We start from the raw sequence: 131,442 nt of genomic DNA, 5'->3' as shown, positions 1-131,442 counted from the left end.
AAATAATCAGACACCCATTTTTCAAGCTAGCATATAATGTCACAAAAACCCAGAAGACAGCTAAATGCAGCACTAACCTTTGATGATCTTCATCAGATGACAACCCTAGGACATTATGTTATACAATACATGCATGTTTTGTTCAATCAAGTTCATATTTATATCAAAAAAACAGCTTTTTACATTAGCATGTGACGTTCAGAACTAGCATACCCCCCGCAAACTTCCTGGGAATTTGCTAACAATTTACTAAATTACTCACGATAAACGTTCACAAAAAGCATAACAATTATTTAAAGAATTATAGATACAGAACTCCTCTATGCACTCGATATGTCCGATTTTAAAATAGCTTTTTGGTGAAAGCACATTTTGCAATATTCTAAGTACATAGCCCAGCCATCACGGGCTAGCTATTTAGACACCCGGCAAGTTTAGCACTCACCAATATCAGATTTACTATTGTAAAAGTTTGATTACCTTTTGTTGTCTTCGTCAGAATGCACTCCCAGGACTGCTACTTCAATAACAAATGTTGGTTTGGTCCAAAATAATCCATCGTTATATCCGAATAGCGGCGTTTTGTTCGTGCGTCCCAGACACTATCCGAAATGGTAAATCAGGGTCGTGCGCATGGCGCAATTCGAGACAAAAAAAATCAAAATATTCAATTACCGTACTTCGAAGCATGTCAACCGCTGTTTAAAATCCATTTTTATGCCATTTTTCTCGTAAAAAAGGGATAATATTCCGACCGGGAATCTCCTTTTCGGCAAACAGAGGAAAAATCACAAAGACGGGGGTGGCCAGGTCACGCGCCTAAGCCCACAGTCCCTTGATCGGCCACTTGAGAAAGGCGATAATGTGTTTCAGCCTGGGGCTTGGATGACGACATTCTGCTTTTTCCCGGGCTCTGAGCGCCCATGGAAGACGTAGGAAGTGTCACGTTAGAGCAGAGATCCTTAGTAAAAGATAGAGATGGCAAAGAAGTTCAAGAAATGGTCAGACAGGCCACTTCCTGTAAAGGAATCTCTCAGGTTTTGACCTGCCATTTGAGTTCTGTTATACTCACAGACACCATTCAAACAGTTTTAGAAACTTTGGAGTGTTTTCTATCCAAAGCCAACAATTATATGCATATTGTAGTTACTGGGCAGGAGTAGTAACCAGATTAAATCGGGTACGTTTTTTATCCAGCCGTGAAAATACTGCCCCCTAGCCACTGTTCCCCGGTATGCCATCATTGTAAAAAGGGTTTGTTCTTAAATAAAGGTTAAATACATTTTTTTACATAAAATTCTCCCACCCCTATGCAGCGTACTCACGAGTACCACATTTTTGCTTTTCTTTGGCGGTAGGACACTAGGGACATGTCGGCCGTGAACACAAACTTAGAGGAATTGATAGGCCTGTTCCATTTATTCAACTGCTGAGGTGGGAGCTCTGGCTTGTTTTTTCATACTGTTCCTACCATCGTCAGCTTCCTCTTGAGGAGCTCCTGTCCCATCTTTTGGGAAATAAAGAAGTTATTGCATGTGATGTTGGGGCCACTGTGTCCCTGTGTCACGTCCAGGACAACCTGCATCCCTTGGTTCTTCTCAGGGGCTCCTCCATCTGGCTTCCCTGTATACACTTGCAAGTTCCACGCATATGATGAAGCAGCATCACAGGCAGCCCAGATCTTGATTCGATATTTTGCGGGTTTAGACAGAATGAACTGTCTGAAGGGGCAGCGGACCCTAAATGGCATAAACTGCTCATCAACAGTAATGTTGGGCCCAGGGTTTTAAAACAGGGGAAAGCAGTCCACCTACTTGTCCCACACTGACCTGATTGCAGCTAGCTTGTCTCTCTGCCGCCGAGCTAGTCTGGTGTCTCGGTTATCGAAGCGGATAATCCTGGAAACTATGTGGAAATTTTCCAGAGACATTGTTGCACAGAAAAGTTCTCTGTCAGTTTCTGAATCCCACAGGGATTCTGTGGATTCACATTGGATCTGAAAACACCAGCAAGGATAAGACCCCCAAAGTATGCATGTAAATGAGTTTGGTCCATCTCCTTCCATCTCTTTCCAAAAACACGCCTTCCCTCCAAGTTTGTGCAGTCCAGAATTATTTTTTTGGATGGTGTCTGGGATGAACAGTTCAAAAGAAGACTTTATGTTGTGTACATAAGGAACCTCCATCCATGTCGGCCCTTGTTACATCCTTATCACATTGGCAACCGGGGTGTCTTAAGCCTTGTCCAAGAAGACCATTCATTTTCAAACATTTTTAACATCCATATTTCTCCAGCCTGATGGGCTAGTCCTGGGGCTGGCTGCTGACGGGCTGGTCCTGGGGCTGGCTGCTGATGGGCTGGTCCTGGGGCTGGCTGCTGACGGGCTGGTCCTGGGGCTTGCTGCTGACGGGCTGGTCCTGGGGCTGGCTGCTGATGGGCTGGTCCTGGGGCTGGCTGCTGATGGGCTGGTCATGGGGCTGGCGGCTGATGGGCTGGTCATGGGGATGGCGGCTGATGGGCTGGTCCTGGGGCTGGCTGCTAACGGGCTGGTCCTGGGGCTGGTTGCTGACGGGCTGGTCCTGGGGCTTGTTGCTGACGGGCAGGTTCAGGGGCTGGCGCCTGAAGGGCTGGTCCTGGGGCTGGCTGCTGAAGGGCTGGTCCTGGGGCTGGCTGCTGAAGGGCTGGTCCTGGAGTTAGCTGAGGGTCAATCTCATCCTCTTCGTCCAACTCACTGTCAGACTCCGAATTTACATTTACATTTTTACATTTTAGTCATTTAGCAGACGCTCTTATCCAGAGCGACTTACAAATTGGTGCATTCACCTTATAATATCCAGTGGAACAACCACTTTACAATAGTGCATCTAAATCTTTTAAGGGGGGGGTTAGAAGGATTACTTTATCCTATCCCAGGTATTCCTTGAAGAGGTGGGGTTTCAGGTGTCTCCGGAAGGTGGTGATTGACTCCGCTGTCCTGGCGTCGTGAGGGAGCTTGTTCCACCATTGGGGTGCCAGAGCAGCGAACAGTTTTGACTGGGCTGAGCGTGAACTGTGCTTCCTCAGAGGTAGGGAGGCGAGCAGGCCAGAGGTGGATGAACGGAGTGCCCTCGTTTAATTGACAGAGACATGATCATCATATTCATAAAATGCTTAATGTTGCAAGGTGGAAGGCGCTCCTTCCACACTAGCTTCTCTATCTTCAAAAATCTTTCTAAGGTCCTCTGAGCAGAGATTATTTTTGCCATACTGATTGATTGTGGTAATGAGCCACACATGCAAAGCTATTTATTTGTTGTTTCCCTCCTCCAAGTTGCACCTGGCTGGGGTAGAGAGTTTTACAATGTATTGGAATAATGTATTGAAGTAATGTATTGTAATAACATTGAAAAGGTTCCTGCAAGACATTGTGTAGTTTCACACGCTACAAAGGGTTAAGAGTATGAGATAAACGGGAGACGGGCAGACAAGGCAGGGAGACAAACAGGTTTTGGTGCTATATTGAAACAGCAGGCCCAGGGAAGACGAAGACAGAGTGTAGTCACACAACAAACATTTGTTTCATTTTTAATTGTTTTCACCTACACACACACACACACACACACACACACACACACACACACACACACACACACACACACACACACACACACACACACACACACTTCCACACTTTTATTACCCTCTGGTCCAGTGGACCAGAACACCACATATGTAATATAAATGTGTAGGGGGGTCCAGTGGACCAGAACACCTCATATGTGGTGTTAGCAGGTTGATTGGCATGACCCCGCGAACACTGGTAAGTACGACACAACCCACTAATAGCCTAACACATAACCCACAACTGTCTGTGCGGGTTGCTACACAGCCCCCCCCCCCCCCCACCACAAAGTCCCTCGTCCCCGAGGAAACAAACAAAGTCTCTGAAGCGACCCGGAGGTCTCCTTTGCCTGCGTGGCCGTGATGGTTGCAGTCCAGATGTGAAACAGGGGGCTCCATCCGTGGCAGGGGGCTGTCCCTCTGGGACCCAGGGGATGAAGGAAGGGATATGGGGGACAAGGAAGCGGGAACGGGGAATACAGTCCGTGGCTCCGGGGAACCACGCGGTGACACAGGGAGGGAGACAGGGGGAGTGGGCCGTCTGGAGCCTTGTCAACGGCACATGGGGGTGGGTGCCTGGAGAATGTCATTGCCAGAGAGGGAAATTGTGGGGGTCCCTGGGGTTTGGGGAGAAGCGGCCCCTCTGTATGGGGCTAACCTGTCACGGTGCAGTGCCACCTTTCTCCCCCTGGAAGGAAGCTGCACCCGGTACGCAACCTCCCCTACCCTCTCCAGGACGCTGCAGGGCCCCACCCAGTGACTGTCCAACTTGGGGCATCTGCCTTTTTTCCTTAGGGGGCTGTAGACCCAGACCAGCTCCCCAGCCACAAAGTGCCTTCCCCGGGTGTGCACGTCATAGTTCCTCTTCTGCCTCACACCTGCATTCACCAGCTGCTCTCTGGCGAAGTTGTGGGCTGTCTCCAGGCGGTCCTGGAGTCTCCGGGCATACTCCGGCCCCGGGGGAACATGAGGGCTATCCAGGGGCCGACCAAACGCCATCTCCGCAGGGGTGCGGATCACTCTCCCCAGCATGAGGAGGGCAGGCGTGCAGGAGGTGGAGTCTTGGACAGCGGAACGGCATGCCATGAGGACCATAGGCAGGTGCTTGTCCCAGTCACGCTGGTGTTTGGCAGAGACGATGGCCAGCTGCTGTCCAAGCGTTTTGTTGAAGCGCTCTACAAGGTCATCACTTTGAGGATGGAGAGGAGTAGTGCGGGTCTTGTGCATACCCAGCCTCTCACACATGGTGGCGAACACACGGGACTCAAAGTTTCTACCTTGGTCGCTGTGGATGGACTCCGCAGCTCCAAACCTGCTGAACATCCCCGCTGTCAGGGCGTCGACGATGGTCTCTGCCTCTTCAACCTGAAGAGGACCAGAGGACCACCAGGTTACTTGAGAAAGTCATGGTACTTTAAACACTGTTGTTTCCTATCATCCATGATATCATGTACAGCGATGACATAATATTACAGAGATGTTACTAGTGGGCACGAATATTGATCCTTCTGTATGATATGGATATCGTTTGATATCGATATGAACAAGGTATATCGTCATGTCTGTTTGTCCTTGCTGTTAACCTACACTATTATGAAAAAGCGCAAACATGACTTTTCCTGCAGGTTATATATGTGTTCTGATATGTACTGACAGCATGGGTTAGTGATTATTGAAAACATCACGCTCATATTTGATTTAGCCGTTGACACTCCATAGGAGCTGGGTGGACATAAACTTACTGTCACATGGGATGACGCTGGAGAGACGAAGCAGGTACGGGGGAGTAAAACATTTAATGAATAACGGACATGGAACGAGACAGGAACAGCGTCAGCAAACAGGTAACACAAACAAAAGACAATCAATGGAGTAACAGGGAACAAAGCAAAGGGAACTGACAAATATAGGGGAGGAAATAAACAGATGAGTGAGTCCAATAACGCTGACGCGCGTGACGAGGGAAGGCAGGTGTGCGTAATGGATAGAAGGAGTGCGTGATGCAGGACAGCCTGGCGCCCCCATGCGCCAGGGGAAGGGAAGAGCGGAAGCAGACGTGACAGTACCCCCCCCCCCCCTCTTGGGGCGCCATCCATCATTCCACCTGGGTGAACAGGCCGAGACATGGGTGCTTGGGCAAGCCTGTTGGAGCGTGAGAGCCTTGCGAGCCGGCTGAGGCATGAAAGCCCGACAATCCGGCTGAGGCAAGATGCCTGTCAATCCAGATTCTGAGGGAGGCGTGACACAGGGCAACCTGACGCCCTCGAGCGCCAGGGGGGGAAGAGTGGGAGAATACGTGACACTTACATAATATATGATGTAGCCGTTGGTACTCCATAGGCGCTTGCTGGATGTAAATCTTACATCATATTTTATGCTGATTATTTTGGGAAGCAAGGACCTAAATAAGCGACTGAATCAGTTTAGTAAATGTAGTGTCATTCATTCTCTCAAGAATGTCCCAACTGTCCTCCTTTCATTGATTCATATCTGTTCTGTTCTACCAACCAGTCTAAACTGATGATCCATGGTGAATTGAGGAACATTATGGGACAGGCTGTGTCCCAAATGGCACCCTATTACCTATGGACCCTGGTCAAAGGTAGTGGACTGCACCATGTAGGGAATAGGGTGCCATTTGGAATGCAGACGGAGTCCCCTGACCACCCACTCATTGCTCTTTCTCTCAATCAGCATTTTTACCAGCTAGGAGAGAGTGTCTATGAGGAGCTGAGGCAGGTAGGGGGGAATTAATGCAGGCTGACTGCTGATATCAACATGTCTTTATGTTTGGCGCCCTCATGTGGTAGTCAGGGTGCGTTTCAGATATAAATATAAATTATGGATCTTCATGATTTGGACAGTTCTAATCTTACCGTGATCAAGTATAGAGGAAAACACATATAATGACTTTAAATGGAGGGGATATATTGTATAACATAAATACAATGTAACTTCAATATCCTTGTTGTAGGAAGTGCATGATTTTGGGAGTGGGAATACTGCACAAAAACATTTTATGTACACCATCATACATTGCGTTCGGAAAGTATTCAGACCCCTTGACTTTTTCCACATTTTATTACATTACAGCCTTATTCTAAAATGGATTAAATTAATGCTTTTCCTCATCAATCTACACACAATACCCATAACGGCAAATCGAAAACAGGTTTTTAGAAATGTTTGCAAATGTACAGTACCAGTCAAAAGTTTGGACACCTACTCACTCCAGGGTTTTTCTTAATTTTTATTTTATTTTCTACATTGTTTAATAATAGTGATGACATTAAAACTATGAAATAACACAACACACAAAAAGTGTTAAACAATTCCAAATGTTATATTTGAAATTCTTCAAAGTAGCCAGTGTTGCACACTCCTGGCATTCTCACAACCAGCTTCACGAGGTAGTCACCTGGAATGCATTTCAATTAACAGGTGTGCCTTCTTAAAAGTTAATTTGTGGAATTTCTTTCCTTAACTTTTGAGCCAATCAGTTGTGCTGTGACAAGGTAGGGTGTGTATACAGAAGATGGCCCTATTTGGTAAAAGACCAAGGCCATATTATGGCAAGAACAGCTCAAATAAGCAAAGAGAAATGACAGTCTACCATTACTTTAAGACATGAAGGTCAGTCAATCAAGAACTTTGAACGTTTCTTCAAGTGCAGTCACAAAAACCATCATGATGAAACCGGCTCTCATGAGGACCGCCACAGGAAAGAAAGACCCAGAGTTACCTCTGCTGCAGAGGATAAGTTCATTAGAGTTACCAGCTTCAGAAATTGCAGCCTAAATAAATGTTTTACAGAGTTCAAGTAACAGACACATCTGAACATCAACTGTTCAGAGGAGACTGTGTGAATCAAATCTTCATGGTGGAATTGCTGCAAAGAAACCACTACTAAAGAACACCAATAATAAGAAGAGACTTGCTTGGGCCAAGAAACACGAACCATGGACATTGGAACGGTGGAAATCTGTCCTTTGGTCTGATGAGTACAAATTTGAGATTTTTGGTTCTGTGAGTCACAGAAAGAAAGAAAGAAAGAAAGAAAGAACTCTGTCCATCTATGACCACTCAGGTCATACTCAGTAAATGTATAAAAAAAATAGTGATACGTTAAAAAGGGTATCATTTATAGATAAAACTATACTAAATATATTCACATCACCAAATAACTTATTAAACCAGCTCTACTGTAGTCTCGACCGCACTTTGTAGGGTAGCACCAAGGTGTTGCCGAAGGACAGCTAGCTTCCATCGTTCTCTGGGTACATTGACTTCAGTATAAAATCTAAGAGGCTCATGGTTCTCACCCCTTTCCATAGACTTTCATAGTTATTATGTCAACTTCCGGAGGACATCCTCCAACCTATCAGAGCTCTGTCCACCCAATCAAAAGATCGGAGAATGAATCTAGTACTCAAATCATAAGATACAGCTAGCTAGCATGCAGTGTATCAAATGTGTATCAAATGTACTCACCCTGCTCAAACAGAGAGATGCTATGTTGGCTAACTGGCTATAGCTATCAAAGACTGGAATTCTTCCAAGTCAAGGTAGGCTTTTGGTTTAATTAATTTATTGCCACTGGGGCCTGCTGGTGTCATTGCTAAACTGCTTGCTGACTGTACACTGTTTTTGCATGAAAGTAGCGGGCTTACTAACGCATTAGTTCTAGTAGCTATGTTGAGTATGACGTTAGCTAATATGGTCACAACGATGTAGGCTGTGTGTAGCGGTTTGTGGTAATGATATGAAGGCTTGGCTTGGAAAGGTTTTTTTGCCTGTTCACAGACAGATGATGTGTTGAAGTTCACAAGCGAAGGAAAAAGGTGAGTGGAGGAGAGAGCAAACTGATCATGGTGTTTTTATGTAGCTGCTATGAAAATGAACTGTGTGATCAGGGTGTATTCATTCTGCCGATTCTGTTGAAAAACGTGAGTGTTTGTTTTTCTGTACCTAAGACATTATTTACAGATATTTCAAACATTTTGTGAATCAGGTTTATATTGGACTTTTCAGTACATTTCTTCTAATCAAGAGAATTTACATATGTGAACCCAAAACTTCAGAAAATGTAATTTGTGTACAGCATCCTAAAACCAAAATAAAAATACCCCACACAATAAATCAGAGTATTAACCACTAATAAATATTAATTAACCTGTTGGGGCTAGGGGGCAGTATTTGCACGGCCGGATTAAATCTGGTTATTACTACTGCCCAGAAACTAGAATATGCATATAATTATTGGCTTTGGACAGAAAACACCCTAAAGTTTCTAAAACTGTTTGAATGGTGTCTGTGAGAATAACAGAACTCATATGGCAGGCAAAAACCTGAGAAGAGTCCTTACAGGAAGTGGCCTGTCTGACCGCTTTCTTGGGCTTCTACACTCTCTTTATTGAAAACTGAGGATATCTACTGTAACGTGACACTTCCTACGGCTCCCATAGGCTCTCAGAAGGCGGCAAACCGGTGAATGATGTCTTTGCAGGCCCTGGCTGAAAAACAGTAGCGCATTTGGATAATGGTCGATCAGAGAACAATGAGACTGAGGTGCGTGCACGAGGCGACACCATGTTTTTTTTTCGTCTTTGAACTTAAACAGGGTTTCCCGGTCGGAATATTGTCGCTTTTTTACGAGAAAAATCGCATAAAAATTGATTTTAAACAGCGGTTGACATGCTTCGAAGAACGGTAATGGAATATTTAGAATTTTTTTGTCACGAAACGCGTCGGTGGCGTCACCCTTCGGATAGTGTCTTGAACGCACGAACAAAACAGAGGATATTTGAACATAACTATGGATTATTTTGAACCAAACCAACATTTGTTATTGAAGTATAAGTCCTGGGAGTGCATTCTGACGTAGAACAGCAAAGGTAATCAAATTTTTCGAATAGTAAATCGGAGTTTGGTGAGGGCCAAACTTGGTGGGTGTCAAATTAGCTAGCCGTGATGGCTGGGCTATCTACTCAGAATATTGCAAAATGTGCTTTTGCCGAAAAGCTATTTTAAAATCGGACATAGCGATTGCATAAAGGAGTTCTGTATCTATAACTCTTAAAATAATTGTTATGTTTTTTGTGAACGTTTATCGTGAGTAATTTAGTAAATTCACCGGAAGTTTGCGGTGGGTATGCTAGTTCTGAACGTCACATGCTAATGTAAAAAGCTGTTTTTTGATATAAATATGAACTTGATTGAACAAAAACATGCATGTATTGTATAACATGATGTCCTAGGATTGTCATCTGATGAAGATCATCAAAGGTTAGTGCTGCATTTAGCTGTGGTTTTGGTTTATGTGACGTTATATGCTAGCTTGAAAAATGGGTGTCTGATTATTTCTTGCTGGGTACTCTGCTGACATAATCTAATGTTTTGCTTTCGTTGTAATGCAAAAAATCAAAATATTCAATTACCGTACTTCGAAGCATGTCAACCGCTGTTTAAAATCCATTTTTATGCCATTTTTCTCGTAGAAAAGCGATAATATTCCGACCGGGAATCTCCTTTTCGGCAAACAGAGGAAAAAATCACAAAGACGGGGGCGGTCAGGTCACGCGCCTAAGCCCAGAGTCCCTTGATCGGCCACTTGAGAAAGGCGATAATGTGTTTCAGCCTGGGGCTGGGATGACGACATTCAGGTTTTTCCCGGGCTCTGAGCGCCTATGGACGACGTAGGAAGTGTCACGTTAGAGCAGAGATCCTTAGTAAAAGATAGAGATGGCAAAGAAGTTCCAGAAATGGTCAGACAGGCCACTTCCTGTAAAGGAATCTCTCAGGTTTTGACCTGCCATTTGAGTTCTGTTATACTCACAGACACCATTCAAACAGTTTTAGAAACTTTAGGGTGTTTTCTATCCATATGTAATAAGTATATGCATATTCTAGTTACTGGGTAGGAGTGGTAACCAGATTAAATCGGGTACGTTTTTTATCCAGCCGTGTCAATACTGCCCCCTAGCCCTAACAGGTTAATCACATCCATTTTAGAATAAGGCTGTAATGTAACAAAATGTGGAAAAAGTCAAGGGGGCTGAATACTTTCCGAATGACAAAATGTTGTTGTGCAGCATTCCCACTCCCAAAATCATGCACTTCCTACAACAAGGATATTGAAGTTACATTGTATTTATGTTATACAATATATCCCCTCCATTTAAAGTCATAATATGTGTTTTCCGCTATACTTTTTCACGGTAAGATTAGAACTGTCCAAATCACGAAGATCCAGAATATATATTTATATCTGAAATGCACCCTGACTACCACATGAGAGCGCCAAATATAAAGGTTGGTCAATAGTAGAAGTCAGACTGCATTAATTCACCCCTACCTGCCTCAGCTCCTCATAGACACTCTCTCCTAGCTGGTAAAAATGCTGATTGAGAGAAAGATCAATGAGTGGGTGGTCAGGGGACTCCGTCTGCGTTCCAAATGGCACCCTGTTCCTCCTCCGTTCCAAATGACACCCTATTCCCTACATAGTGCAGTCCACTACATTTGACCAGGGTCCATAGGCTTTCATGCCTCAGCCGGCTCGTAAGGCTCCCACGCTCCTGCTGGTTCGTCAGGCTCCCACGCCCCAACCGGCTAGCCCAGCTCCCATGTCTCGGCCGGTTCGCCCAGGTGGGACGCCGGGTTACGCAACAAGAGGGGGGGGGTACTGTCACATCTTCTCCCACTCTTCCCTTCCCCTGGCGCATGAGGGCACCAGGCTGCCCTGCATCACGCACTCCTTCTATCCATTACGCACACCTGCCGTCCCTCGTCACGCACGTCAGCGTTATTGGACTCACTCATCTGTTTATTTCCTCCCCTATATTTGTCAGTTCCTTTGCTTTGTTCCCTGCTGCTCCATTGATTGTCTTTTGTTTGTGTTACCTGTTTGCTGACGCTGTTCCTGTCTCGTTCCATGTCCGTTATTCATTAAATGTTTTACTCCCCCGTACCTGCTTCGTCTCTCCAGCGTCATCCCATATGACAGTAAGTTTACACCCACCCAGCTCCTATGGAGTGTCAACGGCTAAATCAAATATGAGCGTGATGTTTTCAATAATCACTAACCCATGCTGTCAGTACATATCAGAACCCATATATAACCTGCGGGAAAAGTAATGTTGGCTCTTTTTCATAATAGTGTAGGTTAACAGCAAGGACAAACAGACATGACGATATACCTTGTTCATATCGATATCAAACGATATCCATATCATACAGAAGGATCAATATTGGTGCCCACTAGTAACATCTCTGTAATATTATGTCATCGTCGTACATGATATAATGGATGATAGGAAACAACAGTGTTTAAAGTACCATGACTTTCTCAAGTAACCTGGTGGTCCTCTGGTCCTCTTCATGTTGAAGTTGGCATGTAGAAGTTTGTAAGCCAGTGTTATATTTGCATGGCATTGTATGAGAGGGTGTGGCCTATAGGCATTTATCTTCTTGCTGAGTTGCACCCTCCTAGGCCTTTTTACCTCAGTAATAATAGTATCTTCTTGCTGAGTTGCACCCTCCTAGGCCTTTTTACCTCAGTAATAATAGTATCTTCTTGCTGAGTTGCACCCTCCTAGGCCTTTTTACCTCAGTAATAATAGTATCTTCGTGCCCAGTTGCAGCGTCCTAGGCCTTTTTACCTCAGTAATAATAGTAATGAAATGAGGAAACAGATGTTGAATAACAAGGGAATGGTAAATTCCCACTGCATTCCAACAACAATGTTTTGTCTCAGCCCTTAAGGACGTCACGCTGCTTGCTTGGCGAGTACCTCTGCCTTGCTAGCACATGTGACCGCCCTCCTAAATCGTCTTACCAGTCGGCGCCACGCGAAAAGCTACCTATTCGCTGGCGCAAGTGGGGACACTCAAAAACCTCAAAATGATCTAAAATGTGTATTCTCTGAGCGTTAATAAAACCTCCCATGAAAACTTTCAAGGAACCATAGTAGAACATTCTCAGAACCTCCCTGGAACCATAGTAAGACGTTCTCAGAACCTCCCTGGAACCATAGTAAGACGTTCTCAGAACCTCCCTGGAACCATAGTAAGACGTTCTCAGAACCTCCCTGGAACCATAGTAAGACGTTCTCAGAACCTCCCTGGAACCATAGTAAGACGTTCTCAGAACCTCCCTGGAACCATAGTAAGACGTTCTCAGAACCTCCCTGGAACCATAGTAAGACGTTCTCAGAACCTCCCTGCATCCTAAAAATAAACATTCCCAGAACAGGTGATATGTTCGCTTCTGTTCTCAGAACGCATAAAAACTTTCTGTTTTTCCAGTCAGGAAACGTATGGCTTCGTTCTCACAACCAATACAAAAACAAACCTTCCCACAACTTACAAGGAACCAAATGTGCTAGCTGGGACCTTAAAATCATATTTCCATTACAATCCACCTGTTTTGCTAGATATTTCACATACATTATAACACATCTATTTTTATTGGATTCAGAAATTTCACACAAATTCAAACTAATTCATGCATCCCAATAGATGGTCTCATCTAACATGTGCTCCTGATATTTGAATGAATCCTCCACCTTGCTCGGCGGTAGGTACTTGTCGTCTCATTGGTCTGAACTTTGACTCGGTCCGTATCTCACCATCTGCTCCGTTATCCATCTCTCTAGAGTTCTGGTGATTAAACCTCTCGCACACGGGACCAAACAACAACCACACAACCCAAACACACTCATACAGGTGAAAGCAGCCCATAATACAGTTCCTACAACACTTTTCCATTTCCCAAACATGAGCTGTGTTATCAGAAATGTACGTACAGCAATGAACCTAATCATTCTACCTACACCATCCTCTTTGCCCGTATCATTTCAAGAGTCAGTCTATTTTACCAGGTCATGAGGGAAGTGGCGGATATTTTTATTTATTGTCAACTACCAAAATAATATAGTGTTAAAGCCTTCACATATTTGATTCATAACTTTGTATTCATCTGGAACCTCCCTTAGGATGCCAATAGCATCCATTTATTCAAAGCTATTCCCGTCCTGGTCAAAACTCCTCCTGTGCCTTCTTTAGCCTCCTATAACTGGTCTCTGATAACTAATTCGAACTGGTTGAACCAATATCCCCAGGGCGCAAGTTCCTAACCACCCTTTGTGGTCATTTCTGTCGTATGCGTCCTTTGCTGGTACTAGCCCACCCTTCATCAGTTATAGGTGCTATGAGGTTACACATTTTCTCCTGTGCTTTCAAACCTAAGTCAGTCGCATCAACGATTACCTTTCCAGCCATTAAAATCATATTTTTTCTCGGTGCCCTTCTTGTATCTATAACACTGGCATTCATCCGGAATTTAGGTGAACCGAGGTGGGTTGGCTGAGTACTTCAATCTGGCCAACCCCAAATTCCTGTACAGTTGTCTGCTTCCCCAGGAAGTTGTTTAATGTTTACCTTAAATTCTACATCTTGATCTTCTTTGATTCCTTATTCTGTACGTCACTCATCAGTGTATTATATAGTTTATCTTCTACTTCTTCTCAATGACAATGGTATCCTATGATTAGTACCAGTAGGTGGTGGATCTGAATATATCAGAAAGATTAGACTATGATGCAGCTCAGAGTTTCTACTCTTCCCAAAAACCGTCAACCCTCTCCTGCCCTTAGTCTCTCTGCTTGGTACCACCCCATACTCACACCTCTAGGAGCACACACAGTGATGAACGGTCGGGATAGGAAATCTTTGTTAAGGAGGTAACCCCCGGACCTTGTTGGTTCTCGGTTCTTCTCCTAACTCTGTGTGTGATCAGCAGTGTTCATATGTGTACATACCTTCTTGCAGTGGGTAACGTGGACCCAAGTGACTCTCTCAGCTTTTCTAATGGCAAAGGCAATGGTTTAACAGCACCTGGTATGGGCCTTCCCAACGGGACTGCTTCCAGTTTTTTCTCCTCAGGGACTGGATCCACACCCAGTCTCCTAGTTGGATTGAGTGAATCACCTTCTCTTGTAATTCACCTGTTGGACACAAAATCTTGGACATACGGGTTTGGTTAACAAACAGTCTTCTCATGTGCTCTGCTAGTATTTCTTCAACGTCTTTGTCTACCTGTTCTGGTATCTCTAACTCTGGCATTCTATAGGCTCTACCTGATTAGCTAAACTGTCATCCATCATTTAAAAAGATAGATCCCAGTATCAACACTAGGGATTATATCTTGTCCTAATATTTTAGCTACCATAATCATGTCCACCAAGTAAGTTGGGAACGCTTCTACCCATTTGCTATACTTATCTGTTATTGTTAAACACCCCTTCTTCCCCTCAATTCGGAATAGTTCAATAAGTCCATTTCCAAATGTTGGAATGGAAATTCTACAAAAAATGTTTTTGTTCTAGTAGCATCCTATCCTGTTCTATCGCCTGCTCTACCATACTCCCCCTTTTTATACATGGCTCAAGCCATGTATCAATTTTACTGCATATCTAAACAATGTCTTTGGTAAGATCAGTAAATTATCCTTATTTCAGCCCTTCTCTTGTAGGATTGCCCCCTTTCATTTTACACATGTCCAATTCTCCCTGGGGCATTCATCCTTAGTTACCCTGTAACAATTCTCTACCAAGTGTCTTAAGATTTATCTGTGCTGCTTTGTGTGGTTTTAAATGCCTATGTGCTTGTCTGTGTAAATAGTTATATCTCTCCTGATAGAATTTACCAAACATAAACTTAAAATCAAAACTAAAATACATGCCAATGGAGCTGATAGGATATTAATACATGGAGTGACTATCTAAACGAACCTAACTAAATTATCCTTCTATCTTCTATTCTTATGTATTTTCTGTCTCTCCCAGTGTCATTTATGTCCTCACCTGTTTATAATTTAACTATGCTGGTCGTCACTCACTAACCGTTATCTAATTCTTCTGTTTCACTTTTATCTTCTCTTCCTTGCTTATGCTCTCCTCCTTCTACTTCCAACTCATCAAGGTCTCAGCATTGCAGGGGAGTACTAAATGTCTCATTGTCTTATTCCATAGCTACTTAAATGTATCTCAATACCCTCAATGATCCTGGATTACCTACAGATGTCATATATTCCTATCCTGTTGGCTTAGAATATATCCTAATGCTTGACATAAGTCTACCATTATTAAACTTACTCACAACAAAATATAATACTATTATATCAATTCCACAGCCTTGTTTTGTTAAATCTCTTACACTGCTTTCAACCACAGCTGACTTCCAAAGGGAAAATAAACGTATCTAGATCATGTAAAAAATATTCCTAATTATCAAATGATATTCACATAACATAATCAGATCAAAATGACTAATCTGAACTTCTCCACAAAGAAAAATTATTGTACCCTTATCGTCATTCTATCTTCTCATTGGTTCAAATTATCACTTGTGTCTAAGAACTTTAACTCCATCATAATTATCAGTTCTCCAAATTTCCTTAAAATCAGTATCACAAATGACCCTAAATTCACCATCCAAATGGCTTTTCATTGCGGCTGATCAGACCACAAAAGGAAAAGTCACCAGAGGGGTAAAAAGTCATACCCCCTTTTCAGAACCGTGTTTCTTACTATATTAGACAAATGAAAGCTAATAACTTCATTTACATTTTGTATCTCAAGTTCCCAGAACATTCCCTATTAAAAGAATTTCACGTGCTTAATTAAAACTCAGAAAACAAAACTTCAAAATGCCATGTGTGTATACCCCTTTAAGATATCCTGTCCCTAGGAATTTTTCTCAAAAGAGCTAAGCGCTCCTTTTTCCATAAAATAACCACTTGGTCAGCATTTCCTCATACTACACCGATTCAGAAACCCAAAAATGAACTACAAACAAAACCTAAAAATGCTTATAATTCCATTGTACTCCCCCCAATCATTAGTTTTAAACTTAATTGAACATGCGCTACCCTTGGATACAATACTGTATTTCAATCTATGAAACCCCATATTTTAATGTACTATTTGACTAATTTGACCCAAGATTGCTTAAAACCTTAAAACCCCTTCAGTTTGTCTGCAAACCGGCCCATTCTGTTTGCTAGGAATACCCTGCCATTATACACAACTGTGTTTAATGTGCACCGTCCCTGTAAATATAAAATTAACTCCACCTGTACTTCACTTTAACCTCTATGGGACCGGCGGGACGAATTCGTCCCACCTACGTAACAGCCACTGCCAGCCTGTGGCGCGATTTTCAAAATCTTCAAAATCCTATTACTTCAATTTCTCAAACATATGACTATTTTACAGCCATTTAAAGATAAGACTCTCGTTAATCTAACCACACTGTCCGATTTCAAAAAGGCTTTACAACGAAAGCAAAACATTAGATTATGTCAGCAGAGTACCAAGCCAGAAATAATCAGACACCCATTTTTCAAGCCAGCATATAATGTCACCAAAACCCAGAAGACAGCTAAATGCAGCACTCACCTTTGATGATCTTCATCAGATGACAACCCTAGGACATTATGTTATACAATACATGCATGTTTTGTTCAATCAAGTTCATATTTATATCAAAAACCAGCTTTTTACATTAGCATGTGACGTTCAGAACTAGCATACCCCCCGCAAACTTACGGGGAATTCGCTAACATTTTACTAAATTACTCACGATAAACGTTCACAAAAAGCATAACAATTATTTTAAGAATTATAGATACAGACCTCCTCTATGCACTCGATATGTCCGATTTTAAAATAGCTTTTTGGTGAAAGCACATTTTGCAATATTCTAAGTACATAGCCCAGGCATCACGGGCTCGCTATTTAGACACCCGGCAAGTTTAGCACTCACCATAATCATATTTACTATTATAAAAATGTCATTACCTTTTGTTGTCTTCGTCAGAATGCACACCCAGGACGTCTACTTCAATAACAAATGTTGGTTTGGTCCAAAATAATCCATCGTTATATCCGAATAGCGGCGTTTTGTTCGTGCGTTCCAGACACTATCCGAAATAGTAAAGAAGTGTCGCGCGCTTGGCGCAATTCCTGACAATAAAATTCAAAGTATTCCATTGCCGTACGTCGAAGCATGTCAACCGCTGTTTAAAATCAATTTTTACGTCATTTTTCTCGTAGAAAAGCGATAATATTCCGACAGGGAATCTCCTTTTCGGCAAACAGAGGAAAAAATCCCAAAGGCGGGGGCGGTCGGGGTCACACGCATAAGCTAGTGTCTCTTGATGGGCCACTTGAGAAAGGCGATAATGTGTTTCAGCCTGGGGCTGGAATGACGACATTCTCTTTTTTCCCGGGCTCTGAGAGCCTATGGACGACGTGGGAAGTGTCACGTTAGAGCAGAGATCCTTAGTAAATGATAGAGATGGCAAAGAAGTTCCAGAAATGGTCAGACAGGCCACTTCCTGTAAAGGAATCTCTCAGGTTTTGACCTGCCATTTGAGTTCTGTTATACTCACAGACACCATTCAAACAGTTTTAGAAAATTTAGGGTGTTTTCTATCCATATGTAATAAGTATATGCATATTCTAGTTACTGAGTAGGAGTGGTAACCAGATTAAATCGGGTATGTTTTTTATCCAGCTGTGTCAATGCTGCCCCCTAGCCCTAACAGGTTAATGACTTGATATTTTTCCATGCAATGTTCAATTCACTGGTGTTACTAAACAATCAATACCACGAACCAATAACCAGAATTCATCACAAAACAAAACGCTTCTTTCCCGCCAAACATAGCCCAGCGATTACCTCTTTTCAAACAGCGTTCTGCCTTTCCTCTATCGCAAGATTAAAACCAATGTTCCAACTGTGTCTCTCTTTCGGCTTCACACTTATGAAATGTCTATGACCTTATATGTACCATGTAAATCGCCAAATTTATATAATTTATATTATGGCTAGGGGGCAGTATTTTCACAGCCGGATAAAAAACGTACCCGATTTAATCTGATTATTACTCCTGCCCAGAAACTAGAATATGCATATAATTATTAGCTTTGGATAGAAAACACTCCAAAGTTTCTAAAACTGTTTGAATGGTGTCTGTGAGTATAACAGAACTCATTTGGCAGGCCAAAACCTGAGAAGATTCTATACAGGAAGTGCCCTGTCTGACAATTTCTTGCCCTTCTTGATTATCTCTATCCATTACAGGGGATCTCTGCTGTTACGTGACACTTCCTACGGCTCCTATGGGCTCTCAGAAGGCAGCAAAAAGCTGAATCGTGGCTTTACAGGCTCTGGCTGAAAAAAAGTAGCGCGTTTGGATAGTGGCTGGTCACAGTACTGTGAGACGCAGGCGCGTGCCCGAGTCGACCCCATGCTTTGTTTTCTTTCGTCTGTTTACCTAAACGCAGATTCCCGGTCGGAATATTATCGCTTTTTTACGAGAAAAATGGCATAAAAATTGATTTTAAACAGCGGTTGACATGCTTCGAAGTACGGTAATGGAATATTTAGAAATCTTTTGTCACGAAATGCGCCATGCTCGTGACCCTTATTTACACTTCGGAGAGTGTCTTGAACGCACGAACAAAACGCCGCTATTTGGATATAACTATGGATTATTTTGAACCAAAACAACATTTGCTATTGAAGTAGCAGTCCTGGGAGTGCATTCTGATGAAGAACACCAAAGGTAATCAAACTTTTGTAATAGTAAATCGGAGTTTGGTCAGGGCTAAACTTGGTGGGTGTCTAAATAGCTAGCCGTGATGGCTGGGCTATCTACTCAGAATATTGCAAAATGTGCTTTCACCGAAAAGCTATTTTAAAATCGGACACCTCGATTGCACAAAGGAGTTCTGTATCTATAAATCTTAAAATAATTGTTATGTTTTTTGTGAACGTTTATCGTGAGTAATTTAGTAAATTCACCGGAGGTTTGCGGGGGGTATGCTAGTTCTGAACGTCACATGCTAATGTAAAAAGCTGGTTTTTGATATAAATATGAACTTGATTGAACAAAACATGCATGTATTGTATAACATAATGTCCTAGGTGTGTCATCTGATGAAGATCATCAATGGTTAGTGCTGCATTTAGCTGTGGTTTTGTTTTTTGTGACATTATATGCTAGCTTGAAAAATGGGTGTCTGATTATTTCTGGCTGGGTACTCTGCTGACATAATCTAATGTTTTGCTTTCGTTGTAAAGCCTTTTTGAAATCGGACAGTGTGGTTAGATTAACGAGAGTCTTGTCTTTAAAATGGTGTAAAATAGTCATATGTTTGAAAAATTGACGTTTTTGCATTTTTGAGGAATTTGAATAACGCGCCACCTAGCCCATAGAGGTTAATCACCAGGACTCTAGAGAGATCGATGACGCAGCAGATGGTGAGATATGGACCAATTCCGAGCTCCGATCAGTGGGATGGCGAATGCGGGCCTCCAGGCCAGGAAGATGGCTCCGTTTCTTTTAATCATGAGGAGCCAATGTTTGATGAACCAATTTTCAACGTTTTGATTGAATTTTCAACGTTTTGATAGACTGTTCCTTTAATGAAAATGATGATGAAAATCCTGAATCGAAGTTTCATAATTGGAAAGAGGCCTAGGACTGTCATTGATGGGTATAGGAGGAATAATTATGTATTAGTCTTGTTAAATCCTTGTATCACAATTAAATTCCATATAGCGTGTGATTATTGTATTTCCATATACATTTTACATTTACATTTTAGTCATTTAGCAGACGCTCTTATCCAGAGCGACTTACAAATTGGTGCATTCACCTTATAATATCCAGTGGAACAACCACTTTACAATAGTGCATCTAAATCTTTTAAGGGGGGGTTAGAAGGATTACTTTATCCTATCCCAGGTATTCCTTGAAGAGCTGGTGATTGAGTCCGCTGTCCTGGCGTCGTGAGGGAGCTTGTTCCACCATTGGGGTGCCAGAGCAGCGAACAGTTTTGACTGGGATGAGCGGGAACTGTGCTTCCTCAGAGGTAGGGAGGCGAGCAGGCCAGAGGTGGATGAACGGAGTGCCCTTGTTTGGGTGTAGGGCCTGATCAGAGCCTGAAGGTACGGAGGTGCCGTTCCCCTCACAGCTCCGTAGGCAAGCACCATGGTCTTGTAGCGGATGCGAGCTTCGACTGGAAGCCAGTGGAGAGAGCGGAGGAGCGGGGTGACGTGAGAGAACTTGGGAAGGTTGAACACCAGACGGGCTGCGGCGTTCTGGATGAGTTGTAGGGGTTTAATGGCACAGGCAGGGAGCCCAGCCAACAGCGAGTTGCAGTAATCCAGACGGGAGATGACAAGTGCCTGGATTAGGACCTGCGCCGCTTCCTGTGTGAGGCAGGGTCGTACTCTGCGAATGTTGTAGAGCATGAACCTACAGGATCGGGTCACCGCCTTGATGTTGGTGGAGAACGACAGGGTGTTGTCCAGGGTCACGCCAAGGCTCTTAGCACTCTGGGAGGAGGACACAAGGGAGTTGTCAACCGTGATGGCGAGATCATGGAACGGGCAGTCCTTCCCCGGGAGGAAGAGCAGCTCCGTCTTGCCGTGTGATTATTGTATTTCCATATAGCGTGAGATTATTAGTGATTACTTATAGCATGTGATCATCATGGTGAATTAGTGAATCATTTAAGGGTGGAATTGATAAGAGAATTATCTAATAAAGGTAAATTAATCAATAAACCACGATGAATTATTAGTCATACAGCAGGTTTAATGAATAATCAATGTAATGATCAATGTAGGGATCGATTAGTCTGATTAGTTCCGGAAAGTCCAGGAACCACTGGAGAGGGAAAGAAATGTGTGTATGCAATTAGTATAGCTACAGAAGCAGATGGTCAAGGGAGTAAAACCTCAGAGAGTTCCTAACCTTGAAGGAAAGGAACAGGCTGAGCCAGAAGGTGATAAACAGTGTGAGAAGTTTATGGGGGTTGCAGGTCACCAACGGATTGTGTGTAAATGCATGTGCGTAAGTAAGCAAGAACTATATAATGACTGTTTTGTTATCCTGACGCCAGAACGTTCTCTGAATAAAGCTACAGAAACCTTTTGCAGAAAGCTGAGTCCTTGCCTAATTATTTTAACCCATTGTCTTAAAAACCTTGGGCATTAGTCAAGGCGAATTGATTATTGATTATTATCATCAAGATATAAAATTCCTTTAACATTTATCAATTAATTTGCTGTTTCAATGTTTAAATGTTTGATGGTGTAGAATGGTTTGATTTATTGATTTTGTTGATATCTGGTATTTGTCAAGTGTACGAACACCAAGTTTAGATAGGTGGGTTAGAAGCGGGGTGATTTATCAATTATTTTTGTGTTGGTCGGAAAATAAATACGGGGATAATACAGTAAAACAAAAACATGACTACCAGTGAAGAAGCGGAAAGAGTATTAAAGGCTCTAAAATCCACGCTCGAAATCAATGGAGGGAAGGAATGGAAGAGACGAGGAGAGAAACTCTGTATGGAATGGATAGAGGATGGTTGTGTATTGTCCCCTGATGGAGTTCCCACAGAAGGTGAGCCAGGTAGAATACTGGGAGCATTGAAGCTAATAAAGCTAATAATTATATGCATATTCTAGTTTCTGGGCAGGAGTAGTAACCAGATTAAATCGGGTACGTTTTTTTATCCAGCCGTGCAAATACTGCCCCTTATCCCCAACAGGTTAATGTTGCTGATCAATTTGAATGTATTATTATTTATTGATTATATTTTATTTTATTTTTCAGTATCAAATGGTCCAAAAATGTTTACAGTTTAAATAAGGCTTGAATTTTTTTTTAAATTTCAGGCAAATTGATGCACTTTAAGTCTTTTCTGTTACAGACTAAAAAACAATGTTAATAAAGTTATTCTTTGTTGTAAGTTGATCTATATTTCTTTCTTTTTTCTTTTTTTGTTTTCTTTAATGTTAATAAGGATACAATGTTATGCAGAGGTGTACTTATAACAATTTTATAGACAAATGATACTATTTACAGTTGCGGCGGAGAGTTGGGGGGCGCGGTTGGAATATTGTCCGGTTGGAATATTATCGCTATTTTACGAGACAAATACCATAAAAATTGATTTTAAACAGCGTTTGACATGCTTCTAAGAACGGTGATGGAACATTTTGGATTTTTTGTTCTCGAAATGCGCTCGCGCGTTACCTTTGGATATTGACCTGAACGCACGAACAAAACGGAGGTATTTGGACATAACTATGGATTATTTCGAACAAAATCAACATTTGTTGTGGAAGTAGCAGTCCTGGAAGTGCATTCTGAGGAAGATCAGCAAAGGTAATACAATATTTCTAATACTAATTCTGAGTTTAGGTGACCCCGAAGTTGGCGGGTGTCTGAATAGCTAGCTGTGATGGCTGAGCTATGTACTCAGAATATTGAAAAATGTGCTTTCTCCGTAAAGCTATTTTAAAATCTGACACCGCGGTTGCATAAAGGAGTAGTCTATCTATGATTCTTAAAATAATTGTTATGTATTTTGTCAAGGTTTATGATGAGTATTTTTGTAAATTCACCAGAAGTTTTTGGTGGGAAGTTTTTGATTTTAGAAACTTTAGAGTGTTTTCTATCCAACGGTGTTGCTTCCAGTTTTTTCTCCTCAGGGACTGGATCCACACCCAGTCTCCTGGTTGGATTGAGTGAATCACCTTCTCCTGTAATTCACCTGTTGGACACAAAATCTTGGACATACGGGTTTGGTTAACAAACAGTCTTCTCATGTGCTCTGCTAGTATTTCTTCAACTTCTATGTCTACCTGTTCTGGTATCTCTAACTCTGGCATTCTATAGGCTCTACTTGATTAGCTAAAATGTCATCCATCATTTAAAGAGATGGCTCCTAGTAAACCAACTCTAGGGATAATATCTTGACTTAATATTTTAGCTACCATAATCATGTCCACCAAGTAAGTTGGGAACGCTTCTACCCATTTGCTATACTTATCTATTATTGTTAAACACCCCTTCTTCCCCTCAATTCGGAATAGTTCAATAAGTCCAATTCCAAATGTTGGAATGGATCTTCTTACAAAGAAATTGTTTAAGTAATTATCCTTTAGGCCATCACTCTTTCCTAACTACTCTACTATACTTCCCTCCCCTTGATACATTGCTTAGCCTATGTATCAATATTGCTGCGTATCCATACAATGTCTTTGGTAGGATAAGTAAATTATCCTTATGTCAGACCTTCTCTTGTAGGATGCCCCCTTTCATTTTCCACATGTCCAATTCTCCCTGGGGCCTTCATCCTCAGATATTCTGTAACAATTCTCTGTCAAGTGTTTTATCTTCTTTAAGATTTATCTGTGCTGCTTTGTATGGTTTTAAATGTCTATGTGCTTGTCTGTGTAAATAGTAACTTTTCTCTCCTTTCTTATTTCACCGGTTCTAGTCAATGCTACTATTTCGGCCTACTGTGCAGAATAGCGTCTGAGCAATGGTTCAGTGTCTAACACCTGAAACCAACTAAGCTTTCATTTCCCTTTTAGTTAGGGTAACAATTACTTTCAACAAAATTATACTAATCTCCTCCTAGCGAATTTACCAAACATAAACTTAAAATCAAAACTAAAATACATGCCTGCCAATGGAGCCGATAGTCTCTCCATTAATTAATATCCTAGAGCTTTAGTGAACCAAATTCTCTTCCTATCTACTCCTGCTGTCCCCCTTCTTTCTTCCTGCTTCTCCCCAACCCTCAAGGTTTCAGCATTGCAAGGGAGGATTTCTCCATCTTCCCTTCTATCTGTCTCCTACTTTTTCTCATAATATGGGTTGTTTCCAAATATTGACTAAATGTCTCATTGTCTCCTTGATTTCACTCCTGAGTTTTAGAAAAATCAACCTGTCTAGATATTGCATATCTACTTAAATGTATCTCGTTACCCTCAATAATCTTTGATCACCTACAGATGTCATATATCCCTGTCCTGTTGACATAAGTCTATCATTATTAAACTTATTCACAACAAAATATAGTAATACTATTATATCAATTCCACAGCCTTGTTGTGTTAAATGTCTTACACTGAATTCAACAACAGCTGACTTCCTAAGAGAAAATAAACGTATCTAGATCATGTAAAAAATACCCCTGCTACTGGTCAAAATATTTTCAAATCACATAATCAGATCAAAATGACTAATCTGATTTACTCCACCAAGAAAAATTATTTTACCCTTATTGTTCTAGGAAAATAGACTTAAAGAAGCCTACCCTTAGTCTAAGGCTTTGCCCTTTTAGTCTTCTCATTGTTTCAAATTATCAATTGTGTCTAAGAACTTTAACTCTATCATAATTATCAGTTCTACAAATTCCCTTAAAATCAATATCACCAATGACCTTAAATTCACCATCCAAATGGCTTTTCAATGTGGCTGATCAGACCACACAGGAAAAGTCACCAGAGGGGTCAAAAGTCATACCACCCTTTCAGAACCGTGTTTCTTACTACATTAAACAAATTAAAGCTAAGAACTTTATCTACATTTTGTATCCCAGGTTCCCAGAACATTCCCTATCAAAATAATTTCACGTTTTTAATTAAACTAAGAAAACAAAACTTCCAAAATGCCATGTGTGTATACCCCTTTAAGATATCCTGTCCCTAGGAATTTGTTATTATTTTGTTTTCAAAGAGAGCTAAGCGCTTCTTTTTCCATAAAATAACCACTTGGTCAGCGTTTCATCCTATCACACTGATTCAAAAACCCCAAAGTTGACTATAAACAAAACCTAATAATATTTATAATTCCATTGTACTCCCCCCATCATTAGTTTTAAACTTCCTCAATGGCTTATGTGATTGAACATGCTTTTCTGTGGGCGCCTGACCTTCTCTCTGTATTTGTCTCGACCCCGTCTTTGGCCTCTCTTATTTCCCTCATCTGCTAGCCCCCACCCTAGGAGGTTCTGTTTGGTGGCACGATTTATCTCGGGACGCATTCCACTGAGGAAAGCAATTTTTAATTCCTGATAATACGGGGCATCAAATCCATCCACTACCGGGGGTTCTATTAACCCACTATTAGCATTGGACACGTCCTTTAATCTCTCTAGGTATTGGCTTATAGTCTTATGAAATGTCCAAGGGTTTAAAAAAAATATCATGTATATCGCCACAATTCTGTCACAATTATTAATTTCCACTCTTTATAATTCATTTAGATTTAAGTAACTGCATTTTCCTTGATTCCGTCATTCAAATACAACTCCCATTCTCTATAAATCCTTTAAGCAGGCCATTCAGACCACAAACAACGTACTTTATCGAATTCGCCTCGCTATTATTTTCAAAGAATCTGTCTTCCTATTTAAACTAAACAAGCTATCAAAACATTTGGTTTCTATCTTAAACAAACACTAACAACCGTATCGTTCCAGTCAAAACATAACAATAATTTAATTTTAGTCCCATGAGCTGGGATCAGTACACGGGTCCCCCGCATGCCAGGCAAGAATTCTACCACTGAACCACAATGCTATTGTTCATGTTTACAATTTCGGTAGTTGTGTCCTACTCGGTCACAATGTTCACAGGGTGTTTTACAGTCTCTGGCGAAATGTCCTGTTCTATCGCAATTAAAACACCGCTTCTTTCCGTCTTTGTCAGCGCGACTCCCTGTTTTCCCCCTTCTGTCTACAGAGTCTCTTCTCCTCCCTGCTATTTCCCCTAGGGTTGCTATCAGGTACTCTGCTTTTTTCTGTTCTTTTTTAATCCTGTTGTTTTTACCATGCTGCTCATAGTGAACGGCATATCTCTTCACCTCTGCCAGAGTTGCTGTTCCCCATCCTACTAGAGTCCTTTTTATGGCACGACTTATCTCTGGGCGCATTCCACTGAGGAAAGCTATTTTCAGTTGCTGGTGATATGCTGTATCGTTCCCCTGGGCTACCGGTGGCTCTATTAACCCACTGTTGGCATTGAATACCTCCTTTAATCTCTCTAGGTATTGACTTATAGTCTCATTGTCTTCTTGTTTACATTCGTGGACCTTAGAGAAATCTGCATGTCGGTGATAGTGGTCCCTCAGATTATTACACAGCTGTGTGATTTTCTCGACATACTGTCCATCTATCGCCCAGGGCAATACCACCAAATCATTATGTCCAGGTACCCACTGTCCCCGGACCGCTGCCCAGTCCTTCCCCACCAGCTGTCTTACTGCTCTCTCAATCTCCCCTGTGTCTAGATTAAAGCTGGCTGCTAGACCTTCCAGATCTCTTCTGAACCCTTCTATACCTGTCTTAGGATGCACTACACCCTCTACGGCTCGGACCACATCTCTCTGTGTCCATGCCCTGTATACATCCAGAGTGGCCTGCGCCCCATCATCCCCAGCCCGTGGGTTTGGCAATGCTATCATAGGGTACTGGCCACTCTCTCCATCCTCTCTCAACTTCAGTAGCTCCTCTCTCTCCTTACCCTGTTCTTCCAGCAGCCTTCTCAGGGCTTTGACTGCCCTGTCCTCTTCACTATCTACATGTCTATGTTCTACCATTAACTCTAGCTTTTCTACATCTAAACGTCCATCAAATTCATACTTATTTCTCCATTTTGGGTCAAAATAAATGTTCCTTTTATCCTTAGATTCAATATATCTCTCATATATCTCTCTTAATTCCAGGACCTCCTTCGAGGATTTACCACCCATATTATTCAATTGCTTTCCTTGTTATTATGCTTATTCTCACAATCTATGGGTGTGCTTTTATTGTATATTTTTAATAGTTCCTGACTACTTCCCATATACCCCTAATAGTCCCAGACTATTTCCCATATATTTTTAGTAGTCCCAGACTATTTCCCATATATTTTTAGTAGTCCCAGACTACTTCCCATATATATTTAGTAGTCCCAGACTACTTCCCATATATTTTTAGTAGTCCCAGACTACTTCCCATACATTTTTAGTAGTCCCAGACTACTTCCCATACATTTTTAGTAGTCCCAGACTATTTCCCATATATTTTTAGTAGTCCCAGACTACTTCCCATATATTTTTAGTAGTCCCAGACTACTTCCCATATATTTTTAGTAGTCCCAGACTACTTCCCATATATTTTTAGTAGTCCCAGACTATTTCCCATATATTTTTAGTAGTCCCAGACTACTTCCCATATATTTTGAATAGTCCCAGACTACTTCCCATATATTTTGAATAGTCCCAGACTATTTCCCATATATTTTTAGTAGTCCCAGACTACTTCCCATATATTTTTAGTAGTCCCAGACTACTTCCCATATATTTTTAGTAGTACCAGACTATTTCCCATATATTTTTAGTAGTCCCAGACTACTTCCCATATATTTTGAATAGTCCCAGACTACTTCCCATATATTTTTAGTAGTCCCAGACTACGTCCCAGACAACTTCCCATATATTTTTAGTAGTCCCAGACTACATCCCATATCTTTTGAATAGTCCCAGACTATATCGATACGGGGTAGTTTATTTTTAGTAATGGCCTCAACTACTACGAGTCATTACGGACCTGTCCGTTTCCGAATAGTCCCAGACTACTTCCTATATTTAAAATCCTCCCTCACCTTTATCTTGACCAAAGCTTTATAGGAATTTTTAGTAAGTTTAGAATTTAACCCCAAAATAATGAATAAAGATTACTGACCTTATCTTGCAGCTGAGAATTCAATGTTCGTAGAATCTCGTCACCACCTCTGTCGCGTACCAGTTTGCCACCGGCCTGTAAAGAACCCACAGTAAAGGGCCAGGTCTTTGATTTACAGATATTTCATCCGCACGGTTTCAGTGTCTCCTTGGAACGACAGCGGCAGTTTGAGATCCGGCTCGAATAGGACCAATTGTTATAGGAATTTTATATCTTGATGATAATAATCAATAATCAATTCGCCTTGACTAATGCCCAAGGTTTGTAAGACAATGGGTTAAAATAATTAGGCAAGGACTCAGCTTTCTGCAAAAGGTTTCTGTAGCTTTATTCAGAGAACGGTCTGGTGTCAGGATAACAAAACAGTCATTATATAGTTCTTGCTAACTTACGCACATGCATTTACACACAATCCGTTGGTGACCTGCAACCCCCATAAACTTCACACTGTTTATCACCTTCTGGCTCAGCCTGTTCCTTTCCTCCAAGGTTAGGAACTCTCTGAGGTTTTACTCCCTTGACCATCTGCTTCTCTATCTCTCTATACTAATTGCATACACACATTTCTTTCCCTCTCCAGTGGTTCCTGGACTTTCCGGAACGAATCAAACTAATCGATCCCTACATTGATCATTCATTAACCATGCACTATGACTAATAATTCATCATGGTTTATTGATTCATTTACCTTTATTAGATAATTCTCTTATCAACTATATAGGGAACAGGGCTCTGGTCTAAAGTGGTGCACAACACAGGGAATAGGGCTCTGGTCTAAAGTAGTGCACTACATAGGGAATAAGGCTCTGGTCTATAGTAGTGCACTACATAGGGAATAGGGCTCTGGTCTAAAGTAGTGCACTACATAGGGAATAGGGCTCTGGTCTAAAGTAGTGCACTACATAGGGAATATGGTGGCATTGTTGGACGTAACCAGTCAGTCTCTGGACAAGACCCACTACACCAGTTAACATGTGTATCAAGGTGATCTGAACACACACATGGCTTTATGAACGGTGTGTGTAGCAGCAACATTAAAACATATCCACGTATTGAGTGACATCCAAATCCAACCACCCTCTGAGACTAGTTTTTCAACAGTTATGAGTTTCTCCTGTCAGACTAAATACATAGAAATATAATGAATAGAACCAGAGTCTCCATTCAAGTCAAGGATTCAGACATTCTATTTCTATCTACTCAGTCCTATCCGATAGGAGAAATACAGATCACTTTTGAAAAACTGGGCCCTGGGCATCAAGTCATCAAGGGATCAGGTCAGAACAGGTTTTAATGGGTTTCCTGTAGTTACACTAAGTCACTATTAACAACATTGTATAGCACAGTACTTACATGGCAATTAACCAGTCACAAAATGGAGAGAGTCCTCCTACACATCTCAGCAGATTTGTTGACAGTATTGTATTCATGACACCTGGTGTTACTCAGAACAGATGTAAAATCAGCAGCTTTGTCTCAGCCAATAGGAACATACTAGCATCACAATGACATGTACTGATGCCCTCCAGGTCTCCTTCACCTATTCACTGTACAGATGGTATGAGAACGGAAAGCTGCTAACAACGCGGATACAATTGAAACCTAAATGAAACATCTTGTAAAGCAATGAACAGAAATGTTTTATGTACCAAACACACAGCGATCAAAGACTGGTCACTTGTCAGACAGGATGTTCTGTGATGGGATATGAAAGGATCCTCTCAACACATCATCATCATCATCATCATCAGCTGTTACAAGGGTCCATTTAATATGAACATCCTGAGTGGGGTCACATGTTACCGATGTGAACACAGTTAGGGAGGCCATTCCTCTGGTGTCCCAAAGCAAACGAGGCCTGTTGTGATTCCCCCATAGGTTCTATATGACAGGGCAAGGCTGGGTTTACCCATAGGTCCTATATGACAGGGAAAGGCTGGGTTTAGCCATAGGTCCTATATGACAGGGAAAGGCTGGGTTTAACCATAGGTTCTATATGACAGGGAAAGGCTGGGTTTAGCCATAGGTCCTATATGACAGGGAAAGGCTGGGTTTACCCATAGGTTCTATATGACAGGGAAAGGCTGGGTTTACCCATAGGTTCTATATGACAGGGAAAGGCTGGGTTTACCCATAGGTCCTATATGACAGGGAAAGGAAGTGCTTATTTCTTCTTGGTGGCTCTCTTTCCTTCGCCCTTCTTGGGTTTCCCCTTGCCTCGTAGTTTCCTCAACCGCCGCATCTCCTCCTTGAAGTCCTCGTGCTCATCTCTGGTGGGGAAACAGGGAGGAAATGGTGTTACTGAGGTAAGCAGCATTAGTACTAAACTAAAAGGACGTGTTCAGAAGAACAGAGACAAACAGGGTCTAGAAAACTGTCTGGTTAGAACACAGAGACAAACAGGGTCTAGAAAACTGTCTGGTTAGAACACAGAGACAAACAGGGTCTAGAAAACTGTCTGGTTAGAACACAGAGACAAACAGGGTCTAGAAAACTGTCTGGTTGGAACACAAACAGGGTCTAGAAGACTGTCTGGTTAGAACACAGAGACAAACAGGGTCTAGAAAACTGTCTGGTTAGAACACAGAGACAAACAGGGTCTAGAAAACTGTCTGGTTAGAACACAGAGACAAACAGGGTCTAGAAAACTGTCTGGTTAGAACACAGAGACAAACAGGGTCTAGAAAACTGTCTGGTTAGAACACAGAGACAAACAGGGTCTAGAAAACTGTCTGGTTAGAACACAGAGACAAACAGGGTCTAGAAAACTGTCTGGTTAGAACACAGAGACAAACAGGGTCTAGAAAACTGTCTGGTTAGAACACAGAGACAAACAGGGTCTAGAAAACTGTCTGGTTAGAACACAGAGACAAACAGGGTCTAGAAAACTGTCTGGTTAGAACACAGAGACAAACAGGGTCTAGAAAACTGTCTGGTTAGAGCACAGAGACAAACAGGGTCTAGAAAACTGTCTGGTTAGAACACAGAGACAAACAGGGTCTAGAAAACTGTCTGGTTAGAACACAGAGACAAACAGGTTCTAGAAAACTGTCTGGTTAGAACACAGAGACAAACAGGGTCTAGAAAACTGTCTGGTTAGAACACAGAGACAAACAGGGTCTAGAAAACTGTCTGGTTAGAGCACAGAGACAAACAGGGTCTAGAAAACTGTCTGGTTAGAACACAGAGACAAACAGGGTCTAGAAAACTGTCTGGTTAGAGCACAGAGACAAACAGGTTCTAGAAAACTGTCTGGTTAGAGCACAGAGACAAACAGGTTCTAGAAAACTGTCTGGTTAGAACACAGAGACAAACAGGGTCTACAAAACTGTCTGGTTAGAACACAGAGACAAACAGGGTCTAGAAAACTGTCTGGTTAGAACACAGAGACAAACAGGGTCTAGAAAACTGTCTGGTTAGAACACAGAGACAAACAGGGTCTAGAAAACTGTCTGGTTAGAACACAGAGACAAACAGGGTCTAGAAAACTGTCTGGTTAGAACACAGAGACAAACAGGTTCTAGAAAACTGTCTGGTTAGAACACAGAGACAAACAGGGTCTAGAAAACTGTCTGGTTAGAGCACAGAGACAAACAGGTTCTAGAAAACTGTCTGGTTAGAACACAGAGACAAACAGGTTCTAGAAAACTGTCTGGTTAGAGCACAGAGACAAACAGGTTCTAGAAAACTGTCTGGTTAGAACACAGAGACAAACAGGGTCTAGAAAACTGTCTGGTTAGAACACAGAGACAAACAGGGTCTAGAAGACTGTAATTTCACTGTCCGTGGTTAGCCAGAAGGACCTTCTAAAGCCTCTAGAAGTGGTTCTGGCTAGAGTAGGGCTGTATACATTATTACACAATGCCAAACACAGACATGCCAAAAGAACCCAGATCCCTTTCCCATGAATAGGCCTATGGATCTATTCAGCCCATCGTCACGTCATGTCTACCTGAAGAGTCCCATGTACCGTAGCTTCTGTGTAAGGGCATAGTAGATCTTGTGTTGAGGGTACCAGTCGTACACCTCCTTTTTCTGGGCCATGGGCGGCTCCTTGAACAGCTGGACCACCTTCATGGACTTGTTGTCCGTCGGACGCGCCACATCCCCAAAGATACGTGCGCTGAGACGTGCCATACGCACAGCGTAGTTGGACAGGCTGGCCATAGCTAGCTGAAATACAAGAGGAAAGAGAAGCAGCAAATATTAGTTACAAATATGTCCTCAAAAAATAAACAACTTCTATAGACGGGTTAGCTGACAACGTCACAAAACATGATCGCTTCAAATGGGGCAGAAATCTGTGTTGTGATTCTGGTTGGCCAGATAGCTAGCAACAACGACAGGAAGCTGGCATGTAGGGAATCGTAGGTGGCTCGTTTCAGCTAGTTTCATCTTCTTCTCGATGCCACGTCTTGTTTTGAGGTGTTCTGACTGATGTCTGACCTACGCTAATATGGCTAAAATTCACCCGCTACCTTGCCAACAACTGTAACGATGTATTTGACACAACAAGTGCAGATGTATATATTTTCAATAAACATCAGAGACGAAATATAGTTTACATGTTGTCAACACTCTAAACTGAACAAGAATCTGGGCTTACAGGAGACGTTGAATACAGTCATTCTCTGTTAAGCCCAAGAAGCAGCCATTTAACAGCTTGTCGAACTTAACGTCGAAATAAGCATCAAATCCACCTTTTCTGCACCTCCAATAAAATCCCTTTTTACTGCCACGCGCAGATTGGCTGATCCAGCAGATGGAAAGGTCATTGATTATATCCAGAGAGGAACAAACACAGAGCAAGAGGTTTCACTCTTGACAAAATCTATCAAAAAAGAAAAAGCCCAATAAGTTTCTACGAGCTTATTTTGGCCCTAAGCTTGTCGACCTTTGTGACAACGATTCCTAATGGTAGAGCAGAGGCATGAGCATCTCCTAATTAAAGAAGATCTCCGTTTTATCACCTACAACAGTATAGGAACATAAAATCTAAATTGGTTGTATAAACCTGCTCTACCCAGAACGTAAAAATATTCCACCTGCCCTACCCAGAACGTAAAAAATATTCCACCTGCCCTTCCCAGAACGTAAAAAATATTCCACCTGCCCTTCCCAGAACGTAAAAATATTCCACCTGCTCTACCAAGAACGTAAAAATATTCCACCTGCTCTACCCAGAACGTAATAATATTCCACCTGCTCTACCCAGAACGTAATAATATTCCACCTGCCCTACCCAGAACGTAATAATATTCCACCTGCTCTACCCAGAACGTAATAATATTCCACGTGCTCTACCCAGAATGTAATATAGATTCTTTCCAGAAAAGGCATTTTTTCAGTTGCTTGCATCTTTTTATTCAGACCTTATTTGGAAGTACATAAAGGTCGTGACGGCAGTAATGATGATAGTTGCCCAGAGAAACTCCATTCTTTGGAAGCTAATTCCCATATATATTTTGACATTATTAAGCTTGAAAAGCTGGTGAATGGCTGTTTCCTGGGTTTAAAGTGGAACTGACTGCATTTTAGCAACATGAAATCTTATTAAAATCTGTTCATATACAACCCATGAATATCTGACAAGCGAGCGCTTGGTCATATGGCCATTTTCACATTTTCATGAATGTTTGGGCATTTGCGAAAATTCCATAGCAATATAGAGTGGGAAAGTGGCCTTGCGTATGGACAATTTAATAGACACTGCAGTAAATAAACCATCTTTCTTGTCCAGGACCAGAGTCTATGCAGACTGGTGCACCATAGCCAATCAGAACTACAGTAGGACTATATACAAACATGCCATTTGCACACAGGCCTGCCATCATTCACTATGAACTGGATTGTGTGTTAACAGGAAGTAGGACCTGTCATCATTCACTTTGAACTGGACTGTGTGTTTACAGGCAGTAGGGCCTGCCATCATTCACTATGAACTGGACTGTGTTTTAACAGGCAGTAGGGCCTGTCATCATTCACTTTGAACTGGACTGTGTGTTAACAGGAAGTAGGACCTGTCATCATTCACTATGAACTGGACTGTGTGTTTACAGGAAGTAGCAACAGAGCGACTTTAGATCAATAGAACACATTCACCAAAAGCCACAAAATACACCTGAATGGATTTCTGTTAATATGTAAATACCATGGGAGTCCTCTTACATTTGGGAACTTTTATAGTCCTGTTGATCAAACAATCATGACAAGGTAGGCTATCTTTTCACTATATACACACACACACACATCAACAAGATCAACATCTAATGCTAGTCAACAAAGCAAGATTAGCGCAAAACCCTCTCAAACTTTTTTTTTAGCTAGTTTGCCATCACAATTGCACTGTTAGGGCCTCCTGAGTGGTCTAAGGCACTGCATCACGGTGCTAGATGTGCCACTAGATGTGACACCCATGGGACACCGTCCAATTGGCCGGGTTAGGGGAGGGTTTGGCCGGCAGGGATGTTCTTGTCCCATCGCACACTAGCGACTCCTGTGGCGGTGCGGGCGTAGTGCACGCTGACACAGTCACCAGGTGTACGGTGTTTCCTCCGTCACATTGGTGCGGCTGGCTTCCGGGTTAAGCGGGCATTGTGCGCTACGGCTCTCGACCTTCGACCCTCCCGAGTCCGTACGGGAGTTGCAGCGATGGGACAAGACTGTAACTACCAATTGGACAGCAAGAAATCGGGGAGAAAAATAAATAAATACTAAAAACAATTTGCGCTGATAAGCAATGGACAATTGTAGCCTCCTCACCCTTCTGCAGCTTGCCTTCCAACAATGCATGCTTGTCCCAACCAAACACCCAAGCTAACAGGCTAAAGTTGGGTTGCTAGCTACTTCCAGACACATAATGAGAGAACACCTCACTCTGATCATTTGACTCCCCCTAGCAGACCTGGTTAGGTTGTTTACATGTTATCCAGCATGTTGGTGACTAACTTACTTTCTTTGCCTACATTTACTGACACCAGTCATATTCAGCAGGTGTTGCACGTTGGTATCATCAGTTATTCAGCGCTCTGGCACGCTCAGGCGAGAGTGCTCTGAAATCGAAGTAGATAATCAGAGTGAATTTGCAAAACGCAAGAGATATGCTAACTGGATAACAGTCGTTCAATTTCAGAATAGCTAAATGATTAACATGTCTTGCTAGCTAACCAAATGACACCTGCATCCCTATCTCTGTAGCCACCGGAAAATTCAGTCACTCACCCACTCCTCCGATGACATCCTCCTAGCAGCTAGCTATCTAGCTAAGTTCAGTCTCTGTGTTTTAGCTTGCTACATAGATAGCTACGCTAGCCTATCAGCTACATTATAACTGACTTGTGATCATTGGCCTTGGCCTTGCTAGTTTGATTGAATCAAATTTTATTGGTCACATACACATGGTTAGCAGATGTTAATGCGAGTGTAGCAAAATGCATGTTCTTCTAGCTCCAACAGTGCAGTAATATCTAACAATTCCCCAACAACTACCTAATACACACAAATCTAAAGGGGTGAATGAGAATATGTACATATAAGTATATGGATGAGCGATGGCTGAGCAGCATCAACAAGGTGCAGTAGATGGTATAAAATACAGTATATACATGTGATATGAGTAATGTAAGATATGTAAACAATATTAAAGTGGCATTGTATAAAGTGACTAGTGATCCATTTATTAAAGTGTCCAGTGATTGGGTCTCAGTGTAGGCAGAAGCCTCTCTGAGTTAGTGATTGCTGTTTAGCAGTCTGATGACCTTGAGATTGAAAAACAGCTTCTATCTCTCGGTGATCATATTGACATTCCCAGCCGTAGTTACATTTGTCCGTTTTTGTCCAAAAAATATCGAGCCATTGAAACAGAAACAGTGCATTCCGAATGGTACCAGGTCCGCTGTGATTTACAACATGATAGCAATATTTTCTGGACCACCAAGACATGTATTGGTTTATTATATAAATCATGTATTGAACTGCATCTATCTATTCTGACAACAGTGCCTTGGTGTACGGCATGGAATGTTAAGTCAAATATAACCTATTTATAAAACCTCTTATGAAGTTGGTTTCGTAGCATAAAAGTGTGAATTTGATATTTTTGACTGATATTATGATTATCTGTTTTCAATGGCATAAAGTACTTAAGTAGTACTTTTAAGTATTTTTACTTAAGTAGTTTTTTGGGGGTATCTGTACTTTACTATTTAAATTTGTCAACTTTTACTTTACTACATTCCTAAAGAAAATTATGTATTTTCTACTCTGTACATTTTCCCTGACAACCAAAAGTACTCGTTGCATTTTGAATGCATAGCAGGACAGGAAAATTATCTAATTCATGCACTTAAAGAGAAAATCCCTTGTCATCCCTACTGCATCTGATCAGGCAGACTCACTAAACACAAATGCTTTGTTTGTATATTATGTCTGAGTGTTGGGGTGTGCCCCTGGCTATCAGTCAATAAAAATAAAAATACAAATTGAATTGTGCCGTCTGGTTTGCTTAATATAAGGAATTTGAAATGAGTTATACTTTAACTTTTGATACTTAAGTATATTTAAATCCAAAACCCTTTTTTACTTTTACTCAAGTAGGATTTTACTTGGTGACTTTCACTTGAGTCATTTTCTATAAAAGGAATCTTTACTTTTACTCAAGTATAACAATTGGGTACTTTTTCCACCACTGTGTGTTTCATATCTGCAAAGTAGTTCCTCTTTAAATAGTCCAAGTGCCACCCACCAAAAATGTGTTGGACCTTCCGTCTGACTACACAATCCACTGTTTCATCAGCCCAGCCAGGCAATTTATAAACTTGATCTCCACTATAAAAAGCATCTAGACATTATCTCACATTTCTTTTAGATTAACAATTAGTTTTAAACAGCAGAGATTTGTATAAACCTTGCTGTCTCTCCGACATTTGCTAAATTGATTCAATATTCAAATTCCACCTCCAGCTGTCCCATATCATAGTAATGAACAAGTAGAAGTCGCGACCAGACAGACAGCGTTTCTCAGCCAGTCGAAATCATGAATCAGCTGGCATCATTTTTATGGATATATAAAAATACATTTAAAATGAAATAAAAAGAAGGTCCAACTAAAGGAATTGCAGCAGTCTTTCTGGCTCCAGTGTTTGAAGTGATTGTAGTTGTGTTGTCTGCTAGCTGCTCTGAACAACAGGGGTCCTGACCAGAGAGAACATTTTCTATGCCAGGAGAAACCGCACCTCATTAACTCATTGTTATGGACGTATCCAAATAAAATGTCACTAGAAAACTGATTAAACAAATGCCAAATGTAGCTAGTGTTATTGTTTTTGACCTGACTAAGTTAGCCAACTACGGCTAGCTAGCAAAACAAGAGAGAAGAACGGTTATGTCGGGTCTAACACCCGTACCAATATCCTCCAAAAACACCAGCTTCTCGGGCATTTTTTCATTTAAATAAACACTGTATGGTTCAAAACTTGTAAAAGTAGATTTAAAAATAAATAAAAATAATAATACATTTTGCACCGAAATCCGAGCGCATATTGGGTTATTTCCCTAACAACATCCTGGCGTTGCCGTTTTACCTTAGTTACTATTAATTTCACAGAACTATTTGTGAGTTCGGTATATATATAAATAAATAAAAACTGAAAACACATGTTACCGGTCTTTTTTGGGCCTTGGTTTAAAATAATAATCGCCATATTGAACGTCTTGTGTAAAACCCAGTATTTCCCCCCATAGTAGCTAAACAACCAACCCGTTAATGAAACAGCTTCATGGTTTTAAAACCAATGGAAAAATCATAGCCAACAAACACATCATAAAGTTGATGATCAGTGTGAAAACATGCACCAGACAGAGGAAAGCACATACTGAATAACAAAATGGCTCACTGTGTCCACAGCCAAATACAGACCTGGAATCACCGCGACGTGTGGACTGGCTTTGTTATATCCAATGTTGATATGTTACCATGTTCTACACGATAATGGTATACCTTGCTACTCAGTATGTGTGTCACTAGTAGTTATTATTGTATTTCGTTAAATATGTCGCTAACCTTCAAGCATGCCACCACTGCTATTCTTCTTCTTCGATGAGGATTATCGGCGGGTTGGCATCCAATACATGTTGCATTACCGCCACCTACTAGACTGGAGTATAACTCCCTTATACTTGGCTTGAAAATGTCAAATAAATACATTAATACCCCTACACTCACTAAAAACCCACCACCTTAATCCACTATTTAAATCTATCTAGTTCTACTTCAGACCAACAGCCTGAAAGGACGGGACACCACCACTCAACACACCCTGTAACTCTTCTGAGGTAAAGTCTTGTACACTCAAATACCTCACTGCAGCTGCCACCACAACCTCAACATCCAGAGACTTACGTTCCATCCCTACAGTACAGTTGATAACCATTGCTATAAATGCTAAAAATCCAATCTTACTGAAGCATACTGTACCAGTCAAAAGTTTGGACACACCGGCTCATTCAAGGGTTTTTCTTTATTTGTACTATTTTCTACATTGTAGAATAATAGTGAAGACCTCAAAACTATGAAATAACACATATGGAATCATGTAGTAACCAAAAGTGTTAAACAAATCAAAATATATTTTAGATTCTTCAAAGTAGCCACCTTATGCCTTGATGCACCTTATGCCTTGATGACAGCTTTGCACACTCTTGGCATTCTCTCAACCAGCTTAACCTGGAATGCTTTTCCAACAGTCTTGAAGGAGTTCCCACATATGCTGAGCACTTGTTGGCTGCTTTTCCTTCACTCTGTGGTCCAACTCATCCCAAACCATCTCAATTGGGTTGAGGTCGGGTGATTATGGGGGCCAGGTCATCTGATGCAACACTCCATCACTCTCCGTCTTGGTCAAATAGCCCTTACACAGCCTGGAGGTGTGTTGGGTCATTGTCCTGTTGAAAAACAAATGATCGTCCCACTAAGCCCAAACCAGATGGGACGGCGTATTGCTGCAGAATGCTGTGGTAGCCATGCTGGTTAAGTGTGCCTTGAATTCAAAATAAATCACAGACTGCAAAGCATCCCCACACAATTGCACTTCCTCCTCCATGCTTCACGGTGGGAACCATACATGCAGAGATCATCCAGTCACCTACTCTGGTCTCACAAAGACAAGGTGGTTGGAACTAAAAATCTCAAATTTGGACTCATCAGACCAAAGGACAGATGAGCATGTTTTGAAACTAATCGTGAACGTTTATGATGTGTTGGCTATGCTCTTTTGCACACCAGTATTTCTACTTGCACATTATCATCTGCACATCTATCATTCCAGTGTTAATTTACTAAATTGTAATTACTTGCTACTATGGCCTATTTATTGCCTTACCTCCTCACGCCATTTGCACCCACTGTATATAGACGTTCTTTTTTTTCTATTGTGTTATTGACTGTATGTTTGTTTATTCCATGTGTAACTCTGTGTTGTTGTTTGTGTCGCACTGCTTTGCTTTATCTTGGCCAGGTCGCAGTTGTAAATGAGAACTTGTTCTCAACTAGCCTACCTGGTTAAATAAAGGTTAAATAAAAATGTGATTGGTATTAAACCATGACCAATGAAGCTTTTTGATAATCGGGTTGGTTGTTTAGAAACTATGTGGCTAAGTTCAACATAGTGATTGTTATTTTAGTCCAAGGGCCACAAATACATCGGTAACGTATGTTTCTTCAGGTATTGCAAGGACGGACACCGAACGCACAAGTAGTTCTGTGTGCAACAAAAGTTACTAAGGTAAAACGGCAACGCCGGAATGTTGTTAGGGAAACAACCCAAAATGCACTATGATTTCCATGACGCAAATCTCCGCTGTTGAAAACTAAATTGTAGTCTAAAAGAAATGTGAGATAATGTCTAGATGCTTTTTATAGTGGAGATCAAGTTTATAAATTGCCTGGCTGGGCTGATGAGACAGTGGACTGTGCAGTCAGATCTTTATTTAGTATATATTTTTTTAAATAGATTTTTCATATATATTTTTTTATTATAACATTTCAAATTACAATACAAACGTAGGACATCAATACATGTATATTTTCTCTGAAGAAACATAAAATGACATTAAAAGTAAGAAAAAAAGAAAAAAAAACACAAAAATGTACTTTCAAAAGTTAAAGTTAATATAATCAAATAAAGGCCAGGGGTTACAGTTGTACAAACATATGATAGAGTTGTAAGAATACAGTGTTTTTTTTGTTATTGATGAATTCTAGAAATTTTATTAAATATTGGATTTCAACTAAAAAATGTATTGCATTTGGGGACAGATTTCAAATATTTGTTTTTGTGTATATTAAATTTACCAGAGAGAATGAGGAATGAATGACTAATTCAGTGGTTTTGTTTTCATTTGAATAATAACATTACATTTCTCATTGTAAATACCTGGGTCTTATTGATTAAATAAAAAATGTACATACTTAACTCGCTCCAAAATAACTTCACAGAGTCACACTCATAAAAAAAATTGTAAAACAGTTTCCCCTTCTTTATCACAGAAAAGGCATATTTCTTGTAAGTCCATGAGTAGACAAGATATTGCAAGGGTATATTTTGTGCAAGATTTTAAAGTGAATTTCTTTTACTTTATTTGATTTGAACAAAAAAAATGTGTGAGGGAGCAACCAAGCTTTCTTCCATTAAATTTCAGTAATATATGCGTTCCAGAAGATTTTCCATCAAGGAGGGATCTTGTTGTTGGAGTGAAAAAGTATTATTACATTTTCTATCCAGCAGGGGGCAACCTTCTAACATAAATTGTGCATCTATCTTGACGTGTTTTCCAAAACACAAATCAGATTTAATTAATTGAGTAAATCCTGAAGGTATTGCGTTGCATATAGAATTAATTATTTATAATGTATTGGTAAGTTATATGTTTCTAAGACCTTCCTATAAGATAGTATATTCCCTTCTTTATCAAAAAAATCAAGCACAAATATAATATTTATTACAAACCACTTAAGAACAAAGACTTGGTTTTTTAACAACAATATCTTTGTTGTTCCACAGAAGTGCCTTGTGTGGCTGAAGAGTTGTAGACAACATAGTTTCCAGGATAGAAGAGCCAGTTCATGAAATTTGGACAGTTTGATGGTAATTCTGCTGGAGAATAATTGCACATCCACAAAAAAATTGAAGACCACCCCATTTCATAAAAATATGACAGGGAATGAAGAACCATATAGATTCAGAGCGAAGCATACAGCTTTTTATCCAGTTTACCTTTAAAAAAGGTATTGTTGATATCAATGAATTCTAGTACATCAAGCCCACCATAAGCTCTATGGTTTGATATTACAGACTTATTAAGTTTGCGTCGTTTATTTTTCCATATAAAGTCTAGGAAAGTTTTGTTGATATCCTTGCTGGTTTGATCAGATAGGGATAGAGCATGGTAGACAAACCGTGACAGACCATCTGCTTTGGACAGTAAAACCCTTCCAATAATAGAGAGAGAAATTGAGATGTTGACGGACAATATGATTTTTCGCCATGTGCACCCCTAAATATTTCACATTACCTTTCACTGGAATATTCTCAACAGATTGGTAATTTGAGTTATTATGGGACAATATTTCGCATTTATTTAAGTTAAGTTCCAGACCAGAAGCAGAAGATAATGATTTGATAATATTAAGTCCAATAGCAACTTGATTCTTGTCTTTTAGAAGCAGAGCTGTATCGTCTCCTAATTGAGATATTTGTATTTATTTTCAAAAAATTGAAATACCTTGTAATTCAAGGGTTGTTTAAAATGCTAATAAATAGTAATTCTACAACTAAAAGGAATAAGAAAGCTGAAAAAGGGCAACCCTGGCGTACACTACGGTGAATATTAAATATTTTAGATGTTCTATTATGATTCATCTTAACACAATTAATATCGTTATAAAAACAGATCGATCACAGAGAAAAGCTAGTACCGAAACCAAACGTGTGCAACGAATGTATTAGGGACTTGTGTTCTATTGTATAAAATGCTTTACAAAAGTTGAGGAATATTATAATACTGTCGGAGTCAACTGAATCAGCGCGAACAATCAAGTCTAAAACTAAACTAATGTTACAGCTGATGTGGCGACATTTCATGAAACCAATTTGGGTTTCATTAATAAGGTGGTTTTTGGCCCATTTTAAGTCTATTAGCTTATGCTAAAGTTATCAATTTATTATCTGTATTTAATAATCTAATAGGTCTCCAATTAGAACAACACATTTTTGGTGAGTGTCCCTTGGACTGTTTAAAGTGGAACTGACAGCGTTTTAACTACTTTGCAGTCAAAAATATCAAATTCTCAGTTTATGCTCAGAAACCAGGTTTTAAAAATAGGTTATATTTGACTCAACATTCCATGACACACATGAAGGCATTGTTTTTGGTCGGCCAAAACATATTGCTATCACAATGTAAATTACAGCTGCCCTGGTACATTGTTCCTTCCTCCATTCGATATATACTGTTTCACTTTCAACGACTCAATATTTTGGACAGAATTTGACGAATGTAACTAAGGCTGGGAATGTCAATACAATCAAACTAGCAAGGCCAAGGCCAGTGATCACAAGTCAGTTAAAATGTGGCTGATAGGCTAGCGTATCTATTTATGTAGCAAGCTAAAACACAGAGACTGAACTTAGCTAGATAGCTAGCTGCTAGGAGGATGTCATCGGAGGAGTGGGTGAGTGACTGAATTTTCCGGTGGCTACAGAGATGGGGATGCAGGTGTCATTTGGTTTGCTAGCAAGACATGTTCATCGTTTAGCTATTCTGAAATTGAACGACTGTTATCCAGTTAGCATATCTCTTGCGTTTTGCAAATTCACTCTTGACTATTGTTAAGGCTGCATGTGTTCGAATCTGATATAGGAACAAAGAGTCAATTATATTTTATACTAATGTCAATATTTATTCAGCAGTTAATAAATGGTAAATGCAAATTCCGTATATACGGGTTCACTGTAACATCACGCAGGATGAAAACAGAGAAGTCCCAACACCCCAACATCCCCTTGACTTATACTCTAACAGAGATAGTTCCTGTTTGCGAACAGGCCTGTTAGAGTAGAGGCTCAGCATGGTTTAAACTTACTGGCCTATCGCTGGTGTTGGCGCTAAAGCTAGTCCAGCCCCTTAGCGCTGTAGCTCCGTGGTCATCTTTGCAGAAGCAGGGTCTCGGGTTGGCGCTCTCGTTGTTTGCACTGAAGTTTCCTGTTATGTTCTTTCTCAGTGTATTTCCATTGTTCTTTCACACTCTTTAAGCTGTTGCATTTAACACAGTTTAGATCGCACCCCACTTCCCTCGCATGCTCACATCTATGCATAGCACAAGTTCTTCAGTTTATTATACTCCATTATACTTAATAGCTTAAAAGTATAGCTTAAAGCTTAGCGCCCCATTATGAAGGGCCAAATCTCACAATATCTACTTAGATTTCAGAGCACTCTCGCCAGAGCGCAAAATAACTGATGAATTGACCAATGCAACACCTGCTGAATATGACTGGTGTCAGTAAATGTAGGCAATGAAAGTAAGTCAGTCACAAACATGCTAAATAACATGCAAACAGCCTAACAAGGGTGTTTGCATTCTGGGGTGAGTCAAATGGGCAGAGTGAGGTGTTCTCTCATTTGTGTAGCTAGCTAGCCAACTTTTATTTTTTATTTAACCTTTATTTAACTAGGCAAGTCAGTTAAGAACAAATTCTTCTTTACAAGGACGGCCTAGGAACAGTCTGTTAACCTCTATGGGCTACTCAACAGCCAGTTGAATCCTGTGGCACGTTATTCAAATACCTTAGATATGATATTACTTCAATTTTTCAAAAATATGACTATTTTACACCATTTGAAAGATAAGACTCTCGTTAATCTAACCACACTGTCCGATTTCAAAAAGGCTTTACAACGAAAGTAAAACATTAGATTATGTCAGCAGAGTACCGAGCCAGAAATAATCAGACACCCATTTTTCAAGCTAGCATATAATGTCACAAAAACCAAAACCACAGCTAAATGCAGCACTAACCTTTGATCTTCATCAGATGACAACCCTAGGACATTATGTTATACAATACATGCATGTTTTGTTCAATCAAGTTCATATTTATATCAAAAACCAGCTTTTTACATTAGCATGTGACTAGCATGTGACTAGCATTCCCACCGAACACTGCCGGTGAATTTACTAAATTACTCACGATAAACGTTCACAAAAAGCATAACAATTATTTTAAGAATTATAGATACAGAACTCCTCTATGCACTCGATATGTCCGATTTTAAAATAGCTTTTCGGTGAAAGCACATTTTGCAATATTCTCAGTAGATAGCCCGGCATCACAGGGCTAGCTATTTAGACACCTAGCAGGTTTAGCACTCATCAAAGTCAGATTTACTATAAGAAAAATGTTATTACCTTTGTTGTCTTCGTCAGAATGCACTCCCAGGACTTCTACTTCAATAACAAATGTTGGTTTGGTTCAAAATAATCCATCGTTATATCCAAACAGCGGCGTTTTGTTCGTGCGTTCTAGACACTATCCTAAAGGGTAACTAAGGGTGACCAGCATTGCGCAATTCGTGACAAAAGAATTCTAAATATTACATTACCGTACTTCGAAGCATGTCAACCGCTGTTTAAAATCAATTTTTATGCAATTTTTCTCATAAAAAAGCGATAATATTCTGACCGGGAATCTGCGTTTAAATAAACAGACAAAAGAAAAGAAAGCATTCGGTCGACGCGGGCGCGCGCCTAAGCCCATAGTACTCTGAGTGGCCACTTGCCAAAAGCGATAAAGTGTTTCAGCCAGAGCCTGCCTCGATATCGTTCAACTTTTTCCCGGGCTCTGAGACCCTATGGAAGACGTAGGAAGTGTCACGTTATTGCACAGATCCTGAGTCTTCAATAAAAAGAGCCAAGATGAAACACTACTTCTCAGACAGGCCACTTCCTGCTTGAAATCTTCTCAGGTTTTGGCCTGCCATAGGAGTTCTGTTATACTCACAGACACCATTCAAACAGTTTTATAAACTTTAGGGTGTTTTCTATGCAAAGCCAATAATTATATGCATATTCTAGTTACTGGGCAGGAGTAGTAACCAGATTAAATCGGGTACGATTTTTATCCAGCTGTGTCAATACTGCCCCCTAGCCCTAACAGGTTTTAACTGCCTTGTTCAGGGGCAGATTTTTACCTTGTCAACAGATTTTTAACCTTGTCAGCTCAGGGACTTGATCCACCAACCTTTCGGTTACTGGCCCAACACTCTAACCACTAGGTTACCTGCCGCCCAACTTTAGCCAGTTAGCCTGGGTGCTTGGTTGGGACAAGCATGCATTGGCAGGCAAGCAGCAGAAGGACGAGGAGGCTACAATTCCCCGTTGCTTATCAGTGCAGGTTTGACGACCAACTCGCTGAAACAGTTTGAGAGGGTTTATCTAATGTTCCTCCATTAGATTTGAGATAATCTTGCTCTGACTAGCATTAGTTGTTGATCTTGTTGTCGATGTGCATATAGGAAAAGATAGCCTACCTTGTCATGATTGTTTGATCAACAGGACTATAAAAGTTCCCAAATGTAAGAGGACTCCCATGGTATTTACATATTTACAGAAATCCATTCAGGTGTATTTTGTGGCTTTTGGTGAATGTGTTCTATTGACCTAAAGTCGCTCTGTTGCTACTTCCTGTAAACACACAGTCCAGTTCATAGTGAATGATGACAGGCCCTACTTCCTGTAAACACACAGTCCAGTTCATAGTGAATGATGGCAGGCCCTACTGCCTGTAAACACAGTCCAGTTCATAGTGAATGATGACAGGCCTGTGTGCAAATGGCATGTTTGTATATAGTCCTACTGTAGTTCTGATTGGCTATGGTGCACCAGTCTGCATAGACTCTGGTCCTGGACAAGAAATATGGTTTATTTACTGCAGTGTCTAATAAATTGTCCAAACGCAAGTCCACTTTCCCACTCTATATTGCTATGGAATTTTCACAAATTACTTACTATACATAATTCCCAAACATTCTATGAATTTATGAAACCGTGAAAATTACCAAATCTAAGTGCTCTCTTGTCAGAAATTCCTGGGTTGTAAATGAACAGATTTTAATATGATTTCATGTTTCTAAAACGCAGTCAGTTCCACTTTAAACCCAGGAAGCAGCCTTTCAATTTGACATTCACCAGCTTTTCAAGCTTAATACTGTCAAAATATATTTGGGAATTAGCTACCAAAGAATGGAGTTTCTCTGAGCAACTATCGTCATTACTGCCGTCACGACCTTTATGTACTTCCAAATAAGGTCTGAATAAAAAGATGCAAGCAACTGAAAAAATGCCTTGTCTGGAAAGAATCTATATTACGTTCTGGGTAGAGCAGGTGGAATATTATTACATTCTGGGTAGAGCAGGTGGAATATTATTTCGTTCTGGGTAGAGCAGGTGGAATATTATTTCGTTCTGGGTAGAGCAGGCGGAATATTATTTCATTCTGGGTAGAGCAGGTGGAATATTATTTCATTCTGGGTAGAGCAGGTGGAATATTATTTCGTTCTGGGTAGGGCAGGTGGAATATTATTACGTTCTGGGTAGAGCAGGTGGAATATTATTACGTTCTGGGTAGGGCAGGTGGAATATTATTACGTTCTGGGTAGGGCAGGTGGAATATTACGCTCTGGGTAGAGCAGGTGGAATATTATTACGTTCTGGGTAGAGCAGGTGGAATATTATTACGTTCTGGGTAGAGCAGGTGGAATATTATTACGTTCTGGGTAGAGCAGGTGGAATATTATTACGTTCTGGGTAGACCTGGTGAATTAACTGATTAGATGTTATGTTCCTACACTGTTGTAGGTGATAAAACTGAGATCTTCTTTAATTACGAGATGCTCATGCCTCTGCTCTACCATTGGGAATCGTTGTCACAAAGGCGACAAGCTTAGGTCCAATATAAGCCAATAGAAACGATATCTGGCCATCCAGAAATACGACAATACAGATTTATTTCCCCATTGAAGCGAGCGTGTGGTTTTCGTGACGTTGTCAACTAACCCTAACTATTTGACCGATGTTTGCTGCTCCTCTTTCCTCTTGTATTTCAGCTAGCTATGGCCAGCCTGTCCAACTATGCTGTGCGTATGACACGTCTCAGCGCTCATATGTGATAAAGGAATTTATATGTTTAAAGATAATGACTAAAGTATTCCACCCTGAAACCATATAACTGTTGTGTAAATGTATGTGAGACTGTTTCTGCTTGGAACAGATTAGCACGTTGTGAAAAAAGTGCCCAAAGGTGGCAGGAACAAAAATATTTATTGATTATTATGTCCACGATAATACATTTAACCTGTTATGGCTAGGGGGCAGTATTTTCACGGCTGGATAAAAAACGTACCCGATTTAATCTGGTTACTACTCCTGCCCAGTAACTAGAATATGCATATAATTATTGGCTTTGGATAGAAAACACTCCAAAGTTTCTAAAACTGTTTGAATGGTGTCTGAGTATAACAGAACTCAAATGGCAGGTCAAAACCTGAGAGATTCCTTTACAGGAAGTGGCCTGTCTGACCATTTCTTGAACTTCTTTGCCATCTCTATCTTTTACAAAGGATCTCTGCTCTAACGTGACACTTCCTACGTCTTCCATGGGCGCTCAGAGCCCGGGGAAAACCTGAATGTCGTCATCCCAGCCCCAACGCCGCTATTCGGATATAACGATGGATTATTTTGGACCAAACCAACATTTGTTATTGAAGTAGCAGTCCTGGGAGTGCATTCTGACGAAGACAACAAAAGGTAATCAAACTTTTATAATAGTAAATCTGATTTTGGTGAAGGCTAAACTTGCCGGGTGTCTAAATAGCTAGCCCGTGATGGCTGGGCTATGTACTTAGAATATTGCAAAATGTGCTTTCACCAAAAAGCTATTTTAAAATCGGACATATCGAGTGCATAGAGGAGTTCTGTATCTATAATTCTTAAAATAATTGTTATGCTTTTTGTGAACGTTTATCGTGAGTAATTTAGTAAATTGTTAGCAAATTCCCCGGAAGTTTGCGGGGGGTATGCTAGTTCTGAACGTCACATGCTAATGTAAAAAGTTGTTTTTTGATATAAATATGAACTTGATTGAACAAAACATGCATGTATTGTATAACATAATGTCCTAGGTGTGTCATCTGATGAAGATCATCAAAGGTTAGTGCTGCATTTAGCTGTCTTCTGGGTTTTTGTGACATTATATGCTAGCTTGAAAAATGGGTGTCTGATTATTTCTGGCTTGGTACTCTGCTGACATAATCTAATGTTTTGCTTTCGCTGTACAGCCTTTTTGAAATCGGACAGTGTGCTTAGATAAAGGAGAGTCTTGTCTTTAAAATGCTGTGAAATAGTCATATGTTTGAAAAATTGAAGTTTTTGTATTTTTGAGGAATTTGTAATTCGCGCCACGCCTATCATTGGATATTGGAGCAGGTGTTCCGCTAGCGGAACGTCTAGATGTAAGAGGTTAACATAACCCCAATGATAGGTTTCAGTCCGTGAATGTAGGACTTGTAAGATGTGTTGTTTTTGACTATGTCCCCCCCTGGTGTGCACTCAGAATGGTGTGTCGTAGGCTCAAAGGAGAGATGAGGAGATGCAGCCCTTGTACACTGAACAAAAATATAAACACAACATGTAAGGTGTTGGTTCCATGAGCTGAAATAAAAGATCCCAGAAATGTTCTATACGCACAAAAAGCTACCTCCGCCTTTGTGCAAGGAGGAGCAGGAGGAGCACTGCAAGAGCCCTGCAAAATGACCTCCAGCAGGCCACAAATGTGCACGTGTCTGCTCAAACGGTCAGAAACAGACTCCATGAGGGTGGTATGAGGGCCCGACGTCCACAGGTGGGGGTTGTGCTTACAGCCCAACACCGTGCAGGACGTTTGGCATTTGCCAGAGAACACCAAGATTGGCAAATTCGCCACTGGCGCCCTGTGCTCTTCACCGATGAAAGCAGGTTCACACTGAGCACGTGACAGATGTGACAGAGTCTGGAGACGCCGTGGAGAACTTTCTGCTGCCTGCAACATCCTCCAGCATGACCTGTTTGGCGGTGGGTCAGTCATGGTGTGGGGTGGCATTTTTTGGGGGGCCGCACAGCCCTCCATGTGCTCGCCAGAGGTAGCCTGACTGCCATTAGGTACCGAGATGAGATCCTCAGACCCCTTGTGAGACCATATGCTGGTGTGGTTGGCCCTGGGTTCCTCCTAATGCAAGACAATGCTAGACCTCATGTGGCTGGAGTGTGTCAGCAGTTCCTGCAAGAGGAAGGCATTGATGCTATGGACTGGCCCGCCCGTTCCCCAGACCAGAATCCAATTGAGCACATCTGGGACATCATGTCTCGCTCCATCCACCAACGCCACGTTGCACCACAGACTGTCCAGGAGTTGGCGGATGCTTTAGTCCAGGTCTGGGAGGAGATCCCTCAGGAGACCATCCGCCACCTCATCAGGAGCATGCCCAGGCGTTGTAGGGAGGTCATACAGGCACGTGGAGGCCACACACACTACTGAGCCTCATTTTGACTTGTTTTAAGGACATTACATCAAAGTTGGATCAGCCTGTAGTGTGGTTTTCCACTTTAATTTTGAGTGTGACTCCAAATCCAGACCTCCATGGGTTGATAAATTGGATTTCCATTGATTATTTTTGTGTGATTTTGTTGTCAGCACATTCAACTATGTAAAGAAAAAAGTATTTAATAAGATTATTTCATTCATTCAGATCTAGGATGTTATTTTAGTGTTCCCTTTATTTTTTTGAACAGTATACTTCCCAAATGCACTGTACTGCTCTGTTCTGTGCTAGCTCTGGTCCTGGGCAAAGCTAGCTAGGTTTGGCTCACACTAGCTCTGGTCCTGGGCATAGCTAGCTGGGTCTGGCTCACACTAGCTCTGGTCCTGTGCATCGCTATCTAGGTTTGGCTCACACTAGCTCTGGTCCCGGGCGTAGCTAGCTGGGTCTGGCTCGCACTAGCTCTGGTCCTGGGTGTAGCTAGCTAGGTCTGGCTCACACTAGCTCTGGTCTGCGCTATAAATTATAAGTTCATAAATGTGCATAAATCAGCATATATTACCTACCAACAATAATTGTAACTCTTGAACTGTTCAAGTTAGATACACTAAAACAACGTTCACAGGTTCAGGCTATCCTAACTTTAAATTCTTTAAAACTTGTATCAAACATAACTATATACATTACCAATCAAGTTTGGACACACCTACTCAAATCAAATCAAAACCTAGGAAGAAACCAAGAGAGGAACCAGGCTATGAGGGGTGGCCAGTCTTCTTCTGGCTGTATGAATGAATGTATACTCATTCAAGGGTTTTCCCCTGTCAAGAGTGAGCAAAGCTGTCATCAAGGCAAACTACTGGTGGCTAAGGTGGCTACTTTGAAGAATCTCAAATATAAAATATATTTGTTTAATTACTACATGATTCCATATGTGTTATTTCATAGTTTTGATGTCTTCACTACTATTCTACAAAGAAGATAATAGTAAAAATAAAAAATGTACCTGGAATGAGTAGGTCTGTCCAAATGGTTTGATTGGTACTGTATATGTGCATACATTTCCATGAAATAACTCACCAGCAGGAAGTCTTAAACTGTTCAAGCTAGAAACACCGAAACAGCTTTCATATGTTCCGGCTATTTTAACTTTTCATCTACCTACTTTTTCAACTATAGCCAGTCACCAGAATTACTACTGCAGACACTAATACTACTATAATGTTAATCTACCTACCTTTTCAACTATAACCAGTCACCAGCATTAATACTGCAGACACAAAACCAAACATACTTAAAACTGCTTCGCTTTAAATAGTTATTTAAAACATTTTAAAAACTTCTACCATTACCACGAAATACTTTTAGAGTTAAAGCAAGTCTCATAAATTGTACCTCATGTACATTTTACCATCTATTTATTATTATTATTATTATTACTGCTGTTGAACAAATGTCCAAAAGGTTTTGTCTTTGAGAAGTTAGGAGGGATGTGATGTTCATGTTAAATGGGTGTCTGCCCCTTTTAAGAGCCCCTAAGACTGGGATAAGGGAGAGATGACCAGATAGAGAAACCTGTATTTGCAAACAAAGGACAGAATGTACATTTGATATCTGACTTTTTAACTTACAACAAATAACTTTAACTAGGACCTAAGTTCTCGCCAAGGATTTACTTACTGGTGAAAGAGTTATTTAATATTACACTTGTTGCCAATCCATGGGAGCATCTGCTAAATGACTACATTGTAATGTAAATTTAGTGCTATGTATATTATGTAGGTTATGTATTTGTTGTGTTGTTTCCTGTTTGGTCCCCGAGAAGAGTAGATCATTAGGAATCCTAATTAATGCTAAATATGAGGCCTTATTTGACCTTATTTGGTCATATTTGACCTTATTTGACTCTACTTTCTTATTTGGATGGATACTACATGTACAAGTGGTTAGGGTTGGTTGGTAAAGGACTCTATTTTCAGGTTACTTCTGGTTTGGGTGTGGGTTACCGTGGTGATGTGTGTATATGTCCATGGAGGTACAGTTCAAAGGACTGAGGCTCCTCCTCCTCATTTGACTAGGCGTGCTGATTAGATCCACTAGTTTCATTTGAGATATCTTCATTTGATTGGACATTGCTTCTAGTGTAGCATAAGCTAAATATTTGCTGTCACTATTGGAGGAACAATGCGTTTCAGTTCAAATGTAAAGCAGTTTGTTCTCCTTATCATTGTTGGAATCTTCTTGCTTCTGGGGTATGTGTTTTTCTATATTTTATGTAATTACTATGCATGTGCTATGTGTGTATGTAAATGGTGTTATTTTGGAACAGCTAAATCTGTACTAAATAAATTGAAGTTGAATTAAAGTGATGTTATAGTACAATTTCATGTCAACTAAGTGTACTGAGTAAAGTATACTGACCCACCTAAAAGTGTTTGTAATACCCACCTTATCTACCCACCTTAAACTGTACTTGAAAGATTTTATTTGAGTGTTCTCTATATACAGTCGGTGAATTTGTAGTGGCACTGAAAGATAATTGCAAATAGTAATGTTGCTAGCATATCCCATGTATACTAAAGGTGCACTTTATCTAGCTTTGGTGTACTATGTCAGTATACTTTTCATGGTTGTATTTTTATATACTATGCATGTATTTAATGTTACTTAAATGGTGTTACTTTGGGACACCTACATTTAAAGTAGAATTCAAGTAGTGTTTTTGTACTATTTCATGTCAACTAAGTGTACTTTGCGTGCTAATTTGTCCCACCTTAAAGTATACTTGCAATACCCACCTCATAGAGGATCTGAACCAGAAAAACAACTTCACTGGTTGAAATCATCCTGTGGCATCAATATTAGTCAAACATTGATTCAAGGGCCAAAGTTAACTACAAAGTGTAAATAGCATAATTCTGGTCTTAATAAAGATAGTATCTTCCAAAGATTTGCAATATTTAGGGAAAACTATGATGTTCCTAAATCCTTGCATAATGTCAGTCTCTGTAATAGCGTGTGGTTTCATAGCGTAGTGGGCTGAAATGTTTTCATGACAGACTTGAACTGATTCTCTCCTCTCTCCCCAAAGGTATATGGTCTTCAACCACTTCAATGAAAGGCAAAACATGTAAGCTTAAGTTTCTGTTAATTTATTACACCCTAATGAAGCTATAATGTGATATGGATTTTCTGATTGATTCTTATTCACAGGGTTTGGTTTGACACTTCCAAAATACATATCCCAGTTGATGAGGACCAGAGGAACACCAGGTTAGTTGATGTCTGTGCCTCGATCTAGGTTGGGCAAAATTAAAAATGTCGGTGTTCGCTTTAGCAATCTCACTAGTATAAAGACCTCCTCCATTCCTGCCATTATTGAAAGAGATTGTGATACCTCACATCTCAAAATTGGGTTACTTAATGTTAGATCCCTCACTTCCAAGGCAGTTATAGTCAATGAACTAATCACTGATCATAATCTTGATGTGATTGGCCTGACTGAAACATGGCTTAAGCCTGATGAATTTACTGTGTTAAATGAGGCCTCACCCCCTGGTTACACTAGTGACCATACCCCCCGTGCATCCGGCAAAGGCGGAGGTGTTGCTAACATTTACGATAGCAAATTTCAATTTACCAAAAAAAAAACAATGACGTTTTCATCTTTTGAGCTTCTAGTCATGAAATCTATGCAGCCTACTCACTCACTTTTTATAGCTACTGTTTACAGGCCTCCTGGGCCATATGCAGTGTTCCTCACTGAGTTCCCTGAATTCCTATCAGATCTTGTAGTCACAGCAGATAATATTCAAATTTTTGGTGACTTTAACATTCACATGGAAAAGTCCACAGACCCACTCCAAAAGGCTTTCGGAGCCATCATCGACTCAGTGGGTTTTGTCCAACATGTCTCTGGACCTACTCACTGCCACAGTCATACTCTGGACCTAGTTTTGTCCCATGGAATAAATGTTGTGGATCTTAATGTTTTTCCTCATAATCCTGGACTATCGGACCACCATTTTATTGCGTTTGCAATCGCAACAAATAATCTGCTCAGACCCCAACCAAGGAGCATTAAAAGTCATGCTATAAATTCTCAGACTGCCTACCCAAGGACGTCAGAGGACAAAAATCAGTTAACCACCTAACTGAGGAACTCAATTTAACCTTGCGCAATACCCTAGATGCAGTTGCACCCCTAAACTAAAAACATCTGTCATAAGAAACTAGCTCCCTGGTATACAGAAAATACACGAGCTCTGAAGCAAGCTTCCAGAAAATTGGAACGGAAATGGCGCCACACCAAACTGGAAGTCTTCCGACTAGCTTGGAAAGACAGTACCGTGCAGTATCGAAGAGCCCTCACTGCTGCTCGATCATCCTATTTTTCCAACTTAATTGAGGAAAATAAGAACAATCCGAAATTTCTTTTTGATACTGTCGCAAAGCTAACTAAAAAGCAGCCTTCGCAAATGGAGGATGGCTTTCACTTCAGCAGTAATACATTTATGAACTTCTTTGAGGAAAAGATCATGATCATTAGAAAGCAAATTACAGACTCCTCTTTAAATCTGGGTATTCCTCCAAAGCTCCATTGTCCTGAGTCTACACAACTCTGCCAGGACCTAGGATCAAGGGAGATACTAAAGTGTTTTAGTGCTATATCTCTTGACACAATGATGAAAATAATCATGGCCTCCAAACCCTCAAGCTGCATACTGGACCCAATTCCAACTAAACTACTGAAAAAGCTGCTTCCTGTGCTTGGCCCTCCTATGTTGAACATAATAAACGGCTCTCTATCCACCGGATGTGTACCAAGCTCACTAAAAGTGGCAGTAATAAAGCCTCTCTTGAAAAAGCCGAATCTTGATCCATAAATTATAAAAAACTATCGGCCTATATCGAATCTTCCATTCCTCTCAAATTTTTTTGAAAAAGCTGTTGCACAGCAACTCACTGCCTTCCTGAAGACAAACAATGTATACGAAACGCTTCAGTCTGGTTTTAGACCCCATCATAGCACTGAGACTGCACTTGTGAAGGTGGTAAATTACCTTTTAATGACGTCAGACCGAGGCTCTGCATCTGTCCTCGTGCTCCTAGATCTTAGTGCCGCTTTTGATACCATCGATCACCACATTCTTTTGGAGAGATTGGAAACCCAAATTGGTCTACATGGACAAGTTCTGGCCTGGTTTAGATCTTATCTGTCGGAAAGATATCAGTTTGTCTCTGTGAATGGTTTGTCCTCTGACAAATCAATTGTAAATTTCGGTGTTCCTCAAGGTTCCGTTTTAGGACCACTATTATTTTCACTATATATTTTACCTCTTGGGGATGTCATTCGAAAACATAATGTTAAATTTCACTGCTATGCGGACGACACACAGCTGTACATTTCAATGAAACATGGTGAAGCCCCAAAATTGCCCTCGCTAGAAGCCTGTGTTTCAGACATAAAGAAGTGGATGGCTGCAAACTTTCTACTTTTAAACTCGGACAAAACAGAGATGCTTGTTCTAGGTCCCAAGAAACAAAGAGATCTTCTGTTGAATCTGACAATTAATCTGGATGGTTGTACAGTCGTCTCAAATAAAACTGTGAAGGACCTCGGCGTTACTCTGGACCCTGATCTCTCTTTTGAAGAACATATCAAGACTGTTTCAAGGACAGCTTTTTTCCATCTACGTAACATTGCAAAAATCAGAAACTTTCTGTCCAAAAATGACACAGAAAAATGTATCCATGCTTTTGTTACTTCTAGGCTGGACTACTGCAATGCTCTACTTTCCGGCTACCCGGATAAAGCACTAAATAAACTTCAGTTAGTGCTAAATACGGCTGCTAGAATCCTGACTAGAACCAAAAAATTTGATCATATTACTCCAGTGCTAGCCTCCCTACACTGGCTTCCTGTTAAGGCAAGGGCTGATTTCAAGGTTTTACTGCTAACCTACAAAGCATTACATGGGCTTGCTCCTACCTATCTTTCCAATTTGGTCCTGCCGTACATACCTACACGTACGCTACGGTCACAAGACGCAGGCCTCCTAATTGTCCCTAGAATTTCTAAGCAAACGGCTGGAGGTAGGGCTTTCTCCTATAGAGCTCCATTTTTATGGAATGGTCTGCCTACCAATGTGAGAGACGCAGACTCAGTCTCAACCTTTAAGTCTTTACTGAAGACTTATCTCTTCAGTAGGTCCTATGATTAAGTATAGTCTGGCCCAGGAGTGTGAAGGTGAACGGAAAGGCTGGAGCAACGAACCGCCCTTGCTGTCTCTGCCTTGCCGGTTCCCCTCTTTCCACTGGGATTCTCTGCCTCTAACCCTTTTACAGGGGCTGAGTCACTGGCTTACTGGTGTTCTTCCATGCCGTCCATGGGAGGGGTGCGTCACTTGAGTGGGTGTAGTCACTGACGTGGTCTTCCTGTCTTGGGTTGTGCCATGGCGGAGATCGTTGTGGGCTATACTCGGCCTTGTCTTAGGACGGTAAGTTGGTGGTTGGAGACATCCCTCTAGTGGTGTGGGGGCTGTGCTTTGGCAAAGTGGGTGGGGTTATATCCTGCCTGTTTGGCCCTGTCCGGGGGTATCATCGGATGGGGCCACAGTGTCTTCTGATCCCTCCTGTCTCAGCCTCCAGTATTTATGCTGCAGTAGTTTATGTGTCGGGGGGCTAGGGTCAGTCTGTTACATCTGGAGTATTTCTCTTGTCTTATCCGGTGTCCTGAGTGAATTTAAATATGCTCTCTCTAATTCTATCTTTCTCTCTTTCTGTCTTTCTCTCAGAGGACCTGAGCCCTAGGACCATGCCTCAGGACTACCTGGTATGATGACTCCTTGCTGTCCCCAGTCCACCTGGCTGTGCTGCTGCTCCAGTTTCAACTGTTCTGCCTGCGGCTATGGAACCCTGACCCGTTCACCGGACGTGCTTGTTGCACCCTCGACAACTACTATGATTATTATTATTTGACCATGCTGGTCATTTATGAACATTTTAACGTCTTGACCATGTTCTGTTATAATATCCACCCTGCACAGCCAGAAGAGGACTGGCCACCCCTCATAGCCTGGTTCCTCTCTAGGTTTCTTCCTAGGTTTTTGGCCTTTCTAGGGAGTTTTTCCTAGGGAGTTTTTCCTAGCCACCGTGCTTCTTTCACATGCTTTGCTTGCTGTTTGGGGTTTTAGGCTGGGTTTCTGTACAGCACTTGGAGATATCAGCTGATGTACGAAGGGCTATATAAATAAATTTGATTTGATATAAACTGAGAAATTCTCGCAACAAGTCATGGTACTTGATACTTTTAATAAACACTCCTTTCTATTTCCTTAATGTTACCCGTTAGATCATTTTCAGAGATGACATCACTTCTATGGGCTAGGTGGGACGGTAGCGTCCCACTTGCGGGACACAGCCAGTGAAATATCAGGGCGGCAAATTGAAAAACAACAAAATGTAATAATTCAGCTTTCTCAAACATACGACTATTTTAAACCATTTTAAAGATACACGTCTCCTTGATGTAACCACATTGTCCGATTTCAAAAAGGCTTTACAGCGAAAGCAAAACATTAGATTATGTTAGGAGAGTACATAGACAAAAATAATCACAGCCATTTTCCAAGCAAGGACATGTGTCAATAAAACCCAAAACACAGTGAAATGAAGCACTAACCTTTGACGATCCTCATCAGATGACACTCCTAGGACATTATGTTACACAATACATGTATGTTTTGTTCCATAAAGTTCATATTTATATAAAAAAAACAGCATTTTGCATTGGCGCGTGACATTCAGAAAATATTTTGCCTCCAATACTGCCTGTGAATCAGCACAGCAATTTACAAAAATTCTTATCATAAACGTTGATAAAATATTAAACTGTTATTCAAAGAATTATAGATGAACATCTCCTTTATGCAACCGCTGTGACAGATTTCAAAAAGGCTTCACGGGGAAAGCACACTTTGCAATAATCTGAGTACTGCGCTCAGAAAAATACACCAGGCTATACAGATACCCGCCATTTTGGAGTCATTTAAAATCATAAATAGCATTAGAAATATTCACTTACCTTTGATCTTCATCAGAAGGCACTTCCAGGAATCCCAGGTCCACAATAAATGTTGTTTTGTTCGATAAAGTCCATAATTTATGTCCAAATAACTCCTTGTTGTTTGTGCGTTCAGTAAGCTATTCCAAATGTAGGAAGCGCACCGAAAATTTCACGACAAAAAGTTATATTTACGTTCGTTGAAACATGTCAAACGTTGTAAAACATCAATCTTTAGGGCCTTTTTAACCTGTTAGGGCTAGGGGGCAGTATTGACACGGCTGGATAAAAAAACGTACCCGATTTAATCTGGTTACTACTCCTGCCCAGTAACTAGAATATGCATATAATTATTGGCTTTGGATAGAAAACACTCCAAAGTTTCTAAAACTGTTTGAATGGTGTCTGTGAGTATAACAGAACTCAAATGGCAGGTCAAAACCTGAGAGATTCCTTCACAGGAAGTGGCCTGTCTGACCATTTATTGTCTTTCTTTGACATCTCATTCCATTACAAAGGATCTCTGCGGTAACGTGACACTTCCCACGGCTCCAATAGGCTCTCAGAGCCCGGGAAAAACCTGAATGTCGTCATTCCAGCCCCAGGCTGAAACACATTATCGCCTTTCTCAAGTGGCCGATCAAGGGACTGTGGGCTTAGGCGCGTGCACTGGCCGCCCCCGTCTTTGTGTTTTTTCCTCTGTTTGCCGAAAAGGAGATTCCCGGTCGGAATATTATCGCTTTTTTACGAGATAAATTGCATAAAAATTGATTTTAAACAGCGGTTGACATGCTTCGAAGTACGGTAATGGAATATTTAGAATTTTTTTGTCACGAAATGCGCCATGCGCACGACCCTGATTTACCATTTCGGATAGTTTCTGGAACGCACGAACAAAACGCCGCTATTCGGATATAACGATGGATTATTTTGGACCAAACCAACATTTGCTATTGAAGTAGAAGTCCTGGGAGTGCATTCTGACGAAGACAACAAAAGGTAATCAAACTTTTGTAATAGTAAATCTGATTTTGGTGAAGGCTAAACTTACCGGGTGTCTAAATAGCTAGCCCGTGATGGCTGGGCTATGTACTTAGAATATTGCAAAATGTGCTTTCACCAAAAAGCTATTTCAAAATCGGACATATCGAGTGCATAGAGGAGTTCTGTATCTATAATACTTAAAATAATTGTTATGCTTTTTGTGAACGTTTATCGTGAGTAATTTAGTAAATTGTTAGTAAATTCCCCGGAAGTTTGCGGGGGGTATGCTAGTTCTGAACGTCACATGCTAATGTAAAAAGCTGTTTTTTGATATAAATATGAACTTGATTGAACAAAACATGCATGTATTGTATAACATAATGTCCTAGGGTTGTCATCTGATGAAGATCATCAAAGGTTAGTGCTGCATTTAGCTGTCTTCTGGGTTTTTGTGACATTAAATGCTTGCTTGAAAAATGGGTGTCTGATTATTTCTGGCTGGGTACTCTGCTGACATAATCTAATGTTTTGCTTTCGTTGTAAAGCCTTTTTGAAATCGGACAGTGTGGTTAGATTAAAGAGAGTCTTGTCTTTAAAATGCTGTAAAATAGTCATATGTTTGAGAAATTGAAGTAATAGGATTTTTAAGGTATTTGAAAATCTCACACTGGCTGTTACGTAGGTGGGACGATTACGTCCCGCCTAGCCCATAGAGGTTAACTTAGAACTTCAATAATATTCCAACCGGACGATTCCAGTGTCTTGAAAAACGTTTTGGAACACAGCTACCTCCTCACGTGAATGAGCGTAATTGTGGCCTGTCATTCTCTCGGTCATCAGACTCCAGGAGGTCTTGATCGCTCTCTGTTGACTGCAAAAGCCTGAAACACGTTCTAAAGACTGTTGACATCTAGTGGAAGCCTTAGGAAGTGCAAACTGAACCCTAAGTCACTGTATACTGAATAGGCCCAGTCTTGAAAAACTACAATCCACTTCCTGGTTGGATTTTTTTTCAGGTTTTTGCCTGCCATATGAGTTCTGTTATACTCACAGACACCATTCAAACAGTATAAGAAACTTCAGAGTGTTTTCTATCCAAATCTACTAATAATATGCATATTCTAGTCTCTGAGCCAGAGTAGTAACCTGTTTAAATTGGGTACGTTTTTCATCCGGCCGTGAAAATACTGCCCCCTAGCCCAGACAGGATAACAGAGATGTACTGTACACAGTTACTAATGGTGAGCACCAATAAGGATGTGAACAAGTCACATTGTGATATTGGTTCATAGTTGCTGTTACCCTACACTATTATGAAAGAGAGCATACATGACTGTTCCTGGAGGAACAAAACCATCTCATAGGCCTTCAACGTAGCATACTTAACGGCCTGCTGATGGGCCATCAACAAGCTTCCCATTGCTTTCAAACTGGTTCAGAGGTTCAACTGGATAAAACCAACAAATTATAGTCCCACTAAGAGCAAACCAACAACCATTAGCTTTGGTTCCAACAAACCCAGACCCATCAGAAAATCCCAACCCCATGACCCAACTAGCAATTTGGATCAGTCTGTTGTTATCACAATGGCATGCATAAAAAAGGGGCATTTTCTTACAGTTTGTTTGCTATAGTGAAATCAAGGTTTGATTATTTGTTCCATAGTATTTTTTCCATTTGTTTTGGTTGTTTTCACTTTGTGAAAAAATGGTTTAACAAACTACAATACTTAATCAAAACCATATGTGTGTATCGGACGTCACACTACTTGCTTAGTGAGTACCAGTTCTTCCTGACTTGGCTCACACTTGGAGCCTGTTGGACGTACTACCAAATTCTTTAAAACAACATTGGAGGCGGCTTATGTTAGAGAAATGAACATTCAATTCTCTGGCAGTAGCTCTGGTGGAGTCAGCATGCCAATTGCACACTCCCTCAAAACATGAGACATCTGTAGCATTGTGTTGTGTGACAAAACTACACATTTTAGAGTGGCCTTTTATTGTCCCCAGCAGAAGGTGCACCTGTGTAATGATCTTTAATCAGCTTCTTGATATGACACACCTGTCAGGTGGATGGATATCTTGGCAAATGAGAAATGCTCACCAACAGGGATGTAAACACATTTGTGCACAACATTTGAGAGAAATAACATTTCTGAGATGTTTTATTTCAGCTCATGAAACATGGGACCAACACTTTACATGCTGCGTTTACTCACTGAGTGTACAAAACATTAAGGACACTGTCTTTCCATGACATAAACTGACAGGTGAATCCAGGTGAAAGCTATGATCCCTTACTGATGTCACTTACTACATCCACTTCAATCAGTGTAGATGAAAGGGAGGAGACAGGTTAAAGAAGGATTTATGACTCGAGAGAATTGAGACATGGATTGCATATGTGTGCCATTCAAAGGGTGAATGGAAAAAACAAAAGATTTAAGTGTCTTTGAACGGGGTTTGGTAGTAGGTGAGAGGCTCACCGGTTTGTGTCAAGAATTGCAACGTTGCTGGGTTTTTCATGCTCAACAGTTTCCAATGTGTATTAAGGTTAAACCATCATGTATTGGTTCTCTCATTGTGTCTGTGAGTAGGCTATCCATGAACTATCCATTAACAATTATGTTTGTTGAAATAAAGTTATGCCGACAGAAAATTCCCAGTTGTCCTAATGGGAAATCAGCATGCAGTTGTCTGGACTTCATAAAATCGATATGACATTGATATCAGTTTGAAAAAAATGCAACTGACATCGATATAGAGTTTCCATATCGGTGCCCATCACTAAGAGCTACACAGATACTGTATGTGTATTATGTATACTGTACAGCCATAGCTGTCATTAATCATTGTACTATGTCTTTCTACTCATACAGCCTGAGTAAGCCCATATTCAGGAGCAGAGTACAGAACATCGTCTCTCCAGAAAGGTGTGTATCAGTATTTTACTGTCCCATCATTCACCATTTGGCTGGCAACCCAAACTCCATGCTCCTGGCCAAACTCTACGCCACGCCCATGGGCGTTAGTTTCTTCACCGCAATGAATCTGGCTCTGAGTACATCAGCAACAATTTCTAGAACAAAACAATTAGTGGAATTTAAATGTAGTTTTTTTTATCCACATGGATGAAAATCTCTTGCACATTTAACTGCCAACCCAGACCCAACCCCTTCCCCTCCCCGAACACAAGGACACAGACAAACAGTTAAATATTCCACCAGACCAGCCATCAAACCGCAGACTCCAATCTCAAGCAGACAAAATCCATTTATCAACAAACAACATGCAAAAAAAAAAACTCTAGATCACCGCTATTCTACACACAGAGACACATACAAAGCTCTTCCTCACCTTGCATTTGGCAAATCTGGCCATAACACCATCCTCTTAATTTCTGTTTATAAGCAAAAACTCAAACAGGATGTACCAGCGATACGGAAGTTGTCCATAGCAAACAGTAAGTTTCAGGACTGTTTTGCACTGATTGGATTATGCATCGACAACGTCGTCCCCACAGTGACCGTACGTACATATCCTAAACAACAGTCATGGATTAAAGGCAACATCTGCAGTAAGCTAAAGGCTAGAGCTACTGCTTTCAAAGAGTGGGACACTAATCCGTAAATCTCACAAAGCCCTCAGACGAACCATCAAACAGGCAAAGCATCAATACAGGATTAAGATTGAATCGTACTACACCGGCTCTGTTGCTCGTCAGATGTGTCAGGGCTTGGAAACTATTACGGATTACAAAGGGAAACCCAGACGCAAGCTGCACCAGTGACGCGAGCCTAACAACCAAGCTAAATGCCTTCTATGCTCGCTTCGAGGCAAGCAACACTGAACCATGAATGAGAGCACCAGCTGTTACGGACAACTGTGTGATTACACTCTCCATAGCCAATGTGAGTAAGACCTTTAAACAGGTTAACATTCACAAGGCTGCAGGACCGGGATGGATAACCACGACATGTACTCAGAGCATGCGCTGACCAGCTGGCAAGTATCTTCACTGACATTTTCAACCTCTCCATATTTATGTGTTCCCTGATGTGGAAGAGCCTGGAGGTCACTGTTAAGATCCTCTTTTTCCACAATGACTTTGACTTTGACTTTGGTTGCCATTTACTTCAAATTCCTTTTTCATGTTACACTTCGTCAATCTTGGAAAGATACATACATTTTGTGGCGACAGGTAGTGGTTAGAGCGTTGGGCCAGTAACCGAAAATGTTGCTAGATCTAATCCCTGAGCTGACAATGTAAAGTTTAGTCATTCTGCCCCTGAACAAGGCAGTTCCTAGGCTGTTCCTAGGCTGTTATTGTAAATAACAATTTGTTCTTAACTGACTTGCCCAGTTAAATAAAGGTTAAATAAAAAAATAAAAAAAATTGTCTTATGTGACATTAGATAGTGTGACAGCCATTTGCTCTGATCTGTCTATTCTGTCGAGATACATAATACAAATGTTGAGTTACGTAGAGTACCAGTTTGGACACACCTACTCATTCCAGGATTTTTCTTTATTTTTACTATTTTCTACATTGTAGAATAATAGTGAAGACATCACAACTATGAAATAACACATATGGAATCAGTTAAGAACAAATGATTATTTACAAGGACATCCTACTCCTTCTTCCCCGTCAGGGAATTGAACCCCGGTCTCCTGTCCGCACTACACAGGGTTTCTTTAGCTAAATAGCCCAGTACTGTACTGCCGACCGTCACGTTGTACAGCGCCACATTTTCCGTTCCATCCTAACAGAAACCCAGAGGTTTTTTCATTTTTCATGGAATAGAAAACACCGTAATATTAATCAAATGAATTACTAATTCAAAAGTTACCAACCCCATGTCAGTCCTCCACAAACATTTCATCGTTTAATCGTCAAATGATTATAAATGACGTGGCACACGCCGTAGTGTAGACTTTTTGTCTTCCACCAAAACCAATACCAAACCAATCAGGTGGTTGTTTTCGAAGCTTTGGACGTCATTGAACACATGTTTACGATAAAGCGATACAAGCATCGGCACACTGCTTCAAAATAAACTGCTTAGCGATTTCGATGCAGGTGTAACGGTCGTCGTATGAAAGGGACCAAGGCGCAGTGGGTTGAGTGCTCATGTTAACTTTACAAACCTTAATCACTCTAACTTAAAGGGTCTTAACGTAACTAAATCTCACAGCCTCTGGAGAACACACCACTACCTAATTACCAACCCCCCAAATCAGTTCTCCACAAACCTCATGTTTACATCCAAGGGTGAAACCACGTGGATTAAAAAACTACACGGAAATTATACAAATGTTATTATCGCAACCACCCTTATACATTTTTTTTAAAAGCAACCTAGATTAGACTGGGTTGACTGGAACGAACTACAAAAATCTCTGAAACTGGAAACACTTATCTCCCTCACTGGCTTTAAGCACCAGCTGTCAGAGCAGCTCACAGATCACTGAACCTGTACATAGCCCATCTATAATTTAGCCCAAACAACTACCCCTTCCCCTACTGTAATTATTTATTTTATTTATTTTATTTTGCTCCTTTGCACCCAATTATTTATATTTCTACTTTGCACTTTCTTCTACTACAAATCTACCATTCCAGTGTTTTACTTGCTATATTGTATTTACTTTGCCACCATGGCCTTTTTTGCCTTTACCTCCCTTATCTCACCTCATTTTCTCACATTGTATATAGACTTATTTTCCTACTGTATTATTGACTGTATGTTTGTTTTACTCCATGTGTAACTCTGTGTTGTTGTATGTTGTCGAACTGCTTTGCTTTATCTTGGCCAGGTCGCAATTGTAAATGAGAACTTGTTCTCAACTTGCCTACCTGGTTAAATAAAGGTGAAACAAAATAAAATAAAAAAAATGAACTACTATCCTATTATAGCATTTTTTAATGAATTATTATCCAAAGAAAGAATAAAAAGGTTCTCCACAGCCCAAAAAAGGTTTCCCTTACAGTGAAGTTAAAACCCCTTTTTGGTACTAGCACCTTTTTTTGAGAGAGCAATAACATCAGCCCATATCTTCATTAACTACTGAATTACGTTTTGTTCTCCCAGGCTATTGTACAAGCAGCCCAGTGTCTTGGTGGGGTGAGTAGTGTTATCTTATGTTAGTTACTTATCATTGTTAACTTCCACATCAGCGTGTAGCCTAGTATACCACACATCTTTTCATGGGCCTTTAATTGCAAAAACATTGAGATCATAATCAGTACAACACATTCCAGCTTGATCTGTATATCTGTAAACATTGAGATCATAATCAGTACAACACATTCCAGCTTGATCTGAATATCTGTAAACATTGAGATCATAATCAGTACAACACATTCCAGCTTGATCTGTATATCTGTAAACATTGAGATCATAATCAGTACAACACAGTCAGGCTTGATCTGTATATCTGTAAACATTGAGATCATAATCAGTATATCACAGTCAGGCTTTATCTGTATATCTGTAAACATTGAGATCATAATCAGTACAACACATTCCAGCTTGATCTGTATATCTGTAAACATTGAGATCATAATCAGTACCACACAGTCAGGCTTGATCTGAATATCTGTAAACATTGAGATCATAATCAGTACCACACAGTCAGGTTTGATCTGTATATCTGTAAACATTGAGATCATAATCAGTACCACACATTCCAGCTTGATCTGTATATCTGTAAACATTGAGATCATAATCAGTACCACAAAGTCAGGCTTGATCTGTATATCTATAAACATTGACATCATAATCAGTACAACACAGTCAGGCTTGATCTGTATATCTGTAAACATTGAGATCATAATCAGTACAACACAGTCAGGTTTGATCTGTATATCTGTAAACATTGAGATCATAATCAGAACAACACAGTCAGGCTTGATCTGTATATCTGTAAACATTGACATCATAATCAGTACAACACAGTCAGGCTTGATCTGTATATCTGTAAACATTGAGATCATAATCAGTACCACACAGTCAGGCTTGATCTTGTTCTGTTTCTTTAGTCGTACTGATGTGGTGGCAGTCACCCCATGGTTGGCACCCATCGTCTGGGAAGGAACCTTTGACCCTGACCTCGTCGACATAATCTACAAGTCCATGAACCTCACCATAGCAACAACAGTGTTTGCCGTTGGAAAGTGAGTAGCCTACAACTTTTCCCAAATATTCAAAAGGGAAATTAAACGATCAATATTTTTACAACACTGAAACAACACCGAGTGTACAAACATTATGAACACGTGCTTTCTCCATAACAGACTGACCAGGTGAATCCAGGTGAAAGCTATGATCCCTTATTGATGTCACTTGTTAAATCCACTTCAATCAGTGTAGATGAAGGAGAGGAGACAGGTTAAAGAAGGATTGTTAAGCCTTCTACCACTAGTAAATGAGGGATACAAAGTATATTGAATGTAGGTGCTTCCACACAGGTGTGGTTTCTGAGTTAATTAAGCAATGAACATCCCATTATGCTAACGGTCATGTATAAAAAGGCTGGGCTGACCATTATTTCAGTCATTCTTTTTGCTACCGTGGCTATGCCCCCAGATCAACAATGCCCCCATTTACAGGGCACAAGTGGTCACCTAATGGTTTGATGAGCATGAAAACGATGTAAACCATATGCCAGTCACCAGATCTCAATCCAAATGAGCCTGAGATAGTGTTTCCACCACCATCAACAAAACACCAAATTATCCCTCCGATAGAGTTTCAGACACTTGTAGAATCTTTGCCAAGGTGCATTAGAGCTGTTCTGGTGGCTGGTGGTGGACCAAGGTGGCCTTTTTCAACAGAATCGGAGAAATGAATACACCCCTGATCACGCGTAAACAAAGTTCACTTTCATAGCAGCCACATTGTATTCATTCTCGCATCTATGTGCTAACCTCCTCTCATCTTCTCCCTTCACTTGTGGACATCAGCTGTATATGATAAGGTGAAAAAAACTTTCCAAACCAGACAATATGATAATCGCTACACACAGCCCACATCGTTGTCACCTTATTAGCTAACGTAACGTCATAGTCAACACATCTAATATAACTAACGACTTAGTAATCTTGCAACAATCATGCAGTAGCATTACAGTGTACAGTCAGTAAGAAGTTTAGCACTTACACCGGCAGGCCCCTGTGGCAATACATTTGGAAAACAAAAAGCTTACCTTGAGTTCCAGTGTTGTGTTGAATAGTCATAGCCAGCTAGCTAACATAGCATCCCTCTTTTTGAGCAGGGTGTCTGAGTACGTTAAACTAGCTAGCTACATTTGCTATCTTAGTAAGTGGAACTGAAAGTCTCTCTCTCATGCTTCTCCTTAATTTTGGAAGAAATGTATTTGTTGAAACTATTGTCTTTCTCTCTCTTTGAGTCAACTACTCACCATATTTTATGCACTGTAGTGCTAGCTAGCTGTAGCTTATGTGTTCAGTACAAGATTAATTATCTGACCCTTGGATTGGGTGGACAACATGTCATTTCATGCTGCAAGAGCTCTGAAGGGTTGGAGGACGTCTTCCGGAAGTTTTCATAATTACTGTGTAAGTCTATGGAAGGGGGTTAGAACCATGAGTCTCCTAGGTTTTGTATTGAAGTCAATGTACCCACCATTGTGCTACCCTACAGAGTGCTGTTGAGGCTACTGTAGACCTTCATTGCAAAACAGTGTGTTTTAATAAATTATTTGGTGACATGTGAATGCATTTACTATAGTTTATCTAAAAATGATAACTTTTATAAATGTTTTTAAAAAAATCATGAAATTCACTGAGGAGGACGGTTCTCTCCTTCCTCCTTCTGAGGAACCACTGCAGTCTGAAAAGGTTTTGGATTTTGTTTAACACTGTAGGATGTAAAGCCTTCCCACTGGGCACAGGCATCAGTTCAACGTCTAATATTGATTTATATTATTGGATATAGGTTAAAAGGTTACAACATTCCTTAACTTTTTACAAATCCAATCAGGTTTCCACATTGATTCAACGTCATCACATTTATTTATTTTGTTGAATTGACGTGGAAACAACGTTGATTTAACCCGTTTTTTTTGCCCCAGTGGGTTATTTGTTGAATTGACATGGAAACAACATTGATTCAACCAGTTTTTTGCCGAGTGGGTCATTTGCAGATTTCCCAGGGTGCCTTTCAAGTACATGTTTGTGTTACCAGTACCACCCATGAGTGTGTTTGCATTCAAAGGCTTTCAGTCCTGTAGCCTTCACCATGTTTGAGCCTAATTTAATATTGCATGATTCAATTCTTTATAAACAATACATGACATACTGTATGTTGCCCTAAGACTGGTGTAGACTTCTTACTCAGAATGCTTTACAGCTTGTAATAGCTGCCAAAGGGTCTTCTACCAAGTATTCACTCTTGAGGTGTGAAGACAACACACAATCAAGACATCTTCATTTTAAATTTGTTATTTTGTGTGGCTCTGTAGGGAAAAAAATCTAATTTAATCCCTTTTTAGATTTAATTTCACGGCAGCAAAATCTGACAACTGTGGTGTGTACACTTTCACTAGGTACTGTAGGTCTATGGTGCAGCTATTACTGACAGGCACGAGAGAGAGAGAGAGAGAGAGAGAGAGAGAGAGAGAGAGATCCTACTGGACCGCAAGCTAATAGTGTTAGTCAAATTATGTTTTTATTCATAGCTGGGCCCGAATACGATAGGTGCAAGACGATTTACACGCAAGAGGAGGGAGAAAGGGTGAAATTGATCGATTGCCTGGGGGATAATCTGCCCAAAATTTTGGGTGGACATTCTCGGAATGTTAGCTCAGCTGCGGCAGCTTGAACCGGTCCGCCACTCCCCTGAAACTCTCCTGCCTCAGGGAGGACTACACCCTATTTTCGTCCACCTCTGTGAGGCACTAGAGGAGCCAAGCCCTCACACAGTATCTGCAACAAAATAAGAAACTGTTAGCTCGGTCTTTCAGCTAAAAAACACTCAACAATTTTGAGGAATCTGTTATTCATTGGTGTTGTTGCATTACTGGACAATTGCAATGCAAAATCTGCCAGTAGAGCATCAGTAGCCTATTGATAGGCAGCTTACATAGGTTTACGTTGCAGAATATCTTTAATAAGTATAACTTATGAGGATGGTGTTACTAAATTAATGAATAAATTGGTAAATTATTGGTAAATCATAACTTTCTACATCTGGACATTGAAATATGTATTTACCTTTATTTTCATATTCACTACCGTTCAAAAGTTTGGGGTCACGTAGAAATGTCCTTGTTTTTGGAAGAAAAGCTCATTTTTGGTCCATTACAATAACATGAAATTGATCAGAAATACTGTGTAGACATTGTTAATGTTGTAAATTACTATTGTAGCTGGAAACATGTTATTATTTATGGAATATATACATAGGCGAATTGAGGCCCATTATCAGCAACCATCACTCCTGTGTTCCAATGGCACGTTGTGTTCGCTAATCCAAGTTTATCATTTTAAAAGGCTAATTGATCATTAGAAAACCCTTTTGCAATTATGTTAGCACAGCTGAAAAACTGTCATGTTGATTAAAGAAGCAATAAAACTGGCCTTCTTTAGACTAGTTGAGTATCTGGAGCATCAGCATTTGTGGGTTGGACTACAGGCTTAAAATGGCCAGAAACAAAGAACTTTCTTCTGAAACTCATCAGTCTATTCCATGTGAGAAATTGCCAAGAAACTGAGGGGTACGCTCTGTGTCTTCTGTCAGAGCAGGAGATGTGTTGTTAGAACTAGCAGGATGTTGATGTGATTCTAGTCTGTCAGAACAGGAGATGTGTTGTTAGAACTAGCAGGATGTTGATGTGGTTCTAGTCTGTCAGAACAGGAGATGTGTTGTTAGAACTAGCAGGATGTTGATGTGATTCTAGTCTGTCAGAACAGGTGATGTGGTGTTAGAACTAGCAGGATGTTGATGTGATTCTAGTCTGTCAGAACAGGAGATGTGTTGTTTAGAACTAGCAGGATGTTGATGTGATTCTAGTCTGTCAGAACAGGAGATGTGTTGTTAGAACTAGCAGGATGTTGATGTGATTCTAGTCTGTCAGAACAGGAGATGTGTTGTTAGAACTAGCAGGATGTTGATGTGATTCTAGTCTGTCAGAGCAGGAGATGTGTTGTTAGAACTAGCAGGATGTTGATGTGATTCTAGTCTGTCAGAACAGGAGATGTGTTGTTAGAACTAGCAGGATGTTGATGTGATTCTAGTCTGTCAGAACAGGAGATGTGTTGTTAGAACTAGCAGGATGTTGATGTGATTCTAGTCTGTCAGAGCAGGAGATGTGTTGTTAGAACTAGCAGGATGTTGATGTGATTCTAGTCTGTCAGAACAGGAGATGTGTTGTTAGAACTAGCAGATGTTGATGTGATTCTAGTCTGTCAGAACAGGAGATGTGTTGTTAGAACTAGCAGGATGTTGATGTGATTCTAGTCTGTCAGAACAGGAGATGTGTTGTTAGAACTAGCAGGATGTTGATGTGGTTCTAGTCTGTCAGAACAGGAGATGTGTTGTTAGAACTAGCAGGATGTTGATGTGATTCTAGTCTGTCAGAACAGGAGATGTGGTGTTAGAACTAGCAGGATGTTGATGTGATTCTAGTCTGTCAGAACAGGAGATGTGTTGTTAGAACTAGCAGGATGTTGATGTGATTCTAGTCTGTCAGAACAGGAGATGTGTTGTTAGAACTAGCAGGTTGTTGATGTGATTCTAGTCTGACTGATAATGAGAGTGGGCAGGGCTGAGGCTTTTAGGACACACCCACTAGTGTAGAGAGGACGGTACGGGCTGGCCGCTGTTCTGCAGTACCTTATGCATTTCCTCATCTCTTCCCCTCACGTCATCTGATTTCACTCCTCCTGCTCCTCTTCAACAGTGACTAATCCAAGCCAGAAGCAGGTAGAAAAGAGCAGATGTCCTGAGGTATCCTACCAGGACCGAGCTACTACTACTACTGTCACTGTGTTACTAGCTAGCTCAGGTACTTTCAACATTCTCTGATCTATGTACAGGTAATGTACTATGTTACAGATGGAGCTGCTCTGTTATGTCATGTTAACTTATGTCACTTAAAAGTTGTGTTATGTTTTGTCATGTTATGTTACGCAATGTCATTTTAAATTAAGTTATGTTAAATGCATAATGTACGATTCTAGCGCAATGACTGGAAGTCTACAGGTACATTAGCAATGCTACCGTACCTGGAGACTTCCAGTCATTGTGCTAATGCTAGATAGCATTTGCTCGTGAAACAACCACTACCTTCCTTCATAATGCACACAGAGACGTTAAAATGGTATTCATGATCCCTTTAACACTATTAAAGGTTATTAAATGTAAAGCTATAGTTGTTATGTAATATAATATCATTGTTTCCTCTGTAGATCGGTTGGTAGGATGTCTCTGCTGCTTTGTTGGGCAGTGATGGCTCTGCACCTCGCAACAGGCAAATATAAAAGTTGAAACTTGAAATGAAACAGTGTGTGTGTAAATAGTTTAATTCAATGATAAAGAACACCCTCTGTGTTCTGTAAAAAAAACCATGTAACCTTTATTTAACTAGGCAGGTCAGGTAACTCTTTATCCACAATATAGCAGGTGGTGTAAAGCCATAACACATACGTTTTTCCAGTATCAGACTTTGATTGATAATGTCAAAGGCCACACTGAAGTCTAACAAAACAGCTCCCACAATCTTTTTATCATGATTTTCACTCAGCCAATCATCAACCATTTTTGTAAGCGTCGTACATGTTCAATGTCCACCTCTATAAGCATGCTGAAAGTCTGTTGTCAATTTGTTAACTGTAAAATTGCATTGTATCTGGTCAAACACAACTCTAAATGCTATAAAGTATTTGAGGTGCTACTTGGTCTAGCTTAGTTTGCACTTTTGGGATTATTCCATTAATTGCTTCAATGTACCAGGTAAACTAAGTCAACCACAGCTCTTGAACAGTACATACTGTCGGTGTGTGTAGTTGTTGTTCCAGGGGTGGATGCTGCCTCGGGGGTGGTGAACACTACAGAGGAGGAGGTGGAAGGGGTGGACTCCCAGTCACCATGCCCAGCCGGGTGGCATCAGAATGAGCATCGCTGCTTCTCCTTCTACCCCGTCTGGGCCACCTGGGCCACTGCAGAGGTAACACTTGTAACAGGGAGAGACAATTACTAATTACTACTACTATTTCACAACCATTGATACTTCAAGACTAGCAAGCACACATTTACATCAGGAAATGTCCATTTCTAGCCTGCATTGATCTTTGCTCCCTGAGGTAATGCCTGGGCTTTAGCTCAGCGGGCTAACAGTGTTTTCTGGCTGTCCCTCTAGTCGTACTGCTCCCAGCACAGAGGGAACCTGGTGTCGGTTCACAGCCCTGGTCAACAGATGTTTGTCCAGGATCTGGTCAGGAGACACACATACCAGCCGGTCTGGATAGGAGGCTACGACGCAGCTCAGGTAAACTGGGTCAATAATTCATCAGTCAGTCAGTCTGTCAATCAATCTGTCAAATGTCTACAGGTTACACAGGCAAAAGCTCAATGTACTTTCTGTTTAAAAACAAAAAGCAGTGCAATCAATCAATGTTTTTCTGTGATAAGGAGGGGATGTGGCTGTGGAGTGACGGCTCAGCTGTTGACCGTTTTTACTGGGAGGAGGATGAGCCCAGTAACTCTGGACAGGGGGAGAACTGTATGGAGCTACACACAGGAGGTACACACACACACACACACACACACACACACTCTGAGCACATTGAAATAACTGAAGTGTGATTTGTTGTTGCCTTGACAACAGGTGGGCAGGGCTGGAATGATGTGTCCTGTGGAGAGCTGAGGTTCTATGTGTGTTCTATGGAGACAAGGTAGCAGGACAACACTGTCTTGTATCTGGACATGTTCTTACAGAGACCATATTAACACTAAATTACATTCATGTATTTTTTTTCATTTTCTTTTAGATCTGGTTTAGCAGGAATGCAAAGTCAGAAGAAAGCACACGAGAGAGGTAGGCTTGCCTTGGCCCATTGCCTAGGCTAGACAATATGTTTATTGTGTTACAGGTACAGTTCCTTGTTGAATGGCACTCTGACATTTAGAAGATGATTAATGACGCTTGTGAACGCATTGCCCTTTAACACTTTAAAACGTGTTGACCAGTCTGGAATTGTTTTTAAACTATTAAGCTTTTTGTCCTCCTAGAAAATCTCTTCCTCTTTAATAGGATATCTTCAACATTATAAAGCTCCCTTTATTTAAATCTCCCACTTTAAATCTGACTTCCAACATTCTGTTCACTCTAAACAATGTGCCTTTGACACGAATCAGCTATTTTGACCCCTTACCCAGTAGCTTCGACAAAAACGTAGAGCATATTATTAGTCTACTCTGCTATTCAAATCTAAAATTAGAACAGAAATAACTTTTACCAGTCAAACTATACAGCTGTTTTGGTAACTGCATCAACTAGTTTAATGTAGCTAACTTCCTACTGTTGAATTAACTGCTATATAACTAGTTTAATGTAGCTAACTTCCTACTGTTGAATTAACTGCTATAGAACTAGTTTAATGTAGCTAACTTCCCACTGTTGAATTAACTGCTATAGAACTAGTTTAATGTAGCTAACTTCCTACTGTTGAATTAACTGCTATAGAACTAGTTTAATGTAGCTAACTTCCCACTGTTGAATTAACTGCTATATAACTAGTTTAATGTAGCTAACTTCCCACTGTTGAATTAACTGCTATAGAACTAGTTTAATGTAGCTAACTTCCTACTGTTGAATTAACTGCTATAGAACTAGTTTAATGTAGCTAACTTCCCACTGTTGAATTAACTGCTATAGAACTAGTTTAATGTAGCTAACTTCCCACTGTTGAATTAACTGCTATATAACTAGTTTAATGTAGCTAACTTCCCACTGTTGAATTAACTGCTATAGAACTAGTTTAATGTAGCTAACTTCCCACTGTTGAATTAACTGCTATATAACTAGTTTAATGTAGCTAACTTCCCACTGTTGAATTAACTGCTATAGAACTAGTTTAATGTAGCTAACTTCCCACTGTTGAATTAACTGCTATAGAACTAGTTTAATGTAGCTAACTTCCCACTGTTGAATTAACTGCTATAGAACTAGTTTAATGTAGCTAACTTCCCACTGTTGAATTAACTGCTATAGAACTAGTTTAATGTAGCTAACTTCCCACTGTTGAATTAACTGCTATAGAACTAGTTTAATGTAGCTAACTTCCCACTGTTGAATTAACTGCTATAGAACTAGTTTAATGTAGCTAACTTCCCACTGTTGAATTAACTGCTATAGAACTAGTTTAATGTAGCTAACTTCCCACTGTTGAATTAACTGCTATAGAACTAGTTTAATGTAGCTAACTTCCCACTGTTGAATTAACTGCTATAGAACTAGTTTAATGTAGCTAACTTCCCACTGTTGAATTAACTGCTATAGAACTAGTTTAATGTAGCTAACTTCCTACTGTTGAATTAACTGCTATAGAACTAGTTTAATGTAGCTAACTTCCCACTGTTGAATTAACTGCTATAGAACTAGTTTAATGTAGCTAACTTCCCACTGTTGAATTAACTGCTATAGAACTAGTTTAATGTAGCTAACTTCCCACTGTTGAATTAACTGCTATAGAACTAGTTTAATGTAGCTAACTTCCTACTGTTGAATTAACTGCTATAGAACTAGTTTAATGTAGCTAACTTCCCACTGTTGAATTAACTGCTATAGAACTAGTTTAATGTAGCTAACTTCCCACTGTTGAATTAACTGCTATAGAACTAGTTTAATGTAGCTAACTTCCCACTGTTGAATTAACTGCTATAGAACTAGTTTAATGTAGCTAACTTCCCACTGTTGAATTAACTGCTATAGAACTAGTTTAATGTAGCTAACTTCCCACTGTTGAATTAACTGCTATATAACTAGTTTAATGTAGCTAACTTCCCACTGTTGAATTAACTGCTATAGAACTAGTTTAATGTAGCTAACTTCCCACTGTTGAATTAACTGCTATAGAACTAGTTTAATGTAGCTAACTTCCCACTGTTGAATTAACTGCTATAGAACTAGTTTAATGTAGCTAACTTCCCACTGTTGAATTAACTGCTATAGAACTAGTTTAATGTAGCTAACTTCCCACTGTTGAATTAACTGCTATAGAACTAGTTTAATGTAGCTAACTTCCCACTGTTGAATTAACTGCTATAGAACTAGTTTAATGTAGCTAACTTCCCACTGTTGAATTAACTGCTATAGAACTAGTTTAATGTAGCTAACTTCCCACTGTTGAATTAACTGCTATAGAACTAGTTTAATGTAGCTAACTTCCCACTGTTGAATTAACTGCTATAGAACTAGTTTAATGTAGCTAACTTCCCACTGTTGAATTAACTGCTATAGAACTAGTTTAATGTAGCTAACTTCCCACTGTTGAATTAACTGCTATAGAACTAGTTTAATGTAGCTAACTTCCCACTGTTGAATTAACTGCTATAGAACTAGTTTAATGTAGCTAACTTCCTACTGTTGAATTAACTGCTATAGAACTAGTTTAATGTAGCTAACTTCCCACTGTTGAATTAACTGCTATAGAACTAGTTTAATGTAGCTAACTTCCCACTGTTGAATTAACTGCTATAGAACTAGTTTAATGTAGCTAACTTCCTACTGTTGAATTAACTGCTATAGAACTAGTTTAATGTAGCTAACTTCCCACTGTTGAATTAACTGCTATAGAACTAGTTTAATGTAGCTAACTTCCCACTGTTGAATTAACTGCTATAGAACTAGTTTAATGTAGCTAACTTCCCACTGTTGAATTAACTGCTATAGAACTAGTTTAATGTAGCTAACTTCCCACTGTTGAATTAACTGCTATAGAACTAGTTTAATGTAGCTAACTTCCCACTGTTGAATTAACTGCTATAGAACTAGTTTAATGTAGCTAACTTCCCACTGTTGAATTAACTGCTATAGAACTAGTTTAATGTAGCTAACTTCCCACTGTTGAATTAACTGCTATAGAACTAGTTTAATGTAGCTAACTTCCCACTGTTGAATTAACTGCTATAGAACTAGTTTAATGTAGCTAACTTCCCTACTGTTGAATTAACTGCTATAGAACTAGTTTAATGTAGCTAACTTCCCACTGTTGAATTAACTGCTATAGAACTAGTTTAATGTAGCTAACTTCCCACTGTTGAATTAACTGCTATAGAACTAGTTTAATGTAGCTAACTTCCTACTGTTGAATTAACTGCTATAGTAACTAGTTTAATGTAGCTAACTTCCCACTGTTGAATTAACTGCTATAGAACTAGTTTAATGTAGCTAACTTCCCACTGTTGAATTAACTGCTATAGAACTAGTTTAATGTAGCTAACTTCCCACTGTTGAATTAACTGCTATAGAACTAGTTTAATGTAGCTAACTTCCTACTGTTGAATTAACTGCTATATAACTAGTTTAATGTAGCTAACTTCCCACTGTTGAATTAACTGCTATAGAACTAGTTTAATGTAGCTAACTTCCCACTGTTGAATTAACTGCTATAGAACTAGTTTAATGTAGCTAACTTCCCACTGTTGAATTAACTGCTATAGAACTAGTTTAATGTAGCTAACTTCCCACTGTTGAATTAACTGCTATATAACTAGTTTAATGTAGCTAACTTCCCACTGTTGAATTAACTGCTATATAACTAGTTTAATGTAGCTAACTTCCCACTGTTGAATTAACTGCTATATAACTAGTTTAATGTAGCTAACTTCCCACTGTTGAATTAACTGCTATAGAACTAGTTTAATGTAGCTAACTTCCCACTGTTGAATTAACTGCTATATAACTAGTTTAATGTAGCTAACTTCCCACTGTTGAATTAACTGCTATAGAACTAGTTTAATGTAGCTAACTTCCCACTGTTGAATTAACTGCTATATAACTAGTTTAATGTAGCTAACTTCCCACTGTTGAATTAACTGCTATAGAACTAGTTTAATGTAGCTAACTTCCCACTGTTGAATTAACTGCTATAGAACTAGTTTAATGTAGCTAACTTCCCACTGTTGAATTAACTGCTATAGAACTAGTTTAATGTAGCTAACTTCCTACTGTTGAATTAACTGCTATATAACTAGTTTAATGTAGCTAACTTCCCACTGTTGAATTAACTGCTATAGAACTAGTTTAATGTAGCTAACTTCCCACTGTTGAATTAACTGCTATAGAACTAGTTTAATGTAGCTAACTTCCCACTGTTGAATTAACTGCTATAGAACTAGTTTAATGTAGCTAACTTCCCACTGTTGAATTAACTGCTATAGAACTAGTTTAATGTAGCTAACTTCCCACTGTTGAATTAACTGCTATAGAACTAGTTTAATGTAGCTAACTTCCTACTGTTGAATTAACTGCTATAGAACTAGTTTAATGTAGCTAACTTCCCACTGTTGAATTAACTGCTATAGAACTAGTTTAATGTAGCTAACTTCCCACTGTTGAATTAACTGCTATAGAACTAGTTTAATGTAGCTAACTTCCCACTGTTGAATTAACTGCTATAGAACTAGTTTAATGTAGCTAACTTCCTACTGTTGAATTAACTGCTATAGAACTAGTTTAATGTAGCTAACTTCCCACTGTTGAATTAACTGCTATAGAACTAGTTTAATGTAGCTAACTTCCCACTGTTGAATTAACTGCTATAGAACTAGTTTAATGTAGCTAACTTCCCACTGTTGAATTAACTGCTATATAACTAGTTTAATGTAGCTAACTTCCTACTGTTGAATTAACTGCTATAGAACTAGTTTAATGTAGCTAACTTCCCACTGTTGAATTAACTGCTATAGAACTAGTTTAATGTAGCTAACTTCCCACTGTTGAATTAACTGCTATAGAACTAGTTTAATGTAGCTAACTTCCCACTGTTGAATTAACTGCTATATAACTAGTTTAATGTAGCTAACTTCCCACTGTTGAATTAACTGCTATAGAACTAGTTTAATGTAGCTAACTTCCCACTGTTGAATTAACTGCTATAGAACTAGTTTAATGTAGCTAACTTCCTACTGTTGAATTAACTGCTATAGAACTAGTTTAATGTAGCTAACTTCCTACTGTTGAATTAACTGCTATAGAACTAGTTTAATGTAGCTAACTTCCCACTGTTGAATTAACTGCTATATAACTAGTTTAATGTAGCTAACTTCCCACTGTTGAATTAACTGCTATAGAACTAGTTTAATGTAGCTAACTTCCCACTGTTGAATTAACTGCTATAGAACTAGTTTAATGTAGCTAACTTCCCACTGTTGAATTAACTGCTATATAACTAGTTTAATGTAGCTAACTTCCTACTGTTGAATTAACTGCTATAGAACTAGTTTAATGTAGCTAACTTCCTACTGTTGAATTAACTGCTATATAACTAGTTTAATGTAGCTAACTTCCCACTGTTGAATTAACTGCTATAGAACTAGTTTAATGTAGCTAACTTCCCACTGTTGAATTAACTGCTATAGAACTAGTTTAATGTAGCTAACTTCCTACTGTTGAATTAACTGCTATAGAACTAGTTTAATGTAGCTAACTTCCTACTGTTGAATTAACTGCTATAGAACTAGTTTAATGTAGCTAACTTCCCACTGTTGAATTAACTGCTATAGAACTAGTTTAATGTAGCTAACTTCCTACTGTTGAATTAACTGCTATAGAACTAGTTTAATGTAGCTAACTTCCCACTGTTGAATTAACTGCTATAGAACTAGTTTAATGTAGCTAACTTCCCACTGTTGAATTAACTGCTATAGAACTAGTTTAATGTAGCTAACTTCCCACTGTTGAATTAACTGCTATAGAACTAGTTTAATGTAGCTAACTTCCTACTGTTGAATTAACTGCTATAGAACTAGTTTAATGTAGCTAACTTCCTACTGTTGAATTAACTGCTATAGAACTAGTTTAATGTAGCTAACTTCCTACTGTTGAATTAACTGCTATAGAACTAGTTTAATGTAGCTAACTTCCTACTGTTGAATTAACTGCTATATAACTAGTTTAATGTAGCTAACTTCCCACTGTTGAATTAACTGCTATAGAACTAGTTTAATGTAGCTAACTTCCTACTGTTGAATTAACTGCTATAGAACTAGTTTAATGTAGCTAACATCCCACTGTTGAATTAACTGCTATATAACTAGTTTAATGTAGCTAACTTCCCACTGTTGAATTAACTGCTATAGAACTAGTTTAATGTAGCTAACTTCCCACTGTTGAATTAACTGCTATAGAACTAGTTTAATGTAGCTAACTTCCCACTGTTGAATTAACTGCTATAGAACTAGTTTAATGTAGCTAACTTCCCACTGTTGAATTAACTGCTATAGAACTAGTTTAATGTAGCTAACTTCCTACTGTTGAATTAACTGCTATAGAACTAGTTTAATGTAGCTAACTTCCCACTGTTGAATTAACTGCTATAGAACTAGTTTAATGTAGCTAACTTCCCACTGTTGAATTAACTGCTATAGAACTTTTAGAATGTTCTAATTAAGACTGATTATGCATTATGCTAATTTTAACATCTCTAACCCACTTACCTGTGGTAGCAGTTCTACAGGAAGAGAGAGACTGCAGATTCTTTCAAACAACAATTTTATAAGATTTGCAAAAATGAAGCAATCAACCATCACCAAGAATTGTTCAGTTGAAAACTTAACAAACGTAGTCGGGTCTCTGCTTTTATAGAAGAATACATCATTCTTGTGTCCGTGGCAGTTAGCAGATAGTGTGTAAAAGGTCATTAGTTGTCTGTGCAGATTGAAGATAGCACGAGGTTGATAGTCCGAGGGCTCAACCGTCTAACTGCATTCAGAACAACAACAAAAAATGAAATAAAATATAATGTTATTGGTCACATACATGTGTTTAGCAGATGTTATTGTGGGTGTAGCGAAATGCGTGTGCTTCTTGTTCCGACAGTACAGCAATATCTAACATTTATCTACCACTACTATCTACCAATATCTAACAAGTAATATCTAACATTTATCTACCACTACTAATATCGACCATTATCTACCAATATCTAACAAGTAATATCTAACATTTATCTACCACTACTAATATATACCAATATCTAACATTTATCTACCAATATCTAACACGTAATATCTAACATTTATCTACCACTACTAATATCTACCAATATCTAACAAGTAATATCTAACATTTATCTACTACTACTAATATCTAACATTTATCTACTACTACTAATATCTAACATTTATCTACCACTACTAATATCTAACAAGTAATATCTAACATTTATCTACTAATATCTATCTACTCGTACTACCCACTGAACGCTACTATCAACTATTTCTTCAACAGTCACTCCCTCTACTAAACCAGCCAAATAAAATGTAACACTAACAAACTTCTAAACTACTTCCATTAGATGCACCATATCCCTGTGGATCAGTTGGTAGAGCATGGTGTTTGCAATGGTGTTTGCAACGCCAGGGTTGTGGGTTCGATTCCCATGGGGGGCCAATACAGGAAATAAAGAAATAAAAATGTATGAAATGAAATGTATGCATTCACTACTGTAAGTTGCTCTGGATAAGAGCATCTGCTAAATGACGTAAATGTAATCATATTTCCTCCCTAAATAATATCCTAAAACTTTTCTAATTCCTTATGAGTGGAAGTGTAGTAGTCTGACTATAGTTGTTAGTGATGAAATATGTGACCTAACTGCCCCACACTCCAAAGTAATAAGATTCACATAGTAGTCCATCAAAGTAAACAGACCAGATATTGGTGTATTTGTTATTATTTTTGACTATATTTCATTACTTTGCTTAAATAAAGCGTTTTAACATTTGTTCCACTGCCACAACAATACTTGTTGAGTTAAAGCAACCCCACAGGTTACCTTCATGGAAAATGACTATCTAGTTACTTATTTTCTTACTCACATTGGTGCTATTTTCACAAGTATGTGTGGAATTTTCAGAACTCTTAGTACAAAACTCCAAACTGGTAACAGTTGCAATGCAGCCAGTCTTCTATTCAAAACCTTTTTATAGAGCATCCATTTTTGTTTGGAGACATCTCTCACCACACAACCATTGATCCAAAATATATGTTTACAGTAAAATACAATGAGAACATTGATTTAATCACCAAAACATAATGACATTTTCTCAACTTAGGGAGTAAACATTATTTATAATAATGTCACATGGCGAAAATCAAATCTCTCTGAAATGAAAATGGATGGCCCTCCCTTCAGCAAAATATATTTTCCGCTTGAAAATAAAAAAAACTGAGGCAAGCTATTTCACCCCCTGGAGTTGATTGACGCACCGGTCCATCAATTGAAGTTACATAACAAAAAAAATCACATCAAACACTCTGGCTTTCTTAAAGCATTCTATTCATCAGCAAGCTGACCAGACTGTTGTAGATAGTGGCAGAGCCTGTTATTTAGAATGCAGCAATACAATTTACACACAGTGCTAATGGGACCAATCCCTCTATGGTTCAATGTGATTTTAGGGTCCTTTTTGGAGGATTTTTGGAACGGCTTGATTATGGATTTGTACTAAACAGAAGGAATAATGCCTGTCTCAAAACACGCCTGGAAGAGTTCAAATAGTATATGGAATAGTCTTTGGGAAATTAAGACATAAATGTATTGTTCCGATATCATTACAACATAGGTGTACTGTAATCAGATGATACAAATTAAATGAATGAATGAAAGAAACAAGGTTTAGCAGGCGTTAGTTAGCATCAAGCCTGTCTGGAGCATTTGGCCATAGGTTCTCATCCACATCACAGTAAATGCACCTGGTGAAAAACATTTTTGGAATTGCAAATAGAAGCCTGATATAGTTTTTATTATTTTCTACATTGTAGAATAATAGTGAAGACATCAAAACTATGAAGTAACACATATGGAATCATGTAGTAAGCAAAAAAGTATTAAGCAAATCCAAATATATTTTAGATTCTTCTAAGTAGCCACCCTTTGCATTGATGACAGCTTTGCAAACTCTTGGAATTCTCTTAACCAGCTTCACCTGGAATGCTTTTCCAACATTCTTGAAGGAGTTCCCACATGTGCTGGGCACTTGTCTGCTTTTCCTTAAATCTGCGGTCCAACTCATCCCAAATCATCTCAATTGGGTTGAGGTCAGGTAATTGTGGAGGCCAGGTTATCTGATGCAGCACTCTATCACTCTCCTTCTTGGTCAAATAGCCCTTACACAGCCTGGAGGTGTGTTGGGTCATTATTGTCCCACTAAGTTCACACCAGGGATGGAGCATCGCTGCAGAATTATATGGTAGCCATGCTGGTTGAGTTTGCCTTGAATTCAAAATAAATCACTGACAGTGTCACCAGCAAAGCAACCCCACACCATCACACCTCCTCCTTCATGGTGGGAACCACACATGCGGAGATCATCCATTCACCTACTCTGCGTCTCAGATACAAGGCGGTTGGAATCAAAAATTGGGGCTCATCAGAACAAACAACAGATTTCCACCGGTCTAATGTCCATTGCTCGTGTTTCTTGGCCCAAGCAAGTCTCTTCTTATTGGTGTCCTTTAGTAGTGGTTTCTTTGCAGCAATTCGTCCATGGAGGCCTGATTCACTCAGTCTCCTCTGAACAGTTGATGTTGAGATGTGTCTGTTACTTGAGCTCTGTGAAACATTTATTTGGGCTGCAATTTCTGAGGCTGGTAACTCTAATGAACTTATCCTCTGCAGCAGAGGTAACTCTGGGTCTTCCTTTCCTGTGGCGGTCCTCATGAGAGCCAGTTTCATCACAGAGCTTGATGCTTTTTGCGACTGCACTTGAAGAAACTTTCAAAGTTCTTGAAATGTTCCACATTGACTGACCTTCATGTCTTAAAGTAATGACTGACTGTCGTTTTTCTTTGCTTATTTGAGCTGTTCTTTCCATAATATGGACTTGGTCTTTTACCAAATAGGGCTATCTTCTGTATAGCACCCCTACCTTGTCACAACACAACTGATTGGCTCAAACGCATTAAAAAGGAAAGACATTCCACAAATTAACGTTTAACATGGCACACCTGTTAATTATAATGCATTCCAGGTGACTACCTCATGAAGCTGAATGCCAAGAGTGTGCAAAACTGTCATCAAGACAAAGGGTGGCTACTTTGAAGAATCTCAAATATCAAATATATTTTGATTTGTTTAACACTTTTTTGGTTACTACATGATTCAATATGTGTTATTTCTTAGTTTAGATGTTTTCACTATTATTATACAATGTGTAAAATAGTAAAAATAAAGAAAATCCCTGGAATGAGTAGGTGTGTCTAAACTTTTGACTGGTACTGTAGTTCTGGATTGATATCATTAAATGTATTTCATTGTATTTATGTATCGTGTCTTGTGTGGCTTAATTAGTATGAGCATGGCACTAGCAACACCAGAGTTGTGGGTTTTGATTCCCACTGGGGTCACATACCAAAACTTTGGATAAAGCACCTGCTACATGAATGGCATATATTAGAGTGATAGTAAAATGTATTTTAACAAATGAGAAGAGAATCATATCTTAAGTAAAGTGAGGGTTGCATTGTGAAAAGCAATTTCTTTATATGAACATGTATTGCAATGTGAAACATGTATTTCTAGATGAAACACTACGTTTTGGTGAAAAAGTGTCTGTATGATTTTGTGTGTTGTAATAGTCAATTGAAAATGTACTCAGAGTTTTGAAACAACTGTCTTTTTGATGATCTGTTTTGGATTTTGTACTAATCGTTGCTAAAATGTACCACATACTTGTGAAAACTGCACCAAAGCAATACAAACAAAAATATATATATTTCTCTCTCTCTCTCCCCTCCCTCCCCCAGAGCTGGTTGAAGAGGTGAGTATTTATGACGTCCTGTGGGAGACCAGTGAGAGAGTAGCAGATGAGACCCTCGACACCGCCTTCCTCAGAGGGATGTATTCCAGACGTCTGCCTGCCCACTGCTATGCTGACTTCTGCCACCAGGAGCTGCTATACCTGGACAGAGTCATCACCATGCTGCAGGTGACAAGAAAATAAATTTAATAGAACGAATATCATAAAGTTTTACTTACTATGACTGTGATACGTGGTTGTCATCGCTAGCTATCTTAAGATAAGTTGCTCTGTGTGTGTAAATGTGTGTATGCGTGTGTGCGAGCCAGGTGCTGATCAGAACAGTCCAGGGTCCTCCAGACATCATGCAGTTTCTCCAGAGAACACATCAACGCTACCAGGAGTCTCTGAAGGAGGCCCAGAACCAAACTCCACCACACCTGGTAAGAAGCTGTTATAACAATCACCCTTAATATATAATTTAAGATAATATATCTAATTATACAATTTAAAATAATATATCTAATTATACATTTTAAGATAATATATCTAAATATACAATTTAAGATAATATATATTAAAAAAATAATTTAAGAGGACTTAAAAGCAACTGGAACGTAGATGATTTATCAATTTAATAAACCTACCATAAATGTTTTCAATGACCCTTATTTAACCTTTTTTGTTTTGGTTAAATTCAAGTTTAATTTTGGTTACCCAAGTTTTGGTGTATGTAGACACACCGCCAAAAGGTAAATCAATAATATCTTCTATCTTTTCCCTTTTTGACTCCCTTTAGATCATTCAGTTCAGTTCATAGTCTTTTAGCGTTACAATTATATTTCCCTAAATTGGAATTTAGTTTGTTTATAGCTAGGTTTCCAGCCAATTGGTGACAGATTTTCATGGGAATATTATAAAATCTTCATATAATCAATATGCCATTTCAGAGATTCCTTTAAGAAAATTTGGTGCCGGACAACATGATAGGGAAGATTTTAATTTACCAGATATTTGAGAAACCCATATGCATTCAGATCCAACCTGGTGCTGCCAGAGGGATGTTGGCCAAATGAGCCACATTTACGTTGTAACGGCTGTCTACGGAAGAAGTGGACCAAAATGCGGCGGAGTTAGGGTTCGTCATTTTTAATGTTACGAACACTATGCAATTAACAAAACAACAAAACTGACAGCCAACACAGTCCTGTCAGGTGCAACAACAGTGACAAGCACAATTACCCACACCACACAACGGAAACGTAGGCAACTTATGTGTGACTCCCAATCAACCACAACCCTCTACAGCTGTGCTTGATTGGAAGTCACACGGCCAAAATTAAATGAAACAATAAAACACTCACTCCCTTCTGCCACGTCCTGACCCAACTACACCCTCTACTGGTCAGGACGTGACAGTACCCCCCCCCTCAAGGTGCAGACCCCGGGATGCACCTAAAAAAAGGAAAACACAAAAAAAATCCCCAACAAAAAGGAACACCTAAACAATAAGGGAGGGAAGGGAGGGTGGCTGCCGTCACCGACGGCACTGTGCTACACCCTCCCTCCCCAACCCACCTATCCTGGAGGTGGCTCAGGTGCAGGACGTGGACCTCGCTCCACCTTCGGCGTCGCCCACTCTGTTGGCGCCGATCGCTGCGCCGGGCAGACGGGCCACTCGGGCTGACCCTGGCAGACGGACCACTCGGGCTGGGCCGGAAGGCATGCGGGCCACTCGGGCTGGGCCGGAAGGCATGCGGGCCACTCGGGCTGGGCCGGAAGGCATGCGGGCCACTCGGGCTGGACCGGAGGGCAGGAGGACCACTCGGGCTGATCCTGACAGGCCGGGCACCCTGGCAGATCAGGGCAGGCGGGCAACTCTGGCAGAACAGGGCAGTCCGGCCACTCTGGCAGAACAGGGCAGTCCGGCCACTCTGGCAGAACAGGGCAGTCCGGCCACTCTGGCAGAACAGGGCAGTCCGGCCACTCTGGCAGAACAGGGCAGTCCGGCCACTCTGGCAGAACAGGGCAGTCTGGCCACTCCGACGACTGTTGACTGGCGGGCAGCTCCGACGACTGTTGACTGGCGGGCAGCTCCGACTCAGGATTCACCAGGCTGGGGAGACATAACGGAGGCCTGGCTTGAGGAGGTGGCACAGGAGTGACCAGGGTGGAGAGACCCACTGGAGGACCGGTCCGTGGAGGAGACACGGGCTTGACCAGGATAGGGAGATCCACTGGAGGACTGTCCGTGGAGGAGACACGGGCTTGACCAGGATAGGGAGACCCACTGGAGGACTGGTCTGTGGAGGAGACACGGGTTTGACCAGGATAGGGAGACCCACTGGAGGACTGGTCCGTGGAGGAGACACGGGCTTGACCAGGATAGGGAGACCCACTGGAGTACTGGTCCGTGGAGGAGGCACGGGCTTGACCAGGATAGGAAGACATGCAGGAGGCTTGGTTCTGGGCGTAGGTACAGGATGTGCAGGGCTGGGAAGACATGCAGGAGGCCTGTTTCTGGGCGCAGGCACAGTCTTTACCAGACAACCAGCACGCACCTCAGGACGAGTATGGAGAGCTGCCTCAGGTGACATCATACCCACGACACGCTCATTAGGGCGAATACCGTACTTTATGCACCACACTAGCAGCTCTCTCATCTCTCTCTCTCCTAATTTTCCCATTAACCCCGTCACAGTCTCTGTCTCATATCCCTCGCTCACCTCCAATGTCATCCCGACTGGCTCTGGTTCCGACCTCAGCTCCACCGACTGTCCCGTGTGCCCCCCCAAAAAAAAATTATTGGGGCTGCCTCTCGCGCTTCCTAGCCAACCGTGTTCCAGCGTAACATTCCCGATGGTTCCTCTGTCCAGCTGCCTCCACTCTCCTGAGTGCCTCCACCTGTTCCCATGGGAGGCGATCCCTTCCGGCCAGGATCTCTTCCCAGGTGAAGGCTCCCTTGCCGTCCAGGACGTCCTCCCATGTCCATTGTTCCCTTTTTCTCTCCTGTGGCTTCCTCCTCTTCTGCTGCTTGGTCCTTTGGTGGGTGGTTCTGTAACGGCTGTCTATGGAAGAAGTGGACCAAAATGCGGCGGAGTTAGGGTTCGTCATTTTTAATGTTACGAACACCATACAATTCACAAAACAACAAAACTGACAGCCAACACAGTCCTGTCAGGTGCAACAACAGTGACAAGCACAATTACCCACACCACACAACGGAAACGTAGGCAACTTATGTGTGACTCCCAATCAACCACAACCCTCTACAGCTGTGCTTGATTGGAAGTCACACGGCCAAAATTAAATGAAACAATAAAACACTCACTCCCTTCTGCCACGTCCTGACCCAACTACACCCTCTACTGGTCAGGACGTGACATACGTGCCCTAAAAAACTGCTATAATAAATTACAAAACACTATTACATTTGTTTCCATGTGTAGTATACACAAAACTTTATAGACATTTTCTTTATTGGTCTTTAGGCTACTTCCCTAAAACAACAATTGTCCACTATAGGACAATTGCATACTGCAGTTGAAGTTGGAAGTTTACATACGCCACCAAGGTTGGAGTCATTAAAACTCATTTTTCAACCACTCCACAAATTTCTTGTTAACAAACTATAGTTTTGGCAAATTGGTAAGGACATCTACTTTGTACATGACACAATTAATTTTTCCAACAATTGTTTACAGACAGATTATTTCACTTATAATTCACTGTATCACAATTCCAGTGGGTCAGAAGTTTACATACACTAAGTCAGTCCTTCTCATATAGTGGGGCGCGCCCCCTGGAGGACCTCGAGGCGATGCCAGGGGGGGAACATGCTTTTTTTTGCCGCAGGGAGTAGGGTTTTTTTGCACCGAACAAGAGCACGCAGCACAGAGCAGGAGATATGAAGTGCAGATAACAAACCCTTAAGAGACACCATGGAAAAATATTTAACAGGGATGAAAAGAAAGGCGGAGAGAGACGGAGATAATGAGACAAACGTAAGTCTCCCGAAAGCTAAGACGAGGAAATATGACGAAGCGTATGTAGCGCTTGGCTTCACTGTGACTACGGTGGGAGACGAGGAAAGACCGGTATGTTTACTGTGTCTAAAAATGTTGGTAGCGGACAGCATGAAGCCAAATAAATTAAGGCGTCACTTAAAGACATTTCACCCCAATCACACTGATAAGCCGCTTGAGTTTTTTTCAGCGAAAACGTGCCGAATATTGCCAACAATCGTCCCGCTTTGTGAATGCTACTTCAGTAAACCAGCGAGCACTGTTAGCATCATATAAGGTGGCGTACCAAATTGCTCAGTGCAAAAAACCCCACTCCATAGCAGAGGAGCTGATACTGCCTGCAGCATTAGACATGGTCTCTGTCATGCTGGATGACGCAAGTGCTGCAAAAATAAAAACTATCCCTCTGTCCAATGACACTGTCGCCAGACGTATAAATAACATTGCTAACGATCTTAAAGAACAGCTGGTAGATAAACTCAAAGACAAACGTTTTACCTTACAGTGAAGCAACTGACAGCAACAAAGACTGTTTGTTTATTGCTTATGTACGTTTTGACATGACAAACTCCCGGTGTGAGGATCTACTTTTTTGTAAATATGTCAGACAGAGCCACAGCTGAAGAGCTATTCAAAATGCTGGACTGCTATCTGTGAGGAGATGGGAGCTGAACATCAAGCTGTGCTGTTTCACAGTGAAGCAAGGTGGCTGTCACGAGGAAAAGTCTTGTCCCGAGTTTTTGAGCTCAGAGAGCAGATAAGAATGTTTTCGGAGCAGGAACACAAGTATGACCTCGCAGAAAAATGTAGTGATGAGAACTTCCTGCCAAACTGGCCTACCTGAGTGACATATTTGGAAAGCTAAATGAACTAAATCTACTGCTTCAAGGGAAAGATAAACACCTCCCTCAGGTCACAGACAAGATCAGCTCTTTCACTCGAAAGCTTGCAATGTGGGGCAGGCGACTTGATGAAGGAAATACTGATTCATTCGAGAACCTGCATGAATTTGTTGACACTACTGACTATGATGCCACCTCAGTGATTCCAGAAATTAAGGAGCATATTTCATCACTGATGGGATTCTTTAATCTAACCACACTGTCCGATTTCAAAAAGGCTTTACAACGAAAGCAAAACATTAGATTATGTCAGGAGAGTACCCTGCCAAAAATAATCACACAGCCATTTTCAAAGCATGCATATATGTCACAAAAACCAAAACCACAGCTAAATGCAGCACTAACCTTTGATGATCTTCATCAGATGACACTCCTAGGACATTATATTATACAATACATGCATGTTTTGTTCAATCAAGTTCATATTTATATCAAAAAACAGCTTTTTACTTTAGCATGTGATGTTCAGAACTAGCATACCCACCGCAAACTTCCGGTGAATTTACTAAATTACTCACGATTAATGTTCACAAAATACATAACAATTATTTTAAGAATTATAGATACAGAACTCCTTTATGCAATCGCGGTGTCAGATTTTAAAATTGCTTTTAGGCGAAAGCACATTTTGCAATATTCTGAGTAGATAGCCTGGCCATCACGGCTAGCTAATTTGACACCCACCAAGTTTGGCCCTCAACAAACTCAGATTTACTATTAGAAAAAGTGGATTACCTTTGCTGTTCTTCGTCAGAATGCACTCCCAGGACTTCTACTTCAACAACAAATGTTGTTTTGGTTCGAAATATTCCATATTTATATTGAAATAGCTCCGTTTTGTTCGTGCGTTGAGGTCAGTATCCAAAGGGTGACGCGCGGGCATATTTCGTGCCCAAAAAATTCAAAATATTCCATTACCGTACTTCGAAGCATGTCAAACGCTGTTTAAAATCAATTTTTATGCGATTTTTCTCATGAAATAGCGATAATTTTCCAACCGGGCGACGTTGTATTCGTTCAAAGAGAGAAAGAAAAAATGTAGTCCTCTCGTGCACGCGTGCTCCAGTGTCAGTGTTCCCAGCCTGACCACTCACAAACACTGCTGTTTTTCGCCCAGAGACTGCAGAGCTCTCATTCCACTTTCTGGCGCCTTCTTAGAGCCAATTGAAGCCTTAGAAAATGTCACGTTACAGCAGAGATGCTGTATTTTTGATAGAGATGCCCAATAAAGGTCAACAAATTGTCAGACAGGGCACTTCCTGCATGGTATCTTCTCAGGTTTTGGCCTGCCATATGAGTTCTGTTATACTCACAGACACCATTCAAACAGTTTTAGAAAATGTAGAGTGTTTTCTATCCAAATCTACTAATTATATGCATATTCCCATTTCTGGGTAAGAGTAGTAACCAGTTTAAATCGGGTACGTTTTTTATCCGGCCGTGAAAATACTGCCCCCTAGCCCCAACAGGTTAACACTTTTTTGGTTACTACATGATTCCATATGTGTTATTTCATAGTTTTGATGTCTTCTCTATTATTCTACAATGTAGAAAATAGTACAAATAAAGAAAAACCCTTGAACGAGTAGATGTGTCAACTTTTTACTGGTACTGTATGTATAGACATATATTATTTAGATATACATACATACATACATACATACATACATACATACATACATACATACATACATACATACATACATACATACATACAGTTGAAGTCGGAGGTTTACATACACCTTAGCTAAATACATTTAAACTCAGTTTTTCACAATTCCTGACATTTAATCCTAATGAAAATTCCCTGTCTTAGGTCAGTTAGGATCACCACTTTATTTTAAGAATGTCAAATGTCACAATAATAGTAAAGAGAATGATTTATTTCAGCTTTTATTTCTCCTCTGAACAGTTGATGTTCTGATGTGTCTGTTATTTGAACTCTGAAGAATTTATTTGGGCTGCAATCTGAGGCTGGTAACTCTAATAAAGTTATCCTCTGCAGCAGAGATATATCTGGGTCTGTAGATAGCTCCACACTGATCTGGTACTGGTACTCCCTGTATATAGATCCATTCTTGTTTATTGTATTTTATTCCTCCTTTTACTTTCATTTCTGTTATTATGTTTTAACTGTGGATCATTGGGAATGCTCTTAAGCATTTCACGGTAAAGTCAACACCAGTTGATTTCAGAGCCTGTAACAAATAAAATGTAAATTAGATTTTGCTTCTCCTTTTACTCCTCCTCCATATCCTCCTCCTCATTCTTCTCCTCTACTTCCATCTCCTCCTCCTCTTCCTCATCCTCTACCTCCATCTCCTCTTCCTCCTCCTCCTCCTCTTCCTCCTCCTCTACTTCCATCTCCTCCTCCTCTTCCTCCATCTCCTCCCCTCATTCTTCTCCTCTACCTCCATCTCCTCCTCCTCGTCCTGCTCCATATCCTCTTCCTCCTCATTCTTCTCCTCTACCTCCATCTCCTCCTCCTCCTCCTCCTCCACCTGCCTACAGAACCGGTCCTCCATCCAGCCCTCTGCAGCCGTGTTTCAGTACCTTCACACCTTCCATAACCACATAGTAAACTCCCTGTCTCTCTTCCTCCTCCTCCTCCTGCCTACAGAACCTGTCCTCCATCCAGCCCTCTGCAGCCGTGCGTCAGTACCTCCAGAGCTTCCATGACATTGTGAATGAGGAGCCCATCTACTGGCTGGTGTCTCTGCTGCCCAGAGCCCTGCTAAGACCTTTCCTGGCAAAGAACCTGCCCCTGGGAGAGAGGACCAGACCAGGCCCCAGGCCCTGCCTCTACCCCGGGCTAAACCTCTTCCCATGCCCCTGCTACCAGTTGGGGGAAGAAGACATGAAGTCAGACCAGAGGAACCAGAAGGACGAGTCAGGGACATATTACAGGTATATTGAGGATATTATCATGTATTACAACTGATACAATATAATGTATGCTGATTGATATTGATGATATGAGGTATGCTGATTGATATTTATGATATGAGGTATGCTGATTGATATTGATGATATGAGGTATGCTGATTGATATTGATGATATGAGGTATGCTGATTGATATTGATGATATGAGGTATGCTGATTGATATTGATGATATCAGGTATGCTGATTGATATTGATGATATGAGGTATGCTGATTGATATTGATGATATGAGGTATGCTTATTGATGATATAAGGTATGCTGATTGATATTTATGATATGAGGTATCTTGAGGTTTATAGCCTATGGAAGTTTATAGTGTCTCAAGTCCACGTTGTTGTGTTTAATCTTGTCAAGTGTGGTGATATTGTGGAGTGACTCTTTTCTAACCTGTTTCTCTCTCCAGGCCTCTACTGGAGAAGTACCAGGATGTGATAGATGTCTATAAGGCTGTCAACATCTTCAGAGTCCAGATGATCAACGAGAAGGCTCTCTTCACCTCCAGGTGCAGTTAGCCTATCCAAGTCTACAGTTAGCATGATCCTGCTAACTAGGTTTACAGTTAGCCAGATCCTGCTATCTAATTCTACAGTTAGCCTGGTCCTGCTATCTAATTCTACAGTTAGCCTGGTCCTGCTACCTAATTCTACAGTTTGCCTGGTCCTGCTATCTAATTCTACAGTTAGCCTGGTCCTGCTATCTATTTCTACAGTTAGCCTGGTCCTGCTAACTAAGTTTACAGTTAGCCTGGTCCTGCTGACTAAGTTTACAGTTATCCATGTCCTGTTTTCTAAGTCTACAGTTAGCTTGGTCCAGCTAAACAAGTCTTGCCAGGTCTCCCTCTCAAAACAGGCTCTCAACCCTACGGATCTCTTTAGCCTGGGCACCAATCTATTTTGTGATAACATTCTACTCCTTGTCAACATAATTTGGTATATGACATGGAGTACAAGAAGTGTAATCCCAACTAGCGCATTTGGTTTATTGAAAGTTGTGGGAACATGCATGTTTGGTTTACCATTGGTTCTAGGGAGGAAGTCATAACTTTACTGACTGGTAAAACGGAGCGTTTTTTAAACATTCTGAAAACAGAAGTGAAAACTTAGCCTGTTCTGGGAACATTAAGTTTAAGGTTGCAGGGAGGTTTCTGAGAACGTCTTACTATGCTTCCAGGGAGGTTCAGAGAACGTCTAACTATGGCTCCAGGGACGTTTCTGAAAACATCTAACTATGGCTCCAGGGACGTTTCTGAAAACATCTAACTATGGCTCCAGGGACGTTCTGAGAACGTCTTACTATGATTCCAGGGAGGTTCTGAGAACGTCTTACTATGATTCCAGGGAGGTTCTGAGAACGTCTTACTATGGTTCCAGGGACGTTCTGAGAACGTCTAACTATGGCTCCAGGGAGGTTCTGAGAACGTTCCCTGAAAGTTTTCCTGGGAGTTTTTTTTAACGCTCAGAGACAGAATTATAGGTTATTTTTACTTTTTTTTAAACTTCCTTAAAACCTTCACTGAATGTTTCAATAATACTTTTAATAACAGTGTTATCTTTTTTGGCTTAACTTTTTTAAAGTCCAAGCACAAATAGGACAAGGGGCTCAACTTTATGAGCTAGCTGGGATGTTAGCACAAAACAGGTCTGGATTTCAGGCTCTCAGTGAAACACTACAGTAGAACACGTGTATCACATTAACCAGGTGATCTCTGTATTAACCTCTTATGGCTAGGGGGCAGTATTTTCATGGCTGGATAAAAAACGTACCCGATTTAATCTGGTTACTAATCCTACCCAGTAACTAGAATATGCATATACTTATTATATATGGATAGAAAACACCCTAAAGTTTCTAAAACTGTTTGAATGGTGTCTGTGAGTATAACAGAACTCAAATGGCAGGTCAAAACCTGAGAGATTCCTTTACAGGAAGTGGCCTGTCTGACCATTTCTGGAACTTCTTTGCCATCTCTATCTTTTACTAAGGATCTCTGCTCTAACGTGACACTTCCTACGTCGTCCATAGGCGCTCAGAGCCCGGGAAAAACCTGAATGTCGTCATCCCAGCCCCAGGCTGAAACACATTATCGCCTTTCTCAAGTGGCCTATCAAGGTACTCTGGGCTTAGGCGCGTGACCTGGTCGCCCCCGTCTTTGTGATTTTTTTTCCTCTGTTTGCCGAAAAGGAGATTCCCGGTCGGAATATTATCGCTTTTCTACGAGAAAAATTGCATAAAAATTGATTTTAAACAGCGGTTGACATGCTTCGAAGTACGGTAATGTTATATTTAGATTTTTTTGTCACGAATTGCGCCATGCGCACGACCCTTCTTTACCATTTCGGATAGTGTCTGGAACGCACGAACAAAACGCCGCTATTCGGATATAACGATGGATTATTTTGGACCAAACCAACATTTGTTATTGAAGTAGCAGTCCTGGGAGTGCATTCTGACGAAGACAACAAAGGTAATGAAACTTTTGTAATAGTAAATCGGAGTTTGATCAGGGCTAAACTTGGTCGGTGTCTAAATGGCTAGCCGTGATGGCTGGGCTATCTACTGAGAATATTGCAAAATGTGCTTTCACCGAAAAGCTATTTTAAAATCGGACATATCGAGTGCATAGAGGAGTTCTGTATCTATAATTCTTAAAATAATTGTTATTCTTTTTGTGAACGTTTATCGTGAGTAATTTAGTAAATTCACCGGATGTGTGCGGGGGGTATGCTAGTTCTGAACGTCACATGCTAATGTAAAAAGCTGGTTTTTGATATAAATATGAACTTGATTGAACAAAACATGCATGCATTGTATAACATAATGTCCTAGGGTTGTCATCTGATGAAGATCATCAAAGGTTAGTGCTGCATTTAGCTGTGGTTTTGTTTTTTGTGACATTATATGCTACCTTGAAAAATGGGTGTCTGATTATTTCTGGCTTGGTACTCTGCTGACATAATCTAATGTTTTGCTTTCGCTGTAAAGCCTTTTTGAAATCGGACAGTGTGGTTAGATAAAGGAGAGTCTTGTCTTTAAAATGCTGTGAAATAGTCATATGTTTGAAAAATTGAAGTTTTTGTATTTTTGAGGAATTTGTAATTCGCGCCACGCCCATCATTGGATATTGGAGCAGGTGTTCCGCTAGCGGAACGTCTAGATGTAAGAGGTTAATGTTAAATACCTCTGTGATGTTCATCTCTGTATTACTAGCTGGCAGCGTAATATAACTGACGTCATATATAATGTTGTCTCCAGCTGGAGTGTCCTAATACTTTTAATATCAAATAAATTCTATAAATCAATGAATATCTGATGTAATCTAATCCGTCTGTGTAATATTATCCTAGTTGGTTTCCCACTGGTGACGAGGAGGAAGTGGAGGATCAACCCAACCTGTGGTCTGTGGAGTCTGGACCTGACGTTAGCGTGAGTGACGTATTTACTTATGACATGTTTATCTTGTATTGAAATCAGTCGAGGATTGTGTACGACTGATAATGTGACTGTTTTTCTTTTCAACATTTACTTGTATTTTCTAACACACTGACCCTCTCCCAAAACAGTTATTCTTTGCAAAACTCCCAATTTAGACCAGCCCACTGGGCTTAATAATGGACCAGCCCATCTGGCCCCAAACTATCCTATGGCCAGTCAGTATTTGGTTCGTAGTGACTCTATCGAGACAGCTATGTCATGAGAGCCTTTCAGATAAGATGTGTTATCGTTCTTTGGTCTTGTTTGTCCTGTCCCTTAAATCTGTTTGTTTCTGTCTCTCTTCTCTAGGTGAAGTTGTAGCAGTGCAGCTGTAGAATACAGGGAGCTGTGTGTGTTTGGCTGTGTGTGTTGGCTTTCACACTGGGCAGGACTGTTCCTCTTGTCAGACATATTCCAATATGACTCTATGTTTGAAACTTCTCCCAAACAACTACTGTTTAAACTGTATTAATGCAATAACAGAATGAATGAACACATCTAATAATTGTCAACAAAGGAGCTACAATAAAATAAAAAACATTTAGATAATAAAATCAAAGAATGAAACTGTGTGAACTGTAAAACGGTATTTTCTTATGGATATTGCATTATGAATATTACAGTTTGCTGTGCTCTTCCACAATCAGAAGAATTGCTCTGGCAAGCCAATAAACAGATGGTATTTCTTCCAAGAATTGACCAATCAGAAAAAGCTAAGGTTGCCCGACTGGCACTTGGCCAATATTTCAATTCTCCATTGTATAAACTGTTGTATTTTTCCTGTGTTCATGTTTTATATTCATGTTGGATCCACTGATTTCAAACAATTAGACAATAGTTGTCCTTATCACGCCTAATTTCTGTGTCTTTAATTATTTCCTGGATTTACAAGCAAAACAACTTGGCTAACATTATGGTTTCTATGTAAACCTGTTCTTAAATGAATAGATCAAACCCTTTCTCTTTGGGAAGTACCAAACGTAACTCCTGTTAACACTTTCACCCTTCTGGGTATAACGTGTGAAGTTCCAATCCTGACGAGTGGACTGAGAAAAATAGAGGGTTTTATATCAGAATTTATGGTCTGGATGACGATGACAGATTTACATGGCGAGCATAGTTAGAAACCTGATGTTTTCTCCTGTCAGATTTACATGGTGAGGATAGTTAGAAACCTGATGTTTTCTCCTGTCAGATTTACATGGTGAGGAGCGAGGATAGTTAGAAACCTGATGTTTTCTCCTGTCAGATTTACATGGTGAGGATAGTTAGAAACCTGATGTTTTCTCCTGTCAGATTTACATGGTGAGGAGTGAGGATAGTTAGAAACCTGATGTTTTCTCCTGTCAGATTTACATGGTGAGGAGTGAGGATAGTTAGAAACCTGATGTTTTCTCCTGTCAGATTTACATGGTGAGGAGCGAGGATAGTTAGAAACCAGATGTTTTCTCCTGACAGATTTACATAGTAAGAAAAATTAAGCATAAAATCAATGGTTCTAGAGTGAATACAGCAGCTGATGTCAGGATTCCATTCCAGGTCGGCGTCTGTGAGTGTGTCATTGTTGGTAGAACATGAGCTCCGAATTTGCTCCAATTATTAATTATTGGTAGCGCAACCACTACCTCCAAAAGTGTGTGCGTGTGCGTGTGCACGTGCGAAAGAATGTAAGGTATATGTTTGAGTTTGTGCGTGTGAGTGAGTGGCTATACCAGTGTCTTCTTACCTGCTCCTGTATTACTGATGGGTAGATGGACAGTCATCTCTGTTTCCCTATCTCTCTCCCTCTCTCTCCAAGACTGGTGATAGATAGTTGGATATAATTTTTTTCATAAAAACATAGGTCCTTTTTTCTCAATTTCCGCATGACAGGCGTGCCCTATGTAAACTGCCTGTTACTCAGGCCCAGAAGCCAGTATATGAATATGATTGGTACCATTGGATAGAAAGCACTCTGAAGTTTGTAGACATTTTAAAATAATGTATGAGACTATAACACAATAGATATTGTTGGTGAAAATCCAAAGAAAAACCAACCCAGATTTCTTTTTTGTTGAGAGCCAATGCTCATACAATGGAAAGTATAGGGGCATATCCAAATCCAGCTCCCAGATTGCAATTCCTATGGCTTCCACTAGATGTCAACAGTCTTTGTTCAAGGTTTAGGCTTGTTTCTTCCAAAACGAGGAAGAATTTTGAGTTTTAGTACTGGGACACAGACTTGGAAATTCGTGTATGCGCACGCAACGAAGAGGATGGGCACCTGCTAATATCGCTTTCCTATTGAACATACTTCTTTCCAAATGAAATATTATAGTTTATTTACATTTTAGGGTATCTGAGGATTTAATAGAAACATATTTTGACTTGTTTTAAATAAGTCTAGCGGTAGCTTTTTGGATTGATTTCTCTGCATGTTGAAATAGTGGATTACTCAAATCGATGCCGCCAACTAAACTGACTTTTTGGGATATAAAGAAGGATTTTATCAAACAAAACAACACTACATGTTATAGCTGGGACCCTTTGGATGACAAATCAGAGGAAGATTTTCAAAATGTAAGTGAATATTTAATTGCTACTTGTGAGTTTATGAAACCTGTGCTGGTGGAAAAATATTTTGATGTGGGGCGCCGTCCTCAAACAATCGCATGGCATGCTTTTGCTGTAATGGCTACTGTAAATCAGACAGTGCAGTTAGATTAATAGGAATTTAAGCTTGTAACCAATATTAGACACTTGTATGTTCCTAAATGTTTAATATCCATCATTTTTATGATTATGTATTTGAATTGCGCACCCTCCAGTTTCACAGGGATGCCTAGCCTTAAGAAGTTTTAATGAGTAAATTCATTTATTTCATCCTTCCACCAGATCATACTCTGACTGTACAAAACTTTAGGAACACCTTACTAATGTTGAGTTGCACCCCCTTTTGCCATCAGAACAGCCAACAATTGTCGGGCGCAGACTCTACAAGGTATCAAAAGCGTTCCACGGGGATGCCGGCACATGTTGAGTCCAGTGCTTCCCACAGTTGTGTCAAGTTGGCTGAATGTTCTTTGGGTGGTGGACCATTCCTGATACACACGGGAAACTGTTGGGCATGCAAAACCCAGCAGCGATGCAGTTCTTGACACAAACACCTTCTATCACACCCAGTTCAAAGGCACTTAAAAATGTTGTCTTGCCATTCACCCTCTGAATGGCACACATACACAATCCATGTCTATATACATATTTTTAATTTGTTTAACACTTCTTTGGTTACTAAATTATTCCATATGTGTTATTTCAAAGTCTTGATGTCTTCACTATTATTCTACAGTGTAGATAACAGTACAAATAAAATAAAGAATAAAGAAAAACCGATGAACGAGAAGGTGTGTCAACTTTTGACTTGGACTGTATATATATATATATATATATATATATATACACTGCTCAAAAAAATAAAGGGAACACTTAAACAACACATCCTAGATCTGAATGAAAGAAATAATCTTATTAAATACTTTTTTCTTTACATAGTTGAATGTGCTGACAACAAAATCACACAAAAATAATCAATGGAAATCTAATTTATCAACCCATGGAGGTCTGGATTTGGAGTCACACTCAAAATTAAAGTGGAACACCACACTACAGGCTGATCCAACTTTGATGTAATGTCCTTAAAACAAGTCAAAATGAGGCTCAGTAGTGTGTGTGGTCTCCACATGCCTGTATGGCCTCCCTACAACGCCTGGGCATGCTCCTGATGAGGTAGCGGATGGTCTCCTGAGGGATCTCCTCCCAGACCTGGACTAAAGCATCTGCCAACTCCTGGACAGTCTGTGGGGCAACGTGGCGTTGGTGGATGGAGCGAGACATGATATCCCAGATGTGCTCAATTGGATTCAGGTCTGGGGAATGGGCGGGCCAGTCCATAGCGTCAATGCCTTCCTCTTGCAGGAACTGCTGACACACTCCGGCCACATGAGGTCTAGCATTGTCTTGCATTAGGAGGAACCCAGGGCCAACCGCACCAGCATATGGTCTCACAAAGGGTCTGAAGATCTCATCTCGGTACCTAATGGCAGTCAGGCTACCTCTGGCGAGCACATGGAGGGCTGTGCGGCCCCCCAAAGAAATGCCACCCCACACCTTGACTGACCCACCGCCAAACCGGTCATGCTGGAGGATGTTGCAGGCAGCAGAACGTTCTCCACGGCGTCTCCAGACTCTGTCACGTCTGTCACGTGCTCAGTGTGAACCTGCTTTCATCTGTGAAGAGGACAGTGCGCCAGTGGCGAATTTGCCAATCTTGGTGTTCTCTGGCAAATGCCAAACATCCTGCACGGTGTTGGGCTGTAAGCACAACCCCCACCTGTGGATGTCGGGCCCTCATACCACCCTCATGGAGTCTGTTTCTGACCGTTTGAGCAGACACATGCACATTTGTGGCCTGCTGGAGGTCATTTTGCAGGGCTCTGGCAGTGCTCCTCCTGCTCCTCCTTGCACAAAGGCGGAGGTAGCGGTCCTGCTGCTGGGTTGTTGCCCTCCTACGGCCTCCTCCACGTCTCCTGATGTACTGGCCTGTCTCATGGTAGCGCCTCCATGCTCTGGACACTACGCTGACAGACACAGAAAACCTTCTTGCCACAGCTCGCATTGATGTGCCATCCTGGATGAGCTGCACTACCTGAGCCACTTGTGTGGGTTGTAGACTCCGTCTCATGCTACCACTAGAGTGAAAGCACCGCCAGCATTCAAAAGTGACCAAAACATCAGCCAGGAAGCATAGGAACTGAGAAGTGGTCTGTGGTTTCCACCTGAGAACCATTCCTTTATTGGGGGTGTCTTGCTTATTGCCTATAATTTCCACCTGTTGTGTATTCCATTTGCACAACAGCATGTGAAATTTATTGTCAATCAGTGTTGCTTCCTAAGTGGACAGTTTGATTTCACAGACGTGTGATTGACTTGGAGTTACATTGTGTTGTTTAAGTGTTCCCTTTATTTTTTTGAGCAGTATATATATACACACACACACACACACACACACACACACACACACACACACACACACACACACACACACACACACTATACACACATACACACACATACATACATACATACACACACACACACACACATATACACACATACACACACACACATACATACATACATACATACATACATACATACATACATACATACATACATACATACATACATACATACATACATACATACATACATACATACATACATACATTTGAAGTCAGAAGTTTGCATACACCTTAGCCAAATACATTTAAACTCAGTTTTTCACAATTCCTGACATGTAATCCAAATACAAATTCCCTGTATTAGATCAGTTAGGATCCCCACTTTATTTTAAGAATGTGAAATGTCAGAATAGTAGTAAAGAGAATAATTTATTTCAGCTTTTATTTCTTTCATCACATTCCCTGTGGGTCAGATTACATACACTCAATTAGTCCTTGGTAGCATTGCCTTTAAATTGTTTAACTTGGGTCAAACTTTTTGGGTGGCCTTCCACAAGCTTCCCACAATGTTGGGTGAATTTTGGCCAATTCCTCCTGACAGAGCTGGTGTAACTGAGTCAGGTTTGTATGCCTCCTTACACGCACATGCTTTTTCAGTTCTACGCATACATTTTCTATGGGATTGAGGTCAGTGATTTGTGATGGCCACTCCAGTACCTTGACTTTGTTGTCCTTAAGCCATTTTGCTAAAACTTTGGAAGTATGCTTGGGGTCATGGTGTTCTTTGGCTTGCAAGCCTCCCCCTTTTTCCTCCAAACATAAAAATGGTCATTATGGACAAACAGTTCTATTTCTGTTTCATCAGACCAGAGGACATTTCTCCCCATGTGCAATTGCAAACCGTAGTCTTGCTTTTTTATGGTGGTTTTGGAGCAATGGCATCTTCCTTGCTGAGTGGCCTTTCAGGTTATGTCGATATAGGACTTGTTTTACTGTGGATATAGATGCTTTTGTACCTGTTTCCTCCAGCATCTTCACAAGGTCCTTTGCTGTTGTTCTGGGATTGATTTGCACTTTTCGCACCAAAGAACGTTCATCTCTAGGAGACAGAACGCATCTCCTTCCTGAGCGGGATGACGGCTGCATGATCCCATGGTGTTTATACTTGCAAACTACTACAGTGAGGGAAAAAAGTATTTGATCAATCAATTTATAACATTTTTGACATGCATTTTTCTGGATTTTTTTGTTGTTATTCTGTCTCTCACTGTTCAAATAAACCAACCATTAAAATTATAGACTGATCATTTCTTTGTCAGTGGGCAAACGTACAAAATCAGCAGGGGATCAAATACTTTTTTCCCTCACTGTGTATATATATATATATATATATATATATATATATATATGGGGAGAACAAGTATTTGATACACTGCCGATTTTGCAGGTTTTCCTACTTACAAAGCATGTAGAGGTCTGTAATTTTTATCATAGGTACACTTCAACTGTGAGAGACGGAATCTAAAACAAAAATCCAGAAAATCACATTGTATGATTTTTAAGTAATTCATTTGCATTTTATTGCATGACATAAGTATTTGATACATCAGAAAAGCAGAACTTAGTATTTGGTACAGAAACCTTTGTTTGCAATTACAGAGATCATATGTTTCCTGTAGTTCTTGACCAGGTTTGCACACACTGCAGCAGGGATTTTGGCCCACTCCTCCATACAGACCTTCTCCAGATCCTTCAGGTTTCGGGGCTGTCGCTAGGCAACACGGACTTTCAGCTCCCTCCAAAGATTTTCTATTGGGTTCAGGTCTGGAGACTGGCTAGGCCACTCCAGGAACTTGAGATGCTTCTTACGGAGCCACTCCTTAGTTGCCCTGGCTGTGTGTTTCGGGTCGTTGTCATGCTGGAAGACCCAGCCACGACCCATCTTCAATGCTCTTTCTGAGGGAAGGAGGTTGTTGGCCAAGATCTCACGATACATGGCCCCATCCATCCTCCCCTCAATATGGTGCAGTCGTCCTGTCCCCTTTGCAGAAAAGCATCCCCAAAAAATGATGTTTCCACCTCCATACTTCACGGTTGGGATGGTGTTCTTAGGGTTGTACTCATCCTTCTTCTTTCTCCAAACACGGCAAGAGGAGTTTAGACCAAAAAACTATATTTTTGTCTCATCAGACCACATGACCTTCTCCCATTCCTCTTCTGGATCATGCAGATGGTCATTGGCAAACTTCAGACGGGCCTGGACATGCGCTGGCTTGAGCAGGGGGACCTTGCGTGAGCTGCAGGATTTTAATCCATGACGGCGTATTGTGTTACTAATGGTTTTCTTTGAGACTGTGGTCGCAGCTCTCTTCAGGTCATTGACCAGGTCCTGCCATGTATTTCTGGGCTGATCCCTCACCTTCCTCATGATCATTGATGCCCCACGAGGTGAGATCTTGCATGGAGCCCCAGACCGAGGGTGATTGACCGTCATCTTGAACTTCTTCCATTTTCTAATAATTGCGCCAACAGTTGTTGCCTTCTCACCAAGCTGCTTGCCTATTGTCCTGTAGCCCATCCCAGCCTTGTGCAGCTCTACAATTTTATCCCTGATGTCCTTACACAGCTCTCTGTTCTGGGCCATTGTGGAGAGGTTGGAGTCTGTTTGATTGAGTGTGTGGACAGGTGTCTTTTAAACACGTAATGAGTTCAAACAGGTGCAGTTAATACAGGTAATGAGTGGAGAACAGGAGGGCTTCTTAACCTCTCTCGGGTATGTGGGACGAAATCGTCCCACCTAGTCAACAGCCAGTGGAATCGAGTGGCGCGATATTCAAAAACCTTAAAAATGCTATAACTTCAATTTCTCAAACATATGACTATTTTACACCATTTTAAAGACTCCCGTTAATCTAACCACATTGTCCGATTTCAAAAAGGCTTTACAACGAAAGCAAAACATTAGATTATGTCAGGAGAGTACCCAGCCAGCAATAATCACAAACCCATTTTTCAAGCTAGCATATAATGTCACAATAACCAAAACCACAGCTAAACTTCCGGTGAATTTACTAAATTACTCACTATAAATGTTCACAAAAAACATAACAATTATTTGAAGAATTATAGATGCAGAACTCCTTTATGCAATCGCGTGTCAGATTTTAAAATAGCTTTTCGGTGTAAGCACATTTTGAAATATTCTGAGAAGATAGCTCGCCATCACGGGCTAGCTAATTTGACACCCACCAAGTTTGGCGTTCACTAAACTCAGATTTACTATAAGAAAAATTGGATTACCTTTGCTGTTCTTCGTCAGAATGCACTCCCAGGACTTCTACTTCAACCACAAATGTTGTTTTGGTTCAAAATAATCCATAGTTATGTTCAAATATCCTCTGTTTTGTCCGTGCGTTCAGGTCCCTATCCGAATGGTGACCTGCGGACCCATGTCGTGACAAAAAAATTCAAAATATTCCATTACCGTACTTCGAAGCATGGCAAACTCTGTTTAAAATCCATTTTTATGCGATTTTTCTCGTAAAATAGCGATAATATTCAGACCGGGAGACGTTGTTTTCGTTCAAAGACAGAAAGAAGAAAATGGTGTCTTCATGTGCACACGCGCGCCCGTGTCATTGTTCTCAGATCGACCACTTTCCAAATGCGCTACTGTTTTTCAGCCAGGGACTGCAGAGTCATCATTCCCCATTCTGGCGCCTTCTGAGAGCCTATGGGAGCCTTAGAAAATGTCACGTTACAAGCAGAGATCCTCTGTTTTCGATAAAGAGGCTATAGAAGGCCAAGAAATGGTCAGAGAGGGCACTTCCTGAATAGAATCTTCTCAGGTTTTGGCCTGCCATATGAATTCTGTTATACTCACAGACACCATTCAAACAGTTTTAGAAACATTAGGGTGTTTTCTATCCAAAGCCAATAATTATATGCATATTCTAGTTACTAGGCAGGAGTAATAACCAGATTAAATCGGGTACGTTTTTTTATCCGGACGTGAAAATACTGCCCCCTACCCAAGAGAGGTTAAAGAAAAACTAACAGGTCTCTGAGAGCCGGAATTCTTACTGGTTGGTAAGTGATCAAATACTTATGTAATGCAATATAATGCAAATTAATTACTTAATAATATCCTGTTGGGGCTAGGGGGCAGTATTTTCACGGCCGGATGAAAAACGTACCCAATTTAAACAGGTTACTACTCTGGCCCAGAAAATAGAATATGCACATTATTAGTATTATTATTATTATTAGATTTAGATAGAAACCACTCTGAAGTTTCTAAAACTGTTTGAATGGTGTCTGTGAGTATAACAGAACTCATATGGCAGGCAAAAAACCTGAGAAAAATTGAATCAGGAAGTGGGAGAAATTAGAAATGTAGTTTTTCTTTTGAATCCCTTGAAAAACTACAGTGACATAGGATTTACGTTGCACCTCCTAACTCTTCCATTGGCTGTCAACAATCTTTAGGAACTGGTTTCATCCGTCACCTGTTACCGGGCAGAAAATTGTGGCTCAGTCAATCACTGGCCAGTCTGAGGACAGGTGTCTTATGACGCGCGTGCACTTGGCTTCGTTGTTTTTTATTTTTCTTCTGGGATGAATACCTATTGCCCGGTTGTAAAATTATCGCAATTTTACGTAAAAAAATACCCTAAAGGATTGATTGTAAACATCGTTTGACGTGTTTCTACAAACGGTAATGGAACTTTTGACAATTTCGTCTATGGATTTGCGTCCACACCACATGGCATTGTAAAGTGTTCTGGATGGGTCAACAAAACGGACGTATTTGGACATAAATTATGGACTTTGCAGAACAAATGAACCTTTCTTGTGGAAGTGGGTGCCCTTCCGAGTGCATTCCGCCGAAGATCAGCAAAGGTAAGAAAATATTTTGAACATATTTTTAGAGATTTGTCGACGCCGTGGTTGTAGGCTAACTATATAGCTTAGCATTGAAGGCTAAGTTCTGTACTCAGAATATTGAAAAATGTGCGTTTTCCGTAAAGTTATTTTGAAATCTGACAAAGTGGTTGCATAAAGGAGTAGATTATCTCTCGGAAAAGTGGTGCGTGCATATGTATTCACCCCCTTTGCTATGAAGCCCCTAAATAACATCTGGTGAAACCAATTACCTTCAGAAATCACATAATTAGTTAAATAACGTCCACCTCTTTGCACTCTGAGTGTCACATGATCTCAGTATATATACAGACAGATCTATATACAGATATATAGAGATCTTCTGAAAAGCCCCAGAGTCTGCAACACCACTAAGCAAGGGGCACCACCAAGCATGCTACACCATGAAGACCAAGGAGCTCTCCAAAGTGGTCAGGGACAAAGTTTTGGAGAAGTACAGATCAGGGATGCGTTATAAAAAAATATCCAAAACTTTGAACATCCCACGGAGCACCATTAGATCCATTATTAAAAAATGAAAAGTATATGGCACCACAACAAACCTGCCAAGAGAGGGCTGCCCACCAAAACTCACGGACCAGGCAAGGAAGGCATTAACCTATATGGGCTAGGTGGGACGCTTGCACAGTCTAATTTTAAAATCTGAGCTTTAGTCCTGGTTGGTTCAGTTCCTCTTGGACCTGGACTGGTTATTTTATGATTAGAGGTTGGATCCTGCGTCCCCCAATTCAACTTCTAATTTAGTCTTTATTGCGATCTGAATAAGTAAGTTTCCTTTTGAAAACACAACTTTTTTTTTTAATGAAATGTACAGTGCGATTTGAGAGCTTTTGATTGGGTCGTAGTCCTGTTGAATATTTGTGTCGTTGTCCCTGCGGGTTTGTAAGTCTCATTGTAATTGATAAGTTGTATGGAATGTACCTCTTTTTTCCCCCTTTGACAAACTTTGTCTAATCAATACAATATTTAGGATTTCTGCTGTAACGTGACACTTCCTACGGCTCCCATAGGCTCTCAGAAGGCGGGAAAAAGCTGAATGATGTCTTTGCGGCCCCTGGCTGAAAAACATTAGCGCCTTTGGTAGGTGGTCTATCAGAGGACAATGAGACTGAGGCGCGTGCACGAGGCGACCCCATGTTTTTATTTTCTCTCTCTTTGAACGTAAACAGGGTTTCCCGGTCGGAATATTATCGCTTTTTTTACGAGAAAAATGGCATAAAAATTGATTTTAAACAGCGGTTGACATGCTTCGAAGTACAGTAATGGAATATTTAGAATTTTCTTGTCACGAAACGCGTCGGGCGCGTCACCCTTCTTTACCTTTCGGATAGTGTCTTGAACGCATGAACAAAACAGAGGATATTTGAACATAACTATGGATTATTTTGAACCAAACCAACATTTGTTATTGAAGTAGAAGTCCTGTGAGTGCATTCTGACGAAGAACAGCAAAGGTAATCACATTTTTCTTATAGTAAATCTGACTTTGGTGAGGGCTAAACTTGGTGGGTGTCTAAATAGCTAGCCCGTGATGGCTGGGCTATCTACTCAGAATATTGCAAAATGTGCTTTCACCAAAAAGCTATTTTAAATCGGACATAGCGATTGCATAAAGGAGTTCTTTATCTATAATTCTTAAAATAATTGTTTTGTTTTTTGTGAACGTTTATGGTGAGTAATTTAGTAAATTCACCGGAAGTGTGCGGTGGGTATGCTAGTTCTGAACGTCACATGCTAATGTAAAAAGCTGGTTTTTGATATAAATATGAACTTGATTGAACAAAACATCCATGTATTGTATAACATAATGTCCTACGATTGTCATCTGATGAAGATCATCAAAGGTTAGTGCTGCATTTAGCTGTGGTTTGGGTTTATGTGACATTATATGCTAGCTTGAAAAATGGGTGTGTGATTATTTCTGGCTGGGTACTCTCCTGACATAATCTAATGTTTTGCTTTCGTTGTAAAGCCTTTTTGAAATCGGACAGTGTGGTTAGATTAACGAGAGTCTTGTCTTTAAAATGGTGTAAAATAGTCATATGTTTGAGAAATTGAAGTAATAGCATTTCTAAGCTTTTTGAATAACGCGCCACGGTATTCCACTGGCTGTTGAGTAGCCCATAGAAGCCCATAGAAGTTAATGGACCCCAGGAAGAGTAGCTGCTGCATGTTCAGTAGTTAATGGACCCCAGGAAGAGTAGCTGCTGCATGTTCAGTAGTTAATGGACCCCAGGAAGAGTAGCTGCTGCATGTTTAGTAGTTAATGGACCCCAGGAAGAGTAGCTGCTGCATGTTCAGTAGTTAATGGACCCCAGGAAGAGTAGCTGCTGCATGTTCAGTAGTTAATGGACCCCAGGAAGAGTAGCTGCTGCATGTTCAGTAGTTACTGGACCCCAGGAAGAGTAGCTGCTGTATGTTCAGTAGTTAATGGACCCCAGGAAGACTAGCTGCTGCATGTTCAGTAGTTAATGGACCCCAGGAAGAGTAGCTGCTGCATGTTCAGTAGTTAGTGAACCCCAGGAAGGGTAGCTGCTGCATGTTCAGTAGTTAATGGACCCCAGGAAGAGTAGCTGCTGCATGTTCAGTAGTTAATGGACCCCAGGAAGAGTAGCTGCTGCATGTTCAGTAGTTAATGGACCCCAGGAAGAGTAGCTGCTGCATGTTCAGTAGTTAATGGACCCCAGGAAGAGTAGCTGCTGCATGTTCAGTAGTTAATGGACCCCAGGAAGAGTAGCTGCTGCATGTTTAGTAGTTAATGGAACCCAGGAAGAGTAGCTGCTGCATGTTCAGTAGTTAATGGACCCCAGGAAGACTAGCTGCTGCATGTTCAGTAGTTAATTAACCCCAGGAAGAGTAGCTGCTGCATGTTCAGTAGTTAATGGACCCCAGGAAGAGTAGCTGCTGCATGTTCAGTAGTTAATAATGGATTGGGCGGATGTGACACCAGCATCTTCCTCCTGAATCCTCCTCACGATGGTTGCAGAAGCTGGAGTCCTTGGGATATGTTGCCTCCTCTGGATTTGAGGTCTTACCAATGCCATGCCCAACTCCTCGAGAAAGAGCCGTCTCCTCTGGATCTTCCATCTGTTCCAATCTGGGTACAACGCCATCCAGATGACAAATGTGTTGTTCACCGAGATGTCCAAGATGTTGGAGAATATCACAAGTGGCCAGCGTAGGGTTCTTCTTTTGCAGCTGTAGCCAGTCACCATCTTGTCCAAATTTTCCTCCCCTCCTTTTCTGGCATTGTGATCCATTATGATTTCGGGTTTTTTATGTTTCTGGCCACAAAATCTGTCATTCTGCCCCTGAACAAGGCAGTTAACCCACTGTTCTCCGGTATGCCATCATTTGAAAATTAGAATTTGTTCTTAAATAAAGGTTAAATACATTTTTTTACATAAAATTCTCCCATCGCTATGCAGCATACTCACGAGTACCACATTTTTGCTTTTCTTTGGCACGTAGGACACTAGGGACATGTCGGACATGACACAAACTTAGAGGAATTGATAGGCCTGTTCCATTTATTCAACAGCTGAGGTGGGAGCTCTGGCTTGTTTTTTCATACTGTTCCTACCATCGTCAGCATCCTCTTGAGGAGCTCCTGTCCCATCTTTTGCGTAAATAAAGAACTTATTGCATGTGATGTTGTGGCCACTGTGTCCCTGTGTCATGTCCAGGACAACCTGCATCCCTTGGTTCTTCTCAGGGGCTCCTCCATCTGGCTTCCCTGTATACACTTGCAAGTTCCACGCATATGATGAAGCAGCATCACAGGCAGCCCAGATCTTGATTCCATATTTTGCGGGTTTAGACGGAATGAACTGTCTGAAGGGGCAGCGGACCCTAAATGGCATAAACTGCTCATCAACAGTAATGTTGGGCCCAGGGTTGTAAAACAGGGGAAAGCAGTCCCCCTACTTGTCCCACACTGACCTGATTGCAGCTAGCTTGTCTCTCTGCCGCCGAGCTGGTCTGGTGTCTCGGTTATTGAAGCGGATAATCCTGGAAATAATGTGGAAGTTTTCCAGAGACATTGTTGCACAGAAAAGTTCTCTGTCAGTTTCTGAATCCCACAGGGATTCTGTGGATTCCCCATTGGATCTGAAAACACCAGCATGGATAAGACCCCCAAAGTATGCATGTAATTGAGTTTGGTCCATCTCCTTCCATCTCTCTCCAAAAACACGCCTTCCCTCCAAGTTTGTGCAGTCCAGAATGATTTTCTGGATGGTGTCTGGGATGAACAGTTCAAAAGAAGACTTTATGTTCTGTACATAAGGAACCTCCATCCACGTCGGCCCTGGTTACATCCTTATCACATTGGCAACCGGGGTGTCTCAAGCCTTGCCCAAGAAGACCATTCAATTTCAAACATTTTTAACATCCATATTTCTCCTTCCGCAGGTTGCTGATGAGCTGGCTGCTGAAGGGCTGGTCCTGGGGCTGGTTGCTGATCCTGGAACTGGCTGCTGACGGGCTGATCCTGGGGCTGGCGGCTGACGGGCTGGTCATGGGGCTGGCTGCTGACGGGCTGGTCCTGGGGCTGGCTGCTGATGGGCTGGTCATGGGGCTGGCGGCTGATGGGCTGGTCATGGGGCTGGCGGCTGATGGGCTGGTCCTGGGGCTGGCTACTAACGGGCTGGTCCTGGGGCTGGCTGCTGATGGGCTGGTTCAAGGGCTGGCTGCTTAAGGGCTGATCCTGGGGCTGGTGGCTGACGGGCTGGTTCAAGGGCTGGCTGCTTAAGGGCTGATCCTGGGGCTGGTGGCTGACGGGCTGGTTCAAGGGCTGGCCGCTGAAGGGCTGGTCCTGGGGCTGGCTGCTGAAGGGCTGGTCCTGGAGTTAGCTGAGGGTCAATCTCATCCTCTTCGTCCAACTCACTGTCAGACTCCGAATTGACAGAGACATGATCATCATATTCATAAAATGCTTAATGTTGCAAGGTGGAAGGCGCTCCTTCCACACTAGCTTCTCTATCTTCAAAAAAATCTTTCTAAGGTCCTCTGAGCTAGATTATTTTTGCCATACTGATTGATTGTGGTAATGAGCCACACATGCAAAGCTATTTATTTGTTGTTTCCCTCCTCCAAGTTGCACCTGGCTGGGGTAGAGAGTTTTACAATGTATTGGAATAATGTATTGAAGTAATGTATTGTAATAACATTGAAAAGGTTCCTGCAAGACATTGTGTAGTTTCACACGCTACAAAGGGTTAAGAGTATGAGATAAACGGGAGACGGGCAGACAAGGCAGGGAGACAAACAGGTTTTGGTGCTATATTGAAACAGCAGGCCCAGGGAAGACGAAGACAGAGTGTAGGCACACAACAAACATTTGTTTCATTTTTAATTGTTTTCACCTACACACACACACACACACACACACACACACACACACACACACACACACACACACACACACACACACACACACACACACACACACACACACACACACACTTCAACACTTTTATTACCCTCTGGTCCAGTGGACCAGAACACCTCATATGTGATATAAATGTGTAGGGGGGGTCCAGTAGACCAGAACACCACATATGTAATTTAAATGTGTAGGGGGGTCCAGTGGACCAGAACACCACATATGTAATATAAATGTGTATGGGGGTCCAGTGGACCAGAACACCACATATGTAATATAAATGTGTAGGGGACTACAGTGGACCAGAACATCTCATATGTAATATAAATGTGTAGGGGGGTCCAGTGGACCAGAACACCACATATGTAATATAAATGTGTAGGGGGGTCCAGTGGACCAGAACACCACATATGTAATATTAATGTGTAGGGGGGTCCAGTGGACCAGAACACCACATATGTAATATAAATGTGTAGGGGGGTCCAGTGGACCAGAACACCACATATGTAATATAAATGTGTAGGGGGGTCCAGTGGACCAGAACACCACATATGTAATATAAATGTGTAGGGGGGTCCAGTGGACCAGAACACCTCATATGTAATATAAATGTGTAGGGGGGTACACAATGTGCACTCAATGAAAATGTGTTATTTGTCACAGAAAATGACAAAAAATATATAATTTTTCTTTTAGTAAACATTGAAAATGGGTCTGACAGACCTGAACACCACACAAGGGTGAAGCATCCTCACACCAGCTCTATACACCCTGCTGGCTTGCTAACTTCAACTGTGGTCTCAACCACATGGAATGCAGCCTAGCAGATACTGTTGTGGGAATCTACCTCTACGTTGTTATTGTCAGAACATTAAAGTCTTTCCTTACTATTGTACGTGAGATAGAAAGGCCTGGGCGGGTGCAACTTGTCAAGAAGGTAAATGCCTGTGGGCAACACCCTATCATGCAGTGGCATGCAAATATAACACTGGCTTACCAACTTCTACATGCCAACTTCAACCTGAAGAGGAGCAGAGGACCACCGGGTTAGTCATGGTACTTTAAACACTGTTTCCTGTTATTCATGATATCATGTTACAGCGATGACATTATATTACAGAGATGTTACTCATGGGCACCAATATTGATCCTTCTGTACCATATGTTACTAGTGGTGGGCATCAATATTGATCCTTCTGTATGATATAGATATCGTTTGATATCGATATGAACAAGGTATATCGTCATATCTGTTTGTCCTTGCTGTTAACCTACACTATTATGAAAAAGCGCAAACATGACTTTTCCCGCAGGTTATATATGTGTTCTGATATGTACTGACAGCATGGGTTAGTGATTATTGAAAACATCACGCTCATATTTGATTTAGCCGTTGACACTCCATAGGAGCTGGGTGGGTGTAAACTTACTGTCACATGGGATGACGCTGGAGAGACGAAGCAGGTACGGGGGAGTAAAACATTTAATGAATAACGGACATGGAACGAGATAGGAACAGCGTCAGCAAACAGGTAACACAAACAAAAGACAATCAATGCAGCAGCAGGGAACAAAGCAAAGGAACTGACAAATATAGGGGAGGAAATAAACAGATGAGTGAGTCCAATAACGCTGCTGTGCGTGATGAGGGAAGGCAGGTGTGCTTAATGGATAGAAGGAGTGCGTGATGCAGGACAGCCTGGCGCCCCCATGCGCCAGGGTGGGGGGAAGAGCAGGAGCAGACGTGACTGTACACCCCCTCTTGGGGCGCCATCCATCATCCCACCTGGGTGAACCGGCCGAGACATGGGTGCTTGGGCAAGCCTGTTGGGGCGTGGGTGCCCGACGAACCGGCAGGAGCGTGAGAGCCTTGCGAGCCGGCTGAGGCAAGAGGGCCCGACAATCCGGCTGAGGCAAGATGCCTGTCAATCCAGATTCTGAGGGAGGCGTGACACAGGGCAACCTGACGCCCTCGAGCGCCGGGGGGGGAAGAGTGGGAGAATACGTGACACTTACATAATATTTGATGTAGCCGTTGGTACTCCATAGGCGCTGGCTGGATGTAAATCTTACATCATATTTTATGCTGATTATTTTGGGAAGCAAGGACCTAAATAAGCGACTGAATCAGTTTAGTAAATGTAGTGTCATTCCTTCTCTCAAGAATGTCCCAACTGTCCTCCTTTCATTGATTCATATCTGTTCTTTTCTACCAACCAGTCTAAACTGATGATCCATGGTGAATTGAGGAACATTATGGGACAGGCTGTGTCCCAAATGGCACCCTATTACCTATGGACCCTGGTCAAAGGTAGTGGACTGCACCATGTAGGGAATAGGGTGCCATTTGGAATGCAGACGGAGTCCCCTGACCACCCACTCATTGCTCTTTCTCTTAATCAGCATTTTTACCAGCTAGGAGAGAGTGTCTATGAGGAGCTGAGGCAGGTAGGGGTGAATTAATGCAGGCTGACTGCTGATATCAACATGTCTTTATGTTTGGCGCCCTCATGTGGTAGTCAGGGTGCATTTCAGATATAAATATAAATTATGGATCTTCATGATTTGGACAGTTCTATTCTTACCGTGATCAAGTATAGAGGAAAACACATATTATAACTTTAAATGGAGGGTATATATTGTATAACATAAATACAATGTAACTTCAATATCCTTGTTGTAGGAAGTGCATGATTTTGGGAGTGGGAATACTGCACAAAAACATTTTATGTACACCATCATACATTGCGTTCGGAAAGTTTTCAGACCCCTTGACTTTTTCCACATTTTATTACATTACAGCCTTATTCTAAAATGGATTAAATTAATGCTTTTCCTCATCAATCTACACACAATACCCATAACGGCAAATCGAAAACAGGTTTTTAGAAATGTTTGCAAATGTACAGTACCAGTCAAAAGTTTGGACACCTACTCACTCCAGGGTTTTTCTTATTTTTATTTTATTTTCTACATTGTTTAATAATAGTGATGACATCAAAACTATGAAATAACACAACACACAAAAAAGTGTTAAACAATTCCAAATTATATATTTGAAATTCTTCAAAGTAGCCAGTGTTGCACACTCCTGGCATTCTCACAACCAGCTTCACGAGGTAGTCACCTGGAATGCATTTCAATTAACAGGTGTGCCTTCTTAAAAGTTAATTTGTGGAATTTCTTTCCTTAACTTTTGAGCCAATCAGTTGTGCTGTGACAAGGTAGGGTGTGTATACAGAAGATGGCCCTATTTGGTAAAAGACCAAGGCCATATTATGGCAAGAACAGCTCAAATAAGCAAAGAGAAATGACAGTCTACCATTACTTTAAGACATGAAGGTCAGTCAATCAAGAACTTTGAACGTTTCTTCAAGTGCAGTCACAAAAACCATCATGATGAAACCGGCTCTCATGAGGACCGCCACAGGAAAGAAAGAACCAGAGTTACCTCTGCTGCAGAGGATAAGTTCATTAGAGTTACCAGCTTCAGAAATTGCAGCCTAAATAAATGTTTTACAGAGTTCAAGTAACAGACACATCTGAACATCAACTGTTCAGAGGAGACTGTGTGAATCAAATCTTCATGGTGGAATTGCTGCAAAGAAACCACTACTAAAGAACACCAATAATAAGAAGAGACTTGCTTGGGCCAAGAAACACGAACCATGGACATTGGAACGGTGGAAATCTGTCCTTTGGTCTGATGAGTACAAATTTGAGATTTTTGGTTCTGTGAGTCACAGAAAGAAAGAAAGAAAGAAAGAAAGAAAGAAAGAAAGAAAGAAAGAAAGAAAGAAAGAAAGAAAGAAAGAACTCTGTCCATCTATGACCACTCAGGTCATACTCAGTAAATGTATAAAAAAAATAGTGATACGTTAAAAAGGGTATCATTTATAGATAAAACTATACTAAATATATTCACATCACCAAATAACTTATTAAACCAGCTCTACTGTAGTCTCGACCGCACTTTGTAGGGTAGCACCATGGTGTTGCCGAAGGACAGCTAGCTTCCATCGTCCTCTGGGTACATTGACTTCAGTATAAAATCTAGGAGGCTTATGGTTCTCACCCCCTTCCATAGACTTTCACAGTTATTATGTCAACTTCCGGAGGACATCCTCCAACCTATCAGAGCTCTGTCCACCCAATCAAAGGATCGGAGAATGAATCTAGTACTGAAATCATAAGCTACAGCTAGCTAGCATGCAGTGTATCAAATGTGTATCAAATGTACTCACCCTGCTCAAACAGAGAGATGCTATGTTGGCTAACTGGCTATGGCTATCAAAGACTGGAATTCTTCTTCTTTGGTTTAATTAATTTATTGCCACTGGGGCCTGCTGGTGTCATTGCTAAACTGCTTGCTGACTGTACACTGTTTTTGCATGAAAGTAGCGGGTTTACTAACGCATTAGTTCTAGTAGCTATGTTGAGTATGACGTCAGCTAATATGGTGACAACGATGTAGGCTGTGTGTAGCGGTTTGTGGTAATGATATGAAGGTTTGGCTTGGAAAGGTTTTTTTGCCTGTTCACAGACAGATGATGTGTTGAAGTTCACAAGCGAAGGAAAAAGGTGAGAGGAGGAGAGAGCAAACTGATCATGGTGTTTTTATGTAGCTGCTATGAAAATGAACTGTGTGGTCAGGGTGTATTCATTCTGCCGATTCTGTTGAAAAACGTGAGTGTTTGTTTTTCTGTACCTAAGACATTATTTACAGATATTTCAAACATTTTGTGAATCAGGTTTATATTGGACTTTTCATGCATGTTTTGTTCAATCAAGTTCATATTTATATCAAAAACCAGATCATCAAAGGTTAGTGCTGCATTTAGCTGTGGTTTGGGTTTATGTGACATTATATGCTAGCTTGAAAAATGGGTGTCTGATTATTTCTGGCTGGGTACTCTGCTGACATAATCTAATGTTTTGCTTTCGTTGTAAAGCCTTTTTGAAATCGGACAATGTGGTTAGATTAACGAGAGTCTTGTCTTTAAAATGGTGTAAAATAGTCATATGTTTGAGAAATTGAAGTTATAGCATTTTTGAGGTATTTGTATTTCGCGCCACGCGATTCCACTGGCTGTTGACTAGGGTGGGACGCTTGAGGTGGGTTGTATCTAGGAGCTGGTGTGTATATTGTAAAAATGTTAGGGTAAGTCAAACAAAATGGCAGGCCTCACTTAATTTGGGAGCTCCCTTAACAGCTGGATCCGGGTAACTTTAACTGCTCTCCTAAGGCACTTGCCTCAAATGGAGAGATACACTATAATTGATAAACATGAGGGGAAAAAAACTTGGTAGCGGACATTCCATCAGTCCTATAAAGAATTCTCCTTCAGACACATCAGATGATACAGTATTCCATCATGCTGAATAGGCACCTTCTAAAGTAAAAAACCCACCTTGTAACCATTGTTATTTTGACCTGTTGCACTGACAGAAAATTCTGATGAACAGTTTTGTGTATATATCAAGAATGATCCACCACCCAAAGGACATCCAGCCAACTTGATATAACTGTGCGAAACATTGGAGTCAACATGAGCCAGCATCCCCGTGGAACGCTTTTGACACCTTGTAGAGTCCATGCCCCAAAAATTGTAGGCTGTTCTGAGGGAAAAAGGGGGGAGCAACTCAGTATGTGTACAGTTAGTGGATGATCTGGTGGAAGGATTAAATCAATTAATTTACTCATTCACATGTTTTTATTGAAATTATTTTTATACATTTTTCTTATATCGAATGATCACCTGTCCTAGAGGGAGAGAGGGAAACAGAGAACTGTCCATCTACCACTCAGTAATACAGGAACAGAGCAGCGCTAAGGAAAGAAGACACTGTACAGACACACACACGCACAAATTCAAACATTAACCTTACATGCTTACACACACACACACACACACACACACACACACGTTTAGAGGTTGAGGTTGCGCTACCAATAATAAATGTGTTTTAGCCAAGTCCATATTATGGCAACAACAGCTCAAATAAGCAAAGAGAAACAACAGTCCATCATTACTTTAAGACATGAAGGTCGGTCAACCGGGACAATTTCAAAAACGTTGAAAGTTTCTTCAAGTACAGTCGCAAAAACCATCAAGCGCTATGATGAAACTGGCTTTCATGAGTACCACCACAGGAAAGGAAGACCCAGAGTTACCTCTGCTTCAGAGGATAAGTTCATTAGAGTTACCAGCCTCAGAAATTGCAGCCCAAATAAATGCTTCACGGAGTTCAAGTAACAGACACATCTCAACATCAACTGTTCAGAGGAGACTGCATGAATCAGGCCTTCATGGTCGAATTGCTACAAAGAAACCACTACTAAAGGACACAAATTACATTTTCTATTTATTTATTTAACCTTTATTTAACTAAAGGACACCAAAAAGAAGAGACTTGCTTGGGCCATGAAACACAATCAATGGACATTAGACCGGTGGAAGTCTGTCCTTTTGGTTGCAAACGGCGTGTCTTTGTGAAACGCAGAGTAGGTGAACGGATGATCTCCACATGTGTGGTTCCCACCGTGAAGCATGGAGGAGGAGGTGTTATGCTGTGGGGGTGCTTTGCTGGTGCCACTGTTGGTGATTTATTTAGAATTCAAGGCACACTTAACCAGCATGGCTACCACAGCATTATACAGCGATACGCCATCCCATCTGGTTTGTGTTTAGTGGGACTATAATTTGTTTTTCAACAGGACAGAGACCCAACACACCTCCAGGCTGTGTAAGGACTATTTGACCAAGAATGAGAGTGATGGAGTGCTGCATCAGATGACCTGGCCTCCACAATCACTCAACCAATTGAGATCGTTTAGGGTTAGTTGGACCGCAGAGTGAAGTAAAATCAGCCAACAAGTTATCAGCATATGTGGGAACTCCTTCAAGACTGTTGGAAAAGTGTTACAGGTGAAACTTGTTGATAAAATGCCAAGACTGATCAAAGCTGTCATCAAGGCAAAGGGTGGCTACTTTGAATAATCTCAAATGTTAAATGTATTTTGATTTGTTTAACAATTTTATGGGTTACTACATGATTCTATATGAGTTATTTCAAAGTTGTGATGTCGTCACTATCTTTCTACAATGTAGAAAATAGTACCAATAAAGAAAAACCCTTGAATGAGTAGGTGTGTCCCAAACTTTTGACAGGAGCTTTATGTAAATACATGTGTATATATATATTTTTATACATTTGCTAACATTTCTAAAAACCAGTTTTCGCTTTGTCATTATGGGGTATTGTGATGTCATTATGGGGTATTGTGATGTCATTATTGGGTATTGTGATGTCATTATGGGGTATTGTGATGTCATTATGAAGTATTGTGATGTCATTATGGGGTATAGTGTGTAGATTGATGTGGAAAAACATTAATCACATCCATTTTAGAATAAGGCTGTAATGTAACAAAATGTGGAAAAAGTCAAGGGGGCTGAATACTTTCCGAATGACAAAATGTTGTTGTGCAGCATTCCCACTCCCAAAATCATGCACTTCCTACAACAAGGATATTGAAGTTACATTGTATTTATGTTATACAATATATCCCCTCCATTTAAAGTCATAATATGTGTTTTCCTCTATACTTGATCACGGTAAGATTAGAACTGTCCAAATCACGAAGATCCAAAATGTATATTTATATCTGAAATGCACCCTGGGAGCAGACGGCAGGACTTAGAGAACCTGTCCACAACGACCAGGATCGCCGTATTCCCCTGGGACGGCGGGAGATCCGTGAGGATATCCACCGAGAGGTGAGACCAAGGCCGCTGTGGATGGGGAGGGGCTGTAATTTCCCTCGAGGCAGGTGCCTAGGAGCCTTGCACTGAGCGCATACCAAACAGGAAGAGACATAACGCCGAACATCCTCAGCCAAGGTGGGCCACCAGTACCTTCCCTTCAGGCCCCGCACTGTCCGTTCCACCCCAGGATGACCCGAGGAGGGTAGAGTGTGGGACCATCGGATCAGGCGATCGCGAACACCAAGCGGAACATATTTCAGGCCCACGGGACACTGAGGTGGAGTGGGTTCTGACCGACCCGCCCACTCGATGTCCGCATCCACCTCCCATTCCACCGGTGCCACCAGACAGGAAGCAGGGAGTATGGGAGTAGGATCGATGGTCCGCTCCTCGGTGTCGTAGAGACGCGACAGTGCGTCAGCCTTCCGGTTCCGGGAACCTGGAATGTACGAGAGAGTGAAGTTAAACCTCGTAAAAAACATGGCCCACCTCGCCTGACGGGGATTAAGCCTCCTCGCTGCCCGAATATACTCCAGGTTACGGTGGTCGGTCCAGATGAGAAAAGGGTGACGTGCCCCCTCAAGCCAATGTCTCCACACCGTCAAAGCCCTGACCACGGCTAACAGCTCCCGGTCCCCCACATCATAGTTGCGCTCCGCCGGGCTCAGCTTCTTAGAAAAGAAGGCACATGGGCGGAGCTTCGGAGGAACGCCCGAGCGCTGCGATAGCACAGCTCCTACCCCAGCCTCGGGCGCGTCCACCTCCACTATGAATGGCAAAGAGGGGTCCGGATGCGCCAGGACAGGTGCGTTGGTAAACAGAACCTTCAGACGATGGAAGGCTCTGTCCGCCTCTGCTGACCATCGTAGCCGCACCGGCCCCCCCTTCATCAGTGAGGTAATGGGAGCTGCCACCTGGCCAAAACCCCGGATAAACCTCCGATAATAATTAGCGAACCCCAAGAACCGCTGCACTTCCTTCACAGTGGTTGGGGTTGGCCAATTACGCACAGCCGTCACGCGGTCAAACTCCACCTCCACCCCCGAGGTGGAAATGCGATATCCTAGAAATGAGACAGCTCGTTTGGAGAACTCACATTTCTCAGCCTTGACGTATAGGTTATGCTCCAGCAGCCGCCCAAGCACTTTACGCACCAGGGACACATGCTCGGCGCGTGTGGCGGAGCAAATCAGGATGTCATCGATGTACACCACCACACCCTGCCCGAGCATGTCCCGAAGGACCTCGTCCACAAAGGATTGGAAGACAGCGGGAGCGTTCTTTAATCCATACGGCATGACGCGGTACTCATAATGGCCCGATGTGGTACTAAATGCGGTTTTCCACTCGTCTCCATCTCGGATACGTACCAGGTTATATGCGCTCCAGATATCTAATTTCGTGAAGAAGCGCGCCCCGTGAAATGACTCCACTGCCGTAGCAATGAGAGGTAGCGGGTAACTGAAACCCACTGTGATAGCATTTAGACCTCTATAGTCAATGCACGGGCGCAGACCTCCCTCCTTCTTCTTCACGAAAAAAAAGCTTGAGGAGACGGGGGACTTAGATGGCCGAATGTATCCCTGTCTCAAGGACTCAGTGACGTATGTATCCATAGCCACTGTCTCCTCCTGAGACAGAGGATACACGTGACTCCTAGGAAGAACCGCGTCGGCCTGGAGGTTTATCGCACAATCCCCTCGTCGATGGGGGGGTAATATAGTCGCCTTCGTCTTACTGAAGGCGATAGCCAAATCGGCATACTCTGAGGGAATGTGCACGGTGGAGACTTGGTCTGGACTCTCCACCGTAGTCGCACCGATGGAAACTCCTATGCACCTACCTGAGCACTCCCTCGACCACCCCGTTAGAGCCCTCTGTCTCCATGAAATCTGAGGGTTGTGTGTGGCTAGCCAGGGGATTCCCAGTACCACCGGAAACGCTGGGGAGTCAATGCGGAACAGGCTGATACGCTCCTCATGACCCCCCCACGTCTGCATAACCAGTGGCACTGTGACCTCCTCTACTTGGCCTGACCCTAGCGGTCGACTATCTAGGGCGTGCACGGGGAAGGGGTGGTCCAGCTGAACCAGGGGAATCCTTAACCTCTTCGCTAACCCACGATCCATAAAACTCCCAGCTGCACCTGAATCGACTAGTGCCTTATACTGGAAGTGAGGGGAAAAATCAGGAAAACAAACAGAGGTGTACATGTGGTCGACAGGGGGCTCTGGGTGTGGCTGGTGCGGACTCACCTGGGGGGTCGAAGTAGTGCTCTGCCTGCCCTCCGAACTCCCGGGGGGACCACTCCAGCACCGGTCCACAGTGTATCCTCTGCGTCCACATCGGGTGCAGGAGAGACCCCCCCCCCCCTCCGGTCCTCCTCGACGCAGCCCCCCCTATCTCCATGGGCTGTGGAGCGGGGGGACTGGGAGGCGGAACGAACAGGCCCCGACTGGAACGTCCCCGGGAAGCCAGCAGGTTGTCCAGTCTAATGGACAAATCCACCAGTTGGTCTAGGGTGGAGGCGTTGTCCCTACAGGCCAGCTCCTGGCGGACGTCCTCGCGAAGGCTACACCTATAGTGGTCTATCAAGGCCCGCTCGTTCCACCCCGATCCAGCGGCGAGTGTCCGGAATTCCAGGGCGAAATCCTGATCGCTCCTCGTCTCCTGTCTCAAATGGAATAGCCGCTCACCCGCCGCCCTGCCCTCCGGGGGATGATCGAAAACCGCCCGGAAGCGGCGGGTGAACTCAGGGTAGTCGGCCCGAGCCGAGTCTGGGCCATCCCAGACCGCATTGGCCCATTCCAGGGCTCGACCCGTGAGACAGGAGACGAGGACGCTCACCCTCTCTTCGTCGGAGGGGGGGGCGGACGGTCGCCAGGTATAGTTCCAATTGGAGCAAGAACCCCTTGCACCCAGCGGCCGTCCCATCGAACTCCCGGGGAGGAGTAATCCGGATACCACCGGCGCCCGCTTCAGGGTGTGTGTGTAGGGGCGCAGGGCGAGGGACCGGAGCTGGTCCAGCTGGGGAAGCACCTCTCTCCCAGTTCTACAACCGGGCCAACACCTGGTCCATGGCCGAGCCTAGGCGGTGGAGGAGGCTGGCGTGTTGAGAGACACTGCTCAGCCATGGACGGCGCTTCTGCTCCTGCTGACTCCATTCGGGTGCGGGATTCTGTCACGGCTGTCTAGGACCAGTGGAGATGTGGAATCAGGAGCAGGAGACAGAGGGCCGGAGCAACTGTGTTTTAATAATAATAGCAAAACGCAATAGCCGTAGGGCACAGGGCGCGTGGCGAAGTCCGCCAGGGGAAAACACCTTCCCAAAATAAGCGCACTGAAAAAAAAGCGCACGGGGCGCAGCCCGGCAATATAATGGACAATAACAGTTTACACTCGCAACTGTCCTGAGTGGACAATAAACAATCCCGCACGAGAACCCCAACTGAAAATACACACTAAATAACACCCCACTAATGACAAACACAAAACAGGTGCGGGATAGACAGACAAAACCAAAAGACACAGAAACAACGATCGGTGGCAGCTAATAGGCCGGCGACGACGACCGCCAAGCGCCGCCCGACCGAGGAGGGGCGCCACCTTCGTTAGATACTGTGACACTCTGGTCCTCTTCATGTTGAAGTTGGCATGTAGAAGTTTGTAAGCCAGTGTTATATTTGCATGGCATTGTATGAGAGGGTGTGGCCTATAGGCATTTATCTTCTTGCTGAGTTGCACCCTCCTAGGCCTTTTTACCTCAGTAATAATAGTATCTTCGTGCCCAGTTGCAGCGCCCTAGGCCTTTTTACCTCAGTAATAATAGTAATGAAATGAGGAAACAGATGTTGAATAACAAGGGAATGGTAAATTCCCACTGCATTCCAACAACAATGTTGTGTCTCAGCCCTTAAGGACGTCACGCTGCTTGCTTGGCGAGTACCTCTGCCTTGCTAGCACATGTGACCGCCCTCCTAAATTGTCTTACCAGTCGGCGCCACGCGAAAAGCTAGCTATTCGCTGGCGCAAGTGGGGAAACTCAAAAATCTCAAAATGATCTAAAATGTGTATTCTCTGAGCGTTAATAAAACCTCCCACGAAAACTTTCAAGGAACCATAGTAAGACGTTCTCAGAACCTCCCTGGAACCATAGTAAGACGTTCTCAGAACCTCCCTGGAACCATAGTAAGACGTTCTCAGAACCTCCCTGGAACCATAGTAAGACGTTCTCAGAACCTCCCTGCATCCTAAAAAGAAACATTTCCAGAACAGGTGATATGTTCGCTTCTGTTCTCAGAACGCATAAAAACGTTCTGTTTTTCCAGTCAGGAAACGTATGGCTTCCTTCTCACAACCAATACAAAAACAAACGTTCCCACAACTTACAAGGAACCAAATGTGCTAGCTGGGACCTTAATAAATTACAGTCAGATCTGAAAATATTGGCAGTCCTAACAATTCTTATAAATTAAATCCAACAAAATGTTATCTGGATTAACATTCTACTTTTAATCTCAGTCTAAGGAACTGTATTGTGACCTTTCATGGCTTCCTGTTTCACTGGGGTATAAAAATAAGGTAACACACTTGTAAAACCCATTAGTGATCCATCACCATGGATAAAGACAAAGAAAACTTTCTTATAGTATCAATAATTCTAAAAAAAAATTTTTTTATACTGATTGAAAGTTGTGTGTGTATATTACTAAATATTGATCACATTCTCTGTGTATGATCATATATTTTGATACACTGAATGTTAATATTGTGAAACTATGTTATACATTTTTACCTCCTGTTTCAGGAAGTATTGTCAGTGAGTACTGCTCATACATATAGATAGATAGATAGATAGATAGATAGATAGATAGATAGATAGATAGATAGATAGATAGATAGATAGATAGATAGATAGATAGATAGATAGATAGATAGATAGATAGATAGATAGATAGATAGATAGATAGATAGATACCAGTGTTATATTTGCATGCCACTGCATGATAGGGTGTTGCCCAGGCATTTACCTTCTTGACAAGTTGCACCCGCCCAGGCCTTTCTATCTCAATTATAAGAGTATGTAAAGATGTTGAAGTACGTTGCACCCAGCAAGGCCTTTCTATCTCACTTACAATAGTAGGGAAAGACTTTAATGTTCTGATAATAACAACGTAGAGGTAGATTCCCACAACAGTATCTGCTAGGCTGCATTCCATGTGGTTGAGACCACAGTTGAAGTTAGCAAGCCAGCAGGGTGTGTAGAGCTGGTGTGAGGATGCTTCACCCTTGTGTGGTGTTCAGGTCTGTTGAACCCATTTTCAATGTTTACTAAAAGAAAAATTATACAATTATAATTTTTTGGTCATTTTCTGTGACAAATAACACATTTTCATTGTGTGCAAATTGTGCACCCCCTACACATTTATATTACATAGGTGGTGTTCTGGTCCTCTGGACCCCCCCCCTACACATTTATATTACATATGTGGTGTTCTGGTCCACTGGACCCCCCCCTACACATTTATATTACATATGTGGTGTTCTGGTCCACTGGACCCCCATACACATTTATATTACATATGTGGTGTTCTGGTCCACTGGACCCCCCTACACATTTAAATTACATATGTGGTGTTCTGGTCCACTGGACCCCCCTACACATTTAAATTACATATGTGGTGTTCTGGTCCACTGGACCAGAGGGTAATAAAAGTGTTGAAGTGTGTGTGTGTGTGTGTGTGTGTGTGGTGTGTGTGTGTGTGTGTGTGTGTGTGTGTGTGTGTGTGTGTGTGTGTGTGTGTGTGTGTGTGTGTGTGTGTGTGTGTGTGTGTGTGTGTGTGTAGGTGAAAACAATTACAAATGAAACAAATGTTTGTTGTGTGCCTACACTCTGTCTTCGTCTTCCCTGGGCCTGCTGTTTCAATATAGCACCAAAACCTGTTTGTCTCCCTGCCTTGTCTGCCCGTCTCCCGTTTATCTCATACTCTTAACCCTTTGTAGCGTGTGAAACTACACAATGTCTTGCAGGAACCTTTTCAATGTTATTACAATACATTACTTCAATACATTATTCCAATACATTGTAAAACTCTCTACCCCAGCCAGGTGCAACTTGGAGGAAGGAAACAACAAATAAATAGCTTTGCATGTGTGGCTCATTACCACAATCAATCAGTATGGCAAAAATAATCTCTGCTCAGAGGGCCTTAGAAAGATTTTTGAAGATAGAGAAGCTAGTGTGGAAGGAGCGCCTTCCACCTTGCAACATTAAGCATTTTATGAATATGATGATCATGTCTCTGTCAATTCGGAGTCTGACAGTGAGTTGGACGAAGAGGATGAGATTGACCCTCAGCTAACTCCAGGACCAGCCCTTCAGCAGCCAGCCCCAGGACCAGCCCTTCAGCGGCCAGCCCCAGGACCAGCCCTTCAGCAGCCAGCCCCAGGACCAGCCCTTCAGGCGCCAGCCCCTGAACCTGCCCGTCAGCAACAAGCCCCAGGACCAGCCCGTCAGCAACCAGCCCCAGGACCAGCCCGTTAGCAGCCAGCCCCAGGACCAGCCCATCAGCCGCCATCCCCATGACCAGCCCATCAGCCGCCAGCCCCATGACCAGCCCGTCAGCAGCCAGCCCCAGGACCAGCCCATCAGCAGCCAGCCCCAGGACCAGCCCGTCAGCAGCCAGCCCCAGGACCAGCCCGTCAGCAGCCAGCCCCAGGACCAGCCCATCAGCAGCCAGCCCCAGGACCAGCCCGTCAGCAGCCAGCCCCATGACCAGCCCGTCAGCCGCCAGCCCCAGGACCAGCCCGTCAGGCTGGAGAAATATGGATGTTAAAAATGTTTGAAAATGAATGGTCTTCTTGGACAAGGCTTAAGACACCACGGTTGCCAATGTGATAAGGATGTAACCAGGGCCGACGTGGATGGAGGTTCCTTATGTACACAACATAAAGTCTTCTTTTGAACTGTTCATCCCAGACACCATCCAAAAAAATAATTCTGGACTGCACAAACTTGGAGGGAAGGCGTGTTTTTGGAAAGAGATGGAAGGAGATGGACCAAACTCATTTACATGCATACTTTGGGGGTCTTATCCTTGCTGGTGTTTTCAGATCCAATGTGAATCTACAGAATCCCTGTGGGATTCAGAAACTGACAGAGAACTTTTCTGTGCAACAATGTCTCTGGAAAATTTCCACTTTGTTTCCAGGATTATCCGCTTCGATAACCGAGACACCAGACTAGCTCGGCGGCAGAGAGACAAGCTAGCTGCAATCAGGTCAGTGTGGGACAAGTAGGTGGACTGCTTTCCCCTGTTTTAAAACCCTGGGCCCAACATTACTGTTGATGAGCAGTTTATGCCATTTAGGGTCCGCTGCCCCTTCAGACAGTTCATTCCGTCTAAACCCGCAAAATATGGAATCAAGATCTGGGCTGCCTGTGATGCTGCTTCATCATATGCGTGGAACTTGCAAGTGTATACAGGGAAGCCAGATGGAGGAGCCCCTGAGAAGAACCAAGGCATGCAGGTTGTCCTGGACGTGACACAGGGACACAGTGGCCCCAACATCACATGCAATAACTTCTTTATTTCCCAAAAGATGGGACAGGAGCTCCTCAAGAGGAAGCTGACGATGGTAGGAACAGTATGAAAAAACAAGCCAGAGCTCCCACCTCAGCAGTTGAATAAATGGAACAGGCCTATCAATTCCTCTAAGTTTGTGTTCACGGCCGACATGTCCCTAGTGTGCTACCGCCAAAGAAAAGCAAAAATGTGGTACTCGTGAGTACGCTGCATAGGGGTGGGAGAATTTTATGTAAAAAAATGTATTTAACCTTTATTTAAGAACAAACCCTTTTTACAATGATGGCATACAGTGGGTTAACCTGTTATGGCTAGGGGGCAGTATTTTCACGGCTGGATAAAAAACGTACCCGATTTAATCTGGTTACTACTCCTGCCCAGTAACTTGAATATGCATATAATTATTGGCTTTGGATAGAAAACACTCCAAAGTTTCTAAAACTGTTTGAATGGTGTCTGTGAGTATAACAGAACTCAAATGGCAGGTCAAAACCTGAGAGATTCCTTTACAGGAAGTGGCCTGTCTGACCATTTCTTGAACTTCTTTGCCATCTCTATCTTTTACTAAGGATCTCTGCTCTAACGTGACACTTCCTACGTCTTCCATGGGCGCTCAGAGCCCGGGAAAAAACAGAATGTCGTCATCCCAGCCCCAGGCTGAAACACATTATCGCCTTTCTCAAGTGGCCGATCAAGGGACTGTGGGCTTAGGCGCGTGACCTGGCCGCCCCCGTCTTTGTGATTTTTCCTCTGTTTGCCGAAAAGGAGATTCCCGGTCGGAATATTATCCCTTTTTTACGAGAAAAATGGCATAAAAATGGATTTTAAACAGCGGTTGACATGCTTCGAAGTACGGTAATTGAATATTTAGGTTTTTTTTGTCACGAATTGCGCCATGCGCACGACCCTGATTTACCATTTCGGATAGTGTCTGGGACGCACGAACAAAACGCCGCTATTCGGATATAACGATGGATTATTTTGGACCAAACCAACATTTGTTATTGAAGTAGCAGTCCTGGGAGTGCATTCTGACGAAGACAACAAAAGGTAATCAAACTTTTATAATAGTAAATCTGATATTGGTGAGTGCTAAACTTGCCGGGTGTCTAAATAGCTAGCCCGTGATGGCTGGGCTATGTACTTAGAATATTGCAAAATGTGCTTTCACCAAAAAGCTATTTTAAAATCGGACATATCGAGTGCATAGAGGAGTTCTGTATCTATAATTCTTAAAATAATTGTTATGCTTTTTGTGAACGTTTATCGTGAGTAATTTAGTAAATTGTTAGCAAATTCCCAGGAAGTTTGCGGGGGGGGTATGCTAGTTCTGAACGTCACATGCTAATGTAAAAAGCTGTTTTATGATATAAATATGAACTTGATTGAACAAAACATGCATGTATTGTATAACATAATGTCCTAGGGTTGTCATCTGATGAAGATCATCAAAGGTTAGTGCTGCATTTAGCTGTCTTCTGGGTTTATGTGACATTATATGCTAGCTTGAAAAATGGGTGTCTGATTATTTCTGGCTTGGTACTCTGCTGACATAATCTAATGTTTTGCTTTCGTTGTAAAGCCTTTTTGAAATCGGACAGTGTGGTTAGATAAAGGAGGGTCTTGTCTTTAAAATGCTGTGAAATAGTCATATGTTTGAGAAATTGAAGTAATATCATTTCTAAGGTATTTCAATATCGCGCCACGGGATTCCACTGGCTGTTGAGTAGAGGTTAACAAAACATGACTTTTTACAGTCAAAATGACTGATTTAAACACATGTAAAGGATAATGGTAAAATCATTATCCATTAATAATCGATTGGGCGGATGTGACACCAGCATCTTCCTCCTGAATCCTCCTCACGATGGCTGCAGAAGCTGGGGTCCTTGGGATATGTTGCCTCCTCTGGATTTGAGGTCTTACCAATGCCATGCCCAACTCCTCGAGAAAGAGCCATCTCCTCTGGAGCTTCCCTCTGTTCCAATATGGGTTCAACTCCATCCAGATGACAAATGTGTTGTTCACCGAGATGTCCAAGATGTTGGAGAATATCACAAGTGGCCAGCGTAGGGTTCTTCTTTTGCAGATGTAGCCAGTCACCAACTTGTCCAAATTTTCCACCCCTCCTTTTGTGGCATTGTGATCCATTATGATTTCGGGATTTTGATGTTTCTGGACACAAAATCTGTCATTCTGCCCCTGAACAAGGCAGTTAACCTCTCTGGGCTAGGCGGGACGAATTTGTCCCACCTACGTAACAGCCACTTTAAGCCTGTGGCGCGATTTTCAAAACCTTAAAAATCCTATTACTTCAATTTCTCAAACATATGACTATTTTACAGCTATTTAAAGACAAGACTCTCGTTAATCTAACCACACTGTCCGATTTCAAAAAGGCTTTACAACGAAAGCAAAACATTAGATTATGTCAGCATAGTACCAAGCCAGAAATAATCAGACACCCATTTTTCAAGCCAGCATATAATGTCACCAAAACCCAGAAGACAGCTAAATGCAGCACTCACCTTTGATGATCTTCATCAGATGACAACCCTAGGACATTATGTTACAATACATGCATGTTTTGTTCAATCAAGTTCATATTTATATCAAAAACCAGCTTTTTACATTAGCATGTGACGTTCAGAACTAGCATACCCCCGCAAACTTCCGGGGAATTTGCTAACATTTTACTAAATTACTCACGATAAACGTTCACAAAAAGCATAACAATTATTTTAAGAATTATAGATACAGACCTCCTCTATGCACTCGATATGTCCGATTTTAAAATAGCTTATTTGCACTCCCAGGACTGCTACTTCAATAACAAATGTTGGTTTGGTCCAAAATAATCCATCGTTATATCCAAATAGCGACGTTTTGTTCGTGCGTTCCAAGACACTATCCGAAGTGTAAATAAGGGTGACGAGCATGGCGCAATTCGTGACAAAAAAATTCTAAATATTCCATTACCGTACTTCGAAGCATGTCAACCGCTGTTTAAAATCCATTTTTATGCCATTTTTCTCGTTAAAAAAGCGATAATATTCCGACCGGGAATCTGCGTTTAGGTAAACAGAGGAAAGAAAACAAGCATTCGGTCGACGCTGGCATGCGCCTGAGTCTCACAGTAATGTAACCAGCCACTACCCAAACGCTCTACTTTTTTTCAACCAGAGCCTGCAAAGTCATGATTCAGCTTTTTGCCGCCTTCTGAGAGCGCATTGGAGCCGTAGGAAGTATCACGTAACAGCAGAGATCCTTTGTTTTGGATAGAGATGACAAATAAGGCCAAGAAATGGTCAGACAGGGTACTTCCTGTAAAGGAATCTTCTCAGGTTTTGACCTGCCATTTGAGTTCTGTTATACTCACAGACACCATTCAAACAGTTTTAGAAACTTTGGAGTGTTTTCTATCCAAAGCCAATAATTATATGCATATTCCAGTTACTGGGCAGGAGTAGTAACCAGATTAAATCGGGTATGTTTTTTATCCAGCCGTGTCAATACTGCCCCCTACCCCTAACAGGTTAAAAATGCTAACTTCAATTTCTCAAACATATGACTATTTTACACCATTTTAAAGACAAGACTCTCGTTAATCTAACCACATTGTCCGATTTCAAAAAGGCTTTACAACGAAAGCAAAACATTAGATTATGTCAGGAGAGTACCCAGCCAGAAATAATCACACACCCATTTTTCAAGCTAGCATATAATGTAAAAAAAACAAAACCACAGCTAAATGCAACACTAACCTTTGATGATCTTCATCAGATGACACTCCTAGGACATTATGTCCTAGGAGTGTCATCTGTTTTGTTCAATCATGCATGTTTTGTTCAATCAAGTTCATATTTATATCAAAAAACAGCTTTTTACATTAGCATGTGACTTTCAGAACTAGCAAACATACCGAAAACTTACTAAATAACTCACGATAAACGTTCACAAAAAAACATAACAATTATTTTAAGAATTATAGATACAGAACTCCTTTATGCAATCACGGTGTCATCACTGGCTAGCTAATTTGACACCCACCAAGTTTGGCGTTCACTAAACTCAGATTTACTATAAGAAAAATTGGATTACCTTTGCTGTTCTTCGTCAGACTGCACTCCCAGGACTTCTACTTCAACCACAAATGTTGTTTTGGTTCAAAATAATCCATAGTTATGTTCAAATATCCTCTGTTTTGTTCGTGTGTTCAGATCCCTATCCGAACGGTGACGTGCGGACGCATGTCGTGACAAAAAAATTCTAAATATTCCATTACCGTACTTCGAAGCATGTCAAACCCTGTTTAAAATCAATTTTTATGCGATTTTTCTCGTAAAATAGCGATAATATTCCGACCGGGAGACGTTGTTTTCGTTCAAAGACTCAAAGAAGAAAATGGACTCTTCATGTGCACGCGCGTATTTCATTGTTCTCAGATCGACCACTTTCCAAATGCGCTACTGTTTTTCAGCCAGGGACTGCAGAGTCATCATTCCCCGTTCTGGCGCCTTCTGAGAGCCTATGGGAGCCTTAGAAAATGTCACGTTACAGCAGAGATCCTCTGTTTTCGATAAAGAGGCTATAGAAGGCCAAGAAATGGTCAGAGAGGGCACTTCCTGTATAGAATCTTCTCAGGTTTTGGCCTGCCATATGAGTTATGTTATACTCAGACACCATTCAAACAGTTTTAGAAACTTTAGGGTGTTTTCTATCCAAATCAAACAATTATATGCATATTCTAGTTTCTGGGCAGGAGTAATAACCAGATTAAATCAGGTACGTTTTTTATCCGGATGTGAAAATACTGCCTCCTACCCTAGAGAGGTTAACTACAGCATATGCAGCAGCTGTAGTGGCTTGCGAAAGTATTCACCCCCCTTGGCATTTTTCCTATTTTGTTTCCTTACATCCTGGAATTAAAAGTTTGTATCATTTGATTTACACAACATGCCTACCACTTTGAAGATGCAAAACATTTTTTATTGTGAAACAAACAAGAAATAAGACAGACAGAACTTGAGCGTGCATAACTATTCACCCCCCAAAAGTCAATACTTTGTTGAGCCTCCTTTTGCAGAAATTACAGCTGCAAGTCTCTTGGGGTATGTCTCTATAAGCTTGGTACATCTAGCCACTGGGATTTTTGCCCATTCTTCAAGGAAAAACTTCTCCAGCTCCTTCAAGTAGGATAGGTTCCGCTGTGGTACAGCAATCTTTAACCTCTTACATCTAGACGTTCTGCTAGCGGAACACCTGCTCCAATATCCAATGATAGGCGTGGCGCGAATTACAAATTCCTCAAAAATACAAAAACTTCAATTTTTCAAACATATGACTATTTCACAGCATTTTAAAGACAAGACTCTCCTTTATCTAACCACACTGTCCGATTTCAAAAAGGCTTTACAGCGAAAGCAAAACATTAGATTATGTCAGCAGAGTACCAAGCCAGAAATAATCAGACACCCATTTTTCAAGCTAGCATATAATGTCACAAAAACCCAGAAGACAGCTAAATGCAGCAC

At 41.2% G+C, this 131,442-nt stretch overlaps 2 protein-coding genes and 1 long non-coding RNA gene across 8 annotated transcripts; 2 read left to right on the top strand and 1 right to left on the bottom strand.

Moving 5' to 3' along the window:
• Nucleotides 1–28,513: 28,513 nt before the first annotated feature.
• On the bottom strand, nt 28,514–38,429 carry LOC106598422 (small ribosomal subunit protein mS33). 4 transcript variants are annotated; one of them, XM_082978059.1, is made up of 3 exons: nt 38,271–38,429; nt 32,163–32,383; nt 28,514–30,480 (listed from the first exon to the last, which is right to left on the bottom strand). In XM_082978059.1, exons 1-3 carry the CDS (start codon nt 38,412–38,414, stop codon nt 30,375–30,377), a joined length of 471 nt encoding a protein of 156 aa, XP_082834185.1. In that variant the 5' UTR covers nt 38,415–38,429; the 3' UTR covers nt 28,514–30,374. The 4 variants fall into 4 exon arrangements, with proteins under 4 accessions (XP_082834185.1, XP_082834186.1, XP_082834187.1 ...); XM_082978060.1 differs by having other exon boundaries at nt 32,181–32,383; XM_082978061.1 differs by having other exon boundaries at nt 38,127–38,330.
• A 13,453-nt stretch (nt 38,430–51,882) lies between these two features.
• LOC123743843 (histo-blood group ABO system transferase 1-like) lies at nt 51,883–66,072 on the top strand. Its single transcript, XM_082977241.1, has 6 exons — nt 51,883–52,089; nt 52,929–52,967; nt 53,051–53,110; nt 61,768–61,821; nt 64,984–65,016; nt 65,934–66,072. Exons 1-6 carry the CDS (start codon nt 52,022–52,024, stop codon nt 66,070–66,072), a joined length of 393 nt encoding a protein of 130 aa, XP_082833367.1. The 5' UTR covers nt 51,883–52,021.
• Nucleotides 66,073–70,900: 4,828 nt separating this feature from the next.
• On the top strand, nt 70,901–95,795 carry LOC106599483 (uncharacterized). 3 transcript variants are annotated; one of them, XR_014392972.1, is made up of 13 exons: nt 70,901–70,952; nt 71,325–71,386; nt 71,922–72,082; nt 72,275–72,403; nt 72,547–72,658; nt 72,743–72,809; nt 72,906–72,952; nt 83,888–84,069; nt 84,210–84,323; nt 91,428–91,714; nt 92,156–92,254; nt 95,097–95,175; nt 95,533–95,795. It is a non-coding gene; the product is annotated as an uncharacterized LOC106599483 (long non-coding RNA). The 3 variants fall into 3 exon arrangements; XR_014392974.1 differs by having other exon boundaries at nt 70,906–70,921; nt 71,934–72,082; XR_014392973.1 differs by having other exon boundaries at nt 70,911–70,952; nt 71,934–72,082.
• Nucleotides 95,796–131,442: the final 35,647 nt, after the last annotated feature.

Source organism: Salmo salar, chromosome 07 (genome assembly GCF_965601325.2).
Source record: "Salmo salar chromosome 07, fSalSal1, whole genome shotgun sequence".
In the NCBI taxonomy this organism is placed as follows: Eukaryota; Metazoa; Chordata; class Actinopteri; order Salmoniformes; family Salmonidae; genus Salmo; species Salmo salar.
The sequence above is the reverse complement of the archived record's forward strand: the minus strand, read 5'-3'. Positions and strand labels throughout refer to the sequence as shown.

What these genes read in the sequence shown, in the direction of transcription:
- LOC106598422 (XM_082978059.1), bottom strand. Translation starts at nt 38,414, where the DNA reads ATGTATTTATTTGACATTTTCAAGCCAAGTATAAGGGAGTTATACTCC. An exon ending in CAGTGGTGGCATGCTTGAAG is followed by an intron (nt 32,384 to 38,270) that starts GTTAGCGACATA and finishes CTTGTATTTCAG; the next exon opens with CTAGCTATGGCCAGCCTGTC. An exon ending in CGGTACATGGGACTCTTCAG is followed by an intron (nt 30,481 to 32,162) that starts GTAGACATGACG and finishes TTTCCCCACCAG; the next exon opens with AGATGAGCACGAGGACTTCA.
- LOC123743843 (XM_082977241.1), top strand. Translation starts at nt 52,022, where the DNA reads ATGCGTTTCAGTTCAAATGTAAAGCAGTTTGTTCTCCTTATCATTGTT. An exon ending in GGAATCTTCTTGCTTCTGGG is followed by an intron (nt 52,090 to 52,928) that starts GTATGTGTTTTT and finishes CTCTCCCCAAAG; the next exon opens with GTATATGGTCTTCAACCACT. An exon ending in GAGGACCAGAGGAACACCAG is followed by an intron (nt 53,111 to 61,767) that starts GTTAGTTGATGT and finishes CTACTCATACAG; the next exon opens with CCTGAGTAAGCCCATATTCA.